Source organism: Phoenix dactylifera, chromosome 4, assembly GCF_051530095.1.
Source record: "Phoenix dactylifera cultivar Ajwa chromosome 4, Ajwa_hap1_PhDact_Kaust_v1.1, whole genome shotgun sequence".
Taxonomy (NCBI): domain Eukaryota; kingdom Viridiplantae; phylum Streptophyta; class Magnoliopsida; order Arecales; family Arecaceae; genus Phoenix; species Phoenix dactylifera.
In genome coordinates this window covers 7,822,419-7,966,597 of record NC_143193.1, presented here as the reverse complement: position 1 = coordinate 7,966,597, position 144,179 = coordinate 7,822,419, and the positions used below count along the sequence as shown (strand labels likewise).

At 41.3% G+C, this 144,179-nt stretch overlaps 2 protein-coding genes across 3 annotated transcripts; both read right to left on the bottom strand.

Annotated features, from left to right (window-relative positions):
• Positions 1–42,485: 42,485 nt before the first annotated feature.
• On the bottom strand, positions 42,486–48,171 carry LOC149753630 (uncharacterized). The gene is made up of 3 exons (XM_089930082.1): positions 46,734–48,171; positions 45,865–46,024; positions 42,486–43,818 (listed from the first exon to the last, which is right to left on the bottom strand). Exons 1-3 carry the CDS (start codon positions 47,397–47,399, stop codon positions 43,319–43,321), a joined length of 1,326 nt encoding a protein of 441 aa, XP_089786208.1. The 5' UTR covers positions 47,400–48,171; the 3' UTR covers positions 42,486–43,318.
• A 19,570-nt stretch (positions 48,172–67,741) lies between these two features.
• Positions 67,742–112,607, bottom strand: LOC113463504 (U11/U12 small nuclear ribonucleoprotein). 2 transcript variants are annotated; one of them, XM_039133903.3, is made up of 5 exons: positions 111,175–112,607; positions 109,457–109,571; positions 76,858–76,965; positions 75,461–76,245; positions 67,742–68,208 (listed from the first exon to the last, which is right to left on the bottom strand). In XM_039133903.3, exons 1-4 carry the CDS (start codon positions 112,473–112,475, stop codon positions 75,481–75,483), a joined length of 2,289 nt encoding a protein of 762 aa, XP_038989831.3. In that variant the 5' UTR covers positions 112,476–112,607; the 3' UTR covers positions 67,742–68,208; positions 75,461–75,480. The 2 variants fall into 2 exon arrangements, with proteins under 2 accessions (XP_038989831.3, XP_038989830.3); XM_039133902.3 differs by lacking the exon at positions 67,742–68,208 and adding an exon at positions 73,288–75,342.
• Between the last annotated feature and the right edge of the window lie 31,572 nt (positions 112,608–144,179).

The following is a 144,179-nucleotide window of genomic DNA, read 5'->3' as shown; positions in this document are numbered from 1 at the left end:
ACTTGTGAAATCTCCCCCTATATCATTCAAATGTTGCCAATTTGACTTTTTGAATTGCTTCCCCTTTCATTTATAATTCATTAGCAATGAAACTTCAAAAATTGGAGATAAACTCTGAGTTTCAGGTTATGTATCGGGGTGCGAGAGGTGCGTGCCAAATTCTGAGCTTTGATGGAAATTTTTGATTTAGTCAATTTCATTGTTACAAATTGCTCCCCCTTAGATGTATAAGCTTTCTTATATGATTTTCAATTTGTTTGCCCATTTATTTCTCTTTTCTTTACATAACTTTTATCTTTATTTCTCCCCTTTTTGTTATATTTCTTTACTTCTCCCAAAATTAATACTCTTTCTTTACTTCTTAAATAAAATACTCTTTCTTTACTTAAATTGAATACTCTTTCTTTTCTTAAATACTCTTTCTTTTCTTCTCCCCCTTTTTGTTATCATCAAAAATATATATTTGAGAAAAGATGCAATAAATAATAAACTTCAAACTTCATTGATCAAAATAGGAACATTTTCATACATTCATGTCAAAAACAAGGACAGATACAATGTTCCTTAATCAAGATTTAAAGATACATAAGATAAAAACAAGATACATAGGAGAAAAGCAAGATACATGTGAGAACTAGATATCTAGCCTAGGCTCTAAACATAGACGCTAAGATTAGCCTAGGGAGAATCTAATGGCTGGGATCTAGTCCTCATCCTCCTAGCATACGTGGCGAGGGGAGGTCGAGCCTGGTGAGACTGTGTCTGGCGTGGAGCACGACGAGCTGGATGACTCTGTGCCGATATCTCTGACTCAGCAGCCTGTGGCACAGATGGTCCATGTGTCTCTCTCTCTCTCCGGAGTGCTCCTATCTGCTGCCTCAGATCACTGATCTCAGCAGACATGACATCCAACCGGGCGTCCAATCGGCTCGTGAGCCCGTCAGTAATAGTCCTCGCCTGAGCTGTCATGAGCTCTGTCATCCTGCTCCAGAAGTCATCCGTATCTGTCGGAGGAGCGGATGACGATGGTCCAGCCTCTGAGGGTACAGTAGGATGATCCATAGGCTCCTCATCCTCATCCTCTGGTGCATCTCCCTCTGGTGCCTCACCCTGAATGCCTGCACCTGTGTGAATCCACTGCCCGTTCACTTTCTCATATCCCATGCGTATAAGTGTCCGTGCAGTGTACGTGTCAGTGTGATGCAGACTCTTGGATGCCTCCTCCTCGAGAGGTAAACCGTGCTGTCTAAATATCAAAGTGAGTATCATACCATAAGGTAGTGATACCCTGTTGCTGCACATCACCTTCCTCATCTGCCTTAATATCATAGCCGAAAGATTTAGAGGAGTCCCTCGAATCATGCACTCCATAACTGCTAGATCTCGCTCTGAGATGAGATCAAATCTCCCGGTCTTCGGAAATAAAATCCTATTTATCATATTGAGCAATAACCTCATCTCAGCGGAAAGAGAACTAGTTATTACCTTCTGAGAAAAATCGAAGTTCTCGTTTTCCATGATCAATTGCAGAGCTCTCATTTTGTCTTCTGGCCTCTCCGGAGTGGCTCCTATGCAGGGTAGGTGTAGTAACTCACTCAAGCTCTCCTCGGATACATGGATCCGAACCCCTCGAACTTCTGAAACAAGCCCTTCCATACCAGTCTTGAGGAAGGCATAGAACTCTTGTACCAACCCGGGGTAGATGACCACATCTAGGGAGCAAAGATACTCCCAACCTTGTCTTTGGATCCATTCCCAAATCCGAAACCCTTCTTGATTGAAAAACTCGGAATGGATCCTTCTCCCCGTTGTAACCGGCCTCCCCGCAAATCTAGCAAGAATCACTGAGGGGGAAGGAGGAGGAGGGGCCTCCGCACGTGCCTCACGTCGTGGAGACACGGGAGATGGCTCGGTAGGTTGCCTTTCCTCCCGTTGGATCCGAGTCACTCTTCCGGATCTCTTGGCCACGGCTCGTTTGGGTCCCATTTCTCCTAGATCTTTAGGAAATCTTTTGTTTGGAGGAGTTTAGTGGAGATTGGAGAGTGGGGAGTAGGTTTTTCGGAAGAAGACAAAGGGCAAACAGTGCCCTAGATGTGCTCTCGGGCCCCCTTTTAACAGTGGGGTCCCGACGTTGGGTCGACTCAAGATTTTTCTTGGGTCGACTCAACGTTGGGTCGACCCATGTTCTGGGTTAGGTCGACCCATGTGCAGAAATTTTCTTTTCTCTTCCTTTTTGCTTCTAAAAAGTTTTCCTTGCTTCCAATCCTTATAAACTCTTTATGGAACAATGATACATGAGTAAGAAATCTATAGATAACAAATTTGACTCATGTTTCATGGGATTTTTGAAATTAGAGGAATGTATCATGAGACTACTATCTTCCTTTTATATTTCTTTAATAAAAAGGATCACATATGCCTAATTCCCTCCTGAACATACAGAATCTATCTTCACTCAATGGTTTGGTAAATATGTCGGCCAATTGTTTTTCCGTGCATATATGCTCAATACATACATTTCCATTTTGCACATGATCCCTAATAAAATGGTACCTTATTTCTATGTGTTTGGCTTTAGAGTGCTGAACTGGATTTTTAGTGAGATTGATAGCACTAGTATTATCACACTTAATAGGAATATTATCTAGTTTGACTCCATAGTCCTCTAGTTGTTGCTTGAGCCATAATACTTGAGCACAACAACTACCAGCAGCTATGTATTCAGCTTCAGCTGTGGACAGTGCCACTGAGTTCTGCTTCTTACTAAACCATGATACTAAGTTATTTCCTAAGAATTGACATGTGCCACTTGTGCTCTTCCTATCTAACTTGCATCCAGCAAAGTCAGCATCTGAATATGCAAGCAAATCTAGACAGGAGTCTCTCGAGTACCATAATCCAATGGTGGTAGTTCCTCTTAAGTATCTAAGGATTCTCTTAACAGCACTTAAATGTGACTCCTTAGGATCCGATTGGTATCTAGCACATATCCCTACACTAAATACAATGTCGGGTCTACTAGCAGTAAGATAGAGCAAGGATCCAATTAGTCCTCTATAGAGCTTAATATCAACACTTTTTCCTTTTTCATCTTTGTCTAGCTTACTAGTAGGATTCATTGGAGTGCCAATTCCCTTATGATTTTCATTCCCAAACTTCTTCAGTATTTCCTTTGTATACTTAGTTTGATAAATGAAAATGCCTTCTTTGGTTTGTTTGATTTGTAATCCTAGAAAGAAGCTTAGTTCTCCCATCAAACTCATCTCAAATTCTCCATGCATTAAATCAGCGAATTCTTTGCATAGAGTATCATTAGTGGCACCAAAGATTATGTCATCTACATATATTTGCACCACTAATAGATTTTTGTCCTTTCTTTTGATGAATAAAGTTTTATCTACATTTCCTCTACAAAAATCATTTTCAAGCAGAAATTTACTTAGTCGATCATACCAAGCCCTAGGTGCTTGCTTTAATCCATATAATGCCTTATGTAGTTTAAACACATGATTTGGCAATTCATGATTTTCAAATCCTGGAGGTTGTTCTACATATACTTCCTCCTCAATAATACCATTTAAGAATGCACTCTTCACATCCATTTGATATAATTTAAAATCCATGAAACATGCAAATGCCAGAAGCAATCTAATAGCCTCTAATCTAGCTACAGGAGCAAATGTCTCATCAAAATCCATTCCTTCTTCTTGATTGTATCCCTTAGCTACAAGTCTAGCCTTATTCCTTATAACTAATCCATTTTCATCTAATTTATTTCTAAATACCCATTTTGTTCCAATTACTGAATTATGCTTTGGTCTTTCAGTTAATGTCCATACATTACTTCTTTTAAATTGATTTAATTCCTCTTGCATGGCATTTATCCAGTTAGTATCTTTTTCAGCCTCTTCATAAGTTTTAGGTTCTAATTGTGAAACAAAAGCAAGATAATCATTTAAATTTCTAAGAGATGATCGAGTTCTTACCCCTTGAGATGGATCACCAATGATTAAATCTTTAGGATGTCCATGTGCATACCTCCATTCTTTTGGCACGTCTTGGGGTTGTGGTGGCACGCAATCATCTCCCTTATCTTGATTTGGCACGTCATCAATTTTCAACTTTTCAAAATCGATAATTCCTGTATCATCATCAATAGTATTTTCTTTCCTAGCAGACTCACTATCAGACTCATCAAATATAATATTGACTGACTCTTCTACTACTAAGGTTCTTTTGTTGAATACTCTGTATGCCTTGCTAGATGTGGAGTATCCTAAGAAGATACCTTCATCTGACTTGGCATCAAATTTACTTAAGTCCTCCTTGCCATTATTTAAGATAAAACATCTACATCCAAACACTTTAAAATATTTTGCAGTTGGTTTCTTATTCTTCCAAAGTTCATAAGGAGTTTTCTTAGTTATAGGTCGTATTAAAACTCGATTTAGAATATGGCAAGAGGTGTTTATAGCTTCAGCCCAAAAGTACTTTGGAAGATTTGACTCGCACAACATTGTGCGTGCCATTTCTGCCAATGTCCTATTTTTCCTTTCAACAACCCCATTTTGTTGAGGCGTTCTAGGTGCTGAAAATTGATGTGATATTCCATTTTTAGTGCAAAATTCCTCGAAGTGTTGATTTTCAAATTCAGTACCATGATCACTTCGAATGGCTACTAAGGTGAGTTTCTTTTCATTTATGATTTTATTATATAGTTTCAAAAATTCTGAAAATGCTTCATTCTTATGTGCCAAAAATAAAACCCATGTATACCTTGAAAAATCATCAACAATAACTAGTCCATATTTCTTTCCTCCTAGACTTGTAGTTCTAGTAGGTCCAAATAAATCCATGTGTATGAGTTCAAATGGTCTAGTTGTTGATACTACGTTTTTCGATTTGAAAGATGACTTAGTTTGTTTTCCCAATGAACATGGTCCACATATTTTGTCCTTTTCAAAAATCAATTTTGGCACATCCTTTATTAATTCCTTCTTAACTAGTTTTGATATTAATTCCATACTAGCATGTCCTAATCTTCGATGCCAAAGCCAACTAGTTTCAATTTTCTTTCCTTCATTAGTAATTAAGCATGAACCATTTTTCTTGCCTAACTCATGAAGATCTACTAAGTAAATATTTCTTTGCCTTTGTACTACAAGTACAATGCTATTATCTTTAGGATTTGTGATTATGCATACAGATGCTTCAAATGTAACTTTAAATCCTTTATCACAAAATTGACTTATGCTAAGAAGGTTATATTTCAAACCCTTAACTAATAAAACATTTTCTATAAAAATAGATGGAGCAATGAAAATTTTACCCTTTCCAATGATATACCCTTTACCATTGTCTCCATAGGTCACTACTCCACCTTTCTTTGGTTCCAAGGTGACAAATCGATCTTCGTCACCGGTCATGTGTCTTGAACAGCCACTATCTAGATACCATCGTTTTTCCATTTTATCAGCTGCAAGACACACCTGCAATCAAGATCAAGAAGAACCTTTAGGTACCCAAGCTAAGTTGGGTCCTTTAGGGTTAGTACTCCATGTTTCTTTTGGAACCCAAACTTTCTTGAATTTTATCTTTTGATTATTACTTGATCTGTTTTGACTAGACTTTCTAAAATTACATTCATATGCTCTATGTCCTATCTTATTACAATAATAACAAGTAATAATTTCCCTTTTAGCTTTTACAAAAATATTCTTTAAGAGTTTTTGTTTCCTATTTGTTCTATACCCTAAACCGGCCTTATCATATACAGCTTTTTGGCTATCAAGAATCAAGTTTAATTTGGTAGAACTAAGAGTAAATCTATCTACCAAAGACTTATATTTTTCAGCATCTTCTTTTAGCTTGACATTTTCAGCAATTAGATTTTTGGTTTCATTTTCAAGTTTCCTACTTAATGTTTCATAGTTATGAGACAGTTTTATCTTATCTTTAATGAGAGATTGATTTTCTTCTTTTAGAGCTTTATTTTTATTAATTACTTTCTTATGTTCTTCCATGAGTTTTAAGAATGCATCATGCAATTCATCAACAGTAAAATCACAGTCAAGTTCAGAATCTACCTCATCGTCATTGGCCATATGACATATTTGGGCCGTGTCTTGATGATCTTCGTCCTCCGAACTTGATTCCTCACTTTCACTCCAATCGGCCATAAAATTCTTCTTTTTCAACTTTCTTGCCATCCTTTTCAAATCTGGGCAATCTATCTTATAATGCCCGGGTTTGTTACACTCATAGCAAATGGGAGTCTCCTTTTCTTTTTCCTTATCCTTAACCTTTTCTTTGCTTGAGTTACCTTTAAGAAAGGGTTTCTTTTTATGGAACTTATTCTTACCTCTCATGAATCTTCTGAATTTTCTCCCAAGCACTGCCATCCCTTCTTCATCAATATCTTCATCATCATCTGAATCTTCCGATTCAGTTTGTTGTCTAGGGGTGGTAGTCTTTAGGGCAATAGGTTTTCTTCTCTTGACCTCATCTTCTGAATTTTGCCTCATTGTCAACTCATGGGTCATAAGAGATCCTAGGAGCTCCTCTAACTGCAGTGTGTTGAGGTCCTTTGCCTCTTGAATAGCGGTTACCTTGGCCTCCCAATTCCTTAGTAGAGACCTGAGAATTTTACGCACCAAATCAGAGTTAGAATAAGACTTTCCTAAACTTTTAAGCCCATTTATAATATCAGTAAAACGAGTAAACATATCAGTTATGGACTCAGTAGATTCCATTTTAAACAGTTCATACTTGTGTACTAATATGTTTATCTTGGACTCCTTAACTTGATTGGTCCCTTCATGTGTGACCTCAAGTCTATCCCAAATTTCTTTGGCGGTGGTGCAAGTGGATATTCTATTAAATTCATTTACATCTAAAGAGCAGTAAAGTGTATTTACAACTTTTGCATTTAACTGTGCTAATCTTCTATCACTTTCATTCCAATCCATTTCTGGTTTGGGTATGATAGTGCCATCTATGTTAAGTGTGGGTATGTGAGGTCCTCTAGTGATGATTTGCCACAGTTCATAGTCCGAAGCTTGAATGAATATCCTCATTCTAGCTTTCCAATATGTGTAGTTTGTGCCATTAAATAGAGGTGGTCTATTTGTGGATTGCCCCTCAGTCATTGCACATCCCACTTGGGTTGTCATGATCTTTAACTCTTGATTGTTAGATCAATGAGCACTATTAGAGCACCTCGCTCTGATACCACTTGTTGCCCAAGGTGACAAGCCAAGAGGGGGGGGTGAATTGGTTTCTTCTTCTTTTTTTTTGATGCTTTAAACGTTTTCTTAATTAAGTGCGGTGGATGCTTTCTTAAGCTATTTGAGTGAGTTAAACTAACGCAAGAGTAGAAGATGATGCAAGAGTAAATGAAAACACAAGCACAACACAAACACAACAATATATAGTGGTTCGGTGCTCTCCTTAGCACCTACGTCCACTCCCCAAGCGACTCCTTGGGAATTCACTATAATCCCGCGGATTACAGTTGGATTGTTTTCCGGGCTCACAATCCAAAAACCTTTGTTGGTTTTACGGGCTCACCAACGAACCTATACACTTGGTTTTCCGGGTTCACCAAAAACCTTTGTTGGTTTTGCGGGCTCACCAACTAACCTTTACACTTTGGTTTTCCGGGTTCACCAAAAACCTTTGTTGGTTTTGCGGGCTCACCAACAACCTTTGTTGGTTTTGCGGGCTCACCAACGAACCTTTACAAAGTGTTTAATTAACAAAAGGAAAGATTCAAACTCCTAAATGAGCATATGAAACAATATAAGCTACAAGGAAGAGTTAGAAAGTATTTATCGCTTTGAAGTCGTTTTGCTCTTCTTTGTCAAGGATGCTTCACTCTTTAAAGGGGATGGAGCTCTTGATGCCTCTTTGAATCTGCTCAATCCCTTTCTTTGATTCTTGAATGAAGCTCTTGATGAAGAAGATTAGGGCACTTTTGTATTCTTGGGTACTCTTTGATATTCAACTCAAAAGTTATTCTCTCTGATGAATAGTGCCCCTTTAAATAGCTTCCCACCTTCTTTGGTCAAGCCCCAACGATTAGAATTCAAAAACTAGCCGTTACTGACCTTGGGAAGGACAAAAAGTACATCTGCAGAACTAGCCGTTACTGTTCAGCCCGTGTTTGGGTCGGCTCAACCTGTCCTTGGGTCGACCCAACTTTGCCTTGGGTCGACTCAAACATTCCTTGGGTCGATCCTCTCAGAAATCACAGAAACCTCAATTTCAGCCTTCCTTCCCATGGGTCGACCCAACCATTCTTTGGGTCGACTCAAAGTCCACTTGGGTCGACTCAACTTCTTCTTGGGTCGACCCTCTCAGTAATTCCAGAGAACCAATTTCTGTCTGTCTTTCTGTCTTGCCTTTGGGTCGACCCTCTCAGGGTTTGGGTCGACTCAAGCTTGGGTCGACTCAACCACTGTTTGGGTCGACCCTCTCAGTAAATCCAGAGAGCATTCTTCAGTTATGTTTTTGAGGTTCTTCAAGGTTGGGTCGACTCATGCTTACCTTGGGTCGACCCAACTCACTGTTCATTTGTGCCATTTTTGCAGGAGTGTGCCAAATGATTTCTTGATGTGCCGGGGTTGACCCAATCAACCTTTGGGTCGACTCAATCCACACTTTGCTGCATTCTCAAGGTTAGATTCATTCAAATGAACAAGGTCATGTATCTATTTTCAATTAACTAAATATACTGAGAGTAATGAACTTATAAATGAAGTATCAATTTAACTTATAGCATACTCTAGATAATTGCTTGTTAATCATCAAAATAACACTATCATCCTCAGTATTAATCTAGCATTAATCATTTATTATGGTGTCAAGGTCTAGGTCCAATTCCCTGAGGTTTTACCCTCTTTTGGGGCTCCTCACGGAGATATCTCCAGAATCCATTCGATGGATATTCGGAGATTAATTGGAATAGAGTTCTTAAGTTTCAGATCTGATAGTTAATCATGCATAAAAGTTTTAGCATAATTGTTTAAACGATTCCGGCATAATCCTATGTGTTCTTAAGGTGCTGATTTCTAGATTTGATCTTGTAAGCATGCATGAATTAAATTGTTTGATTCAGTTTTTTCGCTGCGTTTTAAAACTTAAAAAGAACTACGTATGGCTTGATCCCCCTTATGAAGGGGTACGTAGGCAACCCGATCAGGTTCAGCCATGGTTTTCAAAAAAAAAAAAAAATTCAGCATGCTAAATACCGAAGAACCTAGGATTCACTTTCAGTGGTATCAGAGCCAGGTTTATGTTTAAACTTTTATGTTTTAATTCTTGCAATTAAATCTGAAATTATTAACATGTTTAGATTAGATCTAAAGTGCTTTTTATGATTGATTTAATTGCTGATTATGCATGATTAAGTAGATCTAAAATTTTGGATGCATATGATGCATGTTTGTGTTAGGATTAGTAACATGAATAAATCTGAAATCATAATATTGTTTAGATTAGATCTAAATAAAGTTTATGATTCATATGATCTTTGATTTTAATGAACAAATCAGATCTGAAAATAAAAGTGAAAAAACAAATACATAAGATGTATGTTGTTTGTATTAATTCATGTTGTTATGTATATGTGATGCATGAACATAAAATATAATGACTTAAACATGAATTAAATCTGATTACATGTGATTAATTACAAAAACTCAGATCTGAAAATGTGTTTTAAGAACTGAAAGATTGTAATTAATATGTAATTAAAAAGAAATATGCAATGATCAAAACTTTCATAAGTCTAAACTTAATTGAGAATTAAGTGTTATGAAATAGAATTGTAACTCAATTAATTGACATTGCATAATTCTTTGGGCATATGGGTTAGCTTGAATCAAGTTCTTAGGATTGGGTTAGACCTAAGGTTAGAATCAAACATGGTCTAATTAGAGTTAATTGATCAAATCTAATTAAGTAGTAACTAGATTAGGTCAAGGAAACTCTAGGTTAAATACAATAGTTGTAGATTGATCAATTCCATGTCTTTGATTAGACCAAGATGGAACTTGATTTAGGCTCAGAGGTGTAGCCCGAGTCATTTGAGTAATCAAATCGAAATTGATTAACCAGTCGGTGTCTAAGGTAAGTTTGGCAGTTTTGACCGGTGGTTTTTAATTGGGAGCTACTCGCACTGATTCGTCTTTGTCGAGTTAATGGCATATCCCTTCCACCGATCTCACTTACCTGGCCGACATGGTCAATCATATTTTGATTGGAACACTTAATGATTCGAGTTAGCTCATGCCTTAAGAAAAATCAGTATGACTGATTTAGGTGTCTCCTTAACCGGTTTGAGTCTAATCTGATTTGGTGAAGTCAGTGGGAGAAATTAGACTAACCGGATCTTCTCATCTATCCTAATTATGAAATCCTCTAAAATTATTAGGTCCTTAAAATGAAATGGTTATGGAGATAACTAGGTCATAGCCTCCCATTAAGTTGGATGATAATGGGTCCAATATTTTGATAATTATTGGAGGCGCCACACGCCTGGTACTTATCAAGCATTGGAATTGTCATTCAATATATGATGAGTTAAGTGTACCTTCAATAGGCAGTCAGGTGAGCCGAGCCACACTCGGGCTTGGTCGTCTATTAATTGATTAGACTTAACCCTATCATTTAATGGTTGGACCTGACTAGGGTATTCGGTGGAGGCGCTACACGCCTGCCGAAAAACCTAGGGCAAAATCATCACTAGAAGTTGCTTGGTGAAGCAATTGGTTAAGAACCTACCAATAGGTGCATATGGGTTGGCCGAGCCACACTCGGGCCTATATGGGATCTATTGGATTCTAGTGCCCACTAAAGAATTAGGAGTAATTTTTCGAATTAGAGGTAGAGGCTACCAATTTGTATAAAATAGTGGGAATATCTTTAGACTAAAGTCCAAGTCTACTGTGTTTAGTCAATTCATATACTAATAGCCAAATTTTCTTTTTATGCAGAAATGGCCACTAATTTATCACTTCGCTCATTGTTGGACAATGACAAGTTGACTGGTCCAAATTTCAATAATTGGCATAGGAAACTGAAAATAGTGCTAGAGCATGAGAGGATCCTTTATGTGATAACGGATCAAGCACCTGAGCAGCCCGCTGCTAATGCATCAAGATCGGCCAGAGACACTTATCAGAAGTGGCTCAGTGACCGGATCACTGTTCGATGCATCATGTTGGCAGCAATGAGTGATGAGTTTAGTAGGCGTTTTGAGAACACGTAGCCGGAAGATATCATTCAAGTGTTGAATGAATCATTCGGCGTTCCTGACGATGTTGAGAGGCACAAAACTAGTTGTGCCATCTTCAGCGCCCGAATGAAAGATGGGACCTCGGTAACTGATCATGTACTGTATATGATTGAGTTGATCGAGCGTCTAAGCTCTCTTGGCTTTCTCCTTCATGATCAATTGGGGAAAGATGCCATACTAAACTCATTGCCTGGATCATACCGTCCTTTTCTCACTCATTTTCGTATGACGAAACCTGTAGTGAATTATCACCAATTGTTGGGGTTACTACAGACGTTTGAGAATGATCACCAACTTCTTAAGAAGACGGTGAATTTAGTGGGAGGTTCATCCAAGGGTCGCTCCTTTAAGAAAGGAAAAAATAAAAATAAAATCTAAAAGAAACAGGTGCACCATGCTCAGCCTAGTCAGAAAAAGAATTAAAAGGCTGATCAGAGCAAGGCGGAGTGCTTCTTCTGCAAGAAGCAAGGACATTGGAAGAGGAACTGTCCTCTTTACATTGCATCCCTCGATCCGAACCGGCCTAAGAAAAGTGGGCAATCAGTTGCCAATCAAGGTACTTATATGATAACACCTTGCAATTTTTCTATTTGTGATAATTCGACCTGGGTATTGGATACCGGTAGTCCTTTTAATATTTGCAATTCGTTGCAGGGGCTACAAGTCAGTAAGAGGTTTGAAGAATGAGAAAGGTTCCTAAATGTTGGAGATGGAAGACCAGTTCCAGTTCTAGCTTTAGGAATTCTTAAACTTGAATTCAGCTCTTATGTAAATGTCCTTAGTGATTGTCACTATTGTCCAAGTTTTCTATTGAATATCATTTCTGTAGGCCTTTTGGCCAAAAATGGTTATGAAATATCAATAAAAAAGGATTATTGCAATGTCATTTGGAATGGTGTTGTTGTAATGAATGGAATTCTGAGTAATGGCATTTACATTTTGTCACAGCCTGTTCATGTAATGTATAAATCCAATAAGCGCCCTAGAATAGATAATGTCACGGATGTCTACCTTTGGCATCATAGGCTAGGTCATATTAACAAGAATAGGATGAACAGGTTAAGTAAAGAGGGAATCCTTGATGTTAATGATTGTGAATCATTGACAACCTGTGAATCATGTCTTCTTGGTAAAATGACCAAATCACCTTTTACCGGAAAAGGTGAACGAGCCAGTGATTTATTGACCCTTGTACATTCTGATGTATGTGGGCCAATGAGCACAGATGCTAGAGGTGGGTATTCATATTTTATTACATTTACAGACGACTTTTCTAGGTATGGTTATGTCTATTTAATGAGACATAAATCTGAATCATTTGAAATGTTCAAATTATATTGTAATGAAGTAGAAAAACAAACTGGAAAGAGTATTAAAACTCTTCGATCAGATCGAGGAGGTGAAAACCTCTCCAGTGAATTTTTGACATATCTAGGAGAAAATGGGATTCTCTCCCAATGGACTCCTCCTGGTACACCACAATATAATGGTGTGTCAGAAAGGAGAAATCGAACTCTGTTAGACATGGTTCGATCCATGATGGGGTTTGCTAATCTGCCCATATCCTTTTGGGGATATGCTCTTGAGTCAGCCTGCTATATTCTAAATAAGGTTCCAAGTAAGTCTGTAAATAAAACACCACATGAGATGTGGACTGGACGTAAGCCGATGCTCTCTCACCTTAGGATTTGGGAGTGTCCGGCGTACGTCAAACGTTTGAAGACAGACAAACTTGAACCCAAGTCTGACAAATGTTTCTTTGTTGGTTACCCTAAAGAAACTAAAGGATATTACTTCTACTTTGCTGAAGAACAAAAGTTGTTCGTAAGCAATAGAGCAATTTTCTTAGAAAAGGAATTCCTTGGTGAAGGAACAAATAGCTCTAATGTTGAGCTTAGAGAAGTTCAACATGTAGAAGATCCGACACCATCTACTGAACCAGTTGAGTCGGATTTGATTAGATCAGATCCAGAACCCATATTAGATGCACCATTAAGGCGATCGGGTAGAGTACCACGTCAGCCGGACAGAGACTACGGTTTCTTGGTCCGGGATGGGGATCCTATCAAACTTGATGAAAACGATGAGGATCCGATCACATATATGGATGCAATGCAGAGGTATGACTCTGATAAATGGCTTGGAGCCATGCAATCCGAAATGGAATCCATGAAGGTCAATGATGTTTGGACATTAGTTGACCCACCCGAAGGAATTAAATCCATAGGGTGTAAGTGGATATTCAAAAGAAAACGGGGCGCAGACGGAAAGGTAGAGACCTATAAAGCCCGTCTGGTTGCCAAGGGTTATCGTCAACGTTATGGTATTGACTATGACGAGACGTTTTCTCTTGTGGCAATGCTCAAGTCCATTCGGATTGTGCTTGCGATAGCAGCACATTTAGACTATGAAATCTGGCAAATGGATGTAAAGACCGCATTTCTAAATGGAGATTTAGAAGAGGAAGTGTATATGATACAACCTGAAGGTTTTACATCTGCAGGTGAGTCTAAAGTGTGCAAGCTTCAAAAATCCATTTATGGATTAAAGCAAGCTTCACGGAGTTGGAATATACGTTTTGATAAGGTAATCAAAACATATGACTTCATTAAGAATGAAGAGGAACCTTGCATTTATAAATGGGCAAATGGTTCAGTTATTATATTCCTTATTTTGTATGTGGATGACATTCTTTTAATCGGAAATGACATTCCTGCATTACAAGGAATAAAGGTTTGGCTATTATCTCAATTTGCCATGAAGGATTTGGGAGAAGCATCTTACATCCTAGGGATGAAGATCTATAGAGATAGATCTAGAAGATTGCTTGGATTATCCCAATCCACATACATTGATACTATACTGAAGAGGTTCAGTATGATTAATTCCAAGAAAGGCTATCTTCCGATGGGCCATGGAATTAACCTCTCTAAAAGGGATTGTCCGACAACCCCTCAAGAAAGAGAGAGTATGGATAGAATTCCATATGCTTCGGCAGTGGGATCTATAATATATGCCATGACATGTACTAGACCAGACGTGGCATACTCACTAGGAGTAGTGAGCAGATACCAGTCTGATCCAGGTAGCAACCACTGGAAGATTGTAAAAACCATCCTTAAGTATTTGAGAAATACTAAAGATCAGTGGCTTGTCTATGGTGATTCTGACTTAAAACTTGAGGGATATACTGATTCAAGTTTTCAGTCAGATCAAGATGATAGCAAGAGCGTGTCAGGATATATCTTCACTCTTAAGGGTGGGGCCATCTGCTGGAAGAGTTCCAAGCAGCATACAGTGGCAGATTCTACATGTGAAGCAGAATACATCGCAGCATCTGATGCCGCCAAGGAAGCTGTATGGTTGCGAAAGTTCATCACCGAGCTTGGAGTGACACCCTCCATTGATGGTCCAGTGCCTGTATTTTGTGACAATACTGGGGCCATAGCTCAAGCAAGAGAACCCAAAGCACATCAGCGGACCAAGCATATTCTACGTCGCTACCACCTGGTTCGAGAGATCATCGATCGAGGTGATATTGATCTTCAGAAGATTGACACAAAAGAAAATCTGGCTGACCCATTTACCAAAGTCCTCGGCATCAAAGAGTTCGACGAACACAAGTCGAAGATGGGTATTAGATACTGTGCCGATTGGCATTAGGCTAAGTGGGAGTTGTTGGAATTTGTATCCTAAATGTCAATCGTCAGCATATTGATGATTGAATTTTGTAAATGAATTGACAAATTAATAGAGTGTTATTTGGCATTATTCATCATTTCATCTTCAAATGAACTCTTATATGATGAAGTCCTTAGGACTTATGTTATGATAAAGGAGGATTTATCTTTGAGTCCTTAAACTTGTTTGCGACGAAATAATATGTTGTTACTAGGACGATAACATTATCGAGATTAGGTCGTTGTGTGACATATATGTTGGTTGTCCTCTTAACCAAGGAGTGCGGAGACACTGGTATGCCACACAAGTGAAGTGTAGAAGTACATTTCACTAAACGTGACCAATTCCGGAACGCTCTACTGTCGAGAGATGTTCCGAGTGGATATGGGTATAAGTTTGGCCCTCTGACCTGAGACCGCAACCTGTGACTAGCAAGCAACTCACTGTACTTTGGTACCGGACTACCTGAATTTCTAATTCAGTGACGGAAGGTCACTGGGTGCAGTCAAGTACTTGCGTAGTCAGTTGTGAGTCAAGATGGAATTGACCCCTCCTGAAAATAGGAGATAATGTCTTGTGATTAATTTAGCAAAACCTTGGCCAGGGTAATCCCAGTGAGGAGTCACGGGATATCTAAAGTTAATCACATAATGGATGTACTAATTATAGGGTTGACAGTGAGCTCTAAGTCATCCTGGCATTAGGAGTCAAAGGGATTGAATTATACAGTAACCATAGTTCAGGGTTCCAGAATATTGCTTCGCATATATTCGACCTATCCGGACGTCGGGTACCATTGCTAGATGGTCACATCGATTAGTGTAGAAAATTGTTCCTATACTACCGGCTTAGGTTCGAACCTATGAGGTCACACGCATAGAAGATTCCTGATTGATCAAGAAAGCTGATGAATGATTAAGAATCATTCAGGGGTAATTTGGTCAATTTGATTGGCAAATTATCTTATAAAATAATTAAAGTAATTATTGAAGGATTAATTAGTAATTAAATTACTAATAAACTCAATTTGATTGAGTAATTGTGCTAAGGATGAGCCAAATTGAATTGGATTCAAGTTTGGGCTCAATCAGGGTTTTGACCTGATTGGATTAGGTCAGAACCAAAAAGGACTGAAGCTGATCAAATTAATTTTAAATTAATTTGTTCTTAATTGGGGATTGACCTAATTGAATTAGGTCCAACACAAAGTAATAATTCAATTTGATTGAGTTTGCATGAGCCAAAATTGAATTGGATTCAATTTGAGCTCAATCAGGGTCTGACCTGATTAGATTGGGTTCAACCAAATTGCTTTGTTTTAATTCGGGTTTGACCAAATTTGATTAGGTGCAACCCAAGGGGATTAGGCTCAGATGATGTGGCAATTATTGGTGACATGGAATTGGATTTCATGAATTTTAAATAAACCAAAATTATTGCATGGCACATGGACCCATTGCTTGACACATGGCGACATTGTTTGTTATTTGAATTTAAATTCAAACATTAAGCAATGTGTTAAATAATTTTAATCACTCAAACCATCAGCCAAGGTGGCGTCTGAGTTTTTGAATGGATTAAATTCAAATTTCAAGAGGTGATTTCGAAATTATGAAGTGTTTTACCTTGCCGCATGGATTTCAAATTCCTTTCCTCTTGCACATGTGTTTAAAATTTGAATTTAAATCAGATTTGGTTGAGATCTGATTTGGGTTGTTCCTATTCCTTTGCATGTGCCAACTAAAAGAGGTTTTCTGAAAATAAATTTCGAATTTTGAATGAAAATTCGGAGGCCATTAAAAGGGGTCAAACATGGGCACCAAAAACACATCCATTGCAGCCTTCTTCCTCACCCGCCTCCTCCTCCTCTTCTTCTCCATTTTAGATAGGGTTTTCAGGGTGAATATCTAGAAGATTCAAGATCAGATCTGAGTCCTCTACTTCCCTTACAAACCTCATCTCTATCTGCTTCAAGACGATTGATCAAGAGTTGATTGAATCCCGGCGGGCAGATTTCAGCTTTCAAGTGTTCTGCAGCTGCTAGCACAGTTGCGGAAGAAGATCCTTCAGGACTTCGCGTGTACTTCTCGTAGAGGCCATTCGTGTGCGTGGCTGCGAAGTCAAGAATCAGATTCACAACTTTCATCCATCATAAAAGGTATTAATCTAGCATTAATCATTTATTATGGTGTCAAGGTCTAGGTCCAATTCTCCGAGGTTTTACCCTCTTTTGGGGCTCCTCACGGAGATATCTCCAGAATCCATTCGATGGATATTCGGAGATTAATTGGAATAGAGTTCTTAAGTTTCAGATCTGATAGTTAATCATGCATAAAAGTTTTAGCATAATTGTTTAAACGATTCCGGCATAATCCTATGTGTTCTTAAGGTGCTGATTTCTAGATTTGATCTTGTAAGCATGCATGAATTAAATTGTTTGATTCGGTTTTTCCGCTGCGTTTTAAAACTTAAAAAGAACTACGTATGGCTTGATCCCCCTTATGAAGGGGTACGTAGGCAACCCGATCAGGTTCAGCCATGGTTTTCAAAAAAAAAAAAAAAATTCAGCATGCTAAACACCGAAGAACCTAGGATTCACTTTCATACTAATCATATCTCAATTACATATTAAGGAACTTATTGTATTCATCAAAAATAAAAGTCTATTTTACTTTTCTAGATAATATAGTTTCAGAAAATTAATAAGAGGTTTGTTAAAAATGATCTAGACTTCCCTTAGTCTTACCAACCCAATTAGTCATGAACCAATTTCCACTCTCGGCATTAGTCAACATAATATTTTGGCTTAAGGCCAGCTTACCCCACTCATCCGCGTGCTGCTCTCTCTCTCTCTCTGTCTCTGATTCAAAAACGGTGAGAGTGCCCACCACATTCATCGGTTGCCGTCACCCCATGGATTCATACTCTTACAACTATCAGTTTGAAGAAAAAAAAAACTAAAAAAGAAACATAATGAACTATTAGAATCAAAATAATGGTCAAGTTGAAGGCTCATTAAATCATAATTCCCCCTTTTGCTTTTGCTCTTAATGGAAAAGTTAATTTAAGAAATATTTTTGAGAAAGAAAGATTTTCTCACATTATGCATCTAACATTAAGAACACGCAATGAAACATCTTTTGATAAAAGATTCATATATAGCTACATATCAATCACTTTATCGAATTAAAAGAATAGAAGCATTCTCTCTCTCTCTCTCTCTCTCTCTCTCTCTCTCTCTCTCTCTCTATTTTGATGCAATAGGGGCTAACGGAGTTTATCTCATTAGTCGCTAGCTTTTATTGGAATGAAAGAGTTCACCTTATTTCTTTGTTGGAACCTGCCACGTATAACCCGATTATGCCAGGTATTTTACTGAATATGTTCTGAAATAATACGCTTCCTATGATTATTTCAGAAGGACATGCACAAAGCAACATGAACAAAGACAAACAAAAAGAAAAAGAGCGCGATACACACCGCGTTTGTGTATACTGCCTCACAGTTGGTTGGCTTGCCAACTTGACGTTGAATTTGTGGACCTAGTCCGCCTAAAAATTTCGCCTTAGGAAGATTGTTGTTGGTGGCAAGAGAAATGACATCAGCAATTGCATCATCATAGTAGAGCTAGCTAGTTCACTACAAAATGCTCATAATGTCACTAGAGCCACAGAATGAGTGATAAAATATTCATATAGACCTGATCGTCATCATCAGACAAATTATGAAAGAAAGAAGCTCAACTTCACATATTCGAACGCCTCTGAATTCTTTCCTGAGTCCCGACCGGTGGTCTCAGAGGTTTTGACAATCCTAACAAAATTTGCAGTCTCTGTAGAAATTTTACTCATAAAATTGTTGTGTCTTGCATGTACTTTTAAGATTGCCTTACTCCATTTCACCTAATTCTTTTATCATAACCTCTAGATCTTTATGTTTGAAGCTGTATCGATATGGGGATCACATTCAAGGATTGGCCAACCAATCATGCATGATCTACTTCAGAATTACCTTCCAAAATAATTTTTTCAAATCCAAAAGTTGAATATCTGCTTGTAGATTAGAGTATCAAATATGGATCTGCTGTGTAGATTAAAAAATAGGGAGCCAATCTATGAAATTTCGCTACAAATGTTGTAAATATTTCTTCATCTCCTTCTCCCTTTCTAATATCTCTCTAGATTGCACATGAAATAAGATCTCCCTAGACAAATTTTTCTACTTTCTTTGATAAAAATGCAAGCCACCCATGCGTATATATTCCTTAGAATTCAATCAAGAATGTAACAGGAACCTTGGTATAAAGAAGGCTAATAGGAAGAGCGAAAACTTAAGGTAGCTATGCTTTATTAAATTGCAATTCCAAAACATGTACCACAGGAGAATCCAATCAGCACGCTCAAACTTGTTCGCCCGTGCCAGCTACTCAATTTATTCAATTACTAAATTTATTCTATCCTAATGTATTTAGAAGGATCAACCACATGAGTTACAGTTGCAGGCGTCGATCACCATGTTGCATTCGACGTCAGGCTGGCCGACATAGCCGCATTCGACGTGGTAGCAGCACTGCATATTTGAACAGTTATTGGGGTTGTTGGTAGCGCAGCACTTGCACGTTCCGCATTGAGATTTGGCATCGCCCTTGACCATGCCGGGCGGTAGATATTTGATTCTCGGTTGCGGCTCGAAGGCAGCAACATCTCCTGCTTTGCATGTGGGTTGTAAAAGATTAGTGAGTTAGCGAGTAAGAAAAAAATAGAAAGGACTGACTGTGATTTAAAGGAGGATCACCTCTCACAGGCAAGATAATTAAGAGAAGAACGAGAGTGAAGACGAGGTGAGGGGTGACCTTGCCCATGGTTGTCAAGATGTGTTGGATAACACATCCAGAGAGGGAGAGAGGGTATATGTAATCATTTTGCAAATTAAGGAAGAAGTTTTGATTCATTGTTTGTTTGTTTTTTTCATTCTCTATTATATATAACCTTTCGCAAATATGGGAAGAAGTTACAATTTATTTATTTGTTTCATTTTTTTCATTCTCTATTATAAATAATCCTTTTGAAAATTAAGGAAAACATTTCAATTCATTGATTTATTTGAGGATATAAGTAATCGTTTTGCAAATTAGGGAAGATGTTTCGATTCATTGATTTGTTTCTTTTTTTTCATTCTCTGTTATGAGTAGCCTTTTGTAAATTAAGAAAGAAGTTACAATTCATTGATTTGTTTCTTTCTTTCATTCTTTATTATAAGTAACCTTTTGCAAGTTATGGAAGAGGTTACAATTCACTGAATTGTTTTTTTTTCTAGAGGGGGCGGGGGAGGGCAAGGTTGTACGAAAATGATGATAGGAGACATATCTGGCTATATGTATAAATATTTGGCATAATCTGGTTCTATGTGCTACGGTTCTAATAAAAGAAATAAGGTGAATAAATTCATTAGCGGAAAACATAGAAAGTGATAGACCAAAATGGTGAAAACTTTTGACTGCTACTCAAGCTCCTACTATAGCTCCAATTTTGAAACGTTGGATTGTTTTGGCTGCTTGATCAGCTCATCACATTCGACCTCTTCATTTTGCTTCGACAAAATTTATAGAATCTCATGGATTTACTAAAATGCCCTCTCAAAAATCACTAAATTCCCACTATTATTTTAATTTAACAAATGAAAAATAGATGATAAGTCATATGAAACCACTAAGAGTATTCATGACAATACATAATGTATGTTATATGCATATATGTTTGAGTTATACTGGTTGCTTGGTATGAGATTTGGCGATTAATGTTTTCACTTTCATACTACTTATTTGCCCTTTTTAAATTTTATTATTATATTAGTAAGGGTGTGTGGAAATTTCTACTAGGCTATAAAGCTCACACCTCCTCTTTCTTTTTCTCTTTCAGAGTCACAAGATGAACAGTCTCGATTGGCTTGGGCATGGAATTCAAATGGAGCCATTAGTTAGTTTATTTTTTTTTGATACCAAATAAATATTTACAAATTTTGTAACTGAATTAGTTTGAATATTTGATTATGATGGATTTATTTAGTTGGATTATTTGGCTATTAACATTTGATTTAAATTTCTAGAGTTATTAAAAAATTATTTGTCTTTCGCCTTGCATAATATTTAGGGTACCACTCTAGGATTCATGCGGTTTTATCACGTAACCGACCTAAGTGATGGGCTCAGGGTATGACATCTGCTACATTGGAAAATTCTACAAATAACACAACCATCTCAGAAAAGTAACCTAGTTTTTAGCTTAACTTTTCCACCTTTCTTTGGAAAAATTATTTTGAGGCAACTTCTCCTAACCTTCAGGCAATATCTCTCCATTTTTCTCTGACAGTAGTATATATGTTGAATGATTTTTTCCCAAGGTGTTGGAGAATAGTTAAAAAACATGCCATTTCCATTTTTCTAGTAGGGCTAGATTCATAGTTTTGAGATCTCAGATTCGGAAACGACATTCTGCTTTAAAATGTGGTATTTTTTCCAAATAACAAGACAAAAAAAATACTAGATAGAGTGTGGTTATCTTTTCGATCTAATTAACAAGAAGGAAGATTTTCTTCAATTTGCTCAACTCCAATCTCTCAAGAGAAAATTAGAAAAAGTTGGCAAAATTTCGAAAGTAGAACTTTAAGTCTCATTTTCTTTTATTGATCCTTCACATCTCTTAAAATAAAGTATATAACTCCTATTTATAATACTAGTGAGGTCACCCCTTTTACAATTTGGATTGGATTGCTGCATTAGTTCAAATAAGACTATATATTTTAAAATAAATAAGATTAATAAGAATATTATATAAAAAAACTAAAATTTTTTTTAGAAGATAAATCTCAACTCTGCCCTCTATTGCTCCGTCTGATTCTTCTTGCATAGAAGTTACACCTGGTCAAAGTCTTACCTGAAAAGGAAATTTTTGGTTTGACCAGTCCATTTTGGAGCCTAAATAATGTAATTTCGGCTAGATTCAACTTTATAGGAGGTTGGCTCAAAGTTGTAGATCTCGAAAGTTACCAAATTTTTTAAGATAAAATCTCAATCCGGCATCATATGACCAAGTTATGACCTCCGGTAGTTTGGCAGGTGACTCGGATTTTCGATATGGTAGAACTCATTTTTTAAACCCTGTCCAGCCTAATTCGTAGTGGCCAAAGTCTTTCAGATTCAGCCTAGTGATCCTCCTAAATATCCATAGTAGCCATAGTATTACACATTGAGTTGGGTGATCTCCTTGAATACTCGTGGTGGCCAAAATAATATACATCGAGTTTAGTGATCCTCCTGAATACTTGCAGTGGTTAAAATGAGACTCGATGATCCTCTTAAATCACTTTCCAAAGAAAGTTCGCTTAATGCGGTTAATACACATTACAAAACAAATAAAAGCAGAAAATTGAAAATTATATAATGGTAGGATTGCAGGGATAACAAGTCCTCATTTTGTCTGTTTGGAATCCAGACCAAATAGGCAGGATAGTGCAGTGTATATGGAGAGGCCCATAGTGATTGTTGCATGCCCCCGTGGATTTGCGCCACCAAGGATATGGTTTCATCTTATATGCTCGTTATATATGAGTTCAATTAATATCAAAGGAACGAACTTTTCCTTGGACTTCTTTCACGAAAAGAGAATGAAAAAGAAAAAGAAAAGAAGATCAAGATATTTTGATAATTCTCATCCGACATTGCTTCCACGCATGAAATTGCTTGGACCAAAATAATTTGGTTGACTCACAGGAATTGTGAAAATGTTGCTAAGCGCACCTTAAGATCCCATACATTCTTCAACTATATATTTAATGAATGTGTACTAATCATATCTCAATTACGTATTAAGGAACTTATTGTATTCATCAAAAATAAAAGTCCATTTTACTTTTCTAGATAATATAGTTTCAGAAAATTAATAAGAGGTTTGTTAAAAATGATCTAGACTTCCCTTAGTCTTACCAACCCAATTAGTCATGAACCAATTTCCACTCTCGGCATTAGTCTACATAATATTTTGGCTTAAGGCCAACTTACCCCACTCATTCGCGTGCTGCTCTCTCTCTCTCTCACTCTCTCTCTCTCTCTGTCTCTGATTCAAAAACGGTGAGAGTGCCCACCACATTCGTCGGTTGCCGTCACCCCATGGATTCATACTCTTACAACTATCAGTTTGAAGAAAAAAAAACTAAAAAAGAAACATAATGAACAGTTAGAATCAAAATAATGGTCAAGTTGAAGGCTCATTAAATCATAATTCCTCCTTTTGCTTTTGCTCTTAATGGAAAAGTTAATTTAAGAAATATTTTTGAGAAAGAAAGATTTTCTCACATTATGCATCTAACATTAAGAACACGCAATGAAACATCTTTTGATAAAAGATTCATATATAGCTACATATCAATCACTTTATCGAATTAAAAGAATAGAAGCATTCTCTCTCTCTCTCTCTCTCTCTCTCTCTCTCTCTCTCTCTCTATTTTGATGCAATAGGGGCTAACGGAGTTTATCTCGTTAGTCGCTAGCTTTTATTGGAATGAAAGAGTTCACCTTATTTCTTTGTTGGAACCTGCCACGTATAACCCTATTATGCCAGGTATTTTACTGAATATGTTCTGAAATAATACGCTTCCTATGATTATTTCAGAAGGACATGCCCAAAGCAACATGAACAAAGACAAACAAAAAGAAAAAGAGCGCGATACACACCGCATTTGTGTATACTGCCTCACAGTTGGTTGGCTTGCCAACTTGACGTTGAATTTGTGGACCTAGTCCGCCTATAAATTTCGCCTTAGGAAGATTGTTGTTGGTGGCAAGAGAAATGACATCAACAATTGCATCATCATAGTAGAGCTAGCTAGTTCACTACAAAATGCTCATGATGTCACTAGAGCCACAGAATGAGTGATAGAATATTCATATAGACCAGATCGTCATCATCAGACAAATTATGAAAGAAAGAAGCTCAACTTCACATATTCGAACGCCTCTGAATTCTTTCCTGAGTCCCGACCGGTGGTCTCAGAGGTTTTGACAATCCTAACAAAATTTGCAGTCTCTGTAGAAATTTTACTCATAAAATTGTTGTGTCTTGCATGTACTTTAAGATTGCCTTACTCCATTTCACCTAATTCTTTTATCATAACCTCTAGATCTTTATGTTTGAAGCTGTATCGATATGGGGATCACATTCAAGGATTGGCCAACCAATCATGCATGATCTACTTCAGAATTACCTTCCAAAATAATTTTTTCAAATCCAAAAGTTGAATATCTGCTTGTAGATTAGAGTATCAAATATGGATCTGCTGTGTAGATTAAAAAATAGGGAGCCAATCTATGAAATTTCGCTGCAAATGTTGTAAATATTTCTTCATCTCCTTCTCCCTTTCTAATATCTCTCTAGATTGCACATGAAATAAGATCTCCCTAGACAAATTTTTCTACTTTCTTTGATAAAAATGCAAGCCACCCATGCATATATATTCCTTAGAATTCAATCAAGAACGTAACAGGAACCTTGGTATAAAGAAGGCTAATAGGAAGAGCGAAAACTTAAGGTAGCTATGCTTTATTAAATTGCAATTCCAAAACATGTACCACAGGAGAATCCAATCAACACGCTCAAACTTGTTTGCCCGTGCCAGCTACTCAATTTATTCAATTACTAAATTTATTCTATCCTAATGTATTTAGAAGGATCAACCACATGAGTTACAGTTGCAGGCGTCGATCACCATGTTGCATTCGACGTCAGGCTGGCCGACATAGCCGCATTCGACGTGGTAGCAGCACTGCATATTTGAACAGTTATTGGGGTTGTTGGTAGCGCAGCACTTGCACGTTCCGCATTGAGATTTGGCATCGCCCATGACCATGCCGGGCGGTAGATATTTGATTCTCGGTTTCGGCTCGAAGGCAGCAACATCTCCTGCTTTGCATGTGGTTTGTAAAAGATTAGTGAGTTAGCGAGTAAGAAAAAAATAGAAAGGACTGACTGTGATTTAAAGGAGGATCACCTCTCACGGGCAAGATAATTAAGAGAAGAACGAGAGTAAAGACGAGGTGAGGGGTGACCTTGCCCATGGTTGTCAAGATGTGTTGGATAACACACCCAGAGAGGGAGAGAGGTTATATGTAATCATTTTGCAAATTAAGGAAGAAGTTTTGATTCATTGTTTGTTTATTTTTTTCATTCTCTATTATATATAACCTTTCGCAAATACAGGAAGAAGTTACAATTTATTTATTTGTTTCATTTTTTTCATTCTCTATTATAAATAATCCTTTTGAAAATTATGGAAGACATTTCAATTCATTGATTTATTTTTTTTGGAGTACCACTTCTCACCGGCAAGGTAATTAAGAGAAGAGTAAGAGTGAAGATGAGGTGAGGGGTGACCTTGCCCATGGTTGTCAAGATGAGTTGGATAACACATCCAAAGAGAGAGAGGATATAAGTAATCGTTTTGCAAATTAGGGAAGATGTTTCGATTCATTGATTTGTTTCTTTTTTTTCATTCTCTGTTATGAGTAGCCTTTTGTAAATTAAGAAAGAAGTTACAATTCATTGATTTGTTTCTTTCTTTCATTCTTTATTATGAGTAACCTTTTGCAAATTATGGAAGAGGTTACAATTCACTGAATTGTTTTTTTTTTCTAGAGGGGGCGGGGGAGGGCAAGGTTGTACGAAAATGATGATAGGAGGCATATCTGGCTATATGGTATAAATATTTGGCATAATCTAGTTCTATGTACTAGGGTTCTAATAAAAGAAATAAGGTGAATAAATTCATTAGTGGAAAACATAGAAAGTGATAGACCAAAATGGTGAAAACTTTTGACTGCTACTCAAGCTCCTACTATAGCTCCATTTTTGAAACGTTGGATTGTTTTGGCTGCTTGATCAGCTCATCTCATTCGACCTCTTCATTTTGCTTCGACAAAATTTATAGAATCTCATGGATTTACTAAAATGCCCTCTCAAAAATCACTAAATTCCCACTATTATTTTAATTTAACAAATGAAAAATAGATGATAAGTCATATGAAACCACTAAGAGTATTCATGACAATACATAATGTATGTTATATGCATATATGTTTGAGTTATACTGGTTGCTTGGTATGAGATTTGGCGATTAATGTTTTCACTTTCATACTGTTTATTTGCCCTTTTTAAATTTTATTATTATATTAGTGCGGGTGTGTGGAAATTTCTACTAGGCTATAAAGCTCACACCTCCTCTTTCTTTTTCTCTTTCAGAGTCACAAGATGAACAGTCTCAATTGGCTTGGGCATGGAGTTCAAATGGAGCCATTAGTTAGTTAATTTTTTTTTGATACCAAATAAATATTTACAAATTTTGTAACTGAATTAGTTTGAATATTTGATTATGATGGATTTATTTAGTTAGATTATTTGGCTATTAACATTTGATTTAAATTTCTAGAGTTATTAAAAAATTATTTATCTTTGGCCTTGCATAATATTTAGGGTACCACTCTAGGATTCATGCGGTTTTATCACGTAACCGACCTAAGTGATGGGCTCAGGGTATGACATCTGCTACATTGGAAAATTCTACAATCAACACAACCATCTCAGGAAAGAAACCTAGTTTTTAGCTTAACTTTTCCACCTTTCTTTGGAAAAATTATTTCGAGGCAACTTCTCCTAACCTTCAGGCAATATCTCTCCATTTTTCTCTGACAGTAGTATATATGTTGAATGATTTTTTCCCAAGCTGTTGGAGAATAGTTAAAAAACATGCCATTTCCATTTTTCTAGTAGGGCTAGATTCATAGTTTTGAGATCTCAGATCCGGAAACGACATTCTGCTTTAAAATGTGGTATTTTTTCCAAATAACAAGACAAAAAAATACTAGATAGAGTGTGGTTATCTTTTCGATCTAATTGACAAGAAGGAAGATTTTCTTCAACTTGCTCAACTCCAATCTCTCAAGAGAAAATTAGAAAAAGTTAGCGAAATTTCGAAAGTAGAACTTTAAGTCTCATTTTCTTTTATTGATCCTTCACATCTCTTAAAATAAAGTATATAACTCCTATTTGTAATCCTAGTGAGGTCACCCCTTTTATAATTTGGATTGGATTGCTGCATTAGTTCAAATAAGACTATATATTTTAAAATAAATAAGATTAATAAGAATATTATATAAAAAAACTAAAATTTTTTGAGAAGATAAATCTCGGCTTCTACATCAACTCTGCCCTCTATTGCTCCGTCTGATTCTTCTTGCATAGAAGTTACACCTGGTCAAAGTCTTACCTGAAAAGGATACTTTTGGTTTGATCAGTCCATTTTGGAGCCTAAATAATGTAATTTCTGCTAGATTCAACTTTATAGGAGATTGGCTCAAAGTCGTAGATCTCGAAAAGTTACCAAATTTTTTAAGAAAAAATCTCAATCCGGCATCCTATGACCAAGTTATGACCTCCGGTAGTTTGGCAGGTGACTCGGATTTTCGATATGGTAGATCTCATTTTTTAAACCCTGTCCAGCCCAATTCGTAGTGGCCAAGGTCTTTCACATTCAGCCTAGTGATCCTCCTAAATATCCATAGTAGCCATAGTATTACACATTGAGTTGGGTGATCTCCTTGAATACTGGGAGTGCAGTCGTATTTCTCGTACTGTACATGGATGACATCCTCCTGATAGGGGATGATATTCTCATGCTAACCTCGGTCAAGGTCTGGTTGTTAAAAGAGTTCTCCATGAAAGACCTTGGGGAGCATCCTATATTTTGAGAATAAAGGTCTATAAAGATAGATCTAAAAGGATGCTTGTCCTATCACAGAATATGTATATAGAGGGAGTGCTGAAGAGGTTCGGCATGGAAATCTCTAAAAGGGGATTATTACCCCTTAGGCATGGGATAAATCTCTCCAAGAAGATGTGCCTTAACACATCTGAAGAGATTCAGCGGATGAGCAAGATCCCTTATGCTTCGGCTATAGGGAGCCTCATATATACCATGCTATGTACGTGAAATGATATAGTATATGCTGTGAGTGTCACGAGCATATATCAGTCAAATCCAAGCAAGAAGTACTGGATAACTGTGAAGAATATTCTTAAGTACTTAAGAAGAACTAAAGATTTATTCTTGGTCTTTGGAAGAATATCAGAGTTGAAAGTAGAAGGATGCACACATATTGATGATAGAAAGTCTACATCAGAATATGTGCAATAATGGTTTAGTAAATTGGAAGAGTTCCAAATAACCAATCATTGTAGATTCTACCTTAGAAGCTGAATGTTAAGCCATCTCTAAGGGTGCAGTGGAAACCTTTTGGTTTAAAAGGTTCATTGCAGAATTAGGTGTAATGCCATCAGATGCCATAGCACTCTTCTGCAATAACAAAGGCACCATAGCACTAGCTAAGGAGCCAAAGATCTCACCAGAAACCGAAGCACATAGAGCGGAGATTTAACCTAATAAGCGACTACCTCGAAAAGAAATAAGTAGAGGATCAAAAAGTAGACTCCACAGGAAATGTGGTGGACCCATTCACTAAGCAGATAACTCAGCAGAAAACTAAAACGCATCTTGAGAAGATGGGGCTTAGAATTATGGCTAATTGGCTTTAGTGCAAGTGGGAGATTGTTAGAAGTATGCCCTAGAAGCCAATTTGGCTGACGCATTATTTTATTCTAGGACATAATTTTGTACTTGACTATTTATTATTGAATAAATAAAAGGCATCTTTTTCATTCATGTTCTTATGTGTCCATGAATCGTCCAAGGAATTAATAAGATGATGACGCATATTCTCAAGAGTTGAGAATTTGAGGCATATGTCATTGGTGATTAATTCCTGAATTGCTCCTGATCGATGGATCATCACGAGGACGGTGATTGATCCGCTGAGATTAGTGCACATATTGCTTTCTTTGATGGACGAGTCTTGAGTCCACAGTGTAGGGACACTGGAGCAATTGTGCAAGTGCTTGTTAGAGAACAAGAGTACTGAGCGTGACCAACACAAGAAGTCACTTGGATGTCTATCCGCTCGTCAGTGACTTGCTTGATGTTGCAGTAGTGTGACTGGTCCTTTGACCTGCGATGCTTCGGCTACTCACAGTGAGGTTATTGTAGTTTGACTGCACAAATACATGGTCTCTAGCCATATGGGTCCATGCAGTGTAGATTGGCTGCAGTAGGTTCACTGTAGGAGTAGGGTATGCATCTACAAGGAATCTATCGACCTTGATAGATAAGAAGAGATCCTATGTGATTTATAAGACTGAGTTCGTAAGACCTCGGCCGGGGCAGATTGCACAGTGGAGAAAGAGTTCTTAGCTCTCGAACTTAAGTCGAATAAATCTTGACATATGACAGACGAAGGAGTTTGACGAGTTATCCATGACCTCCGTCTTGTAGGGATCTACGATAGAAGGACTGTATCACATGATAACTGCACCTAGAGGTTCATCATTCTATTCTGCTGGGTAGCCACTACATGCTGCTAGGTGTCACTGGTGGATGGTGGGACTCATAGGGATTATCTTGATGATCGATAAACCCTAATGAGTAGAGTTGGAATCGTTCCGACCCATTGAAAGGAGTTTTCAATGATATTGTGATAGAGATCACAATATATCTCACTACCAGTCAGAGTAGAACCTATGGGGTCACACACACTAGAGGCATTGACCGATCCGATGGTTGAATCGTGATTAGGAATCACAAGTAATCAATTCGATTGATAATAAGTTGAAGAAGGAACAAAGGAAATTAATTAATTGGACTTGAAACAAGAGTCCTACTTGGAGTTGGATTCTTGGAGTCCTAATTGGATTAGGACTGGAATTCCTACTTGAACTGGGATTCCTACTTGGACTGAAAATCCTATTTGGAGTAGGACTAGGATTCCTACATGGAGTAGGATTCCTATAATCCTAATTAGATTAGGAGTTTTGAATTAAATTTGGATTCCTACTTGGAGTAGGATTTCTAGAGTCCTAATCGGATTAGGACTTCGAATTCAAATTAGAGTCCTAATTGGATTAGGACTAGAATTAAATAAATCCTAATGGGATTAGGACTTCTTAAGTCCCAATTAATTATTAATCTAATGAATCAAGATGACTCCTAATTAGAGTAGGATTGAAGGGTTCAATTGAGTCATGGCTCATCAAGTTCTAATTGGATTAGGACTTACCTAGATTAAAACCCAAATTGGTTCACCCTTGGTCTAAACCTAATTAGATTAGGACCTAACCAAGAGTGACCTTCCTAATCCTCCTTAGAGGAGGATTAGGTTAACCATGAAGGAGGGGCACATGCCCCTCCTCCTTTTCCTTGCTTGGTGCGGCAAAGAAGAGGGGCCGGCGCCCCTCTTGGAATTTAATCAAGGAGCTCCTACAAAGTAGGAGCTCCACATGCTATTTAAGAGGAGGCGTGGGGCTGACCTAGGGCATTCATTGAAGCCCTCTCCCTCTCCAATTCGTGGCCCCCTCTCCTCCCCTTTCCTTGGTTCAGCCGCAAGCAAAGGAAGAAAAAAAAAGGTGGCCTCATCATCCTCCCTTCTTCCTTCCAACGCAGGAAAAAGAAAGAAGGCTGCAGGGGCTTTGATCTTCTTCCTCTCTTCATCCTTCTTCTTCCTCCTCCCAAGCACAATCAAGGGTTGATTAAAAGGGAGGACATCAGCCATCAAAGTTATCTCTGCAAGGGAGCTAGCACCCCAGGGAGATAGAAAGCTTGGATCGGTTCCTGCTTCGTGTGGATACTCGTAGAGGCCGGGCACTTGAACGGCTTCAAGCGAACCTTCATCCAAAAACCACGATCATCAGTTTGCGGTGATCATCTACCCGCACAAGGTGAAGATATGATCTTCTAATGTTCTTAAAAAGTTTTTAATCCTTATCTATCTACGAACGATTTTAAACAACGTTCATGCGATGAACGGTTGATCCCGCGCATGCCTCTTCCGCTGCATCTGAAATTTTTGAAATTTTTCTGCGCCATGGGCGGGTATTCTAACAACCTCCTTGAAGAAGAACCATTTCTTCTTTGATCTTACTCGCAATGGAGAAAGAGGAAGGAGGAACCTTTGCGTGTGGATCTTCCTTGCCTTGATGCCGTGGAAGAAGAGGATGCAGAGGACCCCCTTGCTGCTGTGGAGAAGGAGGAAGAATGGGTTTGGGCGTGGAGGAAAGAACTCCTTCTTTTCTTGGGCAAATTGATCTCTTCCTAGGTTCTTCTTCTTGCTTTCTTTCCAACACTTGGAAGAAGATGAACTTGATCTCCCTTGCTGCCGTGGAAAGAAGAGGGGAAGCCTCTTGCCACCGTGGGAAGGGGGAAGAAAAGAGAAAAGGATGCGTGGAGAGGAAGAGGAGAGAATTAATTCATAATGTCTCCCTTGCTACTCTTTTATAGATTAAGTTTAGGGCTTCTCCTAATCTTATTAGGAGTATGGGACTATAACCCACCCTTGGATTAATGCCAAGTGTCCAATCCTTGTGTTCATAGATGCATGACATGTGTCTACTTAATCAATTGATTAATTTACTAATCACATTAGGATTCCTAATCTTATTAGGAAAATTAATTGATTTGGGAGCATGCATCCTACGACGCCATGTGGACTTTAAAATCTGCATAGTGTGAACATGACTTAAGTCATATTCATCCTACGACGACATGTGGTCTTTAAAATCCGCACAAACTTTGGTTTAATCAAATTGACCCAATCATGAATCCAAATCAATTTGGATCGAACCCAATTTGATTTGGCCCATTAAATCAGCCCAATTGCAATCCAATTGCAATCAATTCCACTTAATCCTTCTTTCATTAACTCACTAACACTTAGTGGATTAATTCAATCACCAATCATAATTATGATAGTCTGACTAATTAAATTCTCTATGTGTGTGACCCCGTAGGTTCTATTCTGATTGGTAGTGAGACATATTAAGATCTCCATCTCAATATCACTGAAACCCCTTTCAGTGAACTGAAACGATTTCAGTTCTACTCTCAGGGTTCACTGATCACTAAGTGAATGCCTTCGAGTCTCACAATCCACTAGTGACACCTAGCAGTATATGGTGGCAACCTAGCAGAATGGATTGTCTGAACCTTTAGGTGCAGTTAGCGTATGAAACAGTCCCTCTATCATAGATCCTGACGTGACGGAGGTTATGGATATCTCGTCAAACCCCATCATCCGTCATATGTCAAATTTATACGACTTCCAGTTCGAGATATGGAAAACTCTTTTTCCAAAATACCTGGCCAGAAATTTATCGAACTCAGTCTCATAAATTACATAGGATCACTTCTAATCAATCAAGGTCGATAGATCCCATCTAGATGCAACCCTATTCCAAAATGAACCTACTGTAGCCAATTCGCACTACAAGGATCCGAATGGCTAGGGCCCAAGTTCACATGCTCGTCAAACTACAACAACCTCACAGTGAATAGCTGAGGCATCGCAGGTCAAAGGACCAGTCATACAACTGCAGCATAAATAGCCACTGACATGTGGATAGACATCCATGTGACTGCTATCTTTGGTCACGCTCAGTACCTTATTCTCTAACAAGTACTCGCATAATCACTCTAGTGTCTCTACACCATGGACTCGAGACTCGTCCATCTGACTAAGTGATCTGTGCACTAATCTCAGCAGATCGATCACCGTCCCTCATGATCGATCCATCGATTAGGAGCATTTGAAAATTAATCTCTAATGACACATGTCTCAAATTCTCAACTTCTTGAGAATATGTGTCATCATCTATTAATTTCTTGGACGGTTCATGGACACATACAAACATGAATGAAAAATAAATTGCCCAATCTTATTTATTAATAAGTGTCAAATTACAAATTTGTGCCCCAGATTACAAATATGCGTTAGCCACGTTGGCTTCTAGGACATATTTCTAACACTAAACTCATGAAAATTGCTAATACTTGGTTTTCTACCTTTTCAAAGTTTATAAGGTGTTTTCTTTAAGATTGGTATGATTGAAACTCTATTTAAAATATAGCATGCTATGTTTACGGCTTCAACCCATAAGTATCTTAGAAGATTTTCCTCACATAGCATGGTACGGGCCATATCTACTAATGTTCTGTTCTTTTTTTCTACTACCCCATTTTGTTGAGATATCCTAGTTGCTGAAAAATTATGGGTTATTTCAGTTTCATCACAAAAGTTTTCAAAATGATGATTTTCAAAATCAGTGCCATGATCACTTCTAATTGAGATAATAGTTGTACCTTTCTCATTTCAAATTTTCTTATAGAATTTTTGGAATGCGGAAAAGGTTTCATCTTTGTGTGCCAAAATCAATACCCATGTGAATCTAAAAAAATCATCTACTATTACAAACCCGTACTTCTTTCCTCCTAGACTAGTAGTTCTAGTAGGACCAAAAAGATCCATATGAAGTAATTATAGTGGTTTAGAGATTGACATGATGTTTTTAGATTTAAAAAAATTCTTTGTTTGTTTACCTAATTGACATGCTTTATATATTCTATCTTTTTCAAATTTTAACTTAAAAATTTCTTTAACTAGTTCCTTTTTGATTAACTTAGATATTAGATCCATACTAGCATGACCTAATATACGATGTCATATCCAACTAGCTTCATTAACTCTAATATCCGTGGCAACTAGGCAATGACTACTCATAGTAAGATCATCTAGATTTATCATGTATATATTGTCATGTCTATGTCCCATAAAGATGATGTCATTATCTATGGGGTTAGTTACAATGCATAGAGATTCTTCAAAGGTAATCCTAAATTCTTTGTCACACAATTGACTAATACTAATAAGATTGTGCTTTAAACCATTAACATATAATACATTATCTATAAAGGTAGAAGGGGTGATTTGAATTTTTTCAATACCAACAATGCGACCTTGGACATTATCACCAAAAGTCACCACTCCTCCTTTCTTTGCTTCAAGGGTGAAGAATTGATCTTTGTCACCCGTCATGTATCTTGAGTAGCCACTATCAAGATACCAGCTCATTTTAGTTCCGTTGACCGCAAGACATACCTATACATGATCATACATTTTTAGGTACCCAAGCCTTCTTGGGTCCTTCATGGTTAGTATAGATGGTTCCTTTTAGAACCAAACTTTTTTATTTTGTTATTTTTTGGTATTTTTTCATGATTGCAAACATATCATTTATGCCTAAGTCTACCATAACAAAAGCATGTAACTTCTTTAGGTTTGGTTTCAATTGCTCTAACAAAAAAGTTTTTAAGAAGCTTTTGTTTGTTATTTGGCTTATAACCTAAACCGACTATATTAAAAATAGCTCTTTAATTGTTCAAAATCATTTCTAATTTTTCTGAACTATAAGTGAACTTTTCTACAATAAGTTTGTATTTATCTACTTCTTTCTTTAGCTTTTGGTTTTCATTAATCAACTCTTCATTCTGTTTTGCTACATTCAGTCTTTCAGATTTTAGTTTTTGAGCTTCACTGATTGAATATTCTTTTTTCTTATCAAGTTTTTTAGAATGATCAACAAGAGTTTGATTTTCAGCTTTCAGTTCTTTGTTTTTCATCCCAAGTTTTCTATAATCATCAATTAGTTCATGAAAAGCATCATGTAATTCTTCAATAGTAAAGTTCAATAAAGGTTCAGATGTTATCTCATTTTCAAAAGCCATGAAATAAGGGTTAGCCACTTCTTGAGGTTCTTCTTCAGATGATGTCTCATCACTATCACCCCACATTGCTACAAATGCCTTCTTTTTCTTCTTAAATGTCTTCTTAGATAGAGGACACTCATGCCTGAAATGTCCATGTTTCTTACACTCATAGCATATCATAGGTTCCTTCCCTTTTTCTTTTTCTGATTCTCCTCTAACCAAGGGATTTCTCTTGAAGTGTGTCTTCCTTCTCCTTATAAATTTGCTGAATTTCTTTGCTAGGAGTGCCACATCATCATCTTCTTCTTCTTCTTCCTCACTGCTGTCCTCATATTCCTTTTGAGCAGTGGCCTTAAAAGCTATCCCCTTCTTTCTTTGGGTCTCATCCTCATTGTGTTGATTCATTATCAGCTCATGTGTCATTAGGGATCCAAGGAGCTCTTTTAGTAAAAGTGTATTGAGGTCTTAGCTTCTTGGATGGCTGTCACTTTAGCTTCCCATGTGCGATGCAGAGAACGAAGGACTTTTCTGACAAGATCACTATAAGAATAAGTTTTTCCAAGGCTTTTCAAGCTATTAATGATATCAGTGAATCTTATGAACATGCATGTGATGGTTTTAGATGGTTCTATTTTAAACAGTTCATATTTATATACAAGCATGTTGATTTTAGATTCCTTCACTTGGTTGGTACCCTCATGGGTAATCTCAAGTCTATCCTATATTTTTTTAAGCAAAAATATAGGTAAAAAATCTATTGAATTCATTTGCATCTAAGGCACAATAAAGTACATTCATTGCCTTAGCATTTAGTTGGGTCATTTTCTTATCATTATCATCCCAATCTTTTTCAAGCTTGAGAATAGCAATATTATCCACAATGTATGTGGAAATGTGTGGTTCATTTATTATTATGCTCCAAATATCATAATCTTGGGCTTGTATGAATATCCTCATTCTAGCCTTTCAATAGGTATAGTTTGTTCCATTGAATAAAGGTGGCCTATTGGTAGACTGCCCTTCACTTAGGATAGAACCAAATTGAGTTTCCATTTAATCTTTTGCTTAATTGATTGGACCAATAATCAATATTAGAGTGCCTGCTCTAATATCACTTGTTGCCCAAAAAACAACCCAAGAGCAGGAGTGAATTGGGTTCTAATTAAAATTAGATTCTTTAAATTTAGCTATTGAGGATTATGAAAACTTTCTTAATTTTAAACAAATGTAATTAAGTAATCTATAAGAAAGCATTAAAAAGTAAAGCAAGATAAACCACAACACAAACACAAGATTTTTATAGTAGTTCGGAGCCAATCTTGCTCTTATATCTACTCTCCAAGCTTTTCTTGAGAGTTCACTATAATCCTAAGATTACAGTCCAGTTGTTTTACAAGCTCACAACTCAACCTGTTGTTTTTATAGGATCACAACGAACCTGGTCAGTTTTTCCTGGCTCACCGACTAAAATCAATCCGTTTGTTTTTTCGAGCTCACAAACAACCTAGTTGGTTTTACGGGCTCAACCAAAATCTACACCGTTGGTTTTACGGGCTCACTAACAAATCTTAACTCCTTGATTCAATCTTCTAATTGAATCAAGTAATAAATATTAGAGAAATAGAGTTTAAAGGTTACAAGCTTCTAAATAAGCAAATATAGCAATGTAAACAAAATGTAAAAGAAGAAGCCCTCAAACATGTGGAGGGATTTCTTCACTTTCAGACTCGCTGGAGGAAATTTGCTGATGCAAGACTTGGCTTTTTCTTTACTGGATCCTCTCTTGAATACGCTGGTAGTTGAGGATCACTTCAATAAGCCTTTAATGGGAAGAGTGCTCTGAAATCACTTAGAATGCAATAACTCCTCTTTTCCGCTTTGAAAGGCTCTAACTTTTCTTTGGTGGTTGATTCACTTGAATGCTCTCTAAGAAATGTGTATTATCTTCTATTTTTCACTTAGAACCACCTCTCATAACTTAACTCCTCGAAAACTAGCCGTTAGAGAGGAGAAAAGAGCCGTTCTGACAAAACTGCATGTCTTGACAAAGTATCCGTTGGGATCGGAGTCGACTCACCCATCTTGGAGTCGGCTCGGCTGAAGTAGGAAATGGCTCGAAAAAGTCTGGAGTCGACTCAAATTCGGACTCTTACAAATAGGCTCTCTGTCAATCCTGTAAGAGTCGGCTCGAAGGAGTTGGGAGTCGACTCGCCCACAGCATCTTCAAAAGTGAAATACTGGCTCCTTTTCAGGAGACGGCTTGAGTAATTCCGAAGTCGGCTCGCGTTCTGGTCTGTGACAAAATGCTCTCTGCTATTTTCTGTAAGAGTCGACTCGTGAACAGTTTGAGTCAACTCGGCCACTATGCTGAAGAAATTACCTTGCGGCTTCGATTTGCGAGAGACGGCTCGAAACTTCTGGGAGTCGACTCGTACACTATAGCTTGGAAAGTCGTTCTCTATCTTTCTCTATACGAATCGGCTTGCGAACAGTTGGAATCAACTCGCGCTCTGCGACTTGAAAATCAGCTCTTTGTCTTTTCTGCACGAGTTGGCTCTGGAACAGTTCGAGTCGACTCACGCTCTGCACTCTGAAAAAAACTGCTCTCTGTCATTCCTATAAGAGTCGACTCGCCTCATCTGGAAGTCGGCTCGAGGAAGTGCCAGATAGTAACCATATACCCGAGTCGACTCGAGAATTCTGGGAATCGATTCGAGTGCAGGGCAAAGACTTAAATGGTTCCAAACATGAGTAAAACTCAACTTAAAATCCTTGAACCATTATCTAAGGCATTCTTTCAAATTTAAAAGTATTTTATCTGAAACACTCACTTGAATTCATTAGTACAATATGGAATATATTCAAGTATTTTAGGCTAATCAAAATCAAATAGAGAATCAACAATCACTCAACAGTATAATATGTATTGTATATGAAAAGTAAACTAACATAAAAGGACATCCCTATAAGTATATTAGTGTTGAGATAACATTGTTGCATCTCTTTTTGCTATATTACAGTCAAGGTTATAAGAGCATAGATGAGGAAATTTTTTTCCAAAAATATATCATCGTTATTTTTACATGTATTCTTCTACTACCTTAGTTATGTTAAAATAAATGTTTTGTTTTTCATTTAATACAGAGAGTATCATATACTTATTTAATTTTTGATTAGACATGCACGTAATTCTCCTCAGAGTAATAATGTCGTATCGGTTATTTTAAATAAATGAAATTATAATGTGAAATAGTGATCAAGATGAAATTTGAATATTATTATAAATTCCATGAAATTAATAATCTATAATATATAACTAAGAATAGTGGATGCTACTATATCTCTTCTATATAACAATATTTCCTTTTGCAAATTTATTGCTTCTATGCATAGATATTCTGAAATATAGTGTTGCCCAGATAGACAACCCAAGAGGGGGGGTGAATTGGGTTTTAAAATTATTATTGCAATTAAAACGTTTGTGGATAACTAATTAATACTTTTTGCAAGTTAATTAATTAGATGCTATGTGCAGTGAATGAAATGAAAGTACAAGACAATAATGCAATCACAAACACAAGAATTTTATAGTGGTTCGGAGCTAACCCTTGCTCCTACGTCCACTCCCCAAGCCTCACTTGGGAATTCACTATAACCCCTCGGATTACAGCCGGTTGTTTTACAAGCTCAGAACCCAACTTGTTGTTTTACGAGGTCACAACGAACTCGGTCGGTTTTTCCTGGCTCACCGACTAGAACCGTCCGATTGTTTTCCCGGGACCACAATCAAACCCTTACACGTTGGTTTCAACCTAGGCTCACCAACAACCTATACACCCTTGATTCAATCCCCTGATTGAATCAAGTAAGGACCAAATAGCAAGGAGGAACAAAGAGAAAAATACAGCTTCTAAGAAAGCAGATATTCAGCAATATGAACAATAGAGAAGTTAAGAGCCCTCAAACTATTTTATGACGATGTAGAGGAGGGCTTCTCGAACTTTGGGTCTCCTCTTGAACGTCTTGAAGACTTGAAGGGAGAAGAAAACTTCTTTAATGCTGGGAAGAGTAGGTTGAATGGAGTTAATGGCTCTCTTCCTTCTTTTTTGTTGAAATCTCTTTGGCAGATGAAGTTATTGTGTTTTCTTTGAAAGAAATATTACTTCTCTACCTTGCTACAGTTCTCTGTGGCTATTTAAGCCATTCCCATCGGAAACTAGCCGTTAGACACACTTTACTAGCCGTTCTGCACATTCTGCACATCCTGACAATGTGTCCGTTGGGATTGGAGTCGACTCGCGCGATCTGGAGTCGACTCGCGCGATCTGGAGTCGACTCGGCTGTAGCAGGAGTCGACTCATGCTTTTCTGGAGTCGGCTCGGCAACTGTTCCGAATTTGAATTAAAGTGGTCTTCTCGACTGGGAGTCGACTCGACTTATCCTGGAGTCGACTCCCCAAAGTCTGGAGCTGACCTGGCACTTTTGGAGTCGGCTCATCCCAAGGAATCCATAGATGTATTCTTCAACTTGGCTCACTCGAGTCGACTCGTGAATTCTGGGAGTCGACTCGGCGCTCAGAGCCCGAACTTCCGATCTTCTGTCTTTTGGCTCGTGCAGTCTTGGAGTCGACTCGAACTGTTCCGGAGTCGACTCAGCTCTCAGTATCCAAAAAACAGTCTTCTGTCTTTTTGGAGTAGCGCTGCCTTGGAGTCGACTCGAACTTTCTTGGAGTCGACTCGCGTCTCAGAGACAAAAATACTGTCTTCTGTCTTTTTGGGGTCGCGCTGTCTCGGAGTCGACTCGGCCTTTGCGGGAGTCGACTTGGCCCTCAGTGTCCGAAAGTTGCTCTCTGACTTTTGCCTTGTATTACACTGAGAGTCGACTCTTGCTTCCTTTGGAGTCGACCTACCAACCATCGGAGTCGACTCGCGTTCCTCAGGAGTCGACTCGGCTCTCAGGGTCTAAAATACCTTCTCTGACTTTCTGTCTATGACTCCCTGGAGTCGACTCATACTAGCCTGGAGTCGACTCGGCAAGCATCAGAGTCGACTCGCGCTCTTCAGGAGTCGACTCGCTGACAGATTTTGAGTTGTACCTTTCTGTTCGTCTGTTTGTTCTCAGTCGGAGTCGACTCGTAATGCATAGGAGTCGACTCGAGCCTGTGCCAGTGCCTCTGATACGCTTGGAGTCGACTCGTAATATTCCGGAGTCGACTCGAGTCTCAAACTTTGGTTCATATAGGCTTCTTAACTTATCCAAATTGTCTTGAACCAAATCTAGAGACACTTGACCATAAATTTACTAAGATGTCACTGAAACACTAGATTGAATTCATTAGTAAACATAAGATATACTCAAATGCTTTGAGCTCATCAAAATCAAATAGGGTTATAATCAATCACTCCACAATCTCTCCTTTTTTGATGATGACAAAACATTGAGTATATGTAAAGTGAATTGCTCAACAAACAAGGAGAATTATAGTAAAATTTGAAAATGAATTCAAGTGTCTAGTCATTTTAATTTATCCAAACTTGAAAGGTGTGAAACAATAAATTTTGAAGTTAAGGCTCCCCCTTTCATTTGGAATTATATAAGCCTTCATATTATGCAATCAATTGTTTGGCTTATATATTTTTAATGATTTTGCTTTCTTAAAAATTCAGATTCCCCCCATCAACACATGCATTCAACTTTGTTTTGAATCTCAGAATTTCCTTTTAGTGCATTGAAGCTTTTGAACTTAAATTTTTGGTTTTTAGAGGGACAATCTGCCAATTTGTTCTTAAGTATGATTCAACTAATCTCCGAATATCCCTTGAATAGAACCTGGAGATTACTCCATTAGGAGCCCCAACAGAGAGATAATGAGCCTCGAGGTATCGAATCTACTAAGAACAAATTATTGTGTATTTTAAAAGTTTTCTTTTTATTGATTTTCATTAATTCTCTTTACTTGTCTATTCAATATATTTCTCCCCCTTTTTGTCATTGCATCAAAAAGGAAGTAAGCAGAGCACACAAGCAAGTAGAGATCAATGTGCACAATATTGAAGAGAATTGTCTACTCATTGTATTGATGTATATGTAAGTACATTTGTGAATACATAAGTAAAGCAGTAAATACATGTCAAAAATACAATAAGTAAAGCTAGGGCTTCTTGGAGGAGGATGTGGCTCCCTTGGGCAGTCTGGACTGTTCCATGAGTAGGGTGAACCCATCTGTGACGTGCCCTAACTGTGTGATAATCGCCGAGGTAGCTCTGCTGTGAATCGAGGAGAGCTCCGTCACACTCTCCTGGAGTGTGTCCAGCTTGGCGATCAACACGTTCGCCAGACGCTCAGCCCCCTGGCTCTGGGTGCTCATATCGTGTCGGATGTCATCTCGCATCTTCCTTGTGTTGCTTGTGACATCGCTCATATTGGAGAACTGGGCTTGTATCAGGCTTCTGACATTGTAGATTTCTTCCCGCAGATGGGCCGTCATCTCGGTCACGGCTGATAGGGAAGGCACCAATGCAGAAGAGGGGGCAGGGACTGAACCTCTGAGCTCTCTCAGAAGATCGTCCCGAAGATCTCGTACAATCTCCTGCCGCAACTCCCGGAGCTGCTCAGGAGAAATCCGGACCTCCATCGGCTGAGTGGGTGGCGCAGAGGAGGAGGGTCCGACTGAGGTGGAGGGTGCTGAGGTGGAGGGTCTTAAAGCTAGTTTTTTATTAGAATATTGAGGGTTTTTTTGTGGGGGTACCCCCCCCACAAAAAAACGAGCTAAAAAGAGAAAGGTGGAGGGAAAGGTGGGGAAGTCTGAATCAGGGTCAGGACTGGGGGAATGTCTGGTAGTAGGTGTGGAGGAAGATGGTTTTCTGACCCATGTTTCCTCTACCTTATGAAACCCCATCCTGTGTAGGGTTCCCTCACCCATGCGATCTGTCCATCGCAATGCGCGAGAGGGTTCCCCCTCAGGAATTGGGATTCCGGACTCCCTAAAGATCAGGGTGTACATCATCCCATAAGGAAGGGTGAGCCTAGGTCTATCTAATGGCTCACATAGGTATCTATAGATCATCTTGGGGAAGTTAATAGGCGTGTCTTGGAGAATGTAATACATGAGGGCTAGGTCCCTCTCAGACACAAAGTCAAAACGGCCGGTTTTAGAGAATAGTGTCCTAGAAATAATGCTCAGGAGGAGCCGCATCTCAACAGAAAGAGAGCCAGCGGACACCTCGTCTAGTGGGGACTGGGGTGGACTTCCTAAAATGGCCGTAAGGGCCTCAGTCCTATCCTCGGGGTGTGTAGGAGATACCCCTACTTGGGGAAGATGGAGGATTTGAGCTATGAAATCCTCCAAAATAAATAATGGGACACCCGCTACGGTTCCCTCTATACTCCCATTTCCCCTATGCACGGTTCCATAGAACTCCCTAACTAGACCTGGGTATGTGGGGAGATCTAATGAACACAAGAACTCTAAACCTTGGGTCCTTAACCTCTCTCCTATAGTGAAGCCCTCCCGGGAGAGATAGTCAAAGTTGACGTATCTCCCGGTGGAGACCGCCTTCCCGGCGCACGGTCGCGAGGGAACCGGCCTCGGCGGAGAACGAACCGGAGGTTGTGGCCTCGCGGGATCGTTCCGAGCTTTGGACCGTCGCTCGGCACCGGTCGCGGGTTGGGGCCTCTACCGGCTCGAGACAACCGACTTGCGAGGCATTCTTGACCTAGGGAAGGGGAATGAACCTAAAGGACGGAAGAAGATCGACGGGAAAAACCCTAAGGACGGTTGGAGACGACGTAGGAGACGGCTCTAGGGTTTGTGAACAGTGGCGGCGGTGAATAGAAGTTTTGATTAAACGCTTGGATTAGGGTTAAAAACCCGGATTCCGACCACGAGTCGACTCCTGTAAGTCGCAAGTCGACTCGACCTCGAGTCGACTCCAAAATATGCGCGAGTCGACTCCCCCTAATGCTGTCATCAACCTCGAGTCGACTCCCGTCTATGGGCGAGTCGACTCTCCTTATGCGGCCATCGATCTCGAGTCGACTTCCGTCTATGTGCGAGTCGACTCTCTCGTATGAGCCGACTCTGAAACTTACTCGAGTCGTCTCGAACTCTGGCACGCACCTAAAAATCATGCTATTATCGTACCAAATGATGGACAATCACTAAGTTATGATCTGATTTGATGATCATAGATGCGAAACTCTATATTTAGCACAATCTAATCATCAAAATCAATGAACTAGAAGAGAATATCACTAGGATGGATCAATCACTCCTAATCCTCTCCTAAGCACACTAAATCTCTCTTCACTCAAGGGTTTAGTGAAGATATCAGCTAATTGATCATCAGTGCAAACAAATTGAAGTGTCACATCACCATTCAGTACATGATCTCTTATAAAGTGATGTCTTATCTCAATATGTTTAGTTCTTGAATGCTGAATTGGATTTTTAGTTAGATTAATGGCACTTGTATTATCACAATTAATGGGAATTTTATCTTGTTTAATGCCATAATCTTCCAATTGTTGTTTGATCCACATGATTTGAGCACAACAACTCCCGGCTGCAACATATTCAGCTTCAGCAGTAGATAATGCAACCGAGTTTTGTTTCTTGCTAAACCATGAGATTAAGTTTTCTCATAGGAATTAACATGATCCGCTGGTACTTTTTCTATCAAGTTTACATCCAGCAAAGTCTGAATCTGTGTATCCTATTAAGTTCAGGCTAGATTCTTTAGAATACCATAGACCTATATTTTTTGTTCCTATTAGGTATTTAAAGATTCTCTTGACTGCAATTAGATGAGATTCCTTAGGATTAGACTGATATCTAGCACACATGCATACACTAAACATGATATCAGGTCTACTTGCAGTGAGATACAATAAAGATCCTATCATACCTCTATATAACTTTTGATCTACAGATTTACCTGATTCATCTTGGTTTAATTTGCATGATGAGCTCATGGGTGTGCTGATTGACTTGTTTCCCTCCATATCAAACTTCTTAAGCATCTCCTTGATGTATTTGGCTTGATTGATGAAGATCCCTTCTTCAGATTGTTTGATTTGAAGCCCGAGGAAATAGTTCAGCTCTCCCATCATGCTCATCTCAAACTCACTCTGCATCAAGTCAGCAAATTCTTCGCAGAGGCGATTGTTAGTAGCACCGAAAATAATATCATCAACATAAATCTACACTAATAACATATCTTTGTTTTTCTTCTTTAGAAATAATGTTGTATCTACATTTCTCCTAGAGAACTCATGTTCTAGTAAGAATTTGCTAAGCCTTTCATACCATGCTCTAGGTGCTTGTTTCAAACCATAAAGTGCTTTGTTCAGTTTATACACATGATTAAGGTATTGATGATTCTCAAAACCAGGTGGTTGTTCTACATACACCTCCTCACTAATATACCCATTTAAAAATGCACTTTTTACATCCATTTGAAATAACTTGAAATTCTTAGAGCATGCAAATGCTAATAATAATCTAATTGCCTCGAGTCTAGCTACAGGAGCAAAGGTTTCATCAAAATCTATACCTTCTTCTTGATTATACCCCTTTGCTACTAGTCTAGCCTTATTCCTTATTACAATTCCATTTTCATCAAGTTTGTTTTTATATATCCATTTGGTACCTATAGTTGAATATTCAGAAGGTTGCTCAACTAGATTCCATACCTTGTTTCTAGTAAATTGGTTTAATTCTTCTTGCATTGCATTTATCCAATTTACATCTTTTTCAGCTTCTTCTATGTGTTTGGGCTCAAAATGTAAGACAAAAGCTAGATGATTATTTAAGTTCCTAAGGGAAGCTCTAGTCCTAACAGGTTGAGATGGATCATCTAAAATTAATTCCTTAGAATGCCCGTGAGCATACTTCCAAGCCTTAGTCAACTCATGATCCATAATAGCCTCTTGACTTGATGATGCATTTCTAAGTAATTTTTGTTCATTATCTTGTAATGTCATCTCATCAATCTTTTCTTCAAGAATTTCAGCATCATCATCAAGATTAACTTTCTTACTAGAAGAGGTATCACTAGAATCATCAAAAACAACATGTATAGATTCTTCTATAACTAGGGTTCTTTTATTGAATACTCTATAGGCTTTACTAGTTGTAGAGTACCCCAAAAATATACCCTCATCAGATTTGGAGTCAAATTTTTCTAGATTATCTTTTCCATTATTATGAACAAAACACCTACATCCAAAGACATGAAAATAGTTCACTTTTGTTTTTCTGTTTTTCCAAAGTTCATAAGGTATTTTCTTTATAATGGGTCTCAATAAAACTCTATTTAATATATGACAAGAGGTATTGATGGCTTCTCCCCAAAAGTACTTAGGGAGGTTACTTTCACATAACATGGTTCTAGCCATTTTCTCTAGAGTTCTATTTTTCCTTTCCACAACTCCATTTTGTTGTGGTGTCCTAGGTGCAGAAAAATTATGAGTTATCCCCTTTTTACTATAAAACTCATCAAATAAGTGATTTTCAAATTCAGTTCCATGGTCACTTCTAATAGCTATGACTGAAGTATCTCTAGCATTTGTTACTTCCTTATGAAATTTCTTAAAGACTGAAAATGCTTGATCTTTATGAGCTAAGAACATGACCCAAGTGTATCTAGAATAATCATCTACAATAACTAGACCATATTTATTTCCACCTAGACTTGTGGTTCTAGTTGGTCCGAATAGATCCATGTGTAGTAGTTCTAGAGGTCTAGAGGTAGAGACACAACTTATTGATTTAAAGGAGTTTCTTGATTGTTTGCCATATTGACAAGCTCCACATATTTTATTCTTTTCAAACTTTAGTTTTGGCAAACCTATCACGGAATCTCTTTTAACTAGCTTTGATATTGTGTCCATGCTTGCATGACCTAACTTACGGTGCCATAACCAACTAGCATCATTATCCTTAGTTTCATTAACAACTAAACATGGGTTATGTTTGGCAAGATCCTCAAGGTCTACTACATACACATTCCCACGTCTTATTCCTTTAAAAACTAAACTATTGTCATTTGAGTTGGTTATGATGCATAAGGTTGGTTTGAACAAAACATCAAAACCTCTATCATACAATTGACTAATGCTAAGTAAATTATGCTTAAGACCATCAACATATCGAACATTATCAATAAAGGTTGAAGGGGTAATTTGTACTTTACCTATACCAATGATGTGATCTTGGTTATTGTCTCCAAAAGTCACAGCACCTCCCTTCTTAGCTTCAAAGGTGAAGAATTGATCCTTGTCACCCGTCATGTGTCTTGAGAAGCCACTATCCAAGTACCAATAATTTTTGTCGACCTTGGCTGCAAGACACTCCTACACAAGCAAGTCATACAATTTTAGGTACCCAAGTTTTCTTGGATCCTTCATGGTTAGTAATGTTGGTTCCTTTTGGAACCCAAACCCTTTTAATTCTTCTTTTAGTTTTTTCTTTTCTATAATCACACACATTTGCTTTATGTCCTAATGTTCCACAGCAAAAACATGTTATTTTCTTAGTTTTACTTTCGCCAGCTTTAACAAAGAAATTACTAAGGAGTTTTTGCTTATTTTTAGGTTTATACCCTAAACCAGCTCTATTGAATACAGCTCATTGATTATTAAGTATCATCTCTAATTTTTCTGAGCTATATGTAAATTTTTCTACAAAAGGTTTGTACTTTTCAAGTTCTAGTGTCAATTTTTGTTTTTCTGTTTTTAGATTATTTAGGTCTTTTATGAGACTCTCTTTTATAATATGATTATTGTTTTTAAGTTCTAATATTTCTTTATTCAGCCTATCGTTATCTTTAGTTAAGGTATTAGTCTTTTGAATTAAGATTTGATTGCTTGTCTTAAGTTCTGAATTTTCTTTAACAATAATATCTTTTTCCTTAACTAATGTATCATACTTACGGAGGTGAGTTTGGTTAGTTAGTTTTAATTCTTTGTTTTTAAGGTTTATTGTCTTGTACTCATCCATTAATTCATTGAAGGCATCATATAATTCATCGAAAGTAAACTCTAAATGTGTTCCGGATGTTACCTCATTGTCGTTAGCCATAAAACACAGATTGGCCTTTTCTTCTTGTTCTTCATCCGATAATGATGATGATGTGTCGGAGTCCGATAGGGTGGAGACGAGGACTTTCTTCTTCTTGTACTTGCTCCACTTCTTCAGCAAAGGACACTCAGCTCTGAAGTGCCCCGGCTTTTTACACTCATAACATCCAATCCCCTCATTTTCTCTTTCCTTACCTTTATCCTTGTGATAGGAATTTGAGGGGCATCTCCTTTGATGTGAGGACTTCTTTCGGTTGATGAATCTTCTGAACTTACGCACGAGAAGAGCCTCATCATCATCTCCCTCATTGTCTTCCTCTTCACTGCTGCTGCTGCAAGATAAGTCTTTATTAGTAGAAACAGATTTGAGGGCTATTACCTTTTTCTTGTGGGAGGACTCTTCTTCGCTGTGTTGTTTCATTGTGAGCTCGTGCGTCATTAGGGATCCAAGAAGCTCCTCAAGTGGAAGCTTGTTCAAGTCCTTGGCTTCTTGGATTGCCATCACCTTGGCTTCCCATGACCTTGGTAGACAGCGAAGAATCTTCCTGACAAGCTCACTGTTAGTATAATTTTTGCCAAGGCTTTTTAGGCCATTGACAATGTCAGTAAATCTAGTGAACATGCAAGTGATTGTTTTATTAGAATCCATCTTAAATAATTCATACTTATGAACTAATATATTTATTTTGGATTCTTTGACTTAATTCGTGCCCTCATGGGTTACTTCAAGTCTATCCCAAATCTCTTTTGCAGAATTGCAAGTAGAGACTCTATTGAATTCATTTCTATCTAATGCACAGTAAAGCACATTCATTGCTTTGGCATTGAGTTGTGCCTTCCTAAAGTCATTGTCATTCCAATCCTTTTCAAGTTTGGGTACAGTGACACCCTCTACATAGATGGACGGGATGTATGGTCCATTTAGTATAATGGTCCACATCTCATAGTCTTGGGCTTGGATAAATATTCTCATCCTAGCCTTCCAATATGAGTAGTCGGATCCATTAAAGAAAGGGAGTCTTTGGGTGGACTGTCCCTCAATGTGGGAAGATCCAAATGGGGTTGTCATTTTGATCTTTTACTCTTTGGGTAAAAGAGTTCAGACTCTGATACCACTTGTTGCCCAGATAGACAACCCAAGAGGGGGGGTGAATTGGGTTTTAAAATTATTATTGCAATTAAAACGTTTGTGGATAACTAATTAATACTTTTTGCAAGTTAATTAATTAGATGCTATGTGCAGTGAATGAAATGAAAGTACAAGACAATAATGCAATCACAAACACAAGGATTTTATAGTGGTTTGGAGCTAACCCTTGCTCCTACGTCCACTCCCCAAGCCTCACTTGGGAATTCACTATAACCCCTCGGATTACAGCCGGTTGTTTTACAAGCTCACAACCCAACTTGTTGTTTTACGAGGTCACAACGAACTCGGTCGGTTTTTCCTGGCTCACCGACTAGAACCGTCCGATTGTTTTCTCGGGACCACAATCAAACCCTTACATGTTGGTTTCAACCTAGGCTCACCAACAACCTATACACCCTTGATTCAATCCCCCGATTGAATCAAGTAAGGACCAAATGGAAAGGAGGAACAAAGAGAAAAATACAGCTTCTAAGAAAGCAGATATTCAACAATATAAACAATAGAGAAGTTAAGAGCCCTCAAACTATTTTATGACGATGTAGAGGAGGGCTTCTCGAACTTTGGGTCTCCTCTTGAACGTCTTGAAGACTTGAAGGGAGAAGAAAACTTCTTTAATGCTGGGAAGAGTAGGTTGAATGGAGTTAATGGCTCTCTTCCTTCTTTTTCGTTGAAATCTCTTTGGCAGATGAAGTTATTGTGTTTTCTTTGAAAGAAATGTTACTTCTCTACCTTGCTACAGTTCTCTGTGGCTATTTAAGCCATTCCCATCGGAAACTAGCCGTTAGACACACTTTACTAGCCGTTCTGCACATTCTGCACATCCTAACAATGTGTCCGTTGGGATCGGAGTCGACTCGCGCGATCTGGAGTCGACTCGGCTGTAGCAGGAGTCGACTCATGCTTTTCCGAAGTCGGCTCGGCAACTGTTTCGGATTTGAATTAAAGTGGTCTTCTCGACTGGGAGTCGACTCGACTTATCCTGGAGTCGACTCCCCAAAGTCTGGAGCTGACCTGGCACTTTTGGAGTCGGCTCATCCCAAGGAATCCATAGATGTATTCTTCAACTTGGCTCACTCGAGTCGACTCGTGAATTCTGGGAGTCGACTCGGCGCTCAGAGCCCGAACTCCCGATCTTCTGTCTTTTGGCTCGTGCAGTCTTGGAGTCGACTCGAACTGTTCCGGAGTCGACTCGGCTCTCAGTATCCGAAAAACAGTCTTCTGTCTTTTTAGAGTAGCGCTGCCTTGGAGTCGACTCGAACTTTCTTGGAGTCGACTCGCGTCTCAGAGACAAAAATACTGTCTTTTGTCTTTTTGGGATCGCGCTGTCTCGGAGTCGACTCGGCCTTTGCGGGAGTCGACTCGGCCCTCAGTGTCCGAAAGTTGCTCTCTGACTTTTTCCTTGTATTACACTGAGAGTCGACTCTTGCTTCCTTTGGAGTCGACCTGCCAACCATCGGAGTCGACTCGCGTTCCTCAGGAGTCGACTCGGCTCTCAGGGTCTAAAATACCTTCTCTGACTTTCTAGTACTTGCACGACTTCAACATCGACTACTGAACTTGGTTCTTGTGTCTGTGACTCCCTGGAGTCGACTCATACTAGCCTGGAGTAGACTCGGCAAGTATCGGAGTCGACTCGCGCTCTTCAGGAGTCGACTCGCTGACAGGTTTTGAGTTGTACCTTTCTGTTCGTCTGTTTGTTCTCAGTCGGAGTCGACTCATAATGCATAGGAGTCGACTCGAGCCTGTGCCAATGCCTCTGATACGCTTGGAGTCGACTCGTAATATCCCGGAGTCGACTCGAGTCTCAGACTTTGGTTCATATAGGCTCTTAACTTATCCAAATTGTCTTGAATCAAATCTAGAGACACTTGACCATAAATTTACTAAGATGTCACTAAAACACTAGATTGAATTCATTAGTAAACATAAGATATACTCAAATGTTTTGAGCTCATCAAAATCAAATAGGGTTATAATCAATCACTCCACATATAGTTATAGATATCTTTGATTTAATAAAAGTTGGTCAATAAATGGGAACATATACTAGTTTAGTCTTCACAAATATATTTTGAAAAAATGCAAAATCTTCCTCCTTGGTATCTAAAAATCTAATGATCGAACCCTTTCTTTTATATTAGGTAATAATGGTGCTTCTAGTGACTCTTTTAGTTTACTTTATATCTTAAATAAGGCAAGTAATTAATGCAGTGAAAGGAAAAGGCGCTTAGTGGTATATGCCTTCACTCACTCATTATAAATGACCATGCTTTCATCTCTGCCCGTTCGGGTTCTCACTAATCTTCCTATATTGTTCCCTTTGCTAATTCTAGCACTTCCATGGATGGTAACACGGATTACAAGTTTCCCGAAGGTCTTAGACTTCTAGTTGCTGATAACGACCAGTCTTAGACTTCTAGTTGTTGATAATGACCCATTATATCTCAAGGAGATAAGAGAGATTCTGGTATCGTGTAATTACAAAGGTATGTGCTTGAGATTTTTCCTGTCCCCCCTTTGGTTTAAAAAAGTGGTGTTGTTTGCAAAATTCCTTCTTTTGTTTTGAGAGGAAAATGTTTTCATTTTTTCTGAGCATAGATTCTCTCTCTCGCACTCTTGTGAACATTTTGCATTCATGGGTTCATACCTCTTCGAAGATAGGTTAGTGCTCCAAATCTCGGTTTCTTTTTCCCTTCTTTTTTCTAACAAAAAGGTAAGATTTTTTTTGCATTCACCCTATTTTATATTTTTTTACAAATTGTTCTCAAAATATTTAGATACTAGAAAATTTATTTTACATATCTAGGTTACTTTGCGTGGAGGCTCTAAACTTTCCAAGATTTTATGCTTACTTTGGGGTCAATTGGTGACATGGAAAAAGGTATTCTTATTCTAGTCATTTTTTCGAAGATAATTTTTAGCTATTGTAATAGATCTAAAAGTATATGTATGAAATTTTATTTTATATATCGAAGGGAAACATGATAGAAGAACTCTCAATTTACAAAAGGGATCTAGAGAGAAAAGAGTCACATATGTTATAGTTGTATGTTGCTTTCTAGTCAACGATACTCTTTCTTAGAGAATGTCTTGTTTAATTTTACATGTTTTGTTGTCATTTATGCTTACTAAGGTTTATTATACCAGTTGATATCGGTAAGTACTAACCATATCATATTAGTACCAAATCAATACGCGATACAAGAGGCATGTCGACACTTGGTTCACTGAACTAGATATTGTAGAAAACATACTAACACTGCAATAGAATATTACTTGTATAGAGTTTGGTACGAAGATAGGGAACTTTGATACTTACCTTCTTTTCTTTCTACCAACTTGATCTCCCTTTTTCAGTGACTACCTTCGCAAACCCTGGATCCGCATTAAAACTTCTCCAAGAGCGACAAAATGACTTTGACCTCCTTTTGTTTGAGGTGCATATGCCAGAATTTAGTGGTTTCGACCTCTTGACCGTTGTGAACAATGAACTGCCTGTTATTAGTAAGCATCTTCCTTGCTTAAATTTTTATCTCATATCGTTCTTCTTGATATTAGTTTTTCACTGTATTTCAATAAAATAACTTGCCGGTATGCAGTGATGTCAACTGACAAACAGTTGGAGACTGCTAAGATAAGTTACGAGCTAGGAGCTTGCTTCTACCTCATGAAACCTTTAGACGTTGACACCGCCAAGAACCTCTGGCAACTTATGGTCTCCGGTAGGCACTTTCAAAGGGGTTGAAGGGGGCAAATTTGAAAGTGAAAATGAAGAAGCAAGTTCAGAAGAGGGACCGCAGATTGCTGATACATTTGGAAATGATCAATATATATATATATATATATATATATATATATATATATATATATATATATATATATATATATAAAGGAAAAAAAAACTGATTGCTCAAGCAAGTATAACTCTGCCAATCTTAAAAACATATCTAACGAAATTTGTCATTTTTGGAATCATTGAACTAATCATTCCTATATAAAAGGCAAAATTTGTCATTTCTGTTGTCGTTTGCATGGCGGCTTCCATCCAGTAATCCATTAAGATTTCGCACTTACGATAGTTGAAATTTATCATTTTTGCTTAAACAAGTTGTTGTTATGTGACGATGGCTCCTCCAGATATTCTATCGTAAGCTATAAATTTTATTCAAAATTCATATTTCTTCCTTGGATTCCAAGAAGCATAATGTTCTCTCTGTACTTTTCCTATGATTTGATGGTGTCCATCTCATGTTTCCGATGCAGAAATATCGTTTAAAACAAAAGAAAAAACCACGGAGCCCATCAATTCCTATCATGTTAAGACCAGGTGCTGAAATGGGTCAGTTTAATCAATCTTCTAACCAATAAGGGCTTCTTTATCTACAACCAGGCTACTTAAACAGCTCCGACATGGCTACTTCAGCTCCTGTGAATCCTGCTGCTCCATTTCAATTACAACTGCCCCCAAATTTCAGTAGTTATCTTAATGCAAGCTATGTGCAATCATGCCTCGACAATTTGCTGCTGCATCAAAATAAAGAAGCAAACAAAAGCCAAAGAACTTCAAATTTTGGAATAACTGGAGAGACCCAAGGGCTGTTATCATGCCCACAACCCGAGATCGCAAGCCAAGAGTCACGCCAATTGCCGCATACTCATAGAGAGCTCTTCCCAAAAACATGCAGGGCATCTCAACATGATATCATAAATATGCAGCATAACAATTTAACTAATAATATGCAAACTTTATTTCATTAACTAACTCAACTTACAATGTCTCACAATTCTAACATTGGTCCAAGATAAAACATTAATTTAAATAAACTATAATCTAAGATAACTTACGCCATAGTTTTTCTAATCACTCTCCCATATTGAAAAACTCTGATATTCTACTTCTCTGAATCTATAAAAAAAATAAAAAATGTATAAAGAACTAAACAACCCAGTAAACAATGATCACTTTAGCTAAACAAATCAGGCAATCAAATAGATAATAATTTGTAGAAAATAAGCATATATGCAGTAGTAATATACGAATCAAATCCTTTTTAAACTATTAAATTTTGTTTATGAATTCAAATTCTTTCAAATATTTAATTCATCTTATCGATCCTGAGCTACAACCACATCATCCTATAGTAGGGTCATAATACTAACTGTTACGGGGGAACTCAGCCACCATGCCCCACGTGACCGACACGCGCGCCCAAGAAGACTACAGCTGCCCCTTGATCCAGTAACCCGACCCCGAGTCGGATATCTTCGGCTTCGCAGCCCGACCCCGAGTCGGCTGCCCCTTGATCCAGTAACCCGACCCCGAGTCGGATATCTTCGGCTTCGCAGCCCGACCCCGAGTCGGCTGCCCCTTGATCCAGCAATCCGACCCCGAGTCGGCAATCTCTCGACAACGACAGGCTGTTCCCCTGAAGCACGCCACGACCCTCTGCTCCACTACTCCCTGCAACGGTCGTATCCGGCGCTGCTCCACGATCTCCTGTAACAGCCGTACAAAGCGGAGCTCCACTACGCCCTGTCACGGCCGTACCCAGCGCTGCCCCACGACGCCCTGTAACGGCCATGTCAGTGGCAACTCCATCGTGCCACACGATGACCAACCCCCCAGAAGGACCCCCCAGCCTGGTATATATGCTGCGGGGGGGAGAAGGGGAGAGGTAAGCAAGAACTTCCAGTGCATTCTCCTACTACCTGCAATTATCTCTCCTCCTCCTCCAATCTCCTCTGACTTGATCGTCGGAGGGCCCCCACTACCCCAGTGGTGGTGCGAGGCTTGCTTGCAGGTTTTCCGGTGGAAAGTGGAGCGTAATCAACACCAACCAAGGCGACTCAGACGGAACCCCGTTCACACCGCTGTGCCAATCGTTCTCGGTTTGGACCACCAGCAACAGTTGGCGCTAGAAGGAGGGCACCGAATCTTAGAGCGATCGTAATGGCACGGCGAGGTGGTCGTGGAGCTTCCAATGCCTCCGGTCGCGGGGCCTCTCGCGCCTCCGGCCGGGAGGCCGCTGCGTCTCCAACACATTCTCAGCAACACTCCACCGTTCCACCCCCCATTCAGATGGTCGAAGCCGCTCAGTTCGACCAGTTAGCCCAGCAGGTTCGCACCCTCGCGGAGGCAGTGCAGAACCTGCAGGGTGTGATGTCTCGGGCGCCGCAGCGGGCCCAGGAGCCGCTGCTCCCTGAGCGCTCACCTATCCTCCTCAACCCGCGCTCCTTCCTCTCCCATGGGGAGGAGCGCCAGCGCGAAGAAGACTCTCGAGCACGGTCCATTCTGCCGGGACCTTCCCATCGGAGCTGCGCGGGGTACGAGAGGCGGGCCCGGGCGCGTTCCCAGACCCCCCAGTCCTCAAGGAACCCGCGCTCCAGTCGGTCCCCCTCTCGGTGCTCCTTGTCTCCCACCCATCGGTCGCGCTCTCTGGACCGGCGGGTGGACGATCTCCACCGACAACTCCAGGTCCTGAAGGGCCACTCCAAAGATCCCTTCGCCGACTTGGAGATCTCCTCCCAGCCGGCGCTTGCCTCGAGGATCCTGCGGACCCCGAATCCGTCGGGGTTTAAAATGCCGGCGATCGAGCCCTATGACGGGGCGGCGGACCCGCGAGATCACGTCGAGAGTTTCAGGACTCTTATGCTCCTCCACGGAGCATCGGATCCTCTCCTCTGCAAGGCCTTCCCAGCGACCCTCCGTGGCCCGGCAAGGGCGTGGTTCGCCGGCTTGGAGGCTAACTCAATCCAGTCCTTCGACCAGTTTACTCGCCTCTTCATCACCCATTTCGCCGTCAGTAGCCGGCGGCGACTGGTCTCCGACTCCCTCTTCGATATCCGGCAAAACGAGGGAGAAAGCTTGCGGGATTATCTTACCCGCTTCAACAAGGCTACGCTGGAAGTCCGGAACCTGAGCCAGGAGGTGGCTCTTTCAGCCCTGAAGCGTGGCTTCCGAAAGGGCAGACTCACCTTCTCCCTGGACAAACGCCTGCCGCGGAGCTTCTCGGAGCTGTTGTCCCGGGCGAACCAGTATGCGGACGCCGAGGAGGCGGCCGCCCACCAGAGCAAGGAGGCCGCCGAGATCCCTCCAAAGCTCGGGAAGAAAAGGCGAAAAGAGGCACGCCAGAGGAGGAGCCCGACGCCTCAACGTCGGCGCAGAAGCCTGTCGCCGGCGAGGAACCACGGCGCCCTACGCCCTCGTTCTCCGCCCCGACGTTTCAACCGGTACACTCCTCTCCTGACTCCCCGGACCCAGATCCTCATGGAAATCAAGGGGCGGGAGGACCTCCCGGTCCCGAGACAGATGAAGAAGATCCCTGGGAGGAGGCCCTCTCGGGCGTACTGTGAGTACCACCGGGACCACGGCCACGACACCGAAGACTGCTTCCAGCTTCGGGACGAGATCGAGGCTCTCATCTGCCGAGGGCGTCTCGGTCGATATGTGAACGACCGACGTCCCCCCGCAGACTCGCGTCCGGCTGACCCGGCCCCTCCGGAGCCTCGGGAGCAGAATCGACCCGTCGCGGGCGTGATCCATACTATCACTGGGGGCTGCCCCCGGCCCGAGAGGAACGCAGGGGGCTCGACTGAAGCATCAGGGGCAGCCGTCGCAAAGAGGCAGAGGGTCGGTAATGTAATCACTTTTTGTGATGAAGATGTAAAGGGGGTTCAGACCCCCCACGACGACGCCATGGTGATCTCCCTCACTATGGCAAACTATGATGTAAGGCGTGTTCTTGTGGATAGTGGAAGCTCAGCTGATATTTTGTTTTACGAGGCCTTCCAAAAGATGAGCTTGTCCAGACAATTGTTGCACAAAACATCCAGCCCCCTCATAGGATTCACTGGAGATGCTGTCTCGGCCGAAGGTGTCGTTGAGCTGCCTGTGACTGCGGGCGTTGCACCCGCAGAAGCCACGGTGCGGCTCGGGTTCTTGGTCGTCCGTGTTCCCTCGGCCTACAACGCTATCCTCGGACGACCCGGACTGAACGCCCTTCGCGCGGTGGTCTCAACGTACCACTTGCTCATGCGGTTCCCCACGGCGGCCGGGATTGGAGAGGTCTGAGGTGACTAACCGACCGCAAGGCAATGTTTCCTAGCAACTCTCAAAGGAAAGAAGCCCGTAGAAGCCTTAAGCGTCGAGTCCCTCGACGCCAGAGACGAGGTGGCCTTGCGGCACGGGGAGCCGGCCGAAGGTGTGATCGAAGTTCCCCTCGAGGAAGGTCGCCCGGACCGGACGGTCCGGGTCGGCACCAATCTCGACCCGGGAGCTCGGGCTCGGTTGGTGGAATTCCTCCGAGCCAACGCCGATGTATTTGCCTGGTCGGCGGCCGATGTACCTGGGATCGACCCGGAGGTCATTTCTCACGCCCTCAACGTCGACCCAACCCACCGACCAGTAAAGCAGAAGAAGAGACACTGTGCCCCGGATCGGATCCGAGTGGTCGACCAGGAGGTAGACAAGCTCTTGGAGGCAGGATTCATAAGGGAGGTCAGCTACCCCGAATGGCTGGCAAATGTCGTACTTGTCCGGAAGGCGAGCGGAAAGTGGAGGATGTGCGTCGACTACACCGACCTGAACAAGGCATGCCCCAAGGATAGCTTTCCGCTTCCGCGGATAGACCAACTGGTCGACGCGACTTCCGGATATCAGCTGCTGTCTTTCATGGACGCCTTCTCCGGCTACAACCAGATAATGATGGCTCCACAGGACGAGGAGAAAACTGCCTTTATAACAGACCGGGGGCTGTACTGTTACAAGGTAATGCCCTTCGGTCTGAAGAATGCTGGCGCCACTTACCAGCGCCTCGTCAACAAAATCTTCAAAGAGCAAATCGGCCGGAACATGGAGGTGTACGTGGACGATATGCTGATGAAGAGCCGCCATGCAGACCAGCACATCGCGGATCTGGAGGAGACTTTCGCCACCTTGCGGAAGTTTTGCATGAAGCTGAACCCAGCGAAGTGCGCCTTTGGCGCTTCGGCCGGGAGGTTCCTCGGTTTCATTGTCAACCAGCGGGGGATCGAAGCCAACCCGGACAAAATCAAGGCCAACCAAGATATGTCCCCTCCGACCAAAGTGAAGGAGGTTCAGGAGCTCGCTGGGAGGGTCGCCGCGCTCGGACGATTTGTGGCAAAATCGGCCGAACGCTGCCAACCTTTCTTCAAGGTGTTGAAACGCCCGAAAGACTTCCTCTGGACGGCCGAATGTCAAGCAGCATTCGACCAGCTCAAGGAATACTTGGCGTCTCCTCCCCTGCTGTCTAAGCCGCAAGAAGGGGAGATGCTCTACCTCTATCTGGCGGTCTCCCCAACCGCAGTCAGTGCGGTACTGGTTCGGGAAGAGGCAAAGCTCCAGAAGCCTGTGTACTACATCAGCCGGGTCCTACGGGATGCCGAGACGCGGTATACGAAGGCTGAAAAGATCGCCTTCGCGCTGCTGACCGCGACCAGGAGGCTTCGCCCCTATTTCCAGGCCCATTCTGTCACCCTCTTGACCGATCAACCGCTGCGGCAGATCCTCAGCAATCCTGAGAATGCGGGACGGCTGGTGAAGTGGGCAGTAGAACTTGGTGAGTTCGACATCCGCTACCAGCCCCGACCCGCCATCAAGGCCCAGGCGCTCGCGGATTTCCTCGCTGAGTGCACGGTGCAGGAGGCGGAACCTAGGTCGCCGGAAACACCCAACCTCGACCTTCCGATTTGGACGCTTCACATCGATGGGTCGTCGAACCCCGAAGGTGGAGGGGCCGGGCTGGTCCTCACCAGCCCTGATGGAGTGATAGCCGAGTATGCCTTGAGGTTCGGATTTCCAGGGACCAACAACGAGGCTGAGTATGAGGCCCTAGTCACGGGACTCAAACTCACCAAGGAGCTCGGCATCCGGCGCCTGAAGGTCTTCACCGACTCCCAGCTGGTGGTCGGGCAGGTCCGTGGGGAGTTCGAAGCCCGGAACCCGACCATGCAGAATTACGTCCGGAAGGTGCAAGCACTCATTTCCGACCTCGGCAGTGTCGACATCCAGCAGGTCCCAAGAAGTGAAAATGCCAGGGCCGACAGGCTGTCCCGCTTAGTGAGCGCAGACGCGCACAACTTGTCGAGGGCGATCTACCTGGAGACCCTGGATGCCCCGAGCATCGGCGAGGCTGGAGCGGTGATGGCGATTGATCCGGAGCCGTCTTGGATGGACCCGCTTGTCGCCTACCTCGCCGAAGGGATCCTCCCTGAAGACGAAGATCAAGCTCGGCGACTTGTTATGAAGTCCGCCCACTACGTACTCAATGAAGGGAGGCTGTATCGGACCTCGTTCACCGCCCCCCTCTTAAAGTGCCTCCGCCCCTCGGAAGCGGCCTACGTCCTCGGCGAAGTCCACGAAGGCGTTTGCGGATCCCACTTGGGGGCTAGGTCCTTGGCGCACAAGATCATGAGGCAAGGCTATTATTGGCCTACCTTGTTGGAGGACTCAAAGAATCATGTACGGAAATGCGACGCCTGCCAGCGCCACGCCAACGTCCAGAGAGTCCCTTCTGTCCCCTTGGCACCAATCACTGCACCCTGGCCCTTCGCCCAGTGGGGAATGGATATCCTCGGACCATTCCCCGTCGCTTCAGCTCAGCGGAAATTTTTGATTGTTGCAATCAACTACTTCACCAAGTGGGTGGAGGCAGAGCCGCTGGCCACTATCACGGAGGTGCAAGTCCGGAAGTTCGTGAAGAAGAACATCATTGTCCGATTTGGGGTACCTCGGGTCCTCATCTCGGATAATGGCCGACAGTTCGACAACAAGCATTTCCGTGACTTCTGCGAGGAATTCGGGATCGAGCATCGGTTCACATCTGTGTCGCATCCCCAAACCAACGGCGAGGCCGAGGTCACAAATCGGACAATCCTCCAAGGAATCAAAGCGCGAATCGGTCGGACAGGGCAAGCTTGGGTCGAAGAACTCGAGAATGTCCTTTGGGCGTATCGGACCACGCATCGGACCCCTACCGGGGAGACGCCTTTCAGCCTAACCTATGGCACGGAAGCCGTTGTCCCCGTGGAGCTCGGACTCCCCTCACCTCGGGTGGCCGCGCACCGACCCGAGGCCAATTCGGAGCAACTCCGAGGGAACCTGGATCTCTTGGAAGAAGCGAGGGAAATGGCGCAGGTTCGGATGGCGATGTATCAGCGGAGGGTGGCCCGATATTACAACTCCAAGGTCCGACCGAAGCTTTTCAGAATCGGAGATCTGGTGCTAAGGCGAGCTAAAGCATCTCAACCTGCGGAAGGTGGGAAGCTAGCGCCAAATTGGGAAGGCCCGTATAAGGTTCGCTGGGTAAACCGACCTGGCTCCTACCAGTTGGAGGCCCTAGATGGTCGAGAAATTCCAAGGAGCTGGAATTCCGCTAACCTGCGGATGTATTACCAGTAGAACGACGATGCCAGAAAGACAGTTCAAAAATGTATAACACTTTGCATTTCAATAATTTCTGGTTACAACGGCGTGCTCGTGTGATTACAAGGAATTCCCAGAGGGGAATTAGGGTGTAAAGAAAGTAAAGAAGAGGCGGAGACTCCGAGGAGCTGAAGATCTGGGATCCCGAAACCTCCATCCGAAGCGGCTGCAATCCCGCCGGAAGTGGGTGCTTCCAACCGGAGGCGCCATCGGCGTCTCACGAAGAAGACGAAGAGCCGGCGTGGATGAAGAAGAAGTAGACGAAGGAGAAGTCTACATTGCTCCTACCCAGAGGCGCCATCCACGCCTCACGAAAAAGACGAGGAGCCGCCGCAGACGAAGCTCCCGCTGCCTCCAGGGGAACGCCACCTCCAAGGGATATTCCGGTCCTCCCCAGTGTTAGGGGAGAGAAGGAATACAAGGGGGAAGAGCATATGGAGGCGCGGTCCCGGATCAAGCACCTGGTGCGGAGCTCAATCGGGAGGCCGAACTTCAAGGAGGGGAGACGTGATCCTGGATGAAACGCCTAGAGCGGAGTTCCGCCGGGGAGAACCTCCTTGTTGATCCCAGATGAAACGGCTAGTTGGCGGAAGTCGCGAAGGGCGCGCCTCCCGTTCCTTCGGCAGGGGTCTCTCAACCATGCGCCGGAGAGGAGGCCCACGATCCATGGCAACCTGAACAGCTCCGGCTTGACAGGCTCCATCGCACCCCCCCGGTCGTTCCGATACGGGTGGCTCCAATAAATGCGGGCGTATTGAATCCGGAGCCGATCCGGCTCTCGAGGCGTATCTTCCCGCGATTTCCTAAGCGTCATTCTCCTTAATCGCATTTTTTGTGCAAGACACTCCGGGTGGCCTGTACCCCTAGGTCCACGTATCTTCGCTCGCGCCCCAGGCCGCATCCGCCTCGCAGAACGCGCGTATCGCGGCCGCTTAACTGACACTCCTCGCAAGCAGCAACTGGCGATCCGATTTCCCAGATAACCCCTTAATTAGCACTTAATGCCCATCTGGTGTTCCCCAGGCGACGCTTGGAGAGGAGGAGAAATACAATCGCAGCTGGCCATGGAGAAATCCCGTCGGGCGGCAAGCGACAGGCGCACGACCAGCGAGCGGAATTTCCCGAGGCTCGGCCCTCGGATGCCAGGCTAACCCGATGATCATCCCGGGAGCAGACTAGCCTGAAGCCCCGACCGGTCGCCTCGGCTTGCGCCAGCCTTGGCCGACCAACGAGCGGAATTTTCCGAGGCTCGGCCCTCGGATGCCAGGCTAACCCGATGATCATCCCGGGAGCAGACTAGCCTGAAGCCCCGACCGGTCGCCTCGGCTTGCGCCAGCCTTGGCCGACCAACGAGCAGAATCTCCCGAGGCTCGGCCCTCGGATGCCAGGCTAACCCGATGATCATCCCGGGAGCAGACTAGCCTGAAGCCCCGACCGGTCGCCTCGGCTTGCGCCAGCCTTGGCCGACCAACGAGCGGAATCTCCCGAGGCTCGGCCCTCGGATGCCAGGCTAACCCGATGATCATCCCGGGAGCAGACTAGCCTGAAGCCCCGACCGGTCGCCTCGGCTTGCGCCAGCCTTGGCCGACCAACAAGCGGAATTTCCCGAGGCTCGGCCCTCGGATGCCAGGCTAACCCGATGATCATCCCGGGAGCAGACTAGCCTGAAGCCCCGACCGGTCGCCTCGGCTTGCGCCAGCCTTGGCCGACCAACGAGCGGAATCTCCCGAGGCTCGGCCCTCGGATGCCAGGCTAACCCGATGATCATCCCGGGAGCAGACTAGCCTGAAGCCCCGACCGGTCGCCTCGGCTTGCGCCAGCCTGGGCCGACCAACGAGCGGAATCTCCCGAGGCTCGGCCCTTGGATGCCAGGCTAACCCGATGATCATCCCGGGAGCAGACTAGCCTGAAGCCCCGACCGGTCACCTCGGCTTGCGCCAGCCTTGGCCGACCAACGAGCGGAATTTTCCGAGGCTCGGCCCTTGGATGCCAGGCTAACCCGATGATCATCCCGGGAGCAGACTAGCCTGAAGCCCCGACCGGTCGCCTCGGCTTGCGCCAGCCTTGGCCGACCAACGAGCGGAATCTCCCGAGGCTCGGCCCTCGGATGCCAGGCTAACCCGATGATCATCCCGGGAGCAGACTAGCCTGAAGCCCCGACCAGTCGCCTCGGCTTGCGCCAGCCTTGGCCGACCAACGAGCGGAATTTCCTGAGGCCTAACCCTCGGATGCCTGGCTTAGCGCCGGAAGAATTTCCTGAGGCCTAACCCTCGGATGCCTGGCTTAGCGCCGGAAGAATTTCCTGAGGCCTGACCCTCGGATGCCTGGCTTAGCGCCGGAAGAATTTCCTGAGGCCTGACCCTCGGATGCCTGGCTTGGCGCCGGAAGAATTTCCTGAGGCCTAACCCTCGGATGCCTGGCTTGGCGCCGGAAGAATTTCCTGAGGCCTAACCCTCGGATGCCTGGCTTGGCGCCGGAAGAATTTCCTGAGGCCTAACCCTCGGATGCCTGGCTTAGCGCCGGAAGAATTTCCTGAGGCCTAACCCTCGGATGCCTGGCCTAGCGCCGGAAGAATTTCAAGAGTCGGGAGTCAGCGAGACGCTACCAAGAGTTAAAAAGAAGAAGGACGAAAGTGAAATGAAGAAACTCTATTTGCATTAACTTTCATTGTTTCAGGGCCGAGACCCATACAACTTGGCAAAACGCCAACACACAAAGAAAAGAACAAAATACAGAAGGTCAGCTTGGAGGAACCCCCGGGTCGAGAACGTCGGGCACGTCCGTAGGGGGTAGGGAGACGGTTGGAGAAGCAGCAGGCAATGGCGCCGGAGGGGAGTCGAGAAGGGAGATCCCACTCAGGTCAATTTCGGGGTACTTAGCCGACACCCTTGCCAGGCCTTCCTCGAAGCTTAAGACAAAGGAGTCGGACCCCGCGTCCGACATATCACGGACGAACTCGTTGGACTGACGATAGGCCTGTACCGCCTCCGACATATCACGGGTGAACTTGGCGGACTGACGATAAGCCTGTACCGCCTGACGCCCGATCTCCGCACTCTTCTCGGCCAGCGTCGCCTCTGCCCGCTCCATAATCTGAGCCTTCGCCTCCAAGACCTTCGCCACAATCCGGTCATCCGCCTCGGAGGAGACCCTCAGTAGATCAGCCTGAGCCTCCTTGTGCTTCGCCTCGGCAGCAATGCGAGCAGCCTCAGCCTCCTCCAGGCGCGAATGAAGCTCCTGGTCGCTCGCGCGGAACTTCTCCAAGGCCGACTCCAATTCGCCCAGCTTGGCTTCAAGAGACCGGGTTCGGTTGCGGGCGTTGTCGGCTGACCGCTGGGCCTTCTCCCACCTCTCCCGGTAGTCGGCAGCCTTCCGGGACTGCTTCTCGGCCCGCTCCTCCGCCTTCTTGATCTCGCCCTCGAGACCCGAGGCAACCTTGAGTTTCTCCCGAGCCTCCAACAGTTGCTTCTCGAGGGTGGCGAAGCCGAGTGCCCACTCTTCGGCCACCTGGAGCCTCGTCTCGAGGTCCCTGGTCGTCCTCCCTGCCGCAGCCTGACCTCCCTCCTCTACAGCCTTCAGTTGGCTCTCAGCCCTCGCCAGAAGCCTCGCCTGTTCCTCGTAGCACTCCTCCAGGCGGACCATGTACTGGGCGAGCTAAGAGATAGGAAAAACGAGGGCGTCAGGCGGGGATCAACAGAGCCTATAAATGAGGAAAGTGACCAAAAGAGCACTCACCGACATGAGACAGACGCAGCTGGCAGCCCCAACGTCAGAGACCCTCATCTCCCGGACCCGCCTGCGGTCCTTCTCCAGCAGCACCGTCTCGATGAGGTTTCGGGCGCCGGCGAAAGTGAAGGCCGACCCCGACTTCTCCCCGGAGTCGGACGGTGGTTCTGCAGCCTTACCCTTACCCATCGCTTGGGGAAGAGTCATGCTGACCATGTTCGGGGCGGGGACCGCCCCTGGAATTGACAGGGTCCCGCTCGGCCGGGGCCTCGGCGCGTCCCTCCTCGTATCATCCGGAGCCGACCGAGTCGAAGGCTGGGCTGGGGACCGATCACGTCCGACCCGTCCATCTCGGGCGCGCCCGGGTGATGCCTCCGGAGAAACGGTAGTCTCGGCATCGGAGGGCTGATACAGCGTCAACTCCCGGTCCGCGCCCGCGGCGTCCCCCTGATCGGTGGGTCCGGACCCGTCTGTCGGCGTCGGAGTCGCCTGCCGGCGGGACTTCTTCGCCGGTGGGGCCCCGCTCGGAGGAGCTCGTTTCTTCCTCCGGACTGCTTCCAATAGGGACGTCCTACCAACAGCCGTTGCCTTGTCCGACCGCATGACGTCGTCGATCTCTGCAAAAAGGACGAGGTGGTCGGAGGTTGAGAAACTGAAGGAAAGAACAAGACGAAAGAGGAGAAAAGAGCTAAAAAAGAAATGGTGGCGGGCTCACGGTCAGCGGGGACCGAGCTCAGACCGACGTTCCAAGGTATCCTCGGAAATAAGGCGAGCCACTGGGGGGAGCCGGCCCTCGGCAACCAACTCCTTCAAGACGGCGACGCCATCGGATTCCTCCCTCGACAACCTCGATAGGCCAATCGGGGACTTCATCGGCGTCTCCCAGGTTGCCCTGATTCCCCAAGAGGGATCTGCGTCAACGAAAAAGAAGCGCTCCTTCCAGCCGTGAATGGAGGTAGGAGCCTCCTTGACGAGGCCGCACCCTCGCCGCGCCGCAAAGCACCACCACCCTTTATCCTGGGGGTGGCCGCTCAGGCCGTAGCATTCCCAAAAGACATTCAGGGTGGCGGGAACCTCGTGCATGCGGCAGAGAACCTGAAAGGCCGTCAGGGCGCGCCATGAGTTCGGCACCAGTTGCGTCGGCGCCACTCTTAAACCCCGAAGCACCTGAACGACTAAGTCCGAGGGGGGAAAGCGGAACCCGGCCTGAAGAATGCCCTCATTGATGGCAACCTTCCCTGGAGGAGGATGGGACATCCTCTCCTCAGGCCCCGGGAGTGTAACATTGCAGGCCTCGGGAAGGTGGTATCGAGCCACGAACCTATCTAGGTCTTCGGCGACCGACTCCGACTTAATGCGGTCTGCTCTCACTTCGTCCATCCCTAATGGCCAGTGAATCTACGGTCAGGACAGGGTCAAGAAGGGGAAAAGGACCGGAACGACTGGAGTACACTAATACAAAAGGAGAGTATGGAGAGCCCTAAATTAAAGAATGGGGCAACTCACCGGAAGAGAAGGAAGAACGGCTCCGAGAGCGTCAAAGGAGGAGCAAGCGAACAGTCCGACGGCGATGACGGCAGCGCAAAGAAGAAACTCGAAGATGTCTGTAAAGAGAAAGGCGGACGGAGGAGGACCCCCGGTTAAATAGGCGGAAAGGTGGGTGACACCGCGGTGACGCCAGAGGACGCCTGGCTGCCGAAGGGTCGCTCGCGCCCCAAAGGCGAATCGACGCCATTAAGGAAGGATGTCCGCCGAAATCCTCAGACTGCCAGGTCAGCAACAACCGCCATACGCCATAAAGAAGACGGGGAGCTCGAAGCGCGCGCGCCTCTCCGAGGGATGGCGGCAATCTCGAAGCATCACTTCCTTCACCCGTTTCCCTTCTGGTTCCAGGCTCGGAAGTGGGGGGCTACTGTTACGGGGGAACTCAGCCACCATGCCCCACGTGACCGACACGCGCGCCCAAGAAGACTACAGCTGCCCCTTGATCCAGTAACCCGACCCCGAGTCGGATATCTTCGGCTTCGCAGCCCGACCCCGAGTCGGCTGCCCCTTGATCCAGTAACCCGACCCCGAGTCGGATATCTTCGGCTTCGCAGCCCGACCCCGAGTCGGCTGCCCCTTGATCCAGCAATCCGACCCCGAGTCGGCAATCTCTCGACAACGACAGGCTGTTCCCCTGAAGCACGCCACGACCCTCTGCTCCACTACTCCCTGCAACGGTCGTATCCGGCGCTGCTCCACGATCTCCTGTAACAGCCGTACAAAGCGGAGCTCCACTACGCCCTGTCACGGCCGTACCCAGCGCTGCCCCACGACGCCCTGTAACGGCCATGTCAGTGGCAACTCCATCGTGCCACACGATGACCAACCCCCCAGAAGGACCCCCCAGCCTGGTATATATGCTGCGGGGGGGAGAAGGGGGGAGGTAAGCAAGAACTTCCAGTGCATTCTCCTACTACCTGCAATTATCTCTCCTCCTCCTCCAATCTCCTCTGACTTGATCGTCGGAGGGCCCCCACTACCCCAGTGGTGGTGCGAGGCTTGCTTGCAGGTTTTCCGGTGAAAAGTGGAGCGTAATCAACACCAACCAAGGCGACTCAGACGGAACTCCGTTCACACCGCTGTGCCAATCGTTCTCGGTTTGGACCACCAGCAACACTAACTAATCTTCTTGCAATTAGTTATGCATCATCTTGTAGCAAAGTCTTTCGCGACCGCTGGTCTACTGGCAGTATGTCACTAATCATCTTGAACACAACTTTCAGGACAAATCATATACCAACGTATTACCTCCCATTAGCAGGGTCCTCAACATAGCCAGATCAAAATTCAAATAGTTCTAGGTCTCATTTCTAGTTCTAAAATTATGAGGTGTCAAAATCAATCAATCAAATCCATAATAAGATCATATATCGTCATAATATTCCAAAATAGTATATTGCATAATAATATACTATCTATCAAATCATGCATCACGAATAATACCACTCAAAGTCATGAATATAATAATTTAATAATTGCTGATAAATTTAAAAAAATAAAACATTACTTACCTTGCGAATGTAATCCAATTAACAGATCCAATTGATCCCAAAAATTCTTCTCAAAGCCTATTATCTTAAAATTATGTTTTTTCTTCAAATTTAATCATAATTATAAAAAAAAACTTAAATTCTAACATGCTTATAGGGCTAACCAAGCAGGAGTGCCCTACACCCGACCGATCAAAATGAAATTCATCGAAACTTGCTCGGACTAGGGCACCGATGGTTCAACACAGATCAAAAATATCAAATCTAATAATGTTTAGCAAAAAGCAAGGTGAGGGCTGACACGCCGCTCGACAACCCTAGATCAAGACTCTTCACCAAGGTTGAACCAGAATCACGCAAGAGATATTATGCTAGATCCAGCATCCCTAGAAGAGTAGGAAGAGAAAGTTTAGTAGAGAAAAATAAGAAATGATGGAGAAGAGAGAAAATTTCAGTCTGAGTTCAATCAGCGATCTGGGATTAGTTGTCGATGGCACAGATCAACCTGGATCAATCAACATGTCTAGCCCATAAGTCAGAAAAGAGAAACTTTGTAGAGAGAGTATAAGAGAGAGAAAGTGGGGAAGAGAGAGAAAGAAAAGAAGAAGAAGGTCCTCTCTCTAGTCAAGGAAAAAAAACAAAGGAGAGGGAAAGCATGACTGTGGTGGTGCCTAGGTCAGAAGACCCGCAACTGCCCACTATGGATGGTGACCAACGACGGCCAATGGAGAGAAAAAACAGACCAAAATAAAGCTCTCCTATTTCGGGCGATTCACCGACTTGAAACAAGGCAAATCTAAGCTACAACATCAGAAGAGAGAGAGAGAGAGAGAGAGAGAGAGAGGAGCACATACCTCAACCTGGTGATGTGATCCGATAGTCCCCTCCGGTGACAAATCAAGGAAGAAAAACTAAAAGAAGAGTTTGGGATCGATGGCTCAACCTCGAATGAACTCGAAGATCTTTAAATAGATAATCCCAGCATTATCCACCCGATCTCTAGATCGCAATGAACTTCCAACCTTCATCGCGATCGGAGAGAAAGAAGACTCTAGTCAAGAGTCTTTCTTCCGATTGCCCTCATGTGCAGCCCAAAGCCAAAATCGCTAGCCAATCAAGTGGACCAAGCCCACTCCTTGCGTTTCGCGGCCGTTCTCTATGAGCAACCATGCCAACAATATGAGAAGCTTGTTGGCGTTTAGAGCCGTGAACTCTGGTTCATATGAAGCATCCATTCAGACCCAACAAATAAATAATGATGTTGAATTGTCGTTATCCTTTGGAGCACTTATTCAACGACAAAAATTTAATAGTGGGACTCGACTCGGAAAATTTCAGAGCAATCCCTCAGCCACATCAACCATCCAATACTATGGCCCAAATATATGATAATGTTGCAACTTTCCTTTGGATAGCCTCCGGGTCCACGGACACTGGATTAATTGGCAATAATTCCCGTGATATTGTTGCAATGCCTAATAATGCAAGTGAACAACATACTCATCTGGTTTCGGAGAATTCAGTGACGAGTTATGCTGATGTTGATGGGACAGCAATGAGTACTAATCACTTCTCACGGATTCTGAACAGCAGCATATGATGAAGCATAATGCATGTGAAGAAAAATACTCTTCCGATTTTGGAGATTATGACAAACGACATTTCTATTAGCGTAGTCAGATTATGAACGGCAACATGTGACAGTACAATGCAATGAAAGAAAATCAAAAACTTCTGGTTTCAAAAAATATGACAAATCTTGCTGCTGCTGGAGGAGTAATAAATGTTAATCAGTCGTCAACCAATAATTCTGAACAGCACTGCTCTGGTTATCATGTTGTGGAGAACTCGCAGGTGATGGAACATTTCAATCATATGACAGAAAAGTTTGCCTATAGTGATGATACCTGGCGTCTGATGCTCAAAGATTCTTCTCAGCTTGACTTCAGTAGAATCACAGAGGTCATTGGAAATGATTCTATTTCATTGTAGTTTGTGACACCTTCAAATGTTCATCACCATCAATGCTTTGCCTCGCATTGGACAGATGATATAAAGGTCCTGCAGGTCTATAAAGCTGTATATGCAAATGTAGTCCCTTGACCTGCATTCCAATGTGGTTAATATGCAATCAGCCCATGTATAAGCCCAAAAGTTGGTTCGCATAGCTTTGTGCAGCCACACACAGAGTCCATTTAGCACTGTGCAGCCATATAGGAAGTTCACTCTTATATAGGCCCACGCAGAAGGGGCGAGTTCAAGCTGACAGTTGGATTGGATATAGGTATAAGACTAGCTAGATACAGGTATTATTAATAATAAATATTTATCATAACTATTGTTGTTAGGCATTAAATACCACGCGTCAACTGTTAGTTGTTGTGATCAATAATATCATTGTTTATCAACGAAAATAATACTACTATCATTACTTTGATTTATTTTATTTATTTTTAATTACTTAAAAAGTACTGACTACATATGCACTATACAGTTTTTGGCCATCTGCCTATTGCAGCTGCCTTTTAAAACACCAATAGGTTGGATTCAGAGGCTGGTACGAGAGGAAATGTAAAGATATTGATCAAGTTAGATGCACTAAGAGTATAAAAGGATATTAATGAAAGATAGGGAATTTCAAAAAGACAAGGCTGTTATTTTCAAATACTGTTTCTACTAAAGAAATATTTATCAAGCACAATTTGTGAGGTGTTACGATTCTGGTGATGTAAGTCCCAAACCTAAAAGTGGAGGTAGCTTAGAAAAGGATGTGAGAGTGTAAGGCATTAGAGCCAAATGAAATACCAATTGACGTTCGAAAAATCATGAGATATTGGGCTACTGTGGCTTACCAACTTATTTAAGAAGTTTTAAACAACCAAGAATGAATTAAATGATTGAAATAGAAATATTGCAATACTTTGTATAATAATGAGGCAAAAAATTATTATAGTTATCAATGTAGTGAAGATAAATTTCAGAGAACTAATTTGGACATATGCATAAAAGATCAACAACTGAGGTTATCTTCTAACTCATGCAACTAATAGAAAAATATTAAAAAAGGCAATAAGCTATATACAATTTTTATTACTGAAATTATAGTGGATCAAAAAAGGTAATTTGATAGGTTTATGCAGGACAAGGTTAGCCAAACCATCTCAAACCAAAAAGTTTGGGCCGTACCGAACTAAACTTGTCAACAACCAAGATGGTTCGACCCTTAATAAACCCCCGACCCTCCCAAAACCCCATGGTCCCAATCACCGCTCGTCTCTCCCTCTCCCTCTCCCTCTCCTGTCACCGCCTTCTCTGGCGACGGTTCGTCCAACGAAGAACGGAAGGAGACAAAGAAAAAGGCATGGCAATAACGAGCCTCACAGTTACATCCTCCTCCAAGTTCTCCGTCACCCAAGGCATCCTCTGCTACCAGATTCATGCTCCCTAGGCCACGATCTTGACTATCAAGCATTGACTGAGGCCAATGATGCTAGTGATGCATGGGATCTGCGTGGTGCCAGCATCGGCCTTATCATCACCTACGACCTCCAGATCTACCTTGAGTCACTTATATGCAATCAAATGGGGCGGATCTTACCCTTGCCACCATCATTAGTCCCGCTCCCACGGTCGTTGGTGACCATCATGGGCAAGATCACCGCCTATCTAGGCTCTTTAAGGCAATGGGTGCAACGTCGAAGGCCAGAAAAGTGAGGCCATAAGATCTCTTTCTTGTGCAATGACAATAGATCCCTCTCCCTCCCCTCTCCTTCTCTCTCCCCCTCCCTCCTCTCTCTTCCTCTCCTCGCTCTCCCCCTCCTTATTTTGTATGCCTCAGAATGGTATGATACAAACGGGTATCATACCAAACCGGTCACTAGCTAGTATAAGCCCTGATACTGGTTCGGCAGACCTTGATGTAAGATATACATTTGATGTAAGATATACATAAGTAGTACATTCAGATCATTGAAGACATGCATTCTAGAGCATGAAATATGCTTTAACAATTATTATGATATAACAAGTGTATTTTCAGTCACAATAGGCTTGGACTAAGGATCAGTCCATGCTCATCTCTACAATACGAATTATGCATGAAATTGCAAATTATGTTCAAGATGTACTATGGTATGTGTTAATTATGAAGTTTCCAACAGACCAAGGAAAAGTGAAGCACCAAGGTCTTTTCAAGCCTAGGTGCAAAGTACAAAGCATGGCACACACTTCAATGAAATAAGAAGCAAAATGATCTTGTATATACACATACAAAATTTTGTGTCTGCACATATAAATATGTGTACTTATATATGTGAATTACATGCACATGCACACACATATATGTAGATACATATGGTTGTGTGTGTACATACATATATGCATATTATTACCTTCATTCTAATGGAAATTTCTTTTAGAGGTGTTCAGGCAGATATGCACCATTGGCAGATAATTCAACAATCACGAACAGATAGATGCTATCAGCATTCTTAGAGTATAGGCATCAATCGATGTTTGGAACAACATGACAAAAGCTTGATTAAGCAAAGAAAGAATTAAAAGCTAATCTCGAGTTTGGGAAATTATTTAAGTGAGAAGCAATTTGACTCTCTTGCAATGAAAAATATATTGATTATTACAAATTTGAAATTGATTACTGCTTTCAGCATGATTCGTAATTAAAGAAATGGACTAAAATTTGAGAATTTGTGAGCAAACCAATTTAATAGGATTATATATTCTGTAAACATTTTCCTAACCTAGTACAAAAGTTGACCATCTATGCAACCTTTTACAAGATAGTAGCATATAAAAGCAAATAATAAAAGCATTTTTAGTTTGTGCTATATATGTTTGTGTAGTTTAGTTTTTTAAAGAAAAACAAACAAAAAAATGAGGCAGCTCGAGTTAGAATTAATATGAGTACCTCAATAGATCATATCAAGCACCCCAAACGTTAGGATAGAATGATCAAAACTTGCTGAGGTTGCTGAACCAAAGTTAATTAACCAACAGCAAGACTCAGAATAACTTGATAGATCAGAATGTGGGAAAATAGAGAAGATCCAAATTGACACAGATAATATCCTCGTGTAATAGATACCACATAAGGCGACAGTAACAAAAAAAAGGTTCAAAATAGTGCTGGGTGGTAAAGAAAAACCAAAAAAAATGACAAAAAGCTGAATAATAGAGTGTGTAACCTTCATAATTATCAACAGATTCATAGCCAAAAGCAAAGACAGGAAACAAGGTTTGTTGGTTATAGTTATAACAATTACTATAATATGAGCAGCAGACAAAAGTTGGACCATGATTATGTACATTCATTCTAAAGCTTGCTATTTCTATGATCGTTATTATTGGAATTTAAATATTGCATGAACTTCAGAATTTTTAAACAAAATACCAGCCATGTATGTTACTGTATGTGTCTGCAAACAGCATGTAGGTTCTGTTGTTCCCTGATAGCCACATACTGCAGCCACCTTTTAAAATTTAAACACTTAACAAGTATCCAAAGAAATGTTTCTTTCTGAAGAATTTCAATAGAAGAGCGTCTCAAAAACTAATTATAAAGAATTGGCGATAGATGACCTCAAAATATGATAGTACTTGGGTTAGACTTGAACGTGCAATAAATTTCATACTAACTGCTTTCAAATAAGAAGGAACATGAATGTTACTGTCAGCGTTGCCTTTGATAGTCTACATTCTTTGCCCAAATTTTAAGTTTATGTTCATCATTCACAGAAAAACCTTACAATATGCACATAATCTGGCAATACTAAACTGCATTTGGACTGAGCAAACATTGTGATGAAACCCATTAAAAGGGTGCATGCAAAACAGCCCATCTGGATCACAAACTAAAGATGTTCAATCACAACTTGGCATGCCTAGCAGCATTTCATGTTAATGCCTTGACATATTGTGTTTTTGGACACATCCAAATGACCAAATATTGTAACCATGAGGGAAATACAAGTCCATATTCAAATGTAAAATGCATTTAACCATGAATAACATTTCAGCAGGTTCTCATATAGAAGAAATAAAAAGATAATAGTAGAAAATGATTCAAGGAATCATTTATTTTTTGATACTTAAACTTACAGCACAATGTTGGAGTTAGAGATTGGATCAACCAGTCCCCTGACTTGATTCACAAATTAGTAGAAACATTAGAGAAGTACGTAGAGAGAACTTGATTCCAAAATATTACTCGAAACTTCAGAGAAGTATATAGAGAGAATCTTGCTTATAATTAGACTAAGGGCTTTTTGCAAATATACAGAATTGTGTGAATACCCTCACAAAGTTGCTTCTTGCATACATACCCTTACAAAATATTTTTTCCATATATACTCTCAACATCACAGTCTTGTCGACGATGTTAATTAAAATGGTTATTTGTACTAAAAATTAATTAGAATTGTGAATTAACCCTTTTTACCCCTCTAATAGGTAACAAGTCCAACCTGTCTCGTTTCACATGCATACCTTCCTAAATATATGTATGCGAATACACCTGCAAAGTTGCTATTTACATTTGTACCCTTATAAAATACTTTCTTGTGTGTATATACCCATGACATCACAATTCTATCCACGACATTAGTTAAAATGGACATTCAGAAGATATACAAAGGTATACTTAGGAAAATGTAATCTCTTTCTGAAATAATATACTTTAGAATAAGTTTTATCGCGATGAGTATATAAATTTTCAACCTTTAAGGTGCATCTGCATCGTAGACGATCATTCTTTTTCTACATATTTTGTTATTTTTTATGACAAATCAGTATGGATGCATCTTCTATTTAAACTTCTCCAAATTGCAATCACACAGATGACAAATTTCACAAAAACAAATAGTTCCAAAGTTGGAGTCTGGAAATATGAACTCCACTTATATGCCTAGGAGCATGTGGATTAGTATTGTAATACATCAGTCTATACAATATTGTACTAGTAAGAACTTAAGTTAATCTATTTCATATATGACCTTCAAGATATTTATTTTATATTGTCTCAATCAAAGGTGTCATACATCATGCATAAGAATATATTCATATGACCTTCAAGATATTTATTTATATTGTATCAAGTCAACAGTGGCATATGTATCATGCATCACAATATACATTTTAAGTTTGATTTCCCAGTTCATAGCTGCAGTTTTATGCAGAATTCTTGGCTTTTGATTGCATACACCTCCATTTATTTGGGGAATCTGCAGGCCGTGGAAGCTACTGGAAGCTACTGTATTTAGTCTATTCTGATAATTCTTTCATTTTCTTTGCAGGATTTGAAAATATTCAATCCTGTGATTTAAAATGGTGACCTGAACTGCGCTCATGAAGAGATTGATATATTTAATCCTGTGGTAAGGAATTCATTGGTTCATCAACCTTGACTTCTAACTTTGATAGTGGTTCTATCTTCTATTCTGTTAATTTTTTCATGAAAATCTATAGAATGCTTATTTTGCAGCTATATACCTAATCTAACCTGTTGACTTATAGGCCATGATAGCAGTACTATATGCCTTCTAAAAGTTTCATGGCACATCAACTCATAAGCACCAATAATGTTATTTAACCTTATTTTGTCAATGGTAGTTGCCTTTTTTCTCATGCAATTTTGCCACTTAATTGCTAATAGGTAGGAAATAACAATTGCTTTGTGCCTTCTTCTCACGCAATTTTGTCATTCAAGATAATTTGTTAGTTGATATAGAGTTGAATTCCATTCACAGTAATTTTTTTGCTAATTGCAGATTTGATCACATGTTCTGCTAGAGTGCTGGAGATTTTTTCATACTCAATAAGCTCAAGTTTTCAATATTCGGGTTGTAACCACATCATCATTTTGGGGTTGCAATCATGTCATCGTTTTGGGCTGTAATCATACATCTGTGGCCTTGTGGATCAAATGAAAGATAAATCTTGTAATTGTGGAAGGTATTTTTAATTTGTCCTTTTGGATACTATAGATTTTGTATATTGATCAACATTAACAGGCTTTTGTGAACCTCTCTAGCTCTATAATCAGATTTAAAATGTGTTGGTTATGTTTATACCCACTTCTGGATAAGTTTCTTTATATGCAGGTTATGAATTAGTCCTATTCTTGATGAGTTATAACGGGTTTTGCTTTATATAAAGTATCGTTGATGGATTTATACAATATATGTCATGGAAAGTTATTGGTACAATTGCAGGTAGATGTGTTTTTTTATGACCATAATTTAAAAGATCTGATTATGTTTTGGCATTAATTTCTTTATATGCAGGTACTTGTGTCTGTTTACATCCAAAATTATGAATGATATTGTATCTAAGTTCATGATTAGACCTGATATGGTTGAGGTCAACTATTTTCTGCTTATGATCCAGTCCAGACATGCAGGTGTCACCTAAAAGATCCAACATTCCAGGAATAAAACAGAGTCGGGTTAGAAGAATAAGATTGAATCAAGCATGTCTGATTCTAAGGTTGGACGCTAAGATTTAATGCCGATTACAATTACATAAAACTATTAATCCATATAATTGATTGTAAAAATAATATCATACATGAAGGAAACTGATGGAAGATAAGACCCACAACTAAGAAGAACTAGACTAGAGTACAACCAATTCAATCACAATAGAAAGGGATTTTAACCAGTATACTCTTTATAAATATTTGAAATTGCATATATACCCTTACAAATTCATTATTTTTGTGTATACGCTTCCAAATTATTTTTTTTTGTACGTCTATATCCTCGAAAGTTTACTATTTGCTTTTATAACCTTATAAAGTATTTTTTCTGTGTGTATACGTATTAAGGGTATTTCAGTCATATCAATTTTAAACAGCTCGTTTCTTCAAGCATTAGATGGCATAGGTAGACATGCAAAGAAAAAAATTATAAGGGTATATATGCAAAAAAAAGTAATTTATAATGGTATATATGCAAATAGCAATTTTACAAGGGTATTTACAAATTCCATATATTGAGGAGGGTATACATGCGAAAATCCCTTAACTAACTCTAGCATAATATGACTTGCATTCCTGAGATAATAAGCACAATCCAGTGGTAACAGAACTAAGAGCATGTGGACATTATGAAGACATGATAAGCAAAGTTGATATCCGCATGTAAAATAATGTGTTTTCATATGAGGATACAGAGAAGGATACAGTTGTAGAAATTATTCCTGATGCCTGAATAACTTAATACTGCACAGATATGACAAGCCAAAACTTCAAAATAAATATGAGAACAAACAATGTTTATACTTTATAGAACAAAGAAAGAACTATAGAATTGAATGCCTTAAAGGGTATAGGTACTTACATCACACGGAAGGAATAACTTTACTTCTTACGATGACTTTGGTTATGCCTTCTTGTAGAACGGTCATGTCTTCCTTTATCATGATACTGATCATGATTTCTTGGACTGGATTCTGATCTGAGATAATTGCTGCCTACAAAGACATCACCGTAGGTGGCACCATACTCATCATATGAGCTAGAAGGATCATACCTGTCCCCAAATGCATCTTGGGTCACTGATTCTGACCTATGACTCTCATAAGTTCTAGTTCTTTCTTTATTTTTATTGTCTGATATATAGTCATATTCTTTCTTCAAATGTTTAGAAGTTAATGTTGATCGACTGATATGCTCTTTTGACCTTGAAGAATAACTAGTATCATTCCTGTCTGCTATATCACCTCGGTCCCTATGGTATTCATTTCGATCAAGCAATTGAGCATAATTTCTGTGGCTTGAGGGGCTTCTAGATCCGTATTTCTTTTCTCTTTTATGCTTGCTTCCTTCATGATCCTCCCAATGTCCATAGTGTTCATATTTTGGTTTCTGGTGAATTTTTTGCAGATCATGGCTCATGTTTGATTTTTCACTTGTAGAAACATCCAAATGTAGCGACTTCTCTTTTCTTGTATCAGATACACTGCACCCACTGCCTTGTAATCCATTAATATTTGCAGTTACATCACTCTGAGAATGGCATTCGTGTGCGGAAACTGCAGCTCCTGGGGAAACTTTTACATTGCATTCAATCCCTCCTGCCTGTTTGATTTCCTCCATGTACTCATCAATTATGTCCCTCAATACCTTAAAGAACATAACAACCATATAAACCTCAAAAATTGAACTGTATGAAAAGTGAAACCGCAGCAGATAAGCAGAGGTTTACGTTGTTGTTGGGCTAGACGACATGCATGCTTATGTGTGCACAGCAAATGTGAGGCACAGAAAGAGAAGGTAAATCCTATCTATGGGATTGAGTTCAAATCTTAACAGTGGAAAAGTTAGATGGCAGACATTAAATGGATAACCTAACTATTAAATGCCTAAAAACCATATATAAAATTTTGAGCAGGCTTCATACATTTGCATCAGATGAGCACAAACTGGATAGCATCTCTGGTGCTAATTAGAATTATGGCGAACCATATAAACTGAGAACTTATACTATTGAATATGAACTAAAAATTTTGAATAATATATACCAAAATTTAACAATATGGTTAATTCTAAACCACTAAAATCATTTAACCTAACCATTTAAAAATTTTCATTTTGTGATAACTAGATGCACAGCTGTGTGGCTTCTTAATTTCACACAGCACTACATTCACTATGGTTCAAATTCTGTCAATAAAATGTAGCTCAAATAAATCCAAAATTTATTTGGAGTGTGCAACAAAATCTGATAACTTGCACCTCTTTTGGAGCTCGCTTCACTTTCTTGCCACGGTATGACATTCTTCTCCGCTTATAATCCCTTTCCTCAGCTAATAGCTCTTCTCTTGTCTTGGCTCTGCCCCCATCCTTGAAAATATTGATGTAAAAACAAAAGAGAAAAAGGTTACGAACTGAATTATTACCACATTGTCAAAGATCAATCCTATACACTAGCCGAAAAGTTAAAGTGTAACCGCATAAATAGAAAAATAAATGACAAGTATCATATATATTGAAATAATGCCACTGATAAAAAGAATTAAATTAACCAAGCACATATAATGATGCATGGCATTTGGCTTCACCATAACATGAAACAAGCAAATTTTCTGTGCATTACAGATTCACTCTCCAGTCATAACTGTATTAATATTTACACTTTACCACTGTGTTCTTATATTATCTTGCTGAAGAGCAAGTTATAAAATTTCTTCCACATACACACAGTTCAAACTGCAGATTACGGCATAAAGTCGCATAGAATTCTAATTGAAGCCTTTCCTTAGCATAATCTTCCTAGAATGATATGCAAATAGGTATATGCATATAGCAAGAATATATGTGTGTATGCGCATGTTCATAAAATCACGAACAGATGTTATATTCCTATTGCTATATTTATATAATCTATATTCATTATAACACATGTCATAATCATATATGTTACGTTCTTGGAATCATGTGCATGCACATAAAATGTTATACTCATACAATCACTTACACTTTACCACTGTGTTCTTATATTATCTTGCTGAAGAGCAAGTTATAAAATTTCTTCCACATACAAACAGTTCAAACTGCAGATTACGGCATAAAGTCGCATAGAATTCTAAATTGAAGCCTTTCCTTAGCATAATCTTCCTAGAATGATATGCAAATAGGTATATGCATATAGCAAGAATATATGTGTGTATGCGCGTGTTCATAAAATCACGAACAGATGTTATATTCATATTGCTATATTTATATAATCTATATTCATTATAACACATGTCATAATCATATATGCTACGTTCTTGGAATCATGTGCATGCACATAAAATGTTATGCTCATACAATCACACCAATGCATATATTTAATACATGCATGGGTATGGAATCACAAATGCACATGCGCATTATACCCAAAAATGCACAAAACAGACAACAGAGAACAACACACAAATGTACTACAAAATGAATAAATGAAGAAATGCACCTAACAAGGTTTTAAATCCTGGTATCATGATCTGGATCAGTCTAGGGCCAGATAGGGACGGTACTGCTTTTGACGGTTTATCATGATGATTCACTAGGATGCCAATTTTTTATTTTTTTATTTTACATTTTTATTTTTTATACTTTTGTTGTTTGAACGTTTAGAAGTTTTTAGAACTTGTATGTTTTATTTAAGGATTAGGGTAGGTACTTTCAGCCCATAATAGGGTTAATGCCATCCATACCCATAGTCTGATGCCAACACTAATGCTTTAAAAGTAAAAAAATAAAAAATAACAATAAATATAAATGATGCACCACTTATCAATCATATCATGAAAGTTTAATTTTTGAAAAATCAAACATATTTTAAAATATTTTCTACATATAATCAATTATTTAATAAAATTCATGAAGTAATGGAATTAATTTAGATAATTAGTAAAAAGCATGGTATCTCAAAAAAATAGATCCAAATTATCTGCACTAGTTCCAAGTTTTTAGAATTTAATTTAATTTTTATTATTAAATAATTTTAAAAAGAAAAATTATTGAAATTTTGAAAAATAACATTGGTTAAGAATTTTATTGACGCCCTCCATGGCTACTACACGTGGTTTGTTGTACCAAACCGTACAATCCAATTCAGGGAGTATCAAATCGTACGAATAGGTACGGAGACTTCATATATCCCCCACACCTAGATATGTACCATGCCAACATTCGGTACGGGAGTGCATAGGTTGAGTATCGATAGGGGTCGAGTGTCAATATGAGACCTACTACCCAGACTTTAAACCTTGGCATGGCGTTCCAGTCAGCTTAATTTTTTTTTAATTCACACCAATTTTGGCAATAGATTCAGATGCTCTTAAACACACCTAAAATTGATCAATATCCTGCAGCAATATGGTATAGTGCAAACATGCTGCCAGTTTTTCCCTAAATTTGTTTTCTTTCATTTTCAATAATCATTTTATTTAATAAAACTACAATACAAATCCAAAAACAAAAGCACGTAGCATTGAAGGCAGATACCTGCTTACAAGATACCAAATAAATGGAGAAACTGTTATATGTATACCCTAGAAGCCAATCTAACTGACACATTATTAATTCTGGAACATAATTTTGTACTTGACTTTATTATTATTGAATAATAAAAAGCCATCTTTTTCATTCATATTGTTTATGTGTCTGTGAATCGTTTAAGGAATTAATAAGATAATGATGCATATTTTCAAAAGTTGAGAATTTGAGCCATGTATCATGGGTGATTAATTTCTAAATGCTCCTGATCGATAGATCATCGCGAGGATGGTGATCGATCCGATGAGATCAGTGCACGCATTGCTTTCCTTATGGATAGACGAGACTCGAGTCCACAGTGTAGGGACACTGAAGTGATAGTGCAGCTGCTTGTTAGAGAACAAGGGTACTGAGCGTGACCAAGACAAGAAGTCACTTGAATGTCTATCCACTCGTCAGTGACTTGCTTGATGTTGCAGTAGTGTGACTGATCCTTTGACCTGCGGTACTTCGGCTACTCACAGTGAGGTTATTGTAATTTAACTGCATGTATACATGGTTTCTAAATATACGGGCCCTTGTAGTGTAAATTGGCTGCAGTAGGTTCACTGTAGGAGTAGGGTATGCACCTACATAGAATCTATCGATTTTGATAGATAAGGAATGATCCTATATGATTTATAAGACTGAGTTCGTAAGACCTCGGCCGGAGCAGTACGTACAGTGGAAAAAGAGTTTTCCACTCTCGAACTTAAGTCGAATAAATCCTGACATATGACAGACGATGCGGTTTGATGAGTTGTCCATGACCTCCGTCCTGTAGGGATCCACGATAGAAGGACTGTATCATACGATAACTGCACCTAGATGTTCATCATTCCATTCTGCTGGGTGGCTACCACATGCTGCTAGGTGTCGCTGGTGGATGATGAGACTCACAGGGACTATCTCGATGGTCGATGATTCCTGATGAGTTGAGTTGGAATTATTCCAACCCATTGAAAGCAGTATTCAATGATATTGTGATAGAGATCGCAATACATCTCACTACCAGACAGAATAGAACCTATGGGGTCACACACATTAGAAGTATTGACCGATCCGATGGTTGAATTATGATTATGAATCACGAATAATCAATTTCATTGATAATGAGTTGAAGAAGGAATAATGAGATTTGATTAATTGGACTTAAACACGAATCCTACTTGGAGTAGGATTTCTAGAGTTCTAATTAGATTAGGATTGTGAGTCCTACTTAGAGTAGGATTCCTAGAGTCCTAATTGAATTAGGATTTCGAATTCGAATCAGAGTCCTACTTAAAGTAGAATTCCTAGAGTCCTAATTTGATTAGGACTATGGATTCAAATTAGAGTCCTAATTGGATTAGGACTAAAATTGAATAAGTCCTAATTGGATTAGAATTTCTTAAATCCTAATTAATTATTAATCTAATGAATTAACATGACTCCTAATTGGATTAGGATTGAAGAGTTCAATTGAGTCATGATTCATTTAAGTTCTAATTGGATTAGAACTTGCATAGATTAGAACCCAAATTGGTTCACACTTGGTTGAAGCCTAATTAGATTAGGACTAGACCATATGAGGGCCACCTCATCGCCCCTCCTCTTTTTCTCCTTGGTGCGGCAAAACAAAGAGGGGCCGGCGCCCCTCTTGGGAATTAGTCAGGAGCTCCTTTAAAGGAATCAAAGGGGCAGCACCTAGGGCATTGGAAATCCTCTCCCTTGTGTCGTACGCCCCTCCTTCCTCTTGGTCTTCAGCCGCCATCAGCAAGGAGAAAAGAAGAGGCGGCGTGCACCTCCTCTTGACCTTCTTCCTTGGTTCCAGCGCAGGGAAAGGAGAAAGGCTGCAAGTAGCCTTTGGTTCCTCTTCCAGATCCCTCCTTTCTCTTCATCCTTCCTAAGGAAATCAAGGGTTGATTCAAAGGAAGGATTTCAGCCATCAAGAGTTGTCTCTGCAAGGGAGCTAGCACCCCGGGAAGACAAGAAAGCTTTGATCGGTCCTCTGTTTCGTATGGATACCCGTAGAGGCCGGACACGTGTGCAGCTTCAAGCGAACCTTCATCCAAAACTACGAACATCAATTTGCGGTAATCATCTACCCGCACAAGATGAAGATCTAATCTTCCTAATGGTTTAAAAGTTTTTAATCCTAATCTATCTACGAACGACGGTTTTTTGAAATACGTTCATGCAATGAACGTCGATCCCGCGCATGCCCCTTCCGCTGCACTTCTAATCTGATTTTTCTGCAGCATGGACGGGTTCCCAACAGTGGTGTCAGAGCCTAGGTTGTATAGATTAAGATTAGGACTAATCGTTAAAGGCATATTAGATCTGAAAATTTAAAGATTATGCTTGCTGATTTTTCTGCATACAGAATTTTCAGGTTGCTGATTTTTCTACATGCTAAATTTGATATGCGTAGATTAATGATTATATTGTGTTGTTAATGTGATTACAAATATTTAGAATCATATCAAATGTAATCAGCAACTCATGAGATGACATAATCAGTTAAATTTCAGATCTGAAAATTATATTTATGCATGTGATGCATATGGTGATGATCATGGATGACCCTTTGTGATTGTGCTGAAATGTTCTGCGATGTTCTGTGATGTTATGTGATGACATGTAATTTAGTTTTTCATATGCCTGCGTGCATCTTAAGTTCATGTAATAGAGACCTGCATGTCTCAAGAAAAGGGGTTGTAATTATTCTTTTATTTTTGAATTTTATCTGGGATGCAATCAGTGATGTATGTTGCACGTCGATGGTTGATCGATGCATGCCCTCTACAAGCAAGCGTTGCGCGGATCGAGATCAAAGGTTGATCGAAAATGGATCAAGGAATTGATCACAATTAGACCTAAGGGATCAAAATCAAGTCAAGAGTTAAAGACGATATAACCAATTGACGTGCATGTGCTTACTATGACCCATCTTGGATCCATGTTGATCGAAAATGGATCAAGGAATTGATCACAATTAGACCTAAGGGATCAAAATCAAGTCAAGAGTTAAAGACGATATAACCAATTGACGTGCATGTGCTTACTATGACCCATCTTGGATCCATGATCATCACCAGTTAAATTTATTTTGTTATATATGCCTGGATGTTTATGTTTATGCCTATGCATAGCGGGTAGATGGATATGTGCATGAGATGTAGATAATCAATCGAAAAGGACCTAAACCAAAACCTCCTCAATCAGTTGAGAGTAAACCTGATGCAGCACTGTCTCGTGAGAGGGGTAGGAGAAAGGAGGAGAGAGGACTGGAGAGGAAAGAGGAGGAAGAAGGACAGAGAGGGGAGAAGAGAGAAAAATAGACGGAAAGCAAATTTGTTCAACATTCATTAACCTGTCAAGAAATGCATAGACCCAATATATAGGGTTACGAAATACGAAAAGGTCCCTCCAAATAAACTAATCCCACAAAAGCCATAACATAACAATATATACATAAACCCAGTCAACATAAAGTAAACTAACATCAACTCAGTCCAGCCATAACGAGAGTGGCTGGACCCTCCTCCTGCGACGACCGTAGACCCGCGTCACTGGCGGTCCGATACTGGTGTCCGCACCAACTCCCCCCGGGTCAGAAGAAGTCGACCTCGACGAATGTGGAATAGTGCAGCTCTGGTAATACTCCAAAAGGTCGGGATCAATGCGCTGAAGCTCCTCTCGTGTGATCCAAGTCGAATCGGACTCTGGGCGGCCACGCTAACGAACTAAAAAACGCTGAATGCTAGCAGCACTGGATAAAATAGTTTGCTCATCTAAAATGGCATCAATAAGTTCTTTCTGTGCTGGTGGGAGAGGCAAAGGAAGGGAAGATGGTATGGACTCAGGGATATGGGAAGTAGCGGGCTCAAGATGGGACGCAACAAAAGAGTCATCTGGGATGGATAGTGGACCCTTGTAAGCAACCAAATCTTCAATATTAAAAGTGGAGCTGATACCATAATCTGAGGGGAGGTCAAGAACATAGGCATTCGTCCCCACCCGGTGCAATATCCGAAATGGTCCCGCACTACGAGCCTGCAGTTTCTTAACGGTCCCCTGCGAGAACCACTCTAGTCGAATACGTACCATAACATAGTCCCCAGGGTGGAATATTTTGTCCCGTCTATGAAAATCAGCTTGCAGTTTATATTGAGAATTACTAGCATGTATGCGCTTTTGGATTTCCTCATGTAACTCATGAATATGTTGTGCAAATGCGTGTGCAGACTCAGAAATCCTAACATGGGGTGACATGGGTAAAAGATCTAAAGGTTTTCGAGCTTTGTAACCATGTACGACCTCAAATGGACTCATGCCAATGGACCGATTGACTGAATTATTATATGCGAACTGTGCGACAGGAAGAACTGAATCCCAGTTACGAATATGTTCACCCACAAGGCACCGTAAAAGATTACCTAGACTTCGGTTTACCACTTCTGTTTGGTCGTCAGTTTGCGGATGGTAAGCATTGAAAAATTTAAGTTTCGTACCAACCGAGTGCCACAAAGTTTTCCAAAAATAACTCATGAAACGTACATCCCGGTCAGACACGATGGTGTGGGGAAGGCCATAAAGTTTAACAATCTCAGCAAAGAAGCGTTTGGCCACTTTGGAAGCATCCGAGGTTTTGGAACACGGAATGAAGTGGGCCATTTTGGAGAAACGATCCACTGTGACAAGAATAGAATCATGTTGTCGGACGGTACGGGGAAGACCAAGCACAAAGTCCAAACTAATGTCATGCCAAGGACGATCAGGTATCGGTAAGGGGGTGTAGAGACCAGTGTTTGTTTCTGGTGTTTGGCTAGTTGGCACGTTCGACATTGGCTAGTGATTTTAGCAACGTCCCGTTTTAGGCTAGGCCAGAAGAATTGACGTTCAGCCTCTTCAATGGTCTTATCTCGCCCAGAGTGTCCGGAAAGGCCACCGGCATGTACTTCCCACACCAAAAATTCTCTTACTGATGTCCATGGGATATAGAGCTTTGCTGCTTTAAACAAATAACCATCCTAAAGATAAAATCCATCAATTGAGGGTTCATGTCCATCAGCAATGGTTTTGTAGAGTTCTGCAAAATCGGGGCAAGTGGAGTAGTCATCTCTGAGTCTTTCGAAGCCAGTAACATGTATGGACATGGTCGAGAGTAGGGTCACTCGCTGGCTCAGTGCATCAGCAGCAGTATTGGAGGCACCCGATGTGTGTTTGAGAACGAAAGTATATTCCTGAAGGAACTCAACCCATTTGGCATGCCTAGAATTCAACTTCTTTTGGGAGTTAAGGTAGCGAAGAGCTTCATGATCGGAGTAAAGTATGAATTCATTGGGTAGCAAGTAGTGGCGCCAATACCGGAGAGCCTGGACTACAGAATAAAATTCCTTATCATAGGTAGAGTATTTTTACTTAGCCTCGTTTAACTTCTCACTAAAGTATGCTATGGGATGGCGTTCTTGACTGAGCACCCCACCGATGCCAAGGCCAGATGCATCACACTCCACTTCAAACGCCTTACTAAAGTCTGGCAAACGCATAACTGGCGCCTCTGTCATCCGCTTCTTGACATCGTGGAATGCGTTAGCAGCAGTGCTAGTCCAATGAAAGTCGCCCCTTTTTAGGCAATCAGAGATTGGGGACATTAGTGTGCTAAACCCCTTAATGAAACGACGGTAAAAAGTAGCCAGCCCATGAAAGCTGCGAACCTCAGTGATGGTTTTTGGTTCAGGCCACTCGACTATCGCAGTGATTTTATCAGGATCAGCGGACAAACCTTCTGAGGAGACAATGTAACCTAAGAAATTGACAGAAGAAGTAAAGAACGAACATTTCTTAAGGTTTGCATATAGTTTGGCATTCCGCAGGGTTGTACATACCAGTCGTACATGATCGAGATGTTGCTCCTTTGATTGGCTGTAGATAAGGATGTCATCAAAATATACGACTAAAAATTTGCCCATGAAAGGTCGTAGTACTTGGCTCATCACTCGCATAAAAATACTAGGGGCATTTGAGTGTCCAAAAGGCATGACCAACCACTTATACAGGCCAGCTTTTGTTTTAATAGTCGTTTTCCATTCATCACCGGGACGGATCCGGATTTGATGATACCCACTTTTTAAATCAATTTTGGAGAAAATAGTGGCGCCTGCCATCATATCCAACATATCATCGAGCCGAGGGATGGGAAAACGGGATTTGACTGTAATTCGGTTAATGGCCCGACTGTCGATACACATCCTCCACATGCCATCTTTCTTTGGAGTTAGGAGTGCAGGTACGGCACACAGAGTTAAACTTTCACGAATGAACCCCTTTCGGATGAGCTCGTTAATTTGCTGTTGCAGCTCAGCATGTTCAGAAGGATTCATTCGATAGTGGGGTAGGTTAGGTAGGGTAGCTCCCGGAACTAGATCAATAGCGTGCTGTATGTCACGCAAGGGCGGCAGGTGATCCGGGAGTTCTTCAGGGAAAATTTCCGAAAACTCCTCAAGGATGAGTTTACCATCTGCTGGTAGCTTGCTTGGTGGAATCAGTTGGTTTTTGAGAACAAGTAAAGCGTACACTACAGAATCACTAGAGATGTCCCGTTCAAATTTGGATGGACTCAGAATATGGAGTTCTTTGCTCTTGGTCTCACTGGTCTTCTTGCCCTCGTCAAGTGTCCTAGACCGTAGGGGATTAAGTTTAATTCTCTTGCCCTCAAATATGAAGGAACAAGAATTAGAACGACCAAAGATGGTGACATCAAGGTCGAACAACCAAGGTCTTCCCAATATTAGGTGACCTACGTCCATCGGAATTACATCACACCAGATGGTGTCTTTATACGAAAGGATTTGAATTGGGACGAGACACCGTTCTTTAATTTGAATAGAAGATGTGTCAATCCAGGAGACCTCGTAAGGTTGGGTCTGAGGAACGGGAGTCAAACCTAAGCGAGAGACAATATTTGATGATATTGCATTAATGCAGCTCCCGCTATCAATGATAACTTTACAGTCCTTATCTCCGCACTTAAGATAAGTGTGGAAGATCGAAGTACGCCTCCAGTCAGCCTGTTCCTTGGGTTGGGCGAGAGCACAACGTACTACATTCATAATAGATTGAATTGATTCGGTCACAATCGATGGAGTTGTGGTTCGGATGCATCCTAAAGTGTCGGTACGTTCTTCGTGGTCATCCTCGACATCATGGATGTCGTCTAAATTTGGTTCATAGATTTGTTCTTCTAATTCATCGTTATGATCCTCTTATTGTTGTGCTGCAACGACAAGAGAAGTGTTCGCACATTGGGAAGCGACATGACCAAAACCCTGGCATTTAAAGCATTGGATTTGGGAACTTGCCTTCGGGGCTTCGCCAAGAATGCCCTTGCCCTTAGTGTCCCGGTTAGAGGTAGGGTTGGAGGAAACAGGTCTAGAAGGCGTGGGCCCAAGCGGATGTCGAGATCCTGAAGGGGAAACGCTGGTGGGTGGTCCGCGAAGGTCAAAACGTCGAGCAAATGTAGACCTGGCTATCTGCTCATAGTTCTGGGCGAATGTATAGGCATGGTCGAGGGTGGATATTTTCCGAAGGATGAGTTCCTTCCTAAGCTCATCATTAAGACCTCTTCGAAACCTGCTTAGGACCATCCGTTCATTTTCTTCCACATTACAACGCATCATAAATTCGTCAAATTGGGCGATGTAATCACTAACGGACCGATTACCTTGTCGCAAAGTATTCCACCGATCGAGAAGATCATCTTGGTAGCTAAAAGGCAGATACTTTTCTTTCAGTTTTTCTTTCATCTCTACCCAATCGATAATCGCAGGTTGATGTCTCCTAGCTAGCAAATGTTCGGTGCTTTGCCAGAAAAGTTTGGCGCGACCAACTAACTTCATCCTAGAGAACCGGACCTTCTTGTCCTCAGACAAATTATACCACTTAAAGAAGTGGTCCATTTCATGCAACCAGTTTGAAAAGACTTTTGGGTCTAAGCGACCATCAAAGGTAGGGGCTTCAACACGAATGCCCTTCAACACATCGTCCTCATGGTCACGAGGCTGCCTAGGTTCCACATTAAAGCGATGACCCCGGTCAGCATGAGGGATGGTGCCCGATCCTCTAGAGCATGGGTATGCATGATGACGTCCTGGTAAGGGTACAGTGTCAAAATTTCCCTGTCGAACAGAGCCGTGGGGTTCCATGTTTCATCGAAGTCGAGATCGGGGAAGTGGGCTGCCGCATCTTCTTTGGATTCTATGAGCCTATGTAGGGAGGATTCAACCGACTCTAGGCGGGCATGGGTATGAGTGGATATAGTGGTCAAGTCTTCCACAGCTTTCAATAGGGCTTCGATGCGGTCGTCCACAGTAGACTGGGTGTTAGAATGTGATAGGACACGACCACTACGAAGGTGCATATGAAGAGTAGACTTAATTATATGCTATCCTATCATAGGACGACAATAATGATGTGAAGTTGACCTAATGCATGCAAAGTCAATTAAAATGCAAGGTGGATGCTCAATATAACACAAGACTATGCTCGAACAGAGAAATACTCTAAACTGGGAACTAGAAAGGGACGCAAGTCAACAAGTATCCACAGTCAAGTAGAGTAGGGTCCAGTGGATGATCAGGTGTCACGAAACCTTGTAGGCCCCAACGATAACTAGCTCTACAATTAATAATAAAGAGGGTTGTCACAAAGATTACTGTATGTTGCGTGGAGGTGTGTGAGAGCGTGTGTTTTGGATATTCAGAGTATACCACCAAGCACAAAACAACTATTTGATGCCAAAATGAAAGCAAACAAAATATCCAGGAAAGGGCAAACCTGATCTGGTGGAAGATGATGATTCAAGTGCGGCAAACCGGCTCACTAATCGGCGCAATTATGACCTACTGGGCTGTGGTTCAAAGAAAGGAGGGGAAAAGAGCAAGCTGCAATGGGCTCTGCAGTGATGTGGCAGGCCTGTGGGTGTGGACAAAGTCGGGTCAGGCCACTGGGCCGAAGTCCAAAGGAAGGAGGACGTTCGGGCTTGGGCCTGTGTGAAATCGGGTGCGGGCCTGATAAAATGATGGCCTGTGAATAAGTGGAAGCGGGGAGGTGAAGAGGGGAAATGGAGCGATGATATTGGGGATCGAGAGGTGAATGGGTTTGAGAAGAAGGCAGCAACCGAGGGACAGGCAGCGGCGAGCAAGGGTGGTGGGGTGGCAGCGGAAGAATCGAAAAAAGGTGGCGGTGGCGGTTCTTCAACGGCGGAAAGGTAGTCGTGAAGCTTGGGCGAAGGCGGTGGTGGATGGACAGCCGGATGTCGACTGGCCGTGAAGTGGTAGAAGATGCTCAGGAGGGTTCAGGACTCTCCGATCCTCCCGTCAGTGAGGTGATAAAGGGTGGAAAAAGGTAGTGGAAGGTCGGGAAGAAAGGAGGAAGAAGAGATGGGGGAAAAAAAAGGCGTTCGTGTGAGAGGCGACGGAAGCGGCGAGAGGCTGCGAAAGTGTGGGTGCGGTGGTAAGAGCGGTGACAGCGGCGGTGGCGGCGTGGCAGCGATGCTCGACGGCGGCGGTGGTGGCAGAACCCAAGATCTAGGGTTCTTCGTCGGGACGATAGGTACACTTTTTTTTTTGAACAGCACATGCAAGTCACGTGCTTTCGCCTGATGTTGTCACGTGTGGAAGTCACGTGCGGGACTCACATGAGGGTCATGTGACCCTCTTTTTTTTCTTTTCTTTTTTTTATATCCCGGAACGGATCCAGGTTACTGACCGAGGGTTAACAAGTTTGGAGCTTACCCGTTTACCAACTTGAAACTCTCCAACAGTTTCAAGTGAGCGTGCCGAGATTTACGCCCACGGTTGCTGGCGGTTCCCGACGGCCGATCATGCCGAAGTTCACGCCAGCAGTGCGGGTGGATCTCAGTGGCCAGTGGTGATGGCCGGCGACCGGTCACCTGCTCCGGCACAGGGTCTCTTCTCACTAGTAATGTCTTCCCGTCTCTCTTCGTGTGCGCGGTGGCCGGCGGGCGCTTCGGCGGGTCCGAGGGACAGAGCCGAAAGAAGGGCGGCGATGCTCCTCTTCTTTTTGGCAACGGGAGTCACTCGTGGTCCGTCAGCATGCTCCGACGTCCGGGGTCGGGGTACCGCGTAGATTTCGTGTGCCCACCGGAATCCTGGGATCCGGCGGTGCTCTGCCATGCACCGGCATGGTGCTTCTGTGGAAGGAGAAGTGGCCGAGAATGGAAGTGGAGGACCAGCCGCAGAGGCTTCTGCTTTGTTTTTTTTTGTCTGGTGCGAGATCCGAGAGAGAGGGAGGAGGCAGCAGAAGGTGTTTATTTTATCTGAAACCGAAAGAAGAAGAGAACAGTAGGAACAGTGGAAGAGACAGAAGAGGGACCGAGGCTTTAGCAACAGCGGCAAACCTGCCTAAGCTCTGATACCAAAACTGATGCAGCACTGTCTCGTGAGAGGGGTGGGAGAAAGGAGGAGAGAGGACTGGAGAGGAAAGAGGAGGAAGGACAGAGAGGGAAGAAGAGAGAAAAATAGACGGAAAGCAAATTTATTCAACATTCATTAACCTGTCAAGAAATGCATAGACCCTATATATAGGGTTACGAAATACGAAAAGGTCCCTTCTAATAAACTAATCCCACAAAAGCCATAACATAACAATATATACATAAACCCAGTCAACATAAAATAAACTAACATCAACTCAGTCCAGCCATAACGAGAGTGGCTAGACCCTCCTCCTGCGACGACCGTAGACCTGCATCAGTGGCGGTCCGATACTGGTGTCCGAACCAGAACCAACATGAGCGAGTCATATTAGATTAATTGATCTAATTGGTGTCTAGGAAAGCATGAAAGGTAGTTACTTAATTAGAACATTACTCTCTGGGTAAGGGGAGCCTCCCACCTGCTTACCTGGCCAATTATTCGATTACCTCTTATGAAGAGCTCAAGGTTGCAAACACTAAGACATGATTACACAATATTAAGTCTATAGGTCTTCCACCTTAGTAGAGCTGCTAAGGTCTTTCCGGTGTTGATTTGTCTCGGCTGGACACAGTGGGCAAGTTACATCGGGGGACTGGACCTCTCTATAGACATGAGATGTTGTAGGGTAAAGCTAGGGTTGGGCGCCAATAACTATTAGGTGAGGACCCAATGATGACTTTATTTCTACGATTATACGGTGGGTCTGACTTAACTAAGGAATGGGACCAATAACTGTTAGGTGAGATCTTCATGACTTAGAGACCAAGTAGCACTGCAATATACTAGAGAAGCATTGTACAAGAGTTATATACTCATCCATTTATGTGTCACCAATAACTGTTAGGTGAGGTGTCATGTAAATCGGTGGGACCGCAGCACCCACTAAAAATTCTAGTCGCGTAGGGCTTTCATTTCTCCACCAAGGGAGTGTGAGGGATTCGAAAAAATAGTGGGAGGTACATTTGTTCTAAAAGACCCTAGAACAAATTAGGATCAAGTACAAAAGTTTAACTAGAATCTTTACTCTCTATAGATCACAATGTCGGCTTCAAATCCTTTGACCCGTATCCTCAAGACCAACTGACTGACCGGAGCCAATTACAAGGACTAGCTTAGAAACCTCAAAATCGTTCTGAATTGCAAGAAACTAGGCTATGTACTCGAAAGGGATATCCCCATATTACTAGCACGTCCTACTAATGATCAACATGAAACGCATCAAAAGTGGACGGATGATGATATTAGGGTCAAGTGCTACATCATGGCATCCATGTCCAATGAACTCCAATGTCAGCATAAGAATATGAAGACTGCTAGGTAGATATTATCACACCTGCAAGAGTTGTATGGTAAGTAGAGTCGCACAGCTCGTTTTGAAGTGTCCAAAAGGCTCTTCAAGGCAAAGATGCGCGAGGGGCAGTCTGTCCATGATCACGGTCTGACTATGATCAAGAACCGAGAGGAGCTTGAGAAGCTCGGTATGAACATGTACAAGGAATTGCAAATAGATCTGATCCTGCAGTCCCTTCCTGATTAATTTGGATAGTTTATAGTAAACTACCACATGAATAAGATTGAATGCACTAAGACTGAACTGTTAAATATGTTGGTAACTGCTGAGAGAGCCTTGAAAGGTTCAAGGGGCAATGTCCTTGCTGCTGAGTTGACTTCTGGTTCCAAGAGAAAGTCTACTTGGAAGAAGAGGAAGCCAACGAAGAAGTACAAAAAAGACAAGAAGCCAAAGAAGGAAGTTCAAAAGAAAAAAACTAATGACAAAGGAAAATGTTTCCACTGCAATGTCGACGGCCACTGGAAAAGGAATTGTCCTTCACATCTCGAGAGCCTGAAGAACAAAAACAGACACACCTTCAGCAGGTATGCTGGACTTGCTCATAATTGAAACTAATCTTACGGTTTCTTCTACTTCTAGTTGGGTTATAGATTCTAGTTCTAGTGCTCATTTGTGCACTACTATGCAGGATCTAAAGAAAAGTAGAAGACTAGGGGAAGGTGCAGTAACCCTTCGGATTGGCAACGGGGTAAAAGTTGCTGCTGTGGCTGTGGGCACTTATCCTCTGCGACTACCATCTGGTTTTAGTTTATTGCTTAGAGACTGTTATTATGTACCTACTATTAGTAGAAATTTGATTTTCGTTTCATGTTTAGCATAGGATGGTCATGTTTTTACATTTGACAAAGACTGTTGTTCTATTTATTTCAGAAATAAATTAGTCGCACGTGGTTTTATGATTGACAGTCTCTATCACTTACATATAGATGTATCTGTGAATGTATCTAAGCAAGAAGTGAGTGCCAAAGGATCCAAAAGATCCAGAGATCAAACAAACCAGAAGTATTTGTGCCATCTTAGGCTTGGCCATATTGGAGAAGACATAATGAACAAAATGAAGAAAGATGGGCTTCTCGGCTCATTGACTTCCGAGTTATATCCAGTTTGCAAGTCCTGTCTTCAAGAAAAAATGGCAAGATTACTCTTTGTGTGACATGGGAGAGGACCACTGAAATACTTACTCTGGTACACACTGACGTGTGTGGCCCATTTGATGTGCTAGCCAGGGGTCGTTATTCGTACTTCATTACCTTTATCGATGATTATTCACAATATGGGTATGTGTATCTTATAAGACACAAATCTAAGTCTTTTGAAAAGTTCAAAGAGTTCAGAAATGAAGCAGAAAAACAAACTGAAAAACTCCTTAAGGCTCTTCGATCAGATCGAGGAGAATACCTTAGTGAAAAATTTTGGGACTATCTCAAGAAAAATGGCATAGTTTCACAATGGACTCCTTCGGATACACCTCAACTCAACGGGGTATCAGAAAGGAGGAATCGGACTCTATTGGATATTGTCCGGTACATGATGAGCTTCACTGATTTACCTATATTTCTTTGGGAAGATGCCTTACCGCAATTTATCTACTGAATAGAGTTTCCTCTAAATCCATTCCTACCACACCGTATGAGATATGGCATGGTAAGAAACTGAGTCTTGGTCATCTCAAGATTTGGGAATGTCCGGCCCACGTCAAACAACTACAGGCGGACAAGCTAAAGGCTAGGACCATAAGTGCTCGTTTTATAGGATATCTTAAAGAATCATTAGGATATAATTTTTACGTCTTAGAGGATCACAATGTGTTTGTGAGCCGACATGCTATCTTCTTGGAAAAACAGTTTATCCTTGATAGAGGCAGTGGGAGGAAAATTAAGCTTGAAGAGAAAGTCTCTGAAAAGCAACGAGTTATGGATCCTATAGAACCTTAGAGCCAGTACACGTTGTACCTCCTCCACGTCGTATATCTAGTAGGATCTCTCATCCTCCTGATAGATACTTAGGTATGCTTATAGAGGACACCAAGAAAATGTTCCTCATGGGAGATAGGGAAAATATAAAGAATCCCAATATCTACAACGAGGCGATATCAGATATCGATTCTGTAAAATGGCTGGAAGCCATGCAGTCAGAAATAGACTCAATGCATTCCAACCAAGTCTGGACTTTTGTGGATCCACCAGAAGGTATTGTACCTATTAGATGTAAATGGATCTACAAAAGAAAAATAGCTTCGGATGAAAAGGTAGAGACCTACAAAGCAATGATAGTGGCGAAAGGGTATAGTCAGCACGAAGACATTGACTATCAAGAGACCTTTTCACCTGTAGCCATGCTAAAATCTATTCGAACATTGCTTGCCATTGTAGCATTTCATGATTATGAAATTTGGCAGATGAATGTGAAAACTGCTTTTCTGAATGAATATCTTGATGAAGATATCTATATGGAGCAGCCTTTGGGTTTCACTTCCAGTGAAGGAGATCACAAGGTCTGCAAGCTGCAAAGATCCATTTATGGACTAAAGCAAGCATCTCGGAGTTGGAACACTCATTTCAATGATGCAATCAAAACGTTTGATTTCGTCAAAAATGAAGATGAACCGTGTGTTTACAAGAAGGTTAATGGGAGTGTTGTCGTATTTCTCGTATTATACGTAGACGACATCCTCTTGATAGGGAATGATATTTCCGTACTAACCTTGGTCAAGGTCTGGTTGTCAAAAGAATTCTCCATGAAAGATCTTGGGGAAACATCCTTTATTTTGGGGATTAAAGTCTATAGAGATAAATCTAAGAGGATGCTTGGCCTATCACAGAAGATGTACATAGAGGAAGTGCTGAAGAGGTTCAGCATGGAAAACTCAAAAAGGGATCTTTTACCCCTTAGGCATGGGATTCATCTCTCCAAAAAGATGTGCCCCAACACATCTGAAGAGATTCAACGCATGAACAAGATCGTTTATGCTTCGGCAATAAGGAGTCTCATACATGCCATGCTATGTACACGACCTGATATAGCCCTTGCTGTGAGTGTCACTAGCAGATATCAGTCGAATCCAGATGAAGAGCACTGGACAGCTGTGAAGAACATTCTTAAGTACTTGAGAAGAACTAAAGATTTGTTCTTAGTTTTTGGAGAAGCATCAGAGTTAAAAGTAGAAGAATGCACAAATTCAGATTTCATGACTGATATTGATGATAGAAAATCTACATCTGGATATGTGTTCTTGTGCAATGGTGGTACGGTAAATTGGAAGAGTTTCAAACAACCGATCATTGCTGATTCTACTATGGAAGCTGAATATATCGCCGTCTCTAAAACTGCAAAAAAAGCCTTCTGGTTTAAGAAATTCATTGCAAAGTTGGATGTAATGTCATCAGATGCCATAACACTCTACTGCGATAATAATGGCGCCATAGCTCTTGCTAAGGAATCAAGGTCTCATCAGAAGTCCAAGCACATAGAGCGGCGCTTTCACCTCATACACGACTACGTCAAGAAAAAATATATAGAGGTGTAGAGAGTAGACTCCACAGATAACATGGCAGACCCGTTCACTAAGCAGCTAAGTTAGCAGAAGACTGAAGCCCACCTTTAGAAGATGGAACTTAAATATATGACTGATTGGCTTTAGTGCAAGTGGGAGATTGTTAAACAAATGCCCTAGAAGCCAATCTAGCTGACACATTATTAATTCTGGAATATAATTTTGTACTTAACTTTATTATTATTGAATAATAAAAAGACATCTTTTTCATTCATATTGTTTATATGTCTGTGAATCATCCAAGGAATTAATAAGATGATGCATATTCTCAAGAGTTGAAAATTTGAGCCATGTATCATTGGTGATTAATTTCTAATGCTCCTGATCGATGGATCATCACGAGGACGGTGATCGATCCAATGAGATCAGTGCACACATTGCTTTCCTTATGGATAGACGAGACTCGAGTCCATGGTGTGGGGACACTGAAGTGATAGTGCAGGTGCTTGTTAGAGAACAAGGGTACTGAGCGTGACCAAGACAAGAAGTCACTTGGATATCTATCCACTCGTCAGTGACTTGCTTGATGTTGCAGTAGTGTGACTGGTCTTTTGACCTGCGGTACTTCGGCTACTCACAGTGAGATTATTGTAGTTTGACTGCATGTATACATGATTTCTAAATATACGAGCCCTTGTAGTATAGATTGGCTGTAGTAGGTTCATTATAGGAGTAGGGTATGCACCTACATAGAATCTATCGACTTTGATAGATAAAGAGTGATCCTATATGATTTATAAGACTGAGTTCGTAAGAACTCGGCCGAAGCAGTACGTACAGTGGAGAAAGAGTTTTCCACTCTCGAACTTAAGTCGAATAAATCCTGACATATGACAGACGATGCGGTTTGACGAGTTGTCCATGACCTCTGTCCTGTAGGGATCCACGATAGAAGGACTGTATCATACGATAACTGCACCTAGAGGTTCGTCATTCCATTCTGCTGGGTGGCCACCACATGCTGCTAGGTGTCGCTGGTGGATGATGAGACTCACAGGGACTATCTCGATGGTCGATGATTCCTGATGAGACCACTTTTTCCCACTCTCAAATCTTCTCCAATCATCTCCAAACAGTAGATTTCCTTGAGATCCTAGAGAAATGGGACCCAAAAGAGCCGTAGCCAAGAGATCCGGAAGAGTCACACGGATTCAACGGGAGGAAAGGCAACCTACGGAGCCATCTCCCGTGTCTCCACGACGTGAGGTACGTGCGGAGGCCCCTCCTCCTCCTTCCCCCTCAGTGATACTTGCAAGATTTGCGGGAAGGCTGGTTACAACGGGGAGAAGGATCCATTCCGAGTTCTTTGATCAAGAAGGGTTTCGGTTGAGGGAATGGATCCAAAGGCAAGGTTGGGAGTATCTTTGCTCCCTAGATGTGGTAATCTACCCCGGATTAGTTCAGGAGTTCTATGCCTTCCTCAAAACTGGTATGGGAGGGCTTATTTCGGAAGTTCGAGGGGTTCGAGTTCGAGTTTCCGAGGAGAGCTTGAGTGAGCTACTTCATCTACCCTGCATAGGAGCCACTCCGGAAAAGCCAGAAAACAAAATGAGAGCTCTAAAGTTGATCATGGAAAATGAGAACTTCGACTTTTCCACGAAGGTAATAGCTAGTTCTCTTTCCGCTGAAATGAGATTACTGCTCAGTATAATAAATAGGATTTTATTTCCAAAGACCGGGAGATTCGATCTCATCACAGAGCGAGATCTAGCAGTGATGGAGTGTATGATTCAGGAGATTTCCCTAAATCTTCCGGCCATGATACTGAGACAGATGAGGAAGGTGATGTGCAGCAACAGGGTATCACTACCTTATGGTATGATACTCACCTTGATTTTTCGACAGCACGGTTTAGCTCTCGAGGAGGAGGCATCCAAGAGTCTGCATCATACTGACACATACACTGCACGGACACTTATACGCATGGGATATGAGAAAGTGAACGGGCAGTGGATTCACACTGGAGCAGGCATTCAGGGTGAGGCACCAGAGGGAGATGCACCAGAGGATGAGGATGAGGAGCATATGGATCATCCTCCTGCACCTTCAGAAGCTGGACCATCATCATCCGTTCCTCCGAGAGATACGGATGAGTTCTGGAGCAGGATGACTGAGCTCATGTCAGCTCAGGCGAGGACTATCACTGACGGGCTGACGAGCCGATTGGACGCCCGGTTGGATGTCATGTCTGCTGAGATCAGTGATCTGAGGCAGCAGATAGGAGCACTCCGGAGAGAGAGAGAGACCCATGGACCATCTGTGCCACAGGCTGCTGAGTCAGAGATTTCGGCACAGAGTCATCCAGCTCGTCGTGCTCCACGCCAGACACAGTCTCACCAGGCACGACCTCCCCTCGCCACATACACTAGGAGGATGAGGACTAGATCCCAGCCGTTAGAGTCTCCCTTGGCTGATCTTAGCATTTATGTTTAGAGCCTAGGCCAGATATCTAGTTCTCATGTGTATTTTGCTTTTATCATGTATCTTTAAACTTTAATTGAGGAACATTGTATTTGTTTTCATTTTGGGGATGACTGTATTAAAATGTTCCTATTTTGATCAATGAAGTTTGAAGTTTGCTATTTATTGCATCTTTCCCATGTATCTTTTTGATGATAACAAAAAGGGGGAGAAGTAAAGTAAGAGTACTTATTTAGGAGAAGTAAAGATCTTAGGGGAGAGAAGTAAAGATTTTGTAGATTAGATAAAGTAACAAAAAGGGGAGAAGTAAAGATATCTTTAGAGTAAGTAAAGAAAGATTGATAAGAGTAAAAGTAAAGAAAGAGGAATAGTAGAGAAAGGAGAAGTAAAGAAAGTAAAGAAAGGAGAAGTAAAGAAAGAAAGAGAAATAACTTGTAAAACAAATTGAAAATCATATAAGAAAGCATATACATCTAAGGGGGAGCAATTTGCAACAATGAAAATGATCAAGTCAAAAATTTATATCAAATTTCAGAATTTGGCACGCACCTCTCGCACCCCGATACATAACCTGAAACTCATATTTTATCTCAAATTTTTGAAGTTTCATCGCTAATGAATTATAAATGAAAGGGGGAGCAATTCAAAAAGTCAAATTGGCAATATTTAAATGATATAGGGGGAGATTTCACTCTTATATATGAAAAGCTGAAATTCAGCAAGTTAAGCCCTTTCAAAAACTGATTTCAAAGACAAATAACAATAGGTTCATACTCTTTATTTTGTAATCATCAAAAAGGGGGAGATTGAGGATGACAGTGTTATTTTGATGATTAACAAGCAATTATCTAGAGTATGTTATAAGTTAAATCAATACTTCATTTATAAGTCCATTACTCTCAGTATATTTGTATGAATTGACATAGATATATTTCATTGTTCATTTGAATGAATCTAACATTGAGATGCAGCAAAGAGTGGATTAAGTCGACCCAAAGATTGATTGGGTCGACCCCGGCACATCAAGAAGTCATTTGGTACACTTCTGCAAAATTGGCACAGATGAACAGTGAGTTGGGTCGACCCAAGGAAAGCATGGGTCGACCCAAACACCAAGATTCTTGAAACAAAACAGAAAAATGGCTCTCTGGATTTCCTGAGAGGGTCGACCCAAACAGTGGTTAAGTCGACCCAAGCTTGAGTCGACCCAAACCCTGAGAGGGTCGACCCAAAGGCAAAACAGAAAAAGAAGTCAGAAAATGGTTCTCTGGAATTACTGAGAGAGTCGACCCAAGAAGAAGTTGAGTCGACCCAAGTGAACTTTGAGTCGACCCAAAGAATGGTTGGGTCGACCCAAGGGAAGGAAGGCTGAATTTCAAGTTTCTGTATTTTCTGAGAGGGTCGACCCAAGGAATGTTTGAGTCGACCCAAGTGAAAGTTGGGTCGACCCAAGGACAGGTTGAGCCGACCCAAACACGGGCTGAAGCATAACGGCTAGTTCTGCAGATGTACTTTTTGTCCTTCCCAAGGTCAGTAACGGCTAGTTTTTCAAATCTAACCATTGGAGCTTGTCCAAAGGATGTGGGAAGCTATTTAAAGGGGCACTATTCATCAGATAGAATGACTTTTGAAAGAGATATCAAAGAGTACACAAGAAAACAAAAGTGTCCTAATCTTCTTCATTCAAGTGCTTCATTCAAGAATCAAAGAAAGGGGTTGAGCAGATTCAAAGAGTCATCAAGAGCTCCATCCTCCCTTGAAGAGTGAAGCATCCTTGACAAAGAAGAGCAAAGCCACTTCAAAGCGATAAATACTTTCTAACTCTTCTTTGTAGTAAATATTGTTTCATTTGCTCATTTAGGAGTTTGAATCTTTCTTTTTGTTTGTCAAACTATTTGTAAAGGTTGGTTGGTGAGCCCGGAAAACCAAAGAAGTAGGTTGATTGGTGAACCCGGAAAACCAATTGTAAAGGTTCGTTGGTGAGCCCGTAAAACCAACAAAGGTTTTTGGTGAACCCGGAAAACCAAATTGTAAAGGTTCGTTGGTGAGCCCGTAAAACCAACAAAGGTTTTTGGATTGTGAGCCCGGAAAACAATCCAACTGTAATCCGCGAGATTATAGTGAATTCCCAAGGGGTCGCTTGGGGAGTGGACGTAGGTGCTAAGGAGAGCACCGAACCACTATACTTTGTGTTATTTGTGTTGTGAATTGCCTTAGCTTACTAACCATCTATTTGACTTGAGTAAGATAGTTTAAATTTAAAAGAAACCAATTCACCCCCCCCCTCTTGGCTTGTCACCTTGGGCAACAAGTGGTATCAGAGCAAGGTACTCTAATAGTACTCATTGATCTCACAATCAAGAGTTAAAGATCATGACAACCCAAGTGGGATGTTCTATGAGTGAGGGGCAATCCACAAATAGACCACCTCTATTTAATGACACAAACTACACATATTGGAAAGCTAGAATGAGGATATTCATTCAAGCTTCAGACTATGAACTATGGCAAATCATCACTAGAGGACCTCACACACCCACACTTAACATAGAGGGCACTATCATACCCAAACCAGAAATGGATTGGAATGAAAGTGATAGAAGATTAGCACAGTTAAATGCAAAAGCTATAAATGTACTTTACTGCTCATTAGATGTAAATGAGTTTAATAGAATATCTACTTGCACTACTGCCAAAGAAATTTGGGACAGACTTGAGGTCACACATGAAGGGACCAATCAAGTTAAGGAGTCAAAGATAAACATATTAGTACACAAGTATGAATTGTTTAAAATGGAATCTACTGAGTCCATAACTGAAATGTTTACTCGTTTTACTGACATTATAAATAGGCTTAAGAGTTTAGGAAAATCTTACTCTAACTCTGATTTGGTGCGAAAAATTCTCAGGTCTCTACCAAGGAATTGGGAGGCCAAGGTAAACGCTATTCAAGAAGCAAAGGACCTCAACACACTACAGTTAGAGGAGCTTCTAGGATCACTCATGACCCATGAGTTGACAATGAGACAAAATTCAGAAGATGAGGTCAAGAGAAGAAAGCCCATTGCTCTAAAGACTACCACCCCTAAACAACTAACTGAATCGGAAGATTCGGATGATGATGAAGAAATCGATGAAGAAGGGATGGCTGTGCTTGGGAGAAGATTCAGAAAATTTATGAGAGGTAAGAATAGGTTCCATAAAAAGAAACCCTTCCTTAAAGGTAACACAAGCAAAGAAAAGGGTAAGGACAAAGAAAAGAAAAAAAAAACTCCCATTTGCTATGAGTGTAACAAACCCGGGCATTATAAGATAGATTGTCCAGATTTGAAGTGGATGGCAAGAAAGTTGAAAAAGAAAAATTTCATGGCTGAATGGAGTGAAAGTGAGGAATCAAGCTCAGAGGAGGAAGATCATCAAGAGATGGCCCAAATGTGTCATATGGCCAATGACGATGAGGTAGATTCTGAACTTGACTGTGATTTTACTGTTGATGAATTACATGATGCATTCTTAGAACTCATGGAAGAACATAAGAAACTAATTAATAGAAATAAAGTTCTAAAAGAAGAAAATCAATCTCTTATCAAAGATAAGTTAAAGCTGTCACATAACTGTGAAACATTAAGTAGAAAACTTGCAAATGAAACCAAGAATCTAATTGCTGAAAATATCAAGCTAAAAGAAGATGCTGAAGAATATAAATCATTGGTAGATAAATTTACTCTTAGTTCTACCAAATTAAATTTGATTCTTGATAGCCAAAAAGCTGTATATGATAAGGCCGGTTTAGGATATAGAACGAATAGGAAACAAAAATTCTTAAAGAACATTTTTGTAAAAGCTAAAAGTGAAAATATTACTTGCTATTGCTGCAATAAGTTAGGACATAGAGCATATGAATGTAACTTTAGAAAGTCCAGTCAAAATAAGTTAAGTTATAATCAAAAGATTAAATTCAAGAAAGTTTGGGTTCCAAAAGGAACATGGAGTACTAACCCTAAAGGACCCAACTTAGTTTGGGTACCTAAAGTTTCTTCTTGATCTTGATTGCAGGTGTGTCTTGCAGCTGATAAAGTGGAAAAACGATGGTATCTAGATAGCGGCTGTTCAAGACACATGACCGGTGACGAAGATCAATTTGTCACCTTGGAATCAAAGAAGGGTGGAGTAGTAACCTATGGAGACAATGGTAAAGGGCATATCATTGGAAAGGGTAAAATTTTCATTGCTCCATCTATTTTTGTAGAAAATGTCTTATTAGTTAAGGGTTTGAAACATAACCTTCTTAGCATAAGTCAATTTTGTAATAAAGGGTTTAAAGTTACATTTGAAGCATCTGTATGCATAATCACTAATCCTAAAGATAATAGCATTGTACTTGTAGGACAAAGGCAAAGAAATATTTACTTAGTAGATCTTCATGAGTTAGGCAAGAAAAATGGTTTATGCTTAATTACTAATGAAGAAAAAAAAATGAAACTAGTTGGCTTTGGCATCGAAGATTAGGACATGCTAGTATGGAATTAATATCAAAACTAGTTAAGAAGGAATTAATAAAAGATGTGCCAAAACTGATCTTTGAAAAGGACAAAATATGTGGACCATGTTCATTGGGAAAACAAACTAAATCATCTTTCAAATCGAAGAATGTAGTATCAACAACTAGACCATTTGAACTCATACACATGGACTTATTTGGACCTACTAGAACTACAAGTCTAGGAGGGAAGAAATATGGACTAGTTATTGTTGATGATTTCTCAAGATATACATGGGTTTCATTTTTGGCACATAAGAATGAAGCATTTTCAGAATTTTTGAAACTATATAATAATATCATAAATGAAAAGAAACTCACCTTAGTAGCAATTCGAAGTGATCATGGTACGGAATTTGAAAATCAACACTTTGAAGAATTTTGCACTAAAAATGGAATATCACATCAATTTTCAGCACCTAGAACGCCTCAACAAAATGGGGTTGTTGAAAGAAAAAATAGGACATTAGCAGAAATGGCACGCACAATGTTGTGTGAGTCAAATCTTCCAAAGTACTTTTGGGCTGAAGCTATAAACACTTCTTGCCATATTCTAAATCGAGTTTTAATACGACCTATAACCAAGAAAACTCCTTATGAACTCTGGAAGAATAAGAAACCAACTGCTAAATATCTTAAAGTGTTTGGATGTAGATGTTTTATCTTAAACAATGGCAAGGAGGATCTAAGTAAATTTGATGCCAAGTCAGATGAAGGTATCTTCTTAGGATACTCCACATCTAGCAGGGCATACAGAGTATTCAATAAAAGAACCTTAGTAGTGGAAGAGTCAGTCAATATTATATTTGATGAGTCTGATAGTGAGTCTGCTAGGAAAGAAAATATTGTTGATGATGATACAGGAATTATCGACTTTGAAAAGTTGAATATTGATGACGTGCCAAATCAAGATAAGGGAGATGATTGCGTGCCACCACAACCCCAAAACTTGCCAAAAGAATGGAGGTATGCACATGGACATCCTAAAGACTTAATCATTGGTGATCCATCTCAAGGGGTAAGAACTCGATCATCTCTTAGGAATTTAAATGATTATCTTGCTTTCGTTTCACAATTAGAACCTAAGAATTATGAAGAAGCTGAAAAAGATAATAACTGGATAAATGCCATGCAAGAAGAATTAAATCAATTCAAAAGAAGTAATGTATGGACATTAACTGAAAGACCAAAGCATAATTCAGTAATTGGAACAAAATGGATATTTAGAAATAAATTAGATGAAAATGGATTAGTTATAAGAAATAAGGCTAGACTTGTAGCTAAGAGATACAATCAAAAAGAAGAAATAGATTTTGATGAAACATTTGCTCCTGTAGCTAGATTAGAGGCTATTAGATTACTTCTAGCATTTGCATGTTTTATGGATTTCAAATTATATCAAATGGATGTGAAGAGTGCATTCTTAAATGGTTTTATTGAGGAGGAAGTATATGTAGAACAACCTCCAGGTTTTGAGAATCATGAATTTCCAAATCATGTGTTTAAACTACATAAGGCATTATACGGATTAAAGCAAGCACCTAGGGCTTGGTATGATCGATTAAGCAAATTTCTGCTTAATAATGACTTTAGTAGAGGAAATGTAGATAAAACTCTATTTCTCAAAAGAAAGGACAAAAATCTATTAGTGGTACAAATATATGTAGATGACATAATCTTTGGTGCCACAAATGATACTCTTTGCAAAGAATTTGCTGATTTAATGCATGGAGAATTTGAAATGAGTTTGATGGAAGAACTAAGCTTCTTTCTAGGATTACAAATCAAACAAACTAAAGAAGGCATTTTCATTCATCAAACTAAGTATACAAAGGAAATACTAAAGAAGTTTGGGAATGAAAATCATAAGGGAGTTGGCACTCCAATGAACCCTACTAGTAAGCTAGACAAAGATGAAAAAGGGAAGAGTATTGATATTAAGCTCTATAGAGGAATAATTGGATCCTTGCTCTACCTTACTGCTAGTAGACCCGACATCGTATTTAGTGTAGGAATATGTGCTAGATACCAATCCGATCCTAAGGAGTCACATTTAAGTGCTGTTAAGAGAATCCTTAGATATTTAAGAGGAACTACCAATATAGGTTTATGGTACTCAAGAGACTCATGTCTAGATTTGCTTGCATATTCAGATGCTGATTTTGCCGGATGCAAATTAGATAGGAAGAGCACAAGTGGCACATGTCAATTCTTAGGAAACAACTTAGTATCATGGTTCAGCAAAAAGCAGAATTCAGTGGCACTGTCCACAGCTGAAGCTGAATACATAGCTGCTGGTAGTTGTTGTGCTCAAATATTATGGCTTAAGCAACAACTAGAGGACTATGGAGTTAAACTAGATAATATTCCTATTAAGTGTGATAATACTAGTGCCATCAATCTTACTAAAAATCCAGTTCAGCACTCTAAAGCTAAACACATAGAAATAAGGTACCATTTTATTAGGGATCATGTGCAAAATGGAAATATATGTATTGAGCATATATGCACTGAAAAACAATTAGCCGACATATTTACGAAACCATTGAGTGAAGATAGATTCTGCATGCTAAGGAGGGAATTAGGCATATGTTATCCTTTTTATTGAAGAAATATAAAAGGGAGCTAGTAGTCTCATGATACATTCCTCTAATTTCTAAAATCCCATGAAACATGAGTCAAACTTGTTATCTATAGGTTCCTTACTCATGTATCATTGTCCCAGAAAGAAGTTATAAGGATTGGAAGCAAAGAAAATTTTTAGAAGCAAAAAGGAAGAGAAAAAGAAAAATTCTGCACTTGGGTCGACCCAACCCAGAATAGGGTCGACCCAACGTTGAGTCGACCCAAGAAAAATCTTGAGTCGACCCAACGTCGGGACCCCACTGTTAAAAGGGGACCCGAGAGCATATCTAGGGCACTGTTTACCCTTTGTCCTCTTCCGAAAACCCTTTTCCCCACTCTCAAATCTTCTCCAATCATCTCCAAACAGTAGATTTCCTTGAGATCCTAGAGAAATGGGACCCAAAAGAGCCGTAGCTAAGAGATCCGGAAGAGTCACACGGATTCAACGGGAGGAAAGGCAACCTACGGAGCCATCTCCCGTGTCTCCACGACGTGAGGTACGTGCGGAGGCCCCTCCTCCTCCTTCCCCCTCAGTGATACTTGCAAGATTTGCGGGAAGGCCGGTTACAACGGGGAGAAGGATCCATTCCGAGTTCTTTGATCAAGAAGGGTTTCGGTTGAGGGAATGGACCCAAAGGCAAGGTTGGGAGTATCTTTGCTCCCTAGATGTGGTAATCTACCCCGGATTAGTTCAGGAGTTCTATGCCTTCCTCAAAACTGGTATGGAAGGGCTTGTTTCGGAAGTTCAGGGTTCTTCATTCAAGTGCTTCATTCAAGAATCAAAGAAAGGGGTTGAGCAGATTCAAAGAGTCATCAAGAGCTCCATCCTCCCTTGAAGAGTGAAGCATCCTTGACAAAGAAGAGCAAAGCCACTTCAAAGCGATAAATACTTTCTAACTCTTCTTTGTAGTTAATATTGTTTCATTTGCTCATTTAGGAGTTTGAATCTTTCTTTTTGTTTGTCAAACTATTTGTAAAGGTTGGTTGGTGAGCCTGGAAAACCAACGAAGTAGGTTGATTGGTGAACCCGGAAAACCAATTGTAAAGGTTCGTTGGCGAGCCCGTAAAACCAACAAAGATTTTTGGTGAACCCGGAAAACCAAATTGTAAAGGTTCGTTGGTGAGCCCGTAAAACCAACAAAGGTTTTTGGATTGTGAGCCCGGAAAACAATCCAACTGTAATCCGCGAGATTATAGTGAATTCCCAAAGGGTCGCTTGGGGAGTGGACGTAGGTGCTAAGGAGAGCACCGAACCACTATACTTTGTGTTGTTTGTGTTGTGAATTGCCTTAGCTTACTAACCATCTATTTGACTTGAGTAAGATAGTTTAAATTTAAAAGAAACCAATTCACCCCCCCCCTCCTGGCTCGTCACCTTGGGCAACACTATGGATTCAAATTAGAGTCCTAATTGGATTAGGACTAAAATTGAATAAGTCCTAATTGGATTAGAATTTCTTAAATCCTAATTAATTATTAATCTAATGAATTAACATGACTCCTAATTGGATTAGGATTGAAGAGTTCAATTGAGTCATGATTCATTTAAGTTCTAATTGGATTAGAACTTGCATAGATTAGAACCCAAATTGGTTCACACTTGGTTGAAGCCTAATTGGATTAGGACTAGACCATATGAGGGCCACCTAATCCTCCTTAGAGGAGGATTAGACTAACCATGAAGGAGGGGTACGCCCCTCCTCTTTTTCTCCTTGGTGCGGCAAAACAAAGAGGGGTCGGCGCCCCTCTTGGAAATTAGTCAGGAGCTCCTAAAAGTTAGGAGCTCCACAAGCTATTTCAAGGAATCAAAGGGGCAGCACCTAGGGCATTGGAAATCCTCTCCCTTGTGCCGTACGCCCCTCCTTCCTCTTGGTCTTCAGCCGCCATCAGCAAGAAGAAAAGAAGAGGAAGCGTGCACCTCCTCTTGACCTTCTTCCTTGGTTCCAGCGCAGGGAAAGGAGAAAGGCTGCAAGTAGCCTTTGGTTCCTCTTCATCCTTCCTAAGAAAATCAAGGGTTGATTCAAAGGAAGGATTTCAGCCATCAAGAATTGTCTCTGCAAGGGAGCTAGCACCCCAAAGAGACAAAAAAGCTTTGATCGGTCCTCTGCTTCGTGTGGATATCCGTAGAGGCCGAACATGTGTGCGGCTTCAAGCGAACCTTCATCCAAAACCACGAACATCAGTTTGCAGTGATCATCTACCCGCACAAGGTGAAGATATGATCTTCCTAATGGTTTAAAAGTTTTGAATCCTAATCTATCTACGAACGACGATTTTTTGAAATATGTTCATGCGATAAACGTCGATCCCGCGCATGCCCCTTCCACTGCACTTCTAATCTGATTTTTCTGCGGCATGAGCGGGTTCCCAACAGAAACAAAAGCGAGGGAGATGATATCTAGATCATTACTTAAATTTGGGTTTGGAGGAGGCGAAATCTAAGCCCCTGTTTACCCTTTTTTTCTCCTCAAGTCATTGCTAGTATAGGTGGCTGTACAATGGTCCTGATCCACAACCCAGTAGCGTATCAAACGGTACAGATAATACCAAACAAGATACCCAGTTTAATAGGTTCCATGGTCATCATCCTATCCCAAGACACAATTCCTCATCCATCCGATTAAAGACAATAGGGACGGACCAAGAAGAACCAAGCCGTAAAAACCTTGAATATGTATGTACATAAGTCTATGAATTACAAAATTGTTCATGTACATAGTTATATAGATGTCTGAAGCTTTATTAGCTGCCTGACCATCATATGGGTTAAAAAGCCATTGCTCATCTTCTACATAAGTTAAAATATAATCTTAGTAATACTGTGTTTCTAGTTTACTAAACTTTTTTTTAATGGGAGGGGGGGATTTTTTTTCCGCTCCTTTCTTCTATGTTTTGAATTATTTCTTCAGAATGAATAGCCTCTTCATCCTATCTAACTAGATTGTTTACAAAAAAGGAAGGAAAGAAAGAAAGAAAGAAAAATGTATCATCACACTACATCTCAATCCTAGATAATGGCAATAACCCGATGACCAACAACCCTATATTCTGGCTGAAAATTAATCATTGCTGCTATTTTTACAATAAAAAAGACAGCATAAATTTCGAAACAATGACAAAGTTACTATAAATTTAGATATAATTGAGTAACAAAGGTGCAAAATAAAGCAGAGTTAAAATAAAATTAAAAAAAGGGAATAAAACTCGTGGATTAATGGAACATCTATAGCCATAATTAAAAACAGGGTATCTCTAGTAGGATTAGCTTGATGGATCATCATCCTTCCTTTTTTCCCCATCAATGCTAATATTGCCTCAAAGCAATCTATCCATACTCCTTTGTCACAATTCTACTAGTGTTATTCTCCTTATCATACAGCATCTACCTCAACATCTCAAAATGCATAACAATAGTTCTCATGAAGTCAAAATCTTATACTCCACAGATGGAACTACGTTCTAATAAACATAGTTCACATCATCTCTGATCATTTAATACAAATTTAAGCTCTTCTCTTCATAACATGGTTCCATCTTGACATTTCATTGAGCATTTGTATTGTTCTCACAAAAGCATTATTTATAGATGCAATTCGTAACCTTCCTCTTTAATATTTTTCAACTACATTCTTCCATGTTTACAAGGGGCCACTACCTGGTACAATGGAAAAGGTTGGGGCTGACCAGCGCAATGGCACAAGTTCAAGTCTTGACGCAGCCATTTGTGCAAAAAAAGAGGTTTTGTCTGTCCCAGTCTGCCCCTCCCAAATCTCCAGATTGCCAGGACTATAATTGGGTAATGGCCTATCCTTCCATGTTTACACTGGCAAAGCCAAGATTCCCTTTGCAGAAGCGATGACAGTATTAAGTGTTAACTGTCTAGAAATACAGTTTATGATCAAAATGTTAAAAGTATAAATTGATCACCTAAACAAAGAAATAGTTTTATAAATTTGACATGGCAAGTTGGCAGAATTTGTAGGAGAAAACCTCCAAAAAGGTGTAACTGCTTGATGAGTTCACTAATGAGGAACAGAACATTAGACAACAAATAAATGCTGAAACAACTATTATTTTGTTGAGATAACAATATCCAAAACATATTCCTCTAAATAAATCTTAAGTCAACAAAATAGGCTCATAAATTGCATGAAATAATGCAAGTTCCATGAGGAAGTACATGATTTTAGATTGATAGTTACATTCTCAGATGCAGCTATGAAAGCAACGAGTGTCCCTAAAACCACATATACAGAATCCTAAAATCACCCTCTTTACAAGAAAATTGAGAAACAATGGAAATCTTATAGGGAGAAGAACAATAAAATGAGAAAGAGTATGTACTATTTGTCAGCGTCCAGGAAGCAAGAATGGCCCATGTGTTGATGGAGGAGAAGAAAAAGAGGGATTTTATAATATAGTATAAAATATATTATAATAAATTATTAACATATTTATTAATATATTTCATATATTTCATAAAAACATATTTATTAATCCTAAAATTATTAATCCTATACAAATATATTAAGTGTTATTATAAGATTAATATTTCATTTAGACTTATAATATATTATTATTTTAATATAATATTTATTTTAGTTAGGAAAATAAGGCAAATAGAAGTAATATATTATATAATTTCATAATATACATATAAAGTACAATAATATATTTCTATTATAATTTAAATTAATTGAATAATAAAATGGCAATGATATTATTAATAATGTATTATAATACAATATATGTATATCAATATAATATATATATATAATAATGTAGGTATATTGATATACCCTTTTTTTTGCTAGACTGAGAGGCATTTTTGTCCCCAAATATCGATCCAAGATTACTGCCTTACGGTAATCTTGGATACCCAACCTCAAGGATAGATTTTCCATCATTAAGTTGGCGATGATATGACGAATGGGGGTTATTTCGGATCACTATGGAGGAACCAAATACAATAATCTCGCCATCTCCACCCACATCACCCTTGATCTTGTGATGATCACCCCATACCAAATGCCCCCTTGGTAACAAGTTACTAAAGCAGAAACCTTGTAATCACTTAGTGTTCTTGTTCTCGCAGAAACAAGAAACATCCGAACAAGTAGGTAAAACTTATAGGTCATGCATGCTATGTTGGCAATATATGCAACTATATGCTCATAATTACTGATTATTATACAAAATGCAGCATCTCGGCACGTATTCTATTTGCAGAGAAACATTTTCTTCTATAATTTGATCACGGTGCAAAATAAATTAGAATTTTTGAAGCAATTCAATTATCCTATTGAAATTGCCGCCAATCAACTTCATCAAATGTTTACCTGGTTTTGCACTCGATGCCCAGGAAGCATATCATGTTCTAATATAGGTCTATAGTTAGGACGTTTTCCTCGTTCCTCACTACCCCTGGCTGATGCATATGAATGTTCCATTATTCTGGAAAAAGCCAAAAATCTCTGTGAGATAGAGTATAATAATCAATCCTCTATTAGCTACAATGTCAATTTTGCAAAAGCCAGTATTTTTTTTTTTGCAGAATTACAATAGTGCTATGTCGCAAATCACATTGATAAAAATCTAAAGAACGATATAATATGCTAAAAACATCCAAAATGTGAAACAGGTAGATACATGTACCATGCACATATGCAGTCCATATGTATTATGTTCTGGTTGAAGCATCAGTACTTGTTAAGAATATTAATGATTTTTCTTCATTCCTAGCATAGAAGCCACTGTCTTCACTTTCTAAGATCTCTATTTGATGAAACATGAATTAAACTAACAAAGTGTCAAAAAAAAAAGACAAAAGAAAAATGCTGCATGATTGTTCTGTACCGGAACATCTATTAATTACAGCTAGAAGATGATGAGGTCAAATGCCACCAACCAAGTAAAAATAGGCAAAATTTGGAACAGATTGCAATCTATGTTTCTGAACCTAAAGGTTAACAGCCAAACCACTCTTTGAATTCACACGAATCAAGAAGTGTTACAGATAATATTACTTTGGTTCACGTTTACAAACGGCTCCAATTTTTCTCAATGTACATCTTCTAACTCTATATATATATCATCAAGGGGGTATTGTAGACAAGGCAGCTTGTCTCTATTACTTCGAAAGTTTAACAAGAAATCTGAAATAGCTTTTAATCTTGGAGAGCATGAAATTTTGAAAAACATTCAGTCTTCATTAGCCATTATGCATCGTAACACACTTGATTGCATAAAATAATTAACTATTTGCTCAATCTAGCCCTCAATACACCCAAAACTGAAACAATTTCATTATAAGACTCAAGTTCAGAACCAACTTTCTATACACCTTCAAAATTATCAGTAAAATGCCACATTAGTCAATTTATGTCAAGGTGTCACTATTGCAGCAGCAGTCTGCCATCTCTCTCTTAGTTTGAAGTACAAGTAAGGTAAAATTCAAGCTGAAGTATAGTTACTTAATGCTGCACTTTAGAATTGCATAGTGATATTATAAAAAGATGGTGAATTAGTATTTTTAATTATTTAGAAGGCTTAAAACATAGAAAACTAAATGTATATTTAATCTGGGAATTTTCTATTCACTTGCAAAAATGATCGATTAGGACTTAAGATCATCTAATCATGAAATAAAATGAGGAAATGTGTTCATCAAATCATGTTGACAAATGCTTTGGTGACCTCATTATTCATCTTCTCCTTCTTCTTCTCTCTATGAGTAGGATATGCTGAATATGCAAGCATCCTAGAGTCATTATGAATGATATTCTATTTCAGCAACCCCTTTGTCAGTTAGCTATTTCTGTTTCAATTGTATAGTCAGAGATCGGTATCTTCTTTTAGCACTTAGTACTGATGAGCATTGGCACATAACACTGATTCAGAGAACATTGAAAAGAAAAGTTATGAAACAACAAATAAATAAAAGATTTCAAAAACAAAAATAAGTATTTTTCAGTCAATTAAATATGTTAACTTCAGCAACAGCATATTAGCGCACATAATGAAAAATGAGTGACGACTACAATAGGAGAGAACGTACAGCTGAGACTTGGAGAGTGGTTGGGGAAATCTAAGAGCATTGATTCTTCCCTCTAGCAAGGACCTTTCATGCAATGCAGCTACTGCAGCTGCAACCTGAGACACAAAGATAGAATTTGACTCACCATATTTACACCCCTTACTACTAACACCAAATCCAATGGCATTCCAGCAGCCATCCTCTTCAGCTTTCTTTTCTCCTAATCTAACTAACAATAAGCTTGACCCAGCTTGTATCAGCGATTCCTTAAGCATCCCAATCGTGAAGAACTTGCCATTGGTTTCCCCATACAAAACTGAAAGCTGGGACAACAACCAAGTCAAGCTTCCAAGTAATCTTGGGCACTCGAAACTTGGAGGTTTAGCATCTAAAAGCCCATCCTTGCTCAACAGCAACTTAAGAGAAGCAAGAGCTTCTCTTCCAATCGCTTTCAAACAGAGCTTGAAGAGCAGATATATGTGATCCCTCATTGGCGCGTCAATCAAAATCCCAAATTGCGGCGAATTTGAGATTATCCATCTCTTTAAAACATCCTCTTTCACCTGATTCAAGCTTGACGCGACCCGAAGAACAGCATAAGAGTATGACAGTGGATAGTCCCGCCAGGACTCCACTTCACATCTCAAAGCCCAGAACTCCGATGGAAGAATTCGAACGCCCCCCTCCATCAAAAAACCACCTTTTTCATCAGAATCAGAGGCGAAGTTGGCGCACTCGATGGATAAGAAGCCAGGGAGTGTGAAGGTCCTACCGGAGGCATCGGGCTCGGGCGTGGTCACGACGCCAGGGCAGTCTTTGTAGAAGAAGTTGGAGCCGAGGTCTCCGAGCTCGCCGTCGAGAGAGAAGCAGAGGTCGGCATCCGCGCCGCGAAGGGGAAGGATGAAGCGGTTCTCCTTCTGGAGCTGGGCCTCGGACTTGAAGGAAGAGGGGTAGCGAAGGGTGTCGAGGAAGGCGAGGTCGAGGAGAGGGCCGCCGGGGGCGGAGGAGCAGAGAAAGGAGTGGCGGAAAAGTGATTCCGGAGGCATCCGGTGCCGGGGATCGTAGAGGCAGCGGCAGAAGGAGGCGGAGGAGGAGGAGGGGGCGACGGAGGAGGAAGAAAGGAAGTCGGAGACGGATTTGAGGGTGGTCTCGGCGAGGGCGGCGAGGTCTTTGAGGAGGGAAATGGTGGTGGGAAGATCGGCGCCAGAGGGGTCGGTGATGGGGATAAGGCTAGGGTTAGGGTTTGGATGAGAGTTTTGCGTGTAGGAGGGGATTGGACGAACGTCGAGAAGGAAGGGACTCGAGGAGAACTGAGGATCCATGAACACTGAGAGAGAGAGAAAGAGAGAGCCGGGGGGGTGGGTTGAGGCCTGAGGGAGGAGAAGGGCGTTGGAGTAGAGCACGGACTACCGGAGAGCCAGGTTGGAGCTGCCATGGACTACCGACCCAGACCCATGGAGGATCGAGTCCGTATATAAGTTTCATACTGGGTCGGACTGGGTCGGAATTTCTTGCCGCCAAGGCCCGGCCTAGATAAAGTGCAGGCTTCAGGTAGGCATGGCCCGAAAAATTTTACCAGGGTTGACTCGAAGCCTGCTTGAGCCAAAACCTGAGCCAGGCCGGAAGCCCAGCCAAGATCAAACCCGACAGTGCTAAAATACTTGGCCCAGCTCGAGTCCCAAACCGTAATACCCCTTTTTTTGAAATATATATATATATTCTTTCAAATATCAAGATAATTGAGAATTGGGAAGACTTAAAGAAGAGAAAAATGAAAAGACTTATTTCTGGTTTGAAAAACCTCTTGTAACTTTTCTTTTCGATTATAAACGGTGGAATTGTCTAAGTGTTAAGTTGGTTATTTTTCTTACATCTCCCCCACCCCCCCCGGCCCACCCCAGAGGCCCAGGTATCATATACGCCCCCAAAATAAAGAGCCTTGAGTACTAGAAGAAAAGCACCAATACCTAACAAAATTAAGTGAATACCCAAAATTGTAGTCATTTTATTTGCATGCATATTCTCATAAAATACTCTTTTTTTTGCATGTATACCCTTATTTTTCCCTTATATATATATCCATATCATCTAACACAGTTAAGTTTAACTAAAATAAGTGGTAGATGTGTAAAAATATATATAAGGGTATATATGTAAATCGTAATTTGGTGAGGATATTTATGCAAAATTGAATATTTAGAAGAATATTCACACCAAAAAAAAATTAATATATATATATATATATATATATATATATATATATATATATATATATATATATATATATATTGCTTACAAGAAAGTTCGAACTGATTATTTTTCTCCATAGTTAGATTTTCGTCGAACATTAAATAAAAGTCGAGCGTTAAATGGAGTATAGCTATAGAATATTAACAAAATATTTTCTTGTGGAGGGACTGATTTGCAATTCATACATACATAGCAGTTAAAGAGAAAAATTTTCTTATCCTCTTTTTTCCTTCGCTAATCTGACGCAATCTTAAAGAGAGTTTGGGATCTGTGCAAAAAGATATCCACGAAGATGTGAGAAATCTTCATATTGAGCTGCTAAGGCAATTCCATACTGATGATTTATTTTTTGCTTTCTTGTAAATATTTATATCCAAGCATTATTTAGAATTTTTTTGCATAATTTTGCATTACTTTTTTCTTAAAAAATATATTTAATTTTCAGCCATAGACTTTTAGACTAGCTAGGATGGTGGAGACTCCTTTCTCAAGTATATGCCATTTTGATTTTCGAAAGTTGATGCCCATATGGTTCACATTTTAGCATGAGATACAAGATATCTAGTATTATAAAAAGAGCAAAATGGACTAAGCTATGAGGATCCTAGAAATTTATGCCGAGTTATTTGAATTTAAGTGGGAAATTACTATGTTCATCATTAAGATATAGTGGTAACCTTTATGATGATGATAATCATGTACTGTTATCTCTTAAACAGTGTTTCTCAAATTTTTTTAGTGATGACAGATAGAAATATTGGATTTGCTGACCTCGACAGAGAAGCAAGATGAGTTCATGAAAGAAATGCAGTTACTGCAGAGGGAAAACTAGCAGATCCACTGGTTACTTTGAGGTGTCATTAGGGATTTTAATCAAATTATAATCCTTTTTTGTTGGTGTTTTTTGGTTTCAGAATGATCAAGGTTTGTGGCGTGCATATAGTTCATGATAATTGGATTGCCACTTGGGAGCTAATCAATGTGCAAGCAAAGCCAGAACTAAATGATTATCTGAAATCCTAGTATATTTTGGCTATACTAACATTTTAGGTTATCCATACGAGAGAAAAAAATTAGAGAAGATAATTGGGAAGATCTAGATGCGATTTCGTCATCCAAAATTGTGCATGTTCATTATAGATTTCAATCGTGAAAAGAGAACAGCTCCTTCTTTGCATCAGTTACCTTTGAACTGCTTTGGTGCTTTTTTGTGGAGTTTTTCCTGATTCTTTGAATTCCTGCCCCTTCATCTCCTTTCCTTGTTGCTAGAATAGTGTGCCGACATTGATTGCATTATGCAATTATGAGCATTTCCGTAAAAGACAATAGTAAAGGTTTAGCAACAGGTTTTGTCATGTATATAATGTGGAAATGCTTGGCATTTTTTATTTTCTAAGCCAAGGGATGCGTTGAGAGGATTTTTTGGTTATATTTGAACTTGCTCGACCTGAACCAAACCCAGCCCAAATGTCATCTCTAGTGGTGGAGATTCTGTGACACCTGTAATGTGTGAATAAGTGATGAGAGCACAAAAGTGCGATCTAAGTACCAATTAACTTAGCCTAATGCTAGCAAAATAATGATAAATAATATGTGTTAACATTTGCATGATTAATATTTTATCCTTAGCACTTATTATAATTTTTATCATTATTTTGTATAAATTCATCTAAAAAGGATGCATCTTCCCAACTGCAGAACAGAGTCCGTGACTCTTCTTCCGCGCAGCCGAACGACTTCCCAAATTTCGCGATGCAACTCAAGCTTCCAGCCATCTGCAGTCAATTGACTTTGTGATTCCAAATCAGCATCATCCCAAGCGCCAGCATCAGTTATTTTTTCTCCATCTGCACCGTCCACGTTCCAGCGTATCAGAACTCCTCCCTTCCCGTCTTGACCGCTTTCTCATCCTCCCAGCGTTTGTGTCCAACTCGTCTCGCCCACGTCTACCTCTTCCAAGCTTCAATCCCGCAGCCGTCCGCTCACCCTGCACCTCACGCGCTCCAGCTCCCGCGATCGCGATCCATCCCAGCGTCCGTGAAGCGTCCCGGCTGTCCGTGAAGCGTCCCAAGCCGTCTGCGATCACCGCCCAGCCGTCCGCCCACCTCCTTCGCCCGCGTCCGTGATTCACTTCCCGGATTTCAGCTGTCCGTGCAACCTCCCGAGATCCCCCTTCTACCAGCCATCCGCATCCTCCTGCGAGCATCCCGAGATGCTGGCTCACGGCATCCGCAATCTTCCGTCTCGGATCCACGGCGTCCGAGCTTCTTCTTGTCACGCCCCGAAATCCATCACCTGGGTCCAGCATGCGACTGGCTGCATGAGCCCTAAAGCAGTGCCCTAAAGATCATGCAAGGCCTAAGATAAACAAATAATTTTCAATAATTCCATAAATGCCAAAATTAATGATTACTAAAGTTAAATCAAATCCAACCAAAATGTACGGAATTATTACATAATTTTCCAATGTCCATAAACAAAAGATAAATTAACTTCTATCTATCTAGCAGTCAGACTCCATGCTGATCTCATTTCTCGTCCCACCCAATGGACTCTACAAATCCAGTGCCTCTGAAAAAGAAAGTAAGAGTAATATGAGCTTTTCCAGCCCAGTAAGAATCCCAACAGCCACACACAAAATATTAATAAAATAAATCAAGCATCAAATAAATGCTATTTCATCATTCAAAAAGCTTAACAAACAACAAGCGTATATGTCAGTACATATACATAAATCCTCTTTCACATTATGTGATCCATTCACATATTACTCTGATTTCCAAGTTTCAAAGTTTTTTCACTTCTGGCATTGGACTAACCAAGTTCATGTCCCAGTCCAAGACTGCACAAATCCCACGCATAAGCTCGTGGCAGCTATCCCACGCGTAAGTCCGTGGAGGCTATCCTACGCATAAGCTCGTAGAGGCTATCCCACGCGTAAGCCCGTGGAGGCTATCCTACGCATAAGCTCGTAGAGGCTATCCCATGACAAGGTTAGTCCAACCCAATTTACATGTCTAGTTTTACATATTTAATCAAATTCCAATCACACCACATATTTTTATAATTTCTCAAAAATATGTTAATTCTTTCCAATTTAATTATTTCAATATTTCCATAGCAATCAAAATGCACATCTCATATGTGTCATACAAGCTCATAAAATTAATATCAACATACTGATAAAAAATATATCCAAAGATAAAATTCCATACATGCATAAAAAGAGGTACTCAGTTGTAGGGATTCTTACAGAAATTGTAGACTGACGTTACCCCGGATCTGAATCACAACCTACGCACTGGGGTGCTGAGTCCCCTGATCAAAATCTTCTGGCACCGCTGACTCCTCCCCTACAACATCAATTATAAATCACAAACTAAATTATTTAATATTTAAGTATTCTAAACCATAATTCACATCTACTATGGGGTCCATCACCAGGTCCCCAACATCTCAATCCCTCCAAATCTAGGGCAGTCGGGGTGGCCCGACTCCCACCCTTATACCACCAGCCTATGTCGTCGCTAGCCGTGGCCGCAGCCACGTCGTGACGATGATCGGTCCCGGTGAAGAGACCAAAAGCAGGATGATGAGAGAGAAGGGTTCTTCCCTTCCCTTCTCCCTTCACGGATGGGAGTACATCTCCCATCCTCCACCTTTTTGGTCCAAGGGCAACAGCTAGGGTGGCTGTGCCCTCACCTTCCCCAACCCGACAACACCTTTGTCACCCCTGATGCAGTCGCCGGCCGCCACCGTTGCAGTTGCCGGCGATGGTGGCCGGTCAAGAGAGTGAGTGAAGAAGAAGAGATCTTCTTCTTCTCCCCCCCAAGAACCGACATGCTCTTCCCCCCCCCCCTCTTCCAACATCAACAGACGGCAATCATCGCGGCGGTTCGGCTCCCACCCGATGGCAACCCCAGTGGCCCACAACCGCCGCCGCCGTCGCCGCCGGGGGCCAGCCGCCGTCATCGCCGCCGACGAGAGGGAAAGGGGAAAAGGAAGGAGATGGATTCACGAGGAAGAAGACCTCGGATCCATCACTCCCCTTCTCCAATAAACCCTAGAAAATCCCTCTCCGACCTCCCACAGTCCCGATTCAACCCCGCCGCCATGAATCCCGGCCAACCCGACGGCCGGCGGCGGCGAAATCCGGAAGAGGGAGGCTGAAACTGGGGTACCCTGTTTCGGCCTCTTCCCTGACGATCCGCCAGCCAAAATCTCGATCCTACCCAGCCTAACCCTAGCAAAGGAAACACAAGAGGTGAGCCATGCATACCTCGGTCCGGCGGGGTGCTCCGGCGGCCTTTTCGGCGATGAAATCGGAGAGGAATCTGTGAGCAACTCGGGAAAAAAAATCCTCTCTTGTGGAGGGTCTTCACCGAAGGAAAGAGGAAGGCTTGTCCCCCGCGGCCGGTCGGATCTCCCTCTCCGGCGCTCGGTCTCCTCCGGCGAGTCGCCTCCCACCGAACGCCGCCGCCGCCCCTCTCTCCCGTGCCCCTCTCTACCATGATCGTGCCTAGGGCACGATCGTAATAAGGGGATGGGCCCGATCTTTTCGGGCTGGCCCGTCCCCTTTCCTTTTTTTTATGGGTTTTCACATTCTCCCCTCCTAAAAAAAAATTTCGTCCGCGAAATTAACGTACCTGGATTACCAAAGAGTTGAGGGTGTTTGGCTTTTATTTCTTCCTCGAGCTCCCAAGTGGCCTCTCTTTCTGAGTGATTGCTCCATTGCACCTTTACATAAGGAATGGTCCGACGTCGCAACACTTGATCCTTTCTATCCACAATCCGTACCGGGTACTCTTCATAAGTTAGGTCTTCATGCAGACTTATAGGGTCAAAATCTACCACGTGGTTCGGGTCTGGAATATATTTTCTCAGCATTGAAACATGGAACACATTATGTACGCCTGATAAAGCTGGTGGTAAAGCCAAATGATATGCCACTTCTCCAACTCTGTCCAGGATCTCGAATGGACCAACATACCTAGGGCTTAATTTGCCACAAACCCCGAACCTCATCACACCTTTAGTAGGAGATACTTTCAAGAAAACATGATCACCTACCTGAAACTCCAGTTCTCTTCTCCTATTATCAGCATAACTCTTTTGTCTACTCTGAGCTATAAGGAGCCGTTCTCTGATCACCTGTATCTTATCCATAGTTTGCTGTACTATCTCTAGACCCAATACTTTTCTTTCTCCCACATCATCCCAACAAATTGGAGATCGGCATTTCCTGCCGTACAGTGCCTCAAAAGGAGCCATCTGAATGCTGGTCTGATAACTATTGTTGTAGGCAAATTCAACCAGTGACAAATGACTATCCCATGCACCACCCAAATTCATGACACAAGCCCTTAACATATCCTCCAAGATCTGAATAGTGCGCTCCGACTGTCCATCAGTTTGTGGATGAAAAGTTGTACTGAAGTCCAGTCTTGTACCAAGAGCTTTATGAAGGCTCTTCCAAAATTGTGACACAAATCTAGTATCTCTGTCAGACACAATTGAAACTGGAATTCCGTGCAGCCTCACAATTTGCTCTATATACATACTTGCCAATTTCTCCAAAGAAAAACCAACTCTAAAAGGCAAGAAATGTGTTAACTTGGTCAGTCGGTCAACAATCACCCACACTGCATCATTACCCCGAGGAGTCTTAGGCAAAGCAGTCACAAAATCCATGGTGATATGTTCCCACTTCCACTGAGGAATGAGAAGAGACTGTAGTGGTCCAGCAGGCCTCTGATGCTCAGCTTTCACTTGCTGACACACTAAACACTGAGCCACATACTGCGCTATATCTCGCTTCATGCCACTCCACCAAAAATTTTCCTTCAAGTTTCGGTACATTTTAGTACCACCTGGATGCACTGTATAAGCTGAGTTATGGGCCTCATCAAGAATCTCTTTCTTCATTTCTGGTACTTTTGGCACACATACCCTGTTCCCGAATCTTAAAGAGCCATCTTCATGCACTCGGAATTCTAACTGCACACCTGACTCTACTGTTTCTCTGATCTTCTATAACTCTGGATCCTCTTTCTGAGACATCTTGATCTTTTCAATCAGAGTAGGCTGCACTATGAGGGTAGCCAGATGTACCTTAGGATCATGTAGCCGTATCTCAATCCCTGATCTCTCCAAATCTAATAAAATATGCTTCTGTGTAGTGATTAATGCTGCCAGCCCACTTGAGGATTTTCTGCTCAAAGCATCAACCACTCCATTTGCTTTCCCTGGATGGTAACTAATAGTCAGGTCACAATCTTTCAGTAGTTCTAGCCATCTTCTTTGCCTCAAATTCAGCTCCTTCTGTGTGAAGATATACTTCAAACTCTTATGATCTGTGAAAACCTCACAGTGTTCTCCATACAAGTAATGCCTCCATATCTTCAGAGCAAAAACTACTGCTGCCAACTCCAAATCATGTGTAGGGTAATTCTGTTCATATGACTTTAACTGTCTAGAGGCATAAGCTATCACCTTCCCATTCTGCATCAGTACACACCCAAGTCCTTTACAAGATGCATCACTGTAGATGGTGAAGCCTTCTGTTCCAGATGGAATAGCTAGCACTGGGGCTGTCACCAGACGCTTTTTCAGCTCTTGAAAACTCTGTTCACAATCATCTGTCCATTCAAACTTTACTTGCTTCTGAGTCAAGCGACTTAGAGGCATGGCAATACGGGAGAACCCCTCAACAAATCTTCTGTAATATCCAGCCAATCCTAAGAAGCTGCGCACTTCAGTTACATTGGTAGGTCTACACCACCCAACTACCGCCTCCACTTTCATTGGATCAACAGAGACACCTTCTTTGGAGATCACATGCCCAAGAAAAGAAATGCTATCCAACCAGAATTCACACTTTGATAACTTAGCATACAGCTTCTTTTCTCTAAGAATTTGCAATACAACCCTTAGATGTTCTTCATGTTCCTGTGGGCTCTTTGAATACACCAAAATATCATCAATGAACACTACTACAAATTGATCCATATAAGGTTTAAATATGCGATTCATAAGATCCATGAAGGCAACCGGTGCATTTGTCAAACCAAAAGGCATGACCAAAAATTCATAATGCCCGTATCTGGTCCTGAAAGCTGTCTTGGGTACATCCTCTGCCTTTATTTTCAATTGGTGGTAACCAGAACGAAGATCAATTTTTGAGAAAACCTGAGCCCCTTGCAGCTGATCAAACAAATCATCAATCCTTGGTAGTGGGTATTTATTCCGTACTGACCACCCTGTTTAGTTCCTGGTAGTCTATACAGAGTCGGAGGCTATCGTCTTTCTTTTTCACAAATAATACAGGAGCGCCCCAAGGAGAAACACTAGGCCTGATAAAACCCTTATCCAGTAACTCCTGTAGTTGTTCCTTCAGCTCTTTCAATTCAGCTGGAGCCATTCGATATGGAGCCTTTGAAATTGGACCAGTGCCAGGAATCAAGTCGATGGAGAATTCAATCTCCCTATCAGGGGGTAATTCTGGCAATTCATCTAGAAACACATCTGGAAATTCTGCCACCATAGGGATATCCTCTAACTTGGGCTCCTCTTTCTGGGTATTTAACACAGCAGCTAAGAATCCTTCACAACCTTTTAAGAGAAGCTTCTTAGCCTGTAGAGCTAAGATTAATTTCATTTGATGAGGTGACTTGCTACCCACCAACCCAAACACTGGCTGACCAGGGATCTGAAACTTGATCGTTTTCTCAAAACAATCAACAGTAGCATGGTATGCTGCCAACCAGTCCATTCCAAGAATCAAATCAAAGTCATTCATCTCTAAGACCAACAAATCTGCATTCATTTCCCTGTCCTCAATGCCCAAAATACAGTTCTTGCAAACTGAATTAACTAATATAACATCTCCACTTGGCGTTGAGACACAAAGATCAAATTCTAATGGCACCGGTGATATTTCAGTATTCTTTCTAACAAAATTGGCTGATATGAATGAGTGGGTAGCACCATAGTCAAATAAAATATTTGCATCATATGACATTAACCTAATCATTCCTGTACATAGTTACAAGACACCTAATCACAATCTTTATCCATACATGCACGACATATATAACCTAAACAAATTTATGATATGCCAATAAAAGAAAATATTAGGGATCGATTTATTACCTGTCACCACTGAATTAGAGGCCTTGGCATCCTGCTCTGTGAGTGCATAGACCCGCCCCTGGGTCCTAGGCCTCTGCTGCCCTCCCTCTTGCTGCTGTCCCTCCTGAGGTGCTCGGTTTATAGGGGCTCTCTGAGAAGACTGAGGTGCCTGTCGCCTCTGCTGTTCTTTTCCACTAGGACATACAACAGCCTTATGTCCTTCTTGACCACAAGAAAAACATGTCCCTCCAATCCAAGTGCAATCTCGCTTAAGATGAGGTCCTCCGCATCTGTAGCATCTAATGGCACCTCGGGCTTGACCTCTGTCTCTGGTGACAACTTGATTCGGTCTCTGATCCTTTGACTTGAAGGGTCTACTATTTTGGCTCGGAGAATCAGTAGATCGAAACCTTTTCTTCATATTCTTTTCTCTGGCAGCCTGGGCGTTGTCAAGCCCTTTTTCTATCACCAGGGCTTTGTTAACCACATCTTTATAACTAGACAGTTCAAAAGCAGCGACTTGTTGTTGAATCCGTCCCCTGAGTCCATTTTCAAATTTTCTTGCTCGGTCACTATCCTCTGATATCAAAGTCGGAGCATATCGGGACATCTCTTTAAACTTTGCTGCATACTGTGCAACTGTCATATCACCCTGCTCCAGTCGGTCAAACTCCCTATATTTCTGGAATCGGATACCCTGGGGAAAATACTTCTCATGAAAAACCTTTTTAAATTCTTCCCAAATGAAGGGGGCATCATCCGGACCAAGCTTTCCTTTCTCCATCTCCCACCAGTCAGCTGCCTCACCCTGTAACATAAAGGTGGCCAAAAGGACTTTCTCCTCATCAAGGCACCTCAGAGCTTGAAAGACTTTCTCTATCTGTTTCAGCCAGCTCTCAGCCTCCATCAGGTCAGCCGTACCTTTAAATGCTGGGGGTGCATATCTCTGAAAATCCAATAGACTGACTCGGTGCTCCGGCTGAGCTGTAGTGCTTTGTTGTTGCTGCTGTTGTTGATACATTGCTTGCTGCTGCTGCAACTGTTGCTGCAAGAACTGTTGCTGTACTTCTACCATCCTCATCATGTCTTCCCTGGCAGCAGCTTGCTGTTGCACCATCATTTGCATCAACTGTGAAGCACTTATCGTCTCCCCAAGCTGAATACTTGGTCCTTCGGATGTCCCAATCTCCGGAGCTCCCATCTCTGGAGTACTACCAGTAGGGTCCATAGTGTGCTCCTGCTGTGGCACACCCCGAGTCGGCGTGGATGAAGTATCTTCCTGCTGTCCAGAGGGTGCCCAAGCCGTGGAGCCATCCGCAAATCGGGTCGGCCTCCTGGCACGCCCCCGACCACGCCCTCGCGCCATATCAACCTACACAATTTTTTTTTCCAGCATCAAGATTATCAGATTGAGAAAATTTTGCATCCTTCATATGCTAATCACACCATTTTAATATCTTACGTATTTAGTGATTTTCCCAACTCAGGCTTACTCGAGCCTAAACCCTAGGATTCCTAAACTTTAAGCTCTGATACCACTCTGTCACGCCCCGAAACCCATCACACGGGTCCGGCACGCGACCGGCCGCATGAGCCCTAGAGTAGTGCCCTAAAGATCATGCAAGGCCTAAGATAAACAAATAATTTTCAATAATTCCATAAATGCCAAAATTAATGATTACTGAAGTTAAATCAAATCCAACCAAAATGTACGGAATTATTACATAATTTTCCAATGTCCATAAACAAAAGATAAATTAACTTCTATCTATCTAGCAGTCAGACTCCATGCTGATCTCATTTCTCATCTCACCCAATGGACTCTACAAATCCAGTGCCTCTGAAAAAGAAAGTAAGAGTAATATGAGCTTTTCCAGCCCAGTAAGAATCCCAACAGCCACACACAAAATATTAATAAAATAAATCAAGCATCAAATAAATGCTATTTCATCATTCAAAAAGCTCAACAAACAACAAGCGTATATATCAGTACATATACATAAATCCTCTTTCACATTATGTGATCCATTCACATATTACTCTGATTTCCAAGTTTCAAAGTTTTTTCACTTCTGGCATTGGACTAACCAAGTTTATGTCCCAGTCCAAGACTGTACAAATCCCACGCATAAGCTCGTGGCAGCTATCCCACGCATAAGCCCGTGGAGGCTATCCTACGCATAAGCTCGTAGAGGCTATCCCACGCGTAAGCCCGTGGAGGCTATCCTACGCATAAGCTCGTAGAGGCTATCCCATGACAAGGTTAGTCTAACCCAATTTACATGTCTAGTTTTACATGTTTAATCAAATTCCAATCACACCACATATTTTCATAATTTCTCAAAAATATGTTAATTCTTCCCAATTTAATTATTTCAATATTTCCATAGCAATCAAAATGCACATCTCATATCTGTCATACAAGCTCATAAAATTAATATCAACATACTGATAAAAAATATATCCAAAGATAAAATTCCATACATGCATAAAAAGAGGTACTCAGTTGTAGGGATTCTTACAGAAATTGTAGACTGACATTACCACGGATCTGAATCACAACCTACGCGCTGGGGTGCTGAGTCCCCTGATCAAAATCTTCTGGCACCGCTGACTCCTCCCCTACAACATCAATTATAAATCACAAACTAAATTATTTAATATTTAAGTATTCTAAATCATAATTCACATCTACTATGGGGTCCATCACCAGGTCCCCAACATCTCAATCCCTCCAAATCTAGGGCAGTCGGGGTGGCCCGACTCCCACCCTTGTACCACCAGCCTATGTCGTCGCTAGCCGTGGCCGCAGCCACGTCGTCACGATGATCGGTCCAGGTGAAGAGACCAAAAGCAGGGTGATGAGAGAGAAGGGTTCTTCCCTTCCCTTCTTCCTTCACGGATGGCACTACATCTCCCATCCTCCACCTTTTTGGTCCAAGGGCAACAGCTAGGGTGGCTGTGCCCTCACCTTCCCCAACCCGACAACACCTTTGTCACCCCTGATGCAGTCGCCGGCCGCCACCGTTGCAGTTGCCGGCGATGGTGGCCGGTCAAGAGAGTGAGTGAAGAAGAAGAGATCTTCTTCTTCTCCCCCCAAGAACCGACATGCTCTCCCCCCCCCCTCTTCCAACATCAACAGACGGCCATCATCGCGGCAGTTCGGCTCCCACCCGATGGCAACCCCAGTGGCCCACGACCGCCGCCGCCGTCGCCGCCGGTGGCCAGCCGCCGTCATCGCCGCCGACGAGAGGGAAAGGGGAAAAGGAAGGAGATGGATTCACGAGGAAGAAGACCTCGGATCCATCACTCCCCTTCTCCAATAAACCCTAGAAAATCCCTCTCCGACCTCCCACAGTCCCGATTCAACCCTGCCGCCATGAATCCCGGCCAACCCGACGGCCGGCGGTGGCGAAATCCGGAAGAGGGAGGCCGAAACAGGGGTACCATGTTTCGGACTCTTTTCTGACAATCCGCCGGCCAAAATCTCGATCCTACCCAGCCTAACCCTAGCAAAGGAAACACAAGAGGTGAGCCATGCATACCTCGGTCCGGCGGGGTGCTCCGGCGGCCTTTCCGGCGACGAAATCGGAGAGAAATCTGTGAGCAACTCGGGAAAAAAAAATCCTCTCTTGTGGAGGGTCTTCACCGAAGGAAAGAGGAAGGCTTGTCCCCCGCGGCCGGCCGGATCTCCCTCTCCGGCGCTCGGTCTCCTCCGGCGAGTCGCCTCCCACCGAACGCCGCCGCCGCCCCTCTCTCCCGTGCCCCTCTCTACCACGATCGTGCCTAGGGCACGATCGTAATAAGGGGATGGGCCCGGTCTTTTCGGGCCGGCCCGTCCCCTTTCCTTTTTTTTTATGGGTTTTCACACTTCTCTCTCGCATTCCATCCCGCCTGCAACCGTCCGTGAGCCAGCGATCATTCCCCTCCAGCATCCACGGCTTCATCCGTCCGCGTTCACAGAGCAAATTAGCGCCCCATCTCCCGCGATCACCTCCCGGATCCATGATCTGCTCATCTTCCGCCCGCCTCACATGCCTCCCAGCCGTTCGTGAGGTTCATAGTAGCATCCACAATCTCCCAGCAATCCCGCTTCCCGTGAAGCATCACAGCCATTCGCACGTCGTCCGCACCCGCGATCAGCTCCCATGTCCATCTCGTCCGCATTCTCAGCCATCCGCACACGATCCTCGGTGATGCATCCGGAGTCCGCACCCATCCTCTTCTCCAGATATCCATCGCTAGCTGGAAGGTTGGGAGGATATATATGAGGGGAGGGGGGAGGCTCAGAAAAGGGGGGAAGGAAAAAAAACAGAGGAGTTTTTCCTCTCTCTCTCTCGGGTTGTTCCTCAAAAGAAAAAAAAGAAACAAGGAAACAGGGGATGCCCTGTTTCCGAAAAGAAAAAGAAAAAAAAGAGTGAGAAAGAGAGAGGGAGATGATCGGCTAAAGTCCTAGGTGATGGGTGAAGGAAAATCCTTTGGTGTACCGAGTTCATGATGTAAATTCTAATCCTTTGCTTTATACGATTTATCTTTTGATTATGTCATGATTCTTATATGTTGAAAATTCTTTTATGATTTATACTTATTGATACATGTCTTCCTCGATTATTTGATTCATCGTTGACATTATAAGGCACGTTGAATGCTTAAAAAAAAAATTCATGTTATCAAGATCATACTCCATAATTAAATTTTATCTGCTTATAAATCTTAAAGAAAACAAAAGAATCATAGAATTTATCGCATGAATTTGATATTATCAAAGAAGATTCTGGATCCCTACACCATCTTAATCTATCCAAACTTCGATTTATTTTCTATCTGCAAAACATCATCTTAATCCACGAATTTATTGAATTAATTAATCTGAAATTGCGCTAATAATCCATATTTCGTTTCCTGAGGAAATGACCTCGGACTTTCGAGTTATACTGCTTGTGCGATTCTCCTGCACTTGGGAGAACAGCTTTGCGAACGCACCAATAAGATTTTTTAAAAATCTACAAAGAAATTTTTCATCATTACCACCTAAAATAATCTGTATAACAAAGCCTATTAGAGTTAGTAGTCCAAAAGTGTCCATGGTGGCGAGGATCTTCCCAACGACCATGCAGCTCCCAGCAAGCCTAGTATACAAGCCCAAAACAGTCCATTTCCTCCTCTAGGAGCTCGTTTGGTTCGCGGGAAAAGAAGGGGGGAAAGTGTGGTCAACGAAAAAGTAATGAAATGCCTCTTGTTTGGTTGGAGTTTTCAAAGAAAAGAAACGAAAAAGTTGTATTCCCATGGAAATATGATTCCCACATTTCATGGAAAAGTCTTTCTCATGAGAAACATGGGAAAGTTACTTTTCCATAGGCGTAAATCACTCCATTTTTATTTTTTTTCCAAAAAGGCCCTTCAACATTAAAGAAGCATTAAAGAGGCATTAAAAACCTAATTTTTATTAAGGGTATAATAGAAATTATACATTGATGACCCAAAGATTGATTTAAAGATTGATTTTGATGATCACAAAACCTTGAAGTATAAATACTAATATTTGTGTTGCAAGAAGAAAGACAATTTGTTTTGCAAGGAACATAGCAAGTTGGAAAAATACAAGAAGGCCTCAAAAGCTCTCAAGAAAAGTTAGAAGAAAGCTACAATTTATTGGCCCAAGTTTCAAGTTCAAAGGATTTAAGTTGGAGGAGCAAATTCAAAGAAAAATTCAAAAGAATAGTCCTCGAGTCGACTCCTGGAAGTTCAGAGTCGACTCTGGCACTCTGGAGTTTCAAGAAACAGTGTTCGAGTCGACTCCGGAACTTTACGAGTCGACTCCGACTGAAAACAGACAAAAAATAGAGAGTTGATTTTCAGTGCTACAGTGCTCGAGTCGACTCCTGCTCGAGTCGACTCCGAGGTCGACTCCGAGACTGCAGGTCGACTCCAGGACTGCAAACAGCCAAAAATAGAGAGTTGATTTTCAGCCGAGTCGACTCCTACTTCAGCCGAGTCGACTCCAGCACGCTGGGAGGCATAACGGCTAGTTTTTTCTTGATTCCAACGGCTCTATTTTTGTCTCTAACGGCTAGATTTTTGTTCTCACTCCCTCTAAAGCTATAAAATCAAGGGGAGAGCAAGGGGAGAGGGTATGAAAGTAGGAGAGAACATTTAGAAAAGAGATTTCAAAGAGATTACAAGAAAAATCTCCCATAAGCACAAAAGGGCCATCCAAAGCGAAATAGAGAGAAGAAGAGCATCTAAGTGAATCCCAAAGCTTCCTCTCCATCCATGTGCTGCCTCAATGATCCTCTACCTCATGCCAAATCAGAAGAGGGTCAAGTAAAGAAGAAGCCGAGTTCCTTCATCTTCAAAATTCGTTTGAGAGCTTCTCTTTACTCCATTTGTTTATATTTGCTATATTTGCTTAGTTAAGAAGCTTGTATTTGCTTTAAATTCTTTGTCTAATATCTTGTAACTTGATTCAATCAAGGGATTGAATCAAGGGGTTAAGGTTTGTTGGTGAGCCAAAGGAAAAACCAACGGTGTTAAGGTTTGTTGGTGAGCCAAAGGGAAAACCAACGTTGTAAGGTTGTGGTTGGTGAGCCTTTGGGGGAAAACCAACTGGGTTGATTGTGAACCCGAAAAACAATCGTTGTAAGGTTGTGGTTGGTGAGCCTTTGGAAAAACCAACTGGGTTGGATTGTGAGCCCGTGAAAACAATCGATAGGTTCTAGTCGGTGAGCTTGTGAAAACCGACCGAGTTCGTTGTGATCTCGCAAAACAACAAGTTGGGTTGTGAGCTTGTAAAACAACCGGCTGTAATCTGAGAGATTATAGTGAAATTCCCAAGAGGTCTTAGGGAGTGGATGTAGGTGCTGGGATGCACCGAACCACTATACTTTTGTTGTGTTTGTGATGTTCTTTGTTGTCTGACTTCCTCACTCACTTACTTACTTAGATACTATGCTTGCTTAACTCTTCTCCGTGCATCCTTTAGTTGCAAGCATATTCAATTTACTTAATCAAGTCTCATCCAATTGAATTGCATACTTGGGCAAACATGGACTAATCTTTTATTGAGTCCGCTGCTTAATAGTTGATTAGATTAGAATCATACTCTTGCTAAGTTTAAATTCCACTAAGCATCCATACAACTTAGCTTAATTAACTCTAAAAGATTAGAAGTAGTTGAAAAGTTTTTAAAAGACCCAATTCACCCCCCCTCTTGGGTTGTCACCTTGGGCAATAAGTGGTATCAGAGCAGGTGCTCTTTTATTAATTACAGTCTTAACCGACTAGAGCTAAAGATTATGACAACCCCACATAACATATTATTTGCCGAGGGACTTTCCATAAACAGACCTCCACTGTTTGATGGAACTTATTATATTCAATGAAAAGCTAGAATGAAAATTTTTGTTCAATCACAAAACTATAAAATATGGAATATCATTATAGATGGACCTCACACACTCTCTCAAAATGTCAATAAAAAAGACTTAGCACAATTGAATGCTAACGCTATGAACTTTCTTTATTGTGCTATCCATGAATCTATATTTCATAAGATTTCTGCATGCTTATCTGCTAAAGAAATCTGGGATACTTTAACAATTATTTATGATAAATCTCAGATTAGCTCATATGTGCTTCAATTGCATACTAACAATGAGATTGCAGAATCCTCCACAGTAGCCGAGTCGACTCCCAGTTTGTCCGAGTCGACTCCTAGAGAAGAACAGTCTGAAAGACAGAGACACAGTCTTGAAGATCCTGTGAACGAGTCGACTCCAAGTATTTTCGAGTCGACTCCCAAGTTAGCCGAGTCGACTCCAACAAAGCCCGAGTCGACTCTGAGGCAGATTAGTTCAAAAAATAAAGAGTCCGGTGATGGAAACAAGGATCCATTCCCAAACACCGAAAGATTCAAAAGCTTCCTAAAGACAAGGAAGAAGAGGAAGCAAGAAGAAAGGATGAAAAAGATAAAAAGCAAGAAAGTCTTGACCAAGGAAGAGTCAAGCAAGAAATTGAAAGCTAGAAGCAACAATGAACTACAATGAACTACAGACAGAAAAGTCAGAGAGCGTTTTTTTTCGACCCTGAGATTCGAGTCGACTACTGTGGAACGCGAGTCGACTCCGATGGTTGGCAGGTCGACTCCAAAGAAAGTGAGAGTCGACTCTCAGTGGAACACAAGGCAAAAGTCAGAGAACCGTTTTCAGACTCTGAGATTCGAGTCGACTCCCGCAATACGCGAGTCGACTCCAAGACAGCGCGACCCAAAAGGACAGAAGATCAATTTGTTGTCTCTGAGAGCCGAGTCGACTCCCAGACAGCTCGAGTCGACTCCAAGGCAGCGGTACACCAAAAAGGCAGAAGACTAAGTTTCGGAAACTGAGAGCCGAGTCGACTCCGGGGAAGTTCGAGTCGACTCCAAGACTGGACGAGCCAAAAGACAGAAGATCGGGAGTTCGGGCTCTGAGCGCCGAGTCGACTCCCAAGACTGTCGAGTCGACTCGAGCAGACCAAATTGAAAAGTTGATCTACGGATTTCATGGGAGGAACCGACTCCGAAAATGCCAAGTCAGCTTCAGAAGTTGGCGAGTCGACTCCGGGTCAAGACGAGTCGACTCCCAGTCGAAGAAGCTACTTTAATTCAAATCCGGAACAGTTGCCGAGTCGACTCCAGAAAAGCATGAGTCGACTCCCGCTACAGCCGAGTCGACTCCTGATCGCGCGAGTCGACTCCGACCCCAACGGACACATTGTCAGGTTGTGCAGAGTGTGCAGAACGGGCAGAAAAAGGTGTCTAACGGCTAGTTTCCGTGGGGGATGGCTTAAATAGCCACAGAGGACTGTAGCAAGGCAGAGAACTACCATTCCATTCAAAGGGATCAAGCATTTATTCTCTGCAAACTTGCTTTCAACAAAAAAGAAGGAAGAGCGCCATTAACTCCATCCAACAACCTCTTCCCAGCATTGAAAGAAGTCTCCTCCTGCATTCAAGTCGATCAGACGTTCCAGAGGAGACTCAAATTCAAGAAGCCTTATTCTACTCCAACGCAAAAGTGTTTGAGGGCTCTTAACTTCTCTCTAGTTTATATTGTAGCAAATCTGCTTTTTAAGAAGCTCAGTTTTTCTGTTTGTTTCTTATTCTTTCCATATTGTCTTTGCTTGATTCAATCGGGGGATTGAATCAAGGGTGTAGAGGTTGGTTGGTGAGCCGAGTGTAAAACCAACGTGTAAGGGTTCGATTGTGATCCCGGGAAAACAATCGGGGTTGGTTCTAGTCGATGAGCCTGGGAAAACCGACCGAGTTCGTTGTGAGCTCGTAAAACAACAAGTTTGGTTGTGAGCTTGGAAAACAACCGGCTGTAATCCAAGGGGTTATAGTGAATTCCCAAGTGAGGCTTGGGGAGTGGACGTAGGAGCAAGGGTTAGCTCCGAACCACTATAAACATCGTGTTTGTGATTGCTTGTCTCTCTTTCTCTCATTCTCATTTCACTCACAGCACATAGCAACTAATTAATCACCTTGCAAAAGTATTAATTAGTCATCTACAAAAGTTTTAATTGTAAAATTATTTTAAAACCCAATTCACCCCCCCTCTTGGGTTGTCTATCTGGGCAACAAGTGGTATCAGAGCCTAAACTCTTCTACCCTAAGAGTAAAAGATCGAAATGACAACCCCATTTGGATCTTCCCACATTGAGGGTCAGTCCACCCAAAGACCCCCATTCTTTAATGGATCCGATTACTCATATTGGAAGGCTAGGATGAGAATATTCATCCAAGCCCAAGACTATGAGATGTGGACCATTGTATCAAATGGACCATACATCCCATCCATCTATGTAGAGGGGGTCACTGTACCCAAACCAGAAAAGGATTGGGATGAACATGACATGAGAAAGGCACAACTCAATTCTAAAGCAATGAATGTGCTTTACTGTGCATTAGATAGGAATGAATTCAATAGAGTCTCTACTTGCAATTCTGCAAAAGAGATTTGGGACAGACTTGAAGTGACCCATGAGGGCACGAATCAAGTCAAAGAATCCAAAATAAATATATTAGTTCATAAGTATGAACTATTTAAGATGGATTCTAATGAGACAATCACTAGCATGTTCACTAGGTTTACTGACATTGTCAATGGCCTAAAAAGCCTTGGCAAAAACTATACTAACAGTGATCTTGTCAGAAAAATTCTTCGCTGTCTACCAAGGTCATGGGAAGCCAAGGTGACGGCAATCCAAGAAGCTAAGGACTTGAACAAACTTCCACTTGAAGAGCTCCTTGGATCCCTAATGACTCACGAGCTAACAATGAAGCAGCACAGCGAAGAAGAGTCCTCCCATAAGAAAAAGGTAATAGCTCTTAAATCTACATTATCTAACAAGGACTTATCTTGCAGTAGCAGCAGTGAAGAAGAGGATCATGAGGGAGATGATGATGAGGCTCTTCTTATGCGCAAATTCAGAAAATTCATCAACCACAAGAAGTCCTATCATCAAAGGAGAGGCCCTTCAAATTCCTATCGCAAGGATAAAGGTAAGGAAAGGGAAAATGAGGGGATTGGTTGCTATGAGTGCAAAAAGCCGGGACACATCAGAGCTGAGTGTCCCTTACTAAAGAAGAGCAGCAAGTACAAGAAGAAGAAAGCCCTTGTCACCACATTATCGGACTCCGACGCATCATCTTCATCATCGGATGAAGAACAAGAAGAAAAGGCCAATTTCTGCTTCATGGCCAATGAAAATGAGGTAACGTCCGAAACGCATCTAGATTTTACATTTGATGAATTGTATGATGCATTTAATGAATTAATGATAGAATATAAGGCTATAAACCTTAAGAACAAAGAGCTAAAGCTAGCTAATCAATCTTACTTACATAAATACGATAAATTAGTTAAGGATAAGGACTCTATTACCAAAGAAAATTTAGAACTTAAGACAAGCAATCAACTCTTAACTCAAAAGACTAATACCTTGAGTAAAGATATTGAAAAACTAACTAAGGAAGTTTCAGAACTTAAAAACAATAAACAAATCTTAAACGAGAATGTCATAAAAGATTTAAACATTCTAAAAATCGAAAAACAAACTCTAACTAAAGAACTTGAAAAGTACAAACCTTTGGTTGAAAAATTTACATATAGTTCAGAAAAACTGAATATGATACTTAATAGTCAACGAGCCGTATTTAATAGAGCGGGTTTAGGATATAAACCTAAAAATAAGCAAAAACTTCTTAGTAACTTCTTTGTTAAAGCTGGAGAAAGCAAAACTAAGAAAGTAACCTGCTTTTGTTGTGGAACTGTAGGACATAAAGCAAACATATGTGACTATAGGAAAGAGAAAACTAAAAGAAAAATTAAAAGGGTATGGGTTCCAAAAGGAACCAATATGACTAACTATGAAGGACCCAAGAAAACTTGGGTACCTAAGATTATATGATCTGCTTGTGTAGGAGTGTCTTGCAGCCAAGGTCAACAAAAATTGCTCGTATTTGGACAGTGGCTGCTCAAGACACATGACGGGTGACAAGGATCAATTCTTCACCCTTGAAGCTAAGAAGGGAGGTGCTGTGACTTTTGAAGACAACAACCAAGGTCACATCATTGGTATAGGTAAAGTACAAATTACCCCTTCTACTTTTATTGATAATGTTCGATATGTTGATGGTCTTAAGCATAATTTATTAAGCATTAGTCAATTATGTGATAGAGGCTATGATGTTATGTTTAAACCATCACTATGCATCGTAACAAACCCAAATGACAATAGTTTAGTTTTTAAAGGAATAAGACGTGGGAATGTGTATGTTGTAGACCTTGAGGATCTTGCCAAACACAACCCATGCTTAGTTGTTAATGAAACTAAGGACAATGATGCTAGTTGGTTATGGCACCGTAAGTTAGGTCATGCAAGCATGGACACAATATCCAAACTAGTTAAAAGAGATTCTGTGATAGGTTTGCCAAAATTAAAGTTTGAAAAGAATAAAATTTGTGAAGCATGTCAATTTGGCAAACAATCAAGGAACTCCTTTAAATCTATAAATTGTGGCTCAACTTCTAGACCTCTAGAACTACTACACATGGACCTATTCGGACCAACTAGAACCACAAGCCTAGGTGGAAATAAATATGGTCTAGTTATTGTAGATGATTATTCTAGATACACTTGGGTCATGTTCTTAACTCATAAGGATCAAGCTTTTTCAGTTTTCAAGAAATTTCATAAAGAAGTAACCAATGCTAGGGATACTTCAGTAATAGCTATTAGAAGTGACCATGGTACCGAATTTGAAAATTATTTATTTGAAGAATTTTGTAGTAAAAAGGGGATAACACACAACTTTTCTGCACCTAGGACACCACAACAAAATGGAGTTGTGGAGAGAAAAAATAGAACTCTTGAGGAAATGGCTAGAACTATGTTATGTGAAAGTAACCTCCCTAAGTACTTATGGGGAGAAGCCATTAATACTTCCTGTCATATACTAAATAGAGTTTTATTGAGACCTATTATAAAGAAAACACCTTATGAACTTTGGAAAAACAGAAAACCAAAGGTAAACTATTTTCATGTCTTTGGATGTAGGTGTTTTGTTCATAATAATGGGAAAGATAATCTAGGAAAATTTGACTCAAAATCTGATGAGGCTATATTCTTGGGGTACTCTACAACTAGCAAAGCCTATAGAGTCTTTAATAAAAGAACCTTAGTTATAGAAGAATCTATACATGTTGTATTTGATGATTCTAGTGACATCTCTTCTAGCAAGAGAGTTAATTTTGATGATGATGCTGAAATTCTTGAAGAAAAGATAGATGAGATGATATTACAAGATGATAATCAAAAATTAATTGAAGGTGCATCATCAAGCCAAGAGGCTATTGTGGATCATGGGCTAACTAAAGCTTGGAGGTATGCTCACGGGCATCCTAAGGAATTAATTCTAGATGATCCATCTCAACCTATTAGGACTAGAGCATCCCTTAGGAACTTAAACAATCATCTAGCTTTCGTTTCACATTTTGAGCCCAAACACATAGAAGAAGCTGAAAAAGATGTAAATTGGATAAACGCAATGCAAGAAGAATTAAACCAATTTACTAGAAACAAAGTATGGAATCTAGTTGAAAGACCTACTGAATATTCAATTATAGGTACCAAATGGATTTATAAAAATAAACTTGATGAAAATAGTATTGTAATAAGGAATAAGGCTAGACTAGTAGCAAAGGGTTATAATCAAGAAGAAGGTATAGATTTTGATGAAACCTTTGCTCCGGTAGCTAGACTTGAAGCAATTAGACTTTACTAGCTTTTGCATGGTCTAAGGACTTTAAATTATTTCAAATGGATGTAAAAAGTGCATTTTTAAATGGGTATATTAATGAGGAGGTATATGTAGAACAACCTCCTGGTTTTGAAAATCATCAATACCCTAATCATGTTTATAAATTGAACAAAGCACTTTATGGTTTGAAACAAGCACCTAGAGCATGGTATGAGAGACTTAGCAAATTCCTATTAGAACATGAGTTCTCTAGGGGTAATGTAGATACAACACTATTTCTGAAAAGGCAAAACAAAGATATGTTATTAGTACAGATTTATGTTGATGATATTATTTTCGGTGCTACTAACCATCGCCTCTGCGAAGAATTTGCTGATTTGATGCAGAGTGAATTTGAAATGAGCATGATGGGAGAGCTGAATTACTTCCTTGGACTTCAAATCAAATAATCTAAAGAAGACATCTTCATCAGTCAAGCCAAATACATTAAGGAGATGCTCAAGAAGTTTGATATGGAGGGAAACAAATCAATCAGCACCCCCATGAGCTCATCATGCAAATTAGACCAAGATGAATCAGGTAAATCTGTAGATCAGAAGCTATATAGAGGTATGATAGGATCTTTGTTGTATTTAACTGCAAGTAGACCTGATATCATGTTCAGTGTTTGCATGTGTGCAAGATATCAGTCTAATCCTAAAGAATCTCATCTAATTGCAGTCAAAAGAATCTTTAAATACCTAATAGGAACCAAGAATATAGGTTTATGGTATTCTAAAGAATCTAGCCTAAAATTAATAGGATACACAGATTCAGACTTTGCTGGATGTAAACTTGATAGAAAAAGTACCAGCGGGTCTTGTCAATTTCTAGGAGAAAACCTAATCTCATGGTTTAGCAAGAAACAAAACTCGGTTGCTTTATCTACTGCTGAAGCTGAATATGTTGCAGCCGGGAGTTGTTGTGCTCAAATCTTGTGGATCAAACAACAATTAGAAGATTATGGCATTAAACAAGACAAAATTCCCATTAATTGTGATAATACAAGTGCCATTAATCTAACTAAAAATCCAATTCAGCATTCAAGAACTAAACATATTGAGATAAGACATCACTTCATAAGAGATCATGTACTGAATGGTGATGTGACACTTCAATTTGTTTGTACTGATGATCAATTAGCTGACATTTTTACAAAACCCTTAAGTGAAGAGAGATTTAGTGTGCTTAGGAGGGGATTAGGAGTGATTGATCCATCCTAGTGGTAGTTTTCACTAGATTCATTGATTTTGATGATTAGATTGTGGTTAAAATAGAGTTTCTTTTCAATGATCATCAAATCAGATCATAATTTAGTGATTTTCCCTCATTCGGCACGAACATAGCATGATTTTTAGGTGCGTGCCAAAGTTCGAGACGACTCGAGTAAGTTTCAGAGTCGGCTCGTAAGGGAAGTCGACTCGGACATTTACGGGAGTCGACTCGAGATCAATGGCCGCAGAGGGTGAGTCGACTCGCATACAGTCGGAAGTCGACTCAAGGTCAATAGGCGCATAAGGAGAGTCGACTCGCGCATACTTTGGAGTCAACTCGAGGTCGAGTCGACTCGCGACTCAGAGGAGTCGACTCGCAGTCGGGATCCGACTTTTTAACCCTAGCTCCATCGTTTTCAAAACATTTCTATTCTCCGCCGCCACTGTTCACAAGCCCTAGAGCCGACTCCTAGGTCATCCCCGGTCGTCCCCAAGCTTTTTCCGTCGACCTTTTCACCGTCCATTAGGGCTTTTCCTCCCATTCTAGGTCACTATGCCTCGTAAAGCCGTTGTCCGGAAGAGGTCCCAACCCGAGGCCGGTCCCGAGAGGCGCTCCAAGGCTCGGCACGATCCCGCGAGGTCACAACCTCCGGCTCGTTCCCCGCCGAGGGCAGTTCCCGCGAGGCCGTGCGCCGGGAAGGCGGTCTCCACCGGGAGATACGTCGATTTCGACTATCTCTCCCGGGAGGGCTTCACCATAGGTGAAAGATTGCGTGTCCAGGGCTTAGAGTATTTCCTTACATTAGATCTCCCCACTTACCCTGGATTAGTTAGAGTGTTTTACGGTACCGTCCATCGGGGAGATGGGGGTATAGAGGGCACGGTAGCCGGTGTCCCTTTGTTCATTTCGGAGGATATCATTGCCCACATCCTCCACCTTCCACAAGTAGGGGTGGCTCCCACACACCCCGAGGATAGGACTGAGGCCCTTACGGCCATACTAGGATATCCTCCTCAGTCCCCCTTAGACGAGGTATCCGCTAGCTCACTTCCAGTTGAGGTGCGGATCCTCCTGAGCATCCTGTCTAGGTCCTTGTTCCCTAAGACCGGGAAATTTGATTTTGTATCTGAGAGAGACCTAGCTCTCATGTTCTACATCCTCCAGGACACCCCAATCAACTTTCTCAAGATGATGTATAGGTATCTATGTGAGCCACTAGATAGACCTAGGCTCACCCTACCCTACGGTTTGATGTTCACTCTTTTGTTTAGGGAGGCCGAGATTCCCATTCCTGAGGGGGAACCCTCTAAGGCATTGCGATGGACTGATCGCATGCGTCCGGGGACCCTACACAGGATGGGTTTCGGAAGGTAGAGGGGACCTGGGTTAGGAAGTCTTCCACCTCCACACATACCACCAGACATTCCCCTAGTCCTGAGCCAGATTCTGACTATCCTGACTTTCCCTCCACTTCTGCTCCTACCACCTCAGCCGGACCCTCCTCCTCAGCTCCACCACCCATGGAGGTCCGGATCGCTCCTGAGCAGCTCCTGGAGTTGCGGCAGGAGATTGTCCGAGACCTGCGAGATGATCTGCTTAGGGAGCTCCGAGGTTCAGTGCCTGCTCCCTCTCCTGCACCCACATCTTCTGAGTTGGTCCCTTCCTTGACAGCCGTGACAGACATGATGGCCCATGTACGGGAAGAGATCTACAATGTCCGGAGCTTGATCCAGGCCCAGTTCTCCAGTATGAGCGAGGTCACGAGCACCACTCGGACGATGCGCATGACATCCGGAAGGACATGAGCACCACTACTCAGGGGGCCGAGCGCTTGTCGAATGTGCTCATCGACAAGCTGGACGCACTTCAGAAGTCGGTGACTGAGCTCTCCACTACACATAGCAGGGCCACTTCGTCCATTATCTCTCAGCTCGGGCATGTTACAGATGCGGTCACCCTCCTCATGGAGCAGAACAGATTGAGAGAAGGAGCCACATCCTCGAGAGGAGGAGACACATCCTCGAGAGGAGGAGTTACATCCTCAAGGAGACCTTAGCTATTTTTGTGTTGACATGTATTGTTTTGCTTTACTTATTGTATTCTCAAATGTATTTACATACAAATCAATACAATGAGTAGCCATATTTTCTGCAATTCTGTGCCATTTGATCTATGATTGATTGTGTGTTCTGATTACCTCCTTTTTGATACGATGACAAAAAGGGGGAGAAATATTTAATAGATATGTAAATGGAATCAACATAAAAGGAATCAAAATGAAAATTAAAACATAATTTGTTCTTAGTGGATTTGGTACCTCGAGGCTCATTATCTCTCTGTTGGGGCTCCTAATGGAGTAATCTCCAGAATCTATTCAAGGGATATTCGGAGATTAGTTGAATCCAACTCAAGAACAAATTGACAGATTTTCCCTCAAAAAACCAAAAATTCAGTTCAAAAACTTCAATGCATTAAAAGGAAATTCAGAGAATCAAAACAAAGTAGAATGCATATGTTGAGGGGGAGAATCTGAATTTTTAAGAAAGCTAAATCATTAATTATATATATAAGCCAAACAATTGATTGCATAATATGAAGGCTTATATAATTCCAAATGAAAGGGGGAGCTTTAACTCCAAAATTTATTGCTTCACACCTTTCAAGCTTGGATATATTAAATTACCAGACATTTGAATTCATTTATGGATTTTATTTTCTTGTTTATTGAGCAATTCACTTTACATATACTCAAAGTTTTGTCATCATCAAAAAGGGGGAGATTGTGGAGTGATTGATTAAAACCCCTATTTGATTTTGATGAGCTCAAAGCATTTGAGTATATCTTATGTTTACTAATGAATTCAATTAAGTGTTTCAGTGAAAATCGTGTCTAAGTGTTTCTAGACTTGGTTCAAGATATTTTGGATAAGGTATGAAGTCAGTTTGAACCAAAGTCTGAGACTTGAGTCGACTCCAGGATATTACGAGTCGACTCCAAGCGTATCAGAATCACTGGCACGGGCTCGAGTCGACTCCGGATCATTACGAGTCGACTCCGACTGAGAACAGACAGACAAGCAGAAAGCATCAACTCAAAACCTGTCACCGAGTCGACTCTTGAAGTGCGCGAGTCGACTCCGATGTTTACCGAGTCGACTCCGGAGTAATATGAGTCGACTCCAAGAAGCTACAGACAGAAAAGTCAGAGAGCATTTTTTTTCGACCCTGAGATTCGAGTCGACTCCTGTGGAACGCGAGTCGACTCCGATGGTTGGCAGGTCGACTCCAAAGAAAGTGAGAGTCGACTCTCAGTGGAACACAAGGCAAAAGTCAGAGAACCATTTTCGGACTCTGAGATTCGAGTCGACTCCCGCAATACGCGAGTCGACTCCAAGACAGCGCGACCCAAAAAGACAGAAGATCAATTTGTTGTCTCTGAGAGCCGAGTCGACTCCCAGACAGCTCGAGTCGACTCCAAGGCAGCGGTACACCAAAAAGACAGAAGACTAAGTTTCGGAAACTGAGAGCCGAGTCGACTCCGGGGAAGTTCGAGTCGACTCCAAGACTGGACGAGCCAAAAGACAGAAGATCGGGAGTTCGGGCTCTGAGCGCCGAGTCAACTCCCAGGACTGTCGAGTCGACTCAAGCGAACCAAATTGAAAAGTTGATCTACGGATTTCATGGGAGGAGCCGACTCCGAAAATGCCAAGTCAGCTCCAGAAGTTGGCGAGTCGACTCCGGGTCAAGACGAGTCGACTCCCAGTCGAAGAAGCTACTTTAATTCAAATCCGGAACAGTTGCCGAGTCGACTCCAGAAAAGCATGAGTCGACTCCCGCTACAGCCGAGTCGACTCCTGATCGCGCGAGTCGACTCCGACCCCAACGGACACATTGTCAGGTTGTGCAGAGTGTGCAGAACGGGCAGAAAAAGGTGTCTAACGGCTAGTTTCCGTGGGGGATGGCTTAAATAGCCACAGAGGACTGTAGCAAGGCAGAGAACTACCATTCCATTCAAAGCGATCAAGCATTTATTCTCTGCAAACTTGCTTTCAACGAAAAAGAAGGAAGAGCGCCATTAACTCCATCCAACAACCTCTTCCCAGCATTGAAAGAAGTCTCCTCCTGCATTCAAGTCGATCAGACGTTCCAGAGGAGACTCAAAGTTCAAGAAGCCTTATTCTACTCCAACGCAAAAGTGTTTGAGGGCTCTTAACTTCTCTCTAGTTTATATTGTAGCAAATCTGCTTTTTAAGAAGCTCAGTTTTTCTGTTTGTTTCTTATTCTTTCCATATTGTCTTTGCTTGATTCAATCGGGGGATTGAATCAAGAGTGTAGAGGTTGGTTGGTGAGCCGAGTGTAAAACCAACGTGTAAGGGTTCGATTGTGATTCCGGAAAAACAATCGGGGTTGGTTCTAGTCGGTGAGCCTGGGAAAACCGACCGAGTTCGTTGTGAGCTCGTAAAACAACAAGTTTGGTTGTGAGCTTGGAAAACAACCGGCTGTAATCCAAGGGGTTATAGTGAATTCCCAAGTGAGGCTTGGGGAGTGGACGTAGGAGCAAGGGTTAGCTCCGAACCACTATAAACATCGTGTTTGTGATTGCTTGTCTCTCTTTCTCTCATTCTCATTTCACTCACAACACATAGCAACTAATTAATCACCTTGCAAAAGTATTAATTAGTCATCTACAAAAGTTTTAATTGTAAAATTATTTTAAAACCCAATTCACCCCCCCTCTTGGGTTGTCTATCTGGGCAACAGAGAGGACCTTCTTCAGCCAAAAGTTCATACATAAGAAATCTAGTAGGTATTTGACTGAAGAATGCAGAATGAATTGGTAATTCTAGATACCTCTCTCATAAATTAATTGAGCAAAGTCAATAACTTAAATCTTATTATGGCATGATTAAGGTCTTTAATTATTAATTTTTGGTATCATGTCTATATATATATATTGATTGACTTATACTTTTAGAAATTGTTTCATGGTTTGCCCAAACTAAAATATATCTTTGCCTATGTCATAACCATGAAATACACAAGTTTATGCTTAAAATTTTGATTTAAAATAACTTGTGAGAAATTATGAATCCTTGAGCACAATGAAAATGTTGTTTGCATGATATACATCTATATGATACATAAGATTATTTCTTTATTCTGCTCTTTCATGTAAATTACTTGAGAATAACAAAAAGAGAGAGAGATAAAGAAAAGAAAATGGATATTATTCAAAAGATGTAAAATCTAAGTAAAGGCAAATACTCCAATCTTAAGGAAAAGCAAAACAAGCATAATATATTCGGCACATTTGGAAGGGATAAAATCCGTAATTAATTACACTTAAACAGGGAGAGTTTGAAGTGAATCTTTTAAATTTTCTATATTGCTCATCATAGGGATGGTGCCAATGGGGAGGCTAGTGGTAGTACCCGACACTATTTGACCCAACTATTCGGTGTAGGGTATATTAGGGACGGCACAAGAGAGAGGCTAGTGGTAATACCTCGTGCCCCTTCCAACTCCACCGGATAGGGAGCAAATAGAGTATAGAACATAAGAAAGTAAAAACAAAAAACAATATCAAAATATTCGTTAATTGGTTAAGAAAAGAAATTCAAAAAAAAGGAGGAAATGAATGACAAAGTAAATGAAAGTATATAAGAAGAATCAAGTCAAGTATTAATCACTTGGAAACACACCTTAAGGATGAAATTAGTGGAAGATTATATTTAAATAGGGGGAGTTAATTCGAAAAGAATTGATTTTGATCCTTGACATGCTTGTTCTTAATATTTTAATGCATGACTTAACACATAATATATTTTGCATGTGGCATGATGTTTTGAATTATGGGTTCTCAATATTTTGTAATGCTCCATGCTTGGATAAGTTGATTGAAATATGTCTTAACTTGGAATATGTCTTAACTTTGCTCACAAGTCCTTACTTCACCCTTGCCTCAAACTAACTTGTGTTCCAATGCTTGAATGTTTAAAATACTACATAAAGTTTTTTTTAAGTAATATTAAAAAGAAATTTCAGTTTTATCATTCGCGATTATCTTTGAAAGTTAAATAGATTTACAAAAAGAAGAAGAGAAGGATATTTCTATTTAGGCAAAATGAATTGATCTTGATCTATCTTTCTACTTGCTTAATTTTGATACATAATGTCCTAATACTTGTTAAAATATCCTTTATTTTGTATCGAAACTCAATATTAAATACAAAGATTCTGAAAGTGCTTGAATGTTATTGAAATATGTGTTTTCAATCTTAGTGATTTAAGATGAGCTACAATATAGAAGATACATATCTCAAATTATAATTGTGAAAGCCTTCTTGGAAATTCTTATGAAAATTCAGAATCTGATTTTATATAAAACCAATGTTGTAAGGTTGTGGTTGGTGAGCCTTTGGGGGAAAACCAACTGGGTTGATTGTGAACTCGAAAAACAATCGTTGTAAGGTTGTGGTTGGTGAGCCTTTGGGAAAACCAACTGGGTTGGATTGTGAGCCCGTGAAAACAATCGATAGATTCTAGTCGGTGAGCCTGTGAAAACCGACCGAGTTCGTTGTGATCTCGCAAAACAACAAGTTGGGTTGTGAGCTTGTAAAACAACCGGCTGTAATCTGAGGGATTATAGTGAAATTCCCAAGAGGTCTTGGGGAGTGGTGTAGGTGCTGGGATGCACCGAACCACTATACTTTTGTTGTGTTTGTGATGCTCTTTGTTGTCTGACTTCCTCACTCACTTACTTACTTAGATACTATGCTTGCTTAACTCTTCTCCGTGCATCCTTTAGTTGCAAGCATATTCAATTTACTTAATCAAGTCTCATTCAATTGAATTGCATACTTGGGCAAACATGGACTAATCTTTTATTGAGTCCGCTGCTTAATAGTTGATTAGATTAGAATCATACTCTTGCTAAGTTTAAATTCCACTAAGCATCCATACAGCTTAGCTTAATTAACTCTAAAAGATTAGAAGTAGTTGAAAAGTTTTTAAAAGACCCAATTCACCCCCCCTCTTGGGTTGTCACCTTGGGCAACATACATAACTTTCTCAGGAAGGTGGATGGTCAACCAAACATAAGCACTTTGGAAATTTGTCACTTTCCCATGGTCAATCAAACATACCAAAAGTACTTTCCTAGGCATCCTTTTTCTAGGAATCTGCTTCCTAGAAATCTAGGAGGGAAAATACTTCCCGCGAACCAAACGGGGAGTTAAGCAATTTTATGGTGGTGTGGGCATCTTTGGGCAATCATGTGTAGATGTGGCTAAAAGTGGACCAAGGCAGCGGTGGGAGATGCAACCCCTTGCATCGGCGAATTTCGACCGGCTATGAAAACAGTTCAACAAGGTTGTCACATTTGATGATGAGAAGATTCAATTACCACAACAATCCTGAAAACTATGCCTTGTCGGCGAGTTCCTCGAATGTTGGTCTTTGTTGGAGGCTATCGTTCATGACTTATAAAGCAAATGGAACCTTGAACATGGGTTTCAACTCCTGCTTGCACCATGGGAGATCATGGGATTCTGCTTCGGCTCCAAATAGGATATACATAGGATGTGGGTGGCAGGTCCATGGGCGATAGCGCATGCTTGTGTTAGAGGCCTTGCATCGCAATTCTGTGATAGCCATTGATGTTGTTAAGATGGATATGGTTTGGATGAGGTTGCTCGTCCTACCCTTAGAGTATTGGAATAAGGTTGGGGTACTTAATATTGCTTCCAATGCTGGCACCCCTCTGGTGGATCTCTATATCGAGGTCCTCTCAGCTAAGCCTATTATCTTGTTAATTTTTCCTAGGTGGTAGTGATGCTAGACCTAACTAGCACTTTGGTGCCTGGAGTTCAGGTAGGCTTGTCGATGACCAACGTTTGGTCGTGGTTTAGCTATGAGATGGTGGGGAGGCATGCTTTGGTTGTGGTTGGATCAATTGTGACCTTAGTGATTGCCTACACCTTAACAGCTAAAGAAGACAATCACACCAGATTAGATCATTGCAGAATCAGAGGCTTTAGGCTCTATGATAGCAGCATCCCCATACACTCGTGCAAGCCAACTACGGCCCATC

What these genes read in the sequence shown, in the direction of transcription:
- LOC149753630 (XM_089930082.1), bottom strand. Translation starts at nt 47,399, where the DNA reads ATGGATTCTAATAAAACAATCACTTGCATGTTCACTAGATTTACTGAC. An exon ending in TTATGGCTAACGACAATGAG is followed by an intron (nt 46,025 to 46,733) that starts GTAACATCCGGA and finishes TTGCTTGTGTAG; the next exon opens with GAGTGTCTTGCAGCCAAGGT. An exon ending in AGATCACATCATTGGTATAG is followed by an intron (nt 43,819 to 45,864) that starts GTAAAGTACAAA and finishes GCCTCTGCGAAG; the next exon opens with AATTTGCTGACTTGATGCAG.
- LOC113463504 (XM_039133903.3), bottom strand. Translation starts at nt 112,475, where the DNA reads ATGGATCCTCAGTTCTCCTCGAGTCCCTTCCTTCTCGACGTTCGTCCA. An exon ending in GGCATCGAGTGCAAAACCAG is followed by an intron (nt 76,966 to 109,456) that starts GTAAACATTTGA and finishes AATATTTTCAAG; the next exon opens with GATGGGGGCAGAGCCAAGAC. An exon ending in TGAAGCGAGCTCCAAAAGAG is followed by an intron (nt 76,246 to 76,857) that starts GTGCAAGTTATC and finishes ATGTTCTTTAAG; the next exon opens with GTATTGAGGGACATAATTGA.